Source organism: Megalops cyprinoides, chromosome 2, assembly GCF_013368585.1.
Source record: "Megalops cyprinoides isolate fMegCyp1 chromosome 2, fMegCyp1.pri, whole genome shotgun sequence".
NCBI classification, from domain to species: Eukaryota; Metazoa; Chordata; class Actinopteri; order Elopiformes; family Megalopidae; genus Megalops; species Megalops cyprinoides.
The window spans coordinates 12,679,846-12,792,377 of record NC_050584.1 but is presented as its reverse complement, the minus strand read 5'-3'; the positions used below and the strand labels follow the sequence as shown (position 1 = coordinate 12,792,377).

General features: G+C 44.2%; 2 protein-coding genes across 3 annotated transcripts; one reads left to right on the top strand and one right to left on the bottom strand.

Annotated features, from left to right (window-relative positions):
- Positions 1-892: 892 nt before the first annotated feature.
- On the top strand, positions 893-57,921 carry vopp1 (VOPP1 WW domain binding protein). The gene is made up of 5 exons (XM_036521978.1): positions 893-1,650; positions 17,856-17,914; positions 33,992-34,069; positions 42,838-42,971; positions 54,443-57,921. Exons 1-5 carry the CDS (start codon positions 1,600-1,602, stop codon positions 54,628-54,630), a joined length of 510 nt encoding a protein of 169 aa, XP_036377871.1. The 5' UTR covers positions 893-1,599; the 3' UTR covers positions 54,631-57,921.
- Positions 57,922-60,551: 2,630 nt separating this feature from the next.
- On the bottom strand, positions 60,552-99,082 carry lancl2 (LanC lantibiotic synthetase component C-like 2 (bacterial)). Of its 2 annotated transcripts, XM_036521036.1 has the most exons (10): positions 98,445-99,082; positions 97,294-97,620; positions 88,537-88,654; positions 86,985-87,192; positions 84,948-85,095; positions 77,034-77,180; positions 72,903-73,085; positions 68,479-68,655; positions 66,950-67,022; positions 60,552-65,867 (listed from the first exon to the last, which is right to left on the bottom strand). In XM_036521036.1, exons 2-10 carry the CDS (start codon positions 97,459-97,461, stop codon positions 65,791-65,793), a joined length of 1,299 nt encoding a protein of 432 aa, XP_036376929.1. In that variant the 5' UTR covers positions 97,462-97,620; positions 98,445-99,082; the 3' UTR covers positions 60,552-65,790. The 2 variants fall into 2 exon arrangements, with proteins under 2 accessions (XP_036376929.1, XP_036376930.1); XM_036521037.1 differs by lacking the exon at positions 98,445-99,082 and having other exon boundaries at positions 97,294-97,839.
- Positions 99,083-112,532: the final 13,450 nt, after the last annotated feature.

Below are 112,532 nucleotides of genomic sequence, written 5' to 3'. Positions count from 1 at the left end.
AGAGAGTTTAAAAATGACCAAATCATTTAGTAATGAAGTCATCTTGATAGCTATATATCTGTATGATTAAGAAAAAATCTACAGTATTTTATCAAAAGACAGAAAGATACCAATCTAAATTATATTTCTGTATTTCTATTTACTATGCAATGGAACCCAAACCAGAAAATGAGTGCAGCACTTGACCTGACCTTGCTTAACCTCAATAGTCAATTTAATTATGTTTGAAAAGAAGGCCTATTTCTGTCTGTTCTCCAAACCATATATGAAATTAAATTCAAAAGCCAATCAATTCCATAACTAGAAGGATATGGATAGAGTATCCATGGAAACAATATATCAGCAGAGTTTAGTTTGGGTTCTGGTTTTATGGTTATGGTGACTTTACTAAAGGTGTATAAGAAGTTTACAAACATATTTCTAAACTCATGAGCTCATAACTGTATGCTGTGTATGAATAAAGACTAATGGTATTTCATTCGTTTAAAAGAAGGATTCTGTTTAGTGAATGAAAAGAGAGACATTTTACTATTTTATTTATCAGTTTATCCTAACCCATGTGCCATACATTAAAAACAGTTGCAATCGATTTAAACTGATAAATACATTATATCCGTGGTTAGTTGATGTGGTAACCGACAGACCTTTGCTCTTTTTCCCTATATAGTCACTGCTCTCCTTGCTCTGTAAATGCAAGGTAGAGGGTGATAAAGGTGCACGCCTACTTCTTATTCACTTATTAACTGTTCGAGGATTCCTCAAGTAATTGCCATCTGTTTGATGGTAAACATATGGCTAAGTGGCTGATTCACAACCACACGGCTCTTTTGAATTTTTGAAAGCGGAATTATTTTCAGTATTGTCTAATAAGCGGTCCTACATGACTCTTCTTATAATCTTTATCTTACAGGCGTTCGCCGTATCTGAACGAATGCCCATGCTGTAGAGAAAGGCTCTTCTGGACTCCCCATATTATTATGATTGTTGCACAGCCTGGCCCATTGCCCTCTATGCTGGAGCTCGATTATACTTTGGCTGTATAATGATGGTTGTACGCGCTTCTGGAAAAGACGCTGATTTAAAAATTGGATTCTGTGGAGACACCTCAGGAGTTTCTAAGGAGTTCACCTCTGCCTGATCGCTCAGATGTTCCCAGCCTGTGATCTCGCTGCCGTTGTCCATCTTTGGAGATACCGGTAATTCCCAGACAATGGGCGTGGATTAGTAAATTATACATCGTTCTTTCTTTGTGTTTGGGACTCACAAGATCTTCAGTTGTATGTCGCCAGAAAGACATGTTCTCTGTAGCCACGTTATTGTAAGGTTGTATTTTCAGTGTGATTGACCTGAGGATTTAAGGAAACGTTGTGGCATTAACTAGACTAAAACATTATCCCGCACTGACAGCCTGGATACGCGGCGCCTCACCGTTTGTGTTCACATTGGTACACTTAACATGAACGGATGGGTGCATGAAGCCTCTTGTTTTGCTAGATAAATATTCCGCTCCTTTCGCTTTTCGCGATATGAAATCGACATTGTGACAAAGACGCTGTACTTAGTCTTCTTTGAGCGGAGTTGCCAAAGAACAAAAGAGAAATGAAGACTCGACTGTCTGGAATTATCTTAACGCTCTGGATATTTTCAGAGGTGAGTAATATCAGCATACAAACCCACCGTGTACATTAGGATATGTTTTGGGAAAATAGGCTGCTCGTATGAAATTGCTGAACAGTTGGTACCGTAAGTCTTTGTTTTCAAGTGATTATTTTTTTCCTTTCTTTCTTTTTGTGTGATGTGTTCAGAGAAATATTACAGTTTGCTGTTGGCCCATAAAATAATTCAGCGGAAACTATGTTGATCCACCTATAGATATGCAGTAGGGTGCGATGCAGCTATATTTTGCCTTTTGTAGTGTTTAAATAACAGACTACACAGTGACCAAGTAATACATTTCTTAAACGACATGAACATGTAAGGCAGTACCACTGGTCCTGTGAAACAGCACCTGTTAAACTGAACAGACGAACTGAATGCCATAATAGCGTCAATAACTTATGTGAAAAGTTCAGAAAAACCCCTCTATTACTGTACGTCTATACGACATTTGGATGATTTTTATTTCTCAATAAGTTTATAATGGTCAGTTAAAGTAAATACATGTTTTGATTTGTATTGATTTTTTCGACAGTTGCTGTTTGCTGGCTAGCTGGCTAAGTAGCTTTGTTTGAGATAACAAAATGGGGCAATCCTTTGTAGCCTATACGCAAATATTTCAAATACAATGCTAACATCGTTTATTTGTGTTTAAAAATTTTCAGATGGCAAATACTGCACGATTAAATTCCTCAAAATATGCTGTTTTAGTGAATTCAAGCTAAAGGTAAAATGAACTCAGATTCTTCGTCTGTACTCGCTCCTATGAAATGTAGTCCTGTAACATTATCTAGACGTAAACAGATTATGAGTAGAACAGGACGGAATGAGACATGATTTTTTTTTAATGAACAAGTAACGTACATTTCGTAGGGGTAGTGTTCACATAACTTCTCATTAATATAATCTGAAAGGGATAAGTCACATGCAATCTTACAGTTAACTGATAAAATCATTTCTGAAAGCGTACACAATAATCATGCTAATTTCAGTTTACATAATGAACGTATCAGAAGGTAAAAAGCAAATTTACTTTAAATTAGGAGTTGAGGGGAATAACAAACTGATACCTTTAATTAAAAGGTTACAGAAGTGAAAATACTGTTGAGTGTTAGTAGAGAGGTATCAGTGTGAAGGATTTAGGGAAATCGGTTAAGGTGTGCCCTCTTCTGGGTATACACCCACTCTTGTAAGATTGCTTGTTTCGATTTGCTGTAGGCGATTGCTCTTCACCATTGTGTATTTACACATGAAAAGGAATTAATAATTGAAAGTCTGTCAATAATTATGTAAGAAAGATATTGTATTGCCATGGGTTGCATCAATGCTACTTTTCTGTGCTCGTTGAGTGGAAACCAAATTTACAGTTACAAACCATAATCCTACCAGTAATGGCATTGTTTACTTGTTTAGCTACAATGGATTTTTGTCATTTGTTATTAACCTTTGCTTCATCAGAGGGCCGTATAATAACGTAGACGTTGAAAATAGTATACCACTTACACGATCTCAGCAGTGTAACATGGTGAAGACAGAGGCGATATCTTGTCATTGGTAGTGGACAAGTCTGCAATTATAGCAGGAGTTCTTACAGTAATGCCACCCGGTGCTTTATGAGGAGGCACTATACAATCCTGACTATGCCAAAGAGGTAGGACTCATCAGTAGAATGGGCATGACTGAATGTTTAATATATGTTTCATATGGACTCATTCAAATGTCAGGCAACAGGGATTTAGCCTAGGAGCAGTTTGCCCTGTGTCTGATGGATCTCCCATCCAGTCCGAGGTTTTCAACACGAGCTGCTCATAGACACGAGCAGTGTTTTGGAGGAGTACAGCTGGAAATCTCCATGGTGCCTTCTCTTCTGAAGCGTATGCATGCTCGTTTAATTTCACTAAGCACAACAGCATTCCTGAGTTTTTGTCGAAGTTTTCCACTAAAGCCCCATGGCAATCTCAGCTGTAAGTAGCATGAGGAGGAAATGTAATTGTGTCTTTGCTCATGGGATGGGCACCTACTTTATGCTTCTGCTGTCTCATAACTCTAAGTCAAACTGTATTGTATCATATGTAGTTTTCCTTTGTGTTGTAAAGATGATATAAAGATGACCTACCAGGGCACTTAACCTGTAAGCCAGCTCTAAATTTTCCCCAAAAAAAAAAAGAAATTGCTTTAGTGTGTGAAATTGCAGTGTACAAATGGAGTCTTTGAGGCGTGTAAATGCACCATCAATCAAATCAGGCATCCAGCCAATTAAAGCACAAATGGATAATTACTGTTGTCTGTCAGCTGTCCCCCCAGACTGACATTCTGCATGTACACACATACACACAAACACACACACACTCTCTCTCTTTCACTCTCTCCCCGTCTTTGTAGTCTTTCGAATCAGGCTGCTTTTGTAAACAGCAGCCAAGTTCAAAAAAAGTAGGTAGGATAATGATGCACCTCATTTGTTTTCTCACTGTATTTTTAATCAGTGTGTATAGAGGTGTATACTTAAAGCACTGTCCTCACAATATGCATAGTCCTCAGAATACTCCATTCACTCAAGGCATGTCTTTGTTCAGCGGCTCTCATTTGCTTTCTCATGCCACATCAGAAGGACCTCTTTATTTGTTTTGGTGGCCTCCGTCAGCTGCATTGCCCGCTAGGCTTAATTACGTGCTGCCTGCATCTCAAAATTGTTTCTTTTACAACCTAATACAGAAATGTGGGATCTTTTTCATTACCTGCTGTGTGATTACCATTACAATTTTGGTATGTCTTTGGCATTCTCTCTGTGGGCAAATGTAGAACAAAGCATTTACAAGCATAGCCACAGAGCCTTGGGTTTCATTATTGGTCTGTCCCAACCTCGAGAAAGTCTCACGGAACCATAGAAAATTAATGTCAAATAAGAACAGTAAAATGAATGAATTGCAAAGGAATATAGAGCTGCTTACATGTATGCTGTTGCACTGGTCCATAGGCCTTATGGTAGGGTTGCATGTTACTCCACTCCCCAGCGAAGTCGTACCTGAGAGTTTAGAAATGGTACCCGCTGCCCCTCTGCTGGGCAGTCAGCATTCAGGAGATAGCGGCATTGGCTCCTATGATGGACTGGCATCCTGTTCAGGTGGCCAAAGTGGCTGCCAAGTGGCTTTATGCCACAGTCATGTGGGCACAGTCCAGTCCTTTGGCATCCTGTGCCGTTTATTCAGTGGCTCTGGAGTCAGTTGAACGTCATCCTCCTCCCCCGTTTGAGTCCATTTAGGTAAAGTACCAAATGAGGTCATCCTTGGCCTCATGTGGAATTCTGTTTGAGTCTTTTCCAGCATCCCTGGATTTCACTGTGTTTTTGAGCCAGTGGCATATGTGGAGCCCATCACAGAACTGAAACCAAATCCATAGACGATTTCCTTCTAATTTCATTTTAGCATTAATTATACAGTGTGGTATGATTATCAATTTTTACTGCAAAGCTACCCCAGACAAAATTGCCATGGTAGAAACCTGGGCATCATATTCATCTTGTTACTGGAACTGATTCTAAATATCAGAAAACTGCCCAGAGCTTGAAGGGCATTCCTGACTGTATAGCCAGGCTTCTGTTTTCATAAGTTACAGCTGAATGGCTTTCACTTGCATTGTGTTTTCACTGAAAATATGTATTTCATATTAGTGAAGAAGATAGTAGAGATAGTAATTATGCAAATTCTTCTCTCCTTTTGTGCTCTTGCTTTTTTATTTGCTCAATCATCTGCTAACATTCCCCACCTTTTTCCAGATTTCAGAAACTATGATTATGTTATTTTTTTAAAAGGAAACAGGACCTGATTGTACTTGCACTCCCTTTAGGAAACCAAACTACACTCCTCCACCCCCAACCCCCCCCCCCCCCCCCCCCACCACCACCACCACCACCACCACCACCACCACCACCACCACCACCACCACCACACCCCACAAAAATGAAAGAATGCTCTTAAAGAATGCATTCATAAAATCTATCATCACTGGTGTAGGTGTGACCTAAAGACAGTCCTGGCACCTTTAATTGTTTTTTGGATTATTTGAAAAAATGGACTCTTGATCAGCTCAGATGCACCATTACATATTTTTTTTTAGGAAAACCTTCATTGCGACCTTCATTGCACATAGCCCAGCACTCTTTGTTAGGAATTCTAAGGATAACACTGCCTTACATTATCATAAATCATAATCATAAATTGTTGCAAGGTAATGAAATATCTCTCTAGTGCTTGGTCTCAAAGCAAACTTCAGAACCACTCAGCTGCAGCTGTGGAAAAGACCATTGGAGCCCCTTTTTAAAACAAGAGGCCTGAGGCTTTAAAGGGAAGGATTGACTCCTCCTGGCTAACTAAATATACCAGTGACAAAGCTATTAGGCTAATACTCCAGGTTAATACTCAGTTAGCACTGCTTCTTCATGTTCTCAGATTACCCTGCTGGACTGTACTGCAAGTGTCTGTACCTTCACCATCTGGGTGAAACTGGCTTTCCTTTGACAGAGAGCGAGAACCACGGTCACCCTCCACCCGCTGTGGATGGAGCTCGAGTTATCTCAAAACAAGGAACACGCTACGCTCTCACAGTTTGGTTAACTATACACACGATGTGACAGTGTGACAATGTTACAATCTCTGTAAACCAACATGTTGTTCCACACGCCGATGTGTTTTTCTTAGATTGGCACACGCATTTTGTGCCGCCTAATGTGATCTCTCAGTGTGTCATCTCGTATATAAGGCCATATATTAAACACATTTTTGAAGGTACGGTATTTTGCAATAAAACAAGAGCTGAATCGGCACTGCTCAACAGCTACGCCAGCTTTGGTGGAGCTCTGTGTTAGCACCTTTCGCTGTCTAGTAGCAGCACAAAGATACTGTTGTTCCTTTAGTGTGGCTACTCACTGGTTCATTCGGTGAGTGAGTGAATTGGTGAGCAGGGCAGTCTTGTTTCTGAGGCTGCTTAGTTGCAGCTCAAATTGCTCTCAGTGGCCTTCAACGTGTTTGTATTTCTCATGCCAACAGACTTAGCTGGTGTTGGCTCTTGACTTCGCCAGCTTCGCCCCTCCTTACGCTACCTGAGCACCTGTCAGACAGCCATTGGACACTCCGCCATGTAGCCTGTCTCCGTGAAATTCTGAATTAAATGTAACACGCAGCTCATCTGAAATATGATCAGCAATGGATCCCTCAGCATCTTTTTTTTTCACAACTGTAATTCATATTATAAAAATAGTGCCCAGGAGCAAAGCAAGGTGTTTTTGCCTTGAATCAACTATGGGTCATTTACAGTTCAGTTGTAGTTTGTAGAACTCTCCATGGACAGGAGCATGGTATGACTACCTCTTAACAACACACTGCTCAAGGCTATCGTGGTTAAATATATTGTAGTCATCATTCACTCGTGTGCCGTACTGTGTGGTGAGGAGGCGGACTGCATTCTCAGAAGGCGGGGGTAGCAGAAGAGAATTCCTTGAAAGACCATGGCAGCGCATTAACTGGTATGGAAGCTTGTTCTGTTCATTCAGGAAGTGAAGTGCAGAATTCATTCATTGTACTTAGAGCGAGCATCACATTTCCATTTTGCTGTCAGTATTATCAGTCATTACACCATGGTTCTGAATACTGATGTGGGGAGCACTGTGAAAATCCAATCAATGCCCTCATTTTTTTATATTTCTGTAGCGTGATTTCAAACCTACAATGCCTTGTGCCATTGCTCCAAAGTGAAAGATCATTGCTGTCACGTAGATCACTTCAGTTCCTGCTGGAAATGTGTCCTGAGAGGATTACAAAGTGTCTTCATTCTGCCTGAACTCCCAACACACTAATGGAATTAATTAGTTGTTTGACTGATTAGCTCCACCCCTGTCCTTGTGAAGAAACAAGAGCTACACAGTAAAGAGGACTACAGTGCTATCAGCCTTTCTGGAACTCAGCCATCTGGGATATGAGCTGTGCAGCCCTGTCTACACTCCCGCCGTTGTGCATTTACCATGTTAATGTATGCTCTGCACTCTGGTGGAGGCAAATACCCCTCATATGCTTCAGAACCTTCTTCTTGTGGAATATCATTCTGAGTAATGACCATGACATAATGCTCGCTGTGTGATCCTAATGAAGGATTGAAAGACGCTGGCGGTCTACCCACCACAGCGGAGCGGTTCTGTCGTGTAGCGTGTAGCGTGACGGACCTGTTCACGAGACAGTATGGCTTTGAACTCGATAGCAGGCCTCATAAAAGGGAGAAATGGGCGATGATTCCCGATGATTCCCGTCACTGACTCCCAGTGCCTTGGATATTCATCAAGCAAAAACGTACAGCTTCTAAGAGCACTGTCTAAAGTAAACGCGCACGCACACACTCTCACAAACAGAAAAACGATTACACGCATTACTCTCCCCGGCCTTGTTTACCTCACACATTTAAATGACACAGTGTGTGTCTGTCAGGGTTACACTTCCTTGAGGTGAGCCTTCCTCGTCCTGTCAGATTATTTCCGCCGCTATTTGCTACGCTGAGCTTCAAAGCCAATGGCGTGTCATTGCAGTTTGCTCTTGTGTAAGCCGGGCTTACGCTCCATCTCGGGTGGTTTGTCTTTGAGCTAAACGTGGGGAGCTCGGAGGTAGAGGCAGTAGCGTGGTGGGCTGGGCGAAGTAATCTTTGGAGAATTCCTTTTGAGGGATTAGCGCCGGCTCCTACCCTTCTGAGACCCAGCGAACAGCCGCTGTGAAGCACTCCTTGTGGGTTCGTTTGTGTCTGTTAATAGAATCGACATCCCTGCGGTTTGAAATATTGATTTCTCGGTGCGTGGTGGGGACACTGTTGCAAAAACAAAGACTGTGGTTAATCCATTTTCTGGCTGATATCTGGTGTGAGCTCAAATGTCATATCCAACACTCCAGTAATAAGAACCCTCTTCAGGTGAAGTTTATACAGGGCTGAATGCTTTTGCTCCCTGCTGCTTCCCCAGATACACAGCAAGGTTTATAAGGTGCTGGAAGATATTTGAAATAAAAACATCAGCGCTGCTTTGTGCTTGATATCAAGGTCTTAAAAGTGTATCTGCTCTAACCATGTATTGCTCCAAACCATATGTTTTTGACTCATCTCATTGTTTAAATTCGCTGCTGGTTTGATATGATTCATTCCTGTATATTTGCTGCTGGAAAGTCGGGGCCTGAATTATGTAACGGTTTTAAAATGATTAATCCTGTCTGTGCTTTAGTTTTTGATTTCAGAGCAGCTGTCCTGCAGAACAGTGAGTGGAGGTGGGCTGATTGATTAATGTGTGATTATATTGGGCTATGGATTGGGCTGAGATCCCTGCTGCATCGGGCGGCGTGACAGGCAGTACTGAGAGAGAACTGCTGCGATTCACAGTGAGTCTGAATGTTGGCTCTCAGACCTCAGCCGCCGGTTATCATTCCGATCGCACCTCCTCGACTGTACCTCATCCTGATCCTTCTCACCTGCCCTCATTCTGATGCCACCTGCTGAACCTCACGCTCATCACACCCACTGGTCCCCACTCTCAGACCTCGCCCACAAACCCTTAATTGGCCCCACATCTAAATCCATGCCCACTTGCCCTCACTCTGATCCTGCCCAATGGATCTGGCTCACGTTCCCTGCTAGCTCAATGGATCAAGCCAGCACAGTATGAGTGGTCCCTTTTCCACCTGTCACATAATAAGAATGGAATTAGCTGAAAGTATCCATCCTAGATAATAGTCAGCATATTGATGTGATACTTACTGCGCTGAAAGCTGCTCTGATAACTGTACTTGTACCAATTGAGGAATGTGATATTATGTTTCCTCAATAGAGAGTATTGCTGTGTTATATGTAAACCGTAAAGCACAGTTTAATTCTAGGTAATCTCCTATTTGGTGTTTTGTGGAGTGGTGGTTTTGCCCACCTCCTGCTTAATGAGAAATAGATTACCTGGGATCTGGGTCTCTCTCAGAGGAGCTTAGTGAAGGAGTAAAAAGGCAGAGGAGATGTGATGATGAAAGACTAACCATGCACCACTGACCAGCAGTGACTGCTCTCAGAGAGCCTGCTCATTTGGGACAGACTGACTCGCAAAGCCAGATTTATCTTTGGTAACAGTTTACACTGTCACCCCCAACTGTGAAACGACAGCAAATGCAATAGCAATCTAGGAACTACGGACCAACAGTGGCTAAAAACCTCTCTATAAATATCCCAAAATATGGCATCACATGCTTTATAGAGGCATGCACAGAACCGTTATTCTTGTACAGGTGCTTTGTAGCACATAATGAATAATGAATAAAGAATGTAAATGCTCACAGCATGAAGTAATAAATCATACCTGTGAGTCTGAAAACAGTGCCAGCGCACTGCTTGGTTCATTTCCATATTCGAATATACAGGAGTGGGTCCAACAGACTCGAGAAGCACGTTTGTCCAGCTGTACAAGCAGCATGCGCAGTTCATACAGCTAATGTGGTTTTAATTGAAGATCATATTCTCCCCTCCATGGGTCCCTTGTGGGAGAAAAACACTGAAGGGAAACCAAGTGCATTTTAGCCGGAGACAATATTCCGCAGTCAGCTTGCAGAGGAGAGAATGTCTCTTCTCTTTCCAGACCACTTTTCTTCAGTGAAGTGACCATGTGGCCATCGGGAAGCTAAAGGGAAGGGACCGGTCAGTGCTTTGACACAGAAAAATCGAAATATCTCCTACGCAGTGTCTGATGTGTTACATTTTCAGCAAGAGAATACAATGGCACTTGACAGACCTCTGTATCTGGAGGCCCATGGGTTTGTTCTTCTGAAGGCTTTGAAAGGCAGTATTCTGGAGAATTTTATTTGGAAGAAAAAAATCCCCTTTCTATCTGTTCACTTCAGATATGCTGTGACTGTTGTGACAGATGTGACTGACACCCAAATACTCAGCTTTAAAAGGGGTGATCAGTGCAAATTTACAAATACACAATACAAATTTGACATGTGTTTAAACAGTGTCTACGTACATATGTCTCAGTCTGTTGAATAGATTCTGAACTTCTTCATTTTAAGACTGAAATCCACACAGTGTAGTTTTGGGTTGTGACAAAGATATTTCTTGAAATATGAAAAAATGAGTGATTTTCAGTGATTTTTCAGTGATTTAAGTCATTATTTAATGGCAAGAACTAATGATTATTGCAGGGATAAAGCATTAATTATAACTGCCATGTCTAAAACATTGAGGTTAACTTCAGTCTCAATAACAGCACAAAAATTAGAAAAAAAAAGTGTTGGTTCAAACTTTTTGGGCTAATAACCAATAATAACCAAACTCAGCTCATCGGTTTGTTCTGAGGTTCACCGCTGCACTCGGTAACCATAAATACATCAGCGATGCAGCACTGAGGAGCAGTGGAGCAGCAAGGGCTGCAGTATTGTGGAGTGATGCAGAGTAGGTCTTGTATTTGAAAGGTTGCTGATTTGACGCCCAGTTAGGGCACTGCTGTTGGCATCATAAGTAATGTATTTAACCTGGATAGCTTGCCTAAATACCCAGCAGTATAAATGAACGCCATGGAGCTTGCTCTGGTTAAGGGTGAAGTGTTTGCATTACTTTGCAACCATATTAATCCTTTGCACGCCAGATAAAAAATGAATATTTTTTTCTGTATACCAGGTTTGAGGAAAATTTAAAATGTTGTATTTTTTTTTTTTTTTTTACAAAACCTTGCTTTTATCATTTCTCTGAATTACTACTACTACTGAGTAAAATGTTGCTCTTGTAAGAGCAACAAGCACAGTAAGCTCCAGCAAGGTAGGTTTGGGATTAGACAGATAATCATCAACAAAGGTAATGATCTACAATTCCAATTCAAATATTTACCAAAACCCTGTTTAGCTAGCTTATCTGTTTATTTGTTAGTCTCTTACTCTTGCTTTCACTCTTAAATTGCATAGTAGGACAATCAGAAACACAGTCTCCATATATCTCCTCTCATCTTTTATTCTGTGAGTTACCACAGCTCAAACACCACTATGGTAAAGAACATACAATGAAAAAAAGATCAAAGTATTTTATTCAATCTGTTCTTGGAAGGATTACTAACCTTGTATTTCTTATTCAGGCGAGTGCAGTGAATGACATTTAAGGTGTGGCTGATAGCATTTACTGCCATTTTTTTCACATCTGCTGGTCAATACAGTGGTGTGTCATATGGTGTCCAAACATGTAGATGGAATGTTTGTGTAGTACATTTTTTAGATGACAGTGTATTTTTTTGTAGGTGTTGGCGTACTGAATTTTTTCACTGTTGGTGTTCCATGTTTTTTAGGTGTTGGTGTACTACATTTTGTAGTTACTGTGAGCAGTTCCACTTGAGTATCTGGTGCAGGTGTATCCTGATCTGGTGCTTATTCTGATAATTGTAAGACTCAAAGGCACTATTACATTCATCACAGGTGCTCGCACAGCTAAATTTAGCTGTAGAGTATTTTGCTCTTTGCTAGCTTGCTCCTGGACTTTTTTGGTGTGAAACCAGCCATTATGTACCATTTTATTTTAAACTCACCACTCGAAAATGTTTCAAAAAAACTAAAAAAAAACTCCAGGGTGATCAGGTATGGTCTCTCAAATTCTGTCACTTAAACTGGGAAAAGGTTTTTGTTCCCTTAGGGGATGATAATAGAAAGACCAGGCTTAAGGGAAGAAAAAACGCAGAGATGAGAAAATTGTCCGCAAGTCAAGATCTGCACTTATGTAACCTTTGCCAGGTACGCTGTAAGCGTAATTGGAAAGCTGTGGAATCTATGTATGACATGCAGGGAGTTCATATGTCTCTCTCAGTCATGAAATAGGACCATCTTTGATATTTAGCAGAACCGATGGCCTTTTATGATTGCCTCTCAGCTATCTCAGCTGGTGCTGGCATCCGTCCTCTCTTGTCTCCCAGAGAGACACAGATAGAACTCTCCGTGCTGTTGTGTGTATTTTTTGAGTGTGTAATTTTTTGTGTTCTTACCTCTACAGAGATTGCATTGAATTGTGTGAAGGTAATATTATAACCTGGATACTTCCTTGCATTTTCCTGTAATATGCAATGCACAGTAGATATGTATTTATCTGTAAACATAGTACAAACATAAAACAACAAAAATACGCAGTTATTATTTTTGAGTGATAAATCATTTAATTTGTGTGATATAAATGATAACATGCCTATAGTGAATCAGAGTTGATTGTGATGTTTCTTAATTTGGCATTCAGGCTGTCAGATCTCTGTGAGATATAAATAATGAATGATTGTGGATTTCTATAGCTTTTGTGTCATTAAAGCCATTTGGAATGCCATAATTTCATTTACCTGACAGTGATGGATCCGCATTTTTGTCTGTAAGTAATAGAGTGGGCCGTAAATGGGGCTGATCCTTTCTGCACGCTGCCGGGAGCTTTTGTTCCATGCCTCTCAGTGCCCATCGCATCATCGAGGGCCGTGCTGGCAGCGGCGTGGTGGGTTCTGCCAGATGAAAGGCCTGTTGGTAGTCCCAGGCATTCTTCTCCCTGCCAGTCTGCTTCTGCTGCTGCCGGCCATTGTTCATTCTTCGAGCGGCAGCCCGGGCACAAACGGCTCATTGTGGGCCTCCGCTGCGAGCCCTGCCTCAGCGATGACGTCCTGCTCGCTGCTTTGGTCCCGTCCTGGGACAAACACGCGGCATTGTGTCCGCCGAGGGCACACGTTGTGGGAAAACCCTGCTCCGAGAGTACAGCCAAACTCGCCCACTGTTGAGCAACAAGCTCAGCGTGCTGTGTCAGTTGTTGATGTGTTACGCACACCCTCACCCTGTAGTGCTGCTGTACATACACTCTCACATTGTCGTGTTACATACATCCTCGCCCTTAAGAGTAGTATATACCATCATATTGTAGCGTTACATACATCCTCACCCTTAAGAGTAGTATATACCATCATATTGTAGTGTTACATACATCCTCACCCTTAAGAGTAGTATATATCATCATATTGTAGTGTTACATACATCCTCACCCTTAAGAGTAGTATATACCATCATATTGTAGTGTTACATACGTCCTCACCCTTAAGAGTAGTATATACCATCATATTGTAGTGTTACATACATCCTCACCCTTAAGAGTAGTATATACCATCATATTGTAGTGTTACTTTCTCACCCAATAGTGTAACGTATACCTTCACCCCATAGCATTACATGTACCCTCATCCTGCACAGTGCTGCCTGCTCCCTCACCTTGCAGACATTATCTGTACGCTCATCATGTGTTGGAGAAACAGCACACTGATCCAAGTCCTCTTCACAAGTGAAGTACTCATTTTGAAGTGGCAAGGTTTCATCAGGTAGGAAGTGCTAGTTATATTGCTGTGACCTCTGTACCTGTGTAATGAGGATTTCCATGTTGCATGTAGCTTTTAATAGTGCGCTATGATGGTGCTCTGTTTCTCCCTGAGTTTCGTCCCATTGTGCGATACGGAATGGCGTTATCCTCGCAGCATTTCTCTAATGGTGATGAAAAGGATATGTTTTTGCATTCTCCAGTATTTCATTTTTAAGAGCACATCTTGTAGAATGCCCCTGCCTCCGTCAGCAATTGACCAAATCATTGTTCAGCTCAGAGGCCGGCTCCATTTTAATATTGTCCCTCAAATTTTTAATGTGCCTCCAGTTATCCAATCGAAATCATTTAGTACTCGTTCAGTCACCTTGTAAGACAGTTCTGAGAGTTTTATCAGCCAAAGGGCGCATTGATGCAGTGTGTGGGACTGAAGGACTAATGTTGTTTGCTCGGGGAAGCTGTGTGAGGCAGTCCTTTCACAGTCAGGTGGAAACAAGGGGAAATGCTCCATTACACATCACTGATGGTTCTCTCAGCTTGCTTGCTGACCTTGAGCTATGCGGAATTCATGTAAATAAGCCCATCAGCGGAGAAGTATGCAAATCGGGGACTGTTTCGTTCAAGGGCAGCTGCAGCATCGTCTTACAGCTCAGGTGGGGTGCAGTTATGCATATGATAACATGTGAAGGGCTAGCTCTACAGTACATTCACCGATCTGATTATAAATAAGAAGAAATGAAGGGAGGGAGTGAAACAGCAGCGTCAGGATGTGTAGGTCTCCATTTGTTTAAGAAAGAATCCTTTAAACTGTAGAGTAACAGATAGTGTGCTTCACACATATAGCGATTGTCAGGCACACTATTCCTTTGAAGTCTTAATACTCTTGTGTCAGGGCTGCCTGCATATCCTAGTTTCAGTTGTGGCCCACTGGTTTTGTACGTAATTGTGAGGGGATGTGAACAGGGTGTAATGCCATTACAGAGATCATAAGGAGAAGCTTATGACAACAGCAGGAGTTTTCATTTGACTTTAGTCAATTTTGTATGACATTTAACAGGAATCAGTGAAAAAATGTATGCAGTGTTTACATCACAGATCCTCAGCTTGTGGATATGTCAATACATCGTCTGCAGGACAATAGAGGAAATGTCTTGCTTCCATCATTATCTTGTCTCCTGTGGAATTGAAAATGCACATAAAATGGCAACGACTTATCGATTTCTGGGTCAAAGAGCATACAAGGATTTAGGAATTTAGGAAAGGTGGCAATATAGCAGTTTTGTGATACAGCCAGTGATAACATATAGTGCTGATGCATTATGGGAAAGTGAGACTGCGAAAGAGAAAGTCCTCTGAAATTTCTGGAGGGCATTGTTTCCATTGTGGCAGTAACATGTCATTCATTGATGGGGATATTTCACATAAATGTATCATTCATATGCAACTGCCAGATGCTGCATCATTGCCAGAACAATAATGTACCAGAACATGGTGTAAATGATGCATATTACAGCAATCTATTTGACAAAGTATGATCATGTAAAAATGGATACACTTGGACAGGAAGAAAATAAAAATATTGAGGAATAAACAGCGTCATATTAGTCCTGATGTCCTGAAACGTCCATTTAGATCTGGCGCTACTTTGGCACTGGACAGACCTGAAACTGTCCATAATCTGTAACCTTACATATTCTCTGACAGTTGTAAGTACAATCCATTTTATTTCTGCGGTTTCTTTCAGCGGTTTGACAATGCGTGACATTGCTAGGAGTGACCCGAAGCAAAGAAAATGAAAGGGATACACATTTTTAGTGGCTTTTGTTCTGACTAATGACAACTTCTGCCACTCTTTTGCTCTCTACACCCACGGCCCTTTGTCTCCTTTTTTTCCCCCCTCCTCTTCCTATCCCTTCTGCTCCGGCTTTCTGGGGCTCTCCTCATCTCATCTCTCTTTTACCCAGAATCCCCCTTAGCGCTGTCTTCCCATGTTGTGACACCATCAAAACAAACAAAATACTTCGGCTCCCTAAACAAAGCCCTGCTTTGATTGAAAACGTTTTTGTCACGGCTGCATTGTGCTTCAGCAGGGTAAATTAATTACATAAAGTATGTGGAAGCCAGTGCGCTGATGTCATAGATGAATGAAATCCCAGCACAGGACACACATTAATGCATGACTGTGAAATTAAATTCACAATGATAAGATTTATCACGCGCCCGCACAAATTATTATCCAATTAGGCACTAAAATTGCCTTTAGTAAATGAAAAGCTCTGCACATGTGTATGTTACTGGACACAGTCAACAGACAAATTGCGGGTATTGACAATGTGACTGAAAACAGACTTATCACTCTGATTGAATTCCTGTCCCACACAGTACGTAAAAATGTCACATTGTATTTAATTTATTTGTGTATTCCCATCGATATCATAGCCAGAGAAATGTTTCACAGCGATGACAAATGGAGAGAACCCTTGATATGAATACTCTGTTGATAGGATTGTGTTTGTGTGTAAATGTACACTGATTTTATTGATGGTATTTTTTATCGCATATGCTGTGTAGTGGATTCAAATTGTTCCAGCAACTGCATAATGTTTTCACACATACATGCATGCAAGTGGCACACTGACCGCTCTCCAAACACAAGAATGTGGCACTTCTTTGTGGAGCAGAAAGGAAAGCCTTTGTTATGCTAATGATTTCGTAGTGTACTCTTTGTGGGGTGGGTTTAATGTAATTCTTGTTTAAACTCAGGAAAGACGCCTTGGGCGCAGAAACGCAGATAACAAACTGTAAGAACTCCATGAAACTGCTGCAAATTAGGCCCACTTCAGATTGGCTGTGGTTGTCAGATCCTGAGTATTTTCTATATGATTTTCTCTAATATGCGTTTCATGTGTCAGAATCCACTGCTTTGTACACCTGAGCCAGTTAGGACTGCACAGAAGAGTCTGGCTTGTGTTTATTTGGAGATTGAGAGCTGCAATATCCGTCTGTGTGTGTGGAAGCTGATTGAAGAGCTCTCCCTTGCAGTGACAGGCTGGAGGAGACAGAGCAGAAATATGATGGTGCATTGTAAACTAAAATAAATGTACTTCTCTCTGCCTTTAAAAAAACGCTGCGTCTGCAGTCAATTTCAGAGCCATCCTGTGACTGTCATTTTCTGCTTTATGTGTTTATTTTTTATACGCGCTTTGCTTAACAGCGAAAGGGAGATGCTCGAAAATACGGGCTTAAGCAAAGCAGCAGCTGCAGTCTCCTCAATTTGTTGCCCCATCCGTCACGTTGCGTTAACGGGGCCGAGATCTGACGACTGCATTTCCTTTTAAGGAAGTTTGGTTTGTTGCTATCTTATCTGCACAGGGGCCCTGTGATGTCCATTAAAAGCATCCCCTATTTCTCTGACTTCAGGCACTTGAAAAGATTCTCACAAGAACATCCAGAGGATGAGATGTGTTGGCAGATGCCTCGTTCCTCTGAGAGATATTGGCATCGCTACAGATGCCTAATTCCATTCCTGTCACAACAACCTGTGTTCTCATGGTGACATCTTTCCCAGCGCTCCCACCACTGGTAACAGTGAAAGGGGTGCTGGGGCACAGGCTGATGGACACTGTCAGTCACGTTCCAGGCCATAGGTATGTGTGCGCATGTGTGTGTGTGTCTGAGTGTGTGTTGATAATCCAAGATGGATGTTTCACATTCTGGCTCCATTCCCCATGAAGGGAGACCAAGGTGCTGCCACTTTGATGAACACCATGAAAGCTTTTCTGTTCTATCAGCTGCATAGAATAACTCCTCTCTCTTTTTTGCCTGTCTTGCAGTGCACAGAGGCCAAAAAGTACTGCTGGTATTTTGAGGGTGGCTACCCCATCTATTTTATGTAAGTATGTCTGGTTTGCATGAATGAAAATATAAATATTGTCTTATGTTTTAAATATAGGTTATTGAATGATACATTTTGAATTCATTTTAATGGATACATTACGTTGATTTATTATGAAATATGGCATTTCCATTTGGGGAGTTCTGAGAATATGATTTTATCATTTTAAATCAACCCAATATCAGTTATTCCTTTGAAAACTGACCATGAGTCTCTTTAAAGGGCCCTGAACGCAAAGCGACATGTTTCAGATGTAATATCCGCTCAGCCCAGCTCCCAGACAAAGCACTTGACTGACATGTTTGTGTATTGTATCTCTTCATGTTTCCACCCCCCCCCCCCCCCCCCCCCCCCATCCTTTTTTCCTAATCCCCTGTCATTCTAAGATACCTTCAACACTGAGGTTTTCTGATACCAGCAGTAATTCAGCACCACAACACGATTTACTTAATCGTGTTAAAATAGCGGTCCTTCCCCCTTTTATTTGTAACTATACTGTTTCGTTTTGCTCGGGAAACAAAAGTATGTGTCAGGGAAAAGGGATCACCAGGGTAGTGAGCAAAGAGCTGCAGTGGACTCAGCCGCTTTTGTTACGCAGAATTGGCCTGGATTCAGATGGAGTCCCTCAGGGAACACAGGGGAGACAAGAAAGGTCGTGTCTCCAGGAGCGAATCTGTCAGCCCACAGTCCACAGGGGAATGATTTGTGGGTGGAAACCTCTCTTACGCTTTGGAACGCTACCTTCAGGAATATTCCATTCATTATTGATGCTAACTATCTCGCTTTTTAAAAAGGAACGGTGGAGTTTGTGGTCATGGGAAAAGGAGATCTCAGTCCAGTTTTATTGTAGATCATGAACTATTTCTCAATCCCACCTCGCCTGATTAATGGAGAAGGCCCTGCTCCAGAGCTGCCTAGCTGACAGCAATCCTAAGAGCTTTGTGCGAGGATTTAAAAAATGGAAGCCCCTGGGACTGGCCCATAGTTCATTGGACAAGAACCAATTATAGATAGGGATATACTTTCTTTGACTTAAAATGAGTGCAGGATTTGCATCCACAAAGCAGACTTGTTAATCACCCGAGACATCTAAATGTAACGTCATTGGCGTGGTTTCTATCTATCGTGGGCAAGAACATTCAGTGAAAAATGCTCCAGCATAATGCAGTGGTGCACTCTGCCTTTTTTGCGACTGAGTGAAAACATGCCTACCAAGCATTTTGAACATAATGTGGAGGAGAGGATTATGGGAAATGAGGCGAGATGGATTCATTCCCTTCCATCAGTCCTCATCATTGAGTATCTGTAAGTGACAGAATTCTCTGGTCACAGATTATCAACTCTGACATCACAATGATGACATAATGATGTCGTCAGTTGTCACGTGTGGCGGTATGTTCGTTTAGCTTGACCTTTAGCCCAGGCTCTGTGTTGTTTGTGTTGTTTAATTTTTTTTTTCCATTTTCTCCCCAATTCGGAAATTTTTGGAATGCTGGAATGATGGAATCGATGTTCAGTCCCATTGCACAACCCCCACTGTCAATCCGGGAGAGCGTGGACAAGCACGTGCCCTCCTCCAAGGCATGTGATGTCAGCCGCTGCTCCTTTTTGCACTGTGATCCACAAGCTAAGCTAGCACAGAGATGAGTCGGAGGAAGACATTTCATATGCTTTGGCACGTGGACCAGCAGGGGTTGCTGTTGCTGACGGGACCGAAGCCCCTGCCGACATACCCACCCCTATCCCCAGCGAAATGAAGCCAATGTGTTTCGCCTGTGAGCTCCCGGTCACTGTCGGCTAGTGACACGGTCGGGATCGAACCCAGGCCGTAGCGTTCAGTCTACGCTCGGAACGAGTGCTTTTACCGACTGAGCCACTCGGGAGCCCCGCTTGTGTTGTTTAATTTGATTGGAACTGTCTATAGGGCACCTTGTGACATCCAGGACCCTTAATGCAGCTCTGTTAAGTGCTGGGAAAGTAACTTCTACCACTCCTTCACTCTTCCTCCTGAATTTCCCCTTTCTTACATCCACCCTCACACAGCTGTGACCCATTATGTACAGACTGACCCTTTTTGCCCTACTGCAGTGTACCTGAAAATGCGTTTTGTCATTTTGTGTGATGAAGTAAACTGCAAATGTAAGCGGTTTACAAAAACATTTGCTGTAGTAATCACTGATAGGAATTGGGCACTGGGCAATTTTTGTGTTTTTTTGTGCGAAAAAGGTTTTTGCCATTAGCGACTGTAGAAGGATGTCCCATTCATGGGTAGTGAAACGGTGAGCACTATCTGTGCTGGCCCAGCTCTCTCTCTCTCACTCTGTCTTTTTGTCCCTTTCTCTCTCTCACACACACTCACACACACACACACACACAAACACAGCTGTCTGCTATTGACTGCTGTGGGAGGTGTGTCTGATTGATTGTCTTGTGGGACTGTGACTATGTTGTGCTGGCACAAAGCCTGGCTCTGTGGTGCGATATAGAGATTGAGACATGTTGTCGGTGCCTTCGCTTTTTCCCCATGCCTGGGCCCACATACCCACCCGCATCCCTCTCATCCTCTCCAAAAGTAACGAGTCTCCAAAGACGAGCACGCATCGCAGTCAAATTCACCAACGGCGCTGACCCTTATGGGCGCACGCGTTCGCGCGCATTTTGTGGTGAGTTAGCCCCCAGGATTCAACCTTTCATGTTGAAGCTCTTTCCGTTTGGTGATTAGAAAGGTCCTCTGAAATATCACAACGGCGTATAAATCACCTCGTTGCTCATCCCTTCATTTAAATCAGCTGCTTCCTAAGAACGGAAGAGATTACGAATCCACTCGTAGGTGCCCGGCAATCTGGAGCCGGGGGCCTCGTCGGCATCACGGCTCCACTTCAGACACGCATCCATCACCTGAAGCGCCCCTCTGCTTTCAGAAACCCAGGCTCTCTCGGTATTATTATAATTATCAACCACTCGCTTTCTGCACTTTTCCGAGAGGGCTGTTTTTCCAAAACAAGTGAGATTAGCATATTGATACGTTCAGAGCGGCCGGGCCGTCTGTGAGTCCGTCTGCGCGCCGTCTGTGAGTCCCGACTGCGGGCTCCGGCGCCGAGCAGCAAAGATGGCCCGAGCAGCAGAGGGGAGAGGAGGAAGCCGCACGGGCAGATGTAATTTTGCCGTGATTGTATGGCCTTTTTCTGATTTCCTGCATGACCTCCCTTTAATTGCCCTCCGCGGTGGCCATGCCGTCCCACGCTGTGCGGAAACGATTGACCTTCAGTCTCTAGGGGGCGCGGAGGCTGTACTCCGTGGACGTTTTAGTGCGTCTCCCTCCAGCCTGTTTATTAGGCCGGGGCTGATGTTGTCGTGGGAAGCCCGATGCGGCACACCGGCTCCGGCCCATTAACTCCCCCCCCCCCGCGCGTGCAGCTCGTGACCCCGGACGAGCCACACGGGGGGGGGAGGGGGCTCCACTCAGGTGCAGCAGCTCCTATATTATTCTCCTGACAGCCCCCCCCCCCCCCCACCTCCCCCCAAGTCATCCTACCTCAGCAAGAGCTGCTTGTTGGGGCAAATGAGCTATGGAAATCACCGCACGGCAGAGGGGAACATTAGGCCGAGGTGTATGTTGATGTATCGAGCGCTGGCGTGAAGATGGAGGGAAATGATGAATCAGGGGAGCCGGGAGACAAATGAGCCAAAGTCACAAATGAGACCCCAGCCAGTGGATTCTCTCCAACCCCGGTGGAGTCTCGCCTATCAGGCGCATTTAGCTTCGGGGGGGGGAGCTTCGGGTCAGCAACCCACTGCCAGTTAGGTAAAGGAAGCAGGAGTCACCAGGGGCACACAGGAAACGTGTTCACAGTGTGTCGTGTTATATACTGTATGTCACCATCCATGTGCTATTGAACGCACTCTCATATTTCCTGTTCCCACTCACTCAAGCCCTGGCTGCAGGCCCCACAGAGCTCATGTCATCCCAGCAAGTTTCATATTCTTATTCTAAATTTTGGCCAAAGGCATCTTATGAACTGGTGTCATCCCTTAGCTCATAAAGCCGCAATGCAAACAAAGCTGTTTGCTTAATTTGGTGTGGTAGCACTTCATAGTTCCAGATGACATTCTGACAAAATGAATATTGAATATTTGTGTTCTCCTCCAGACTATGAAATTGAAAATTCTACTTTTTTTTTGGGCGGCTCAAGATTTATAAAACATGTCACATCACTATGAATTTCCCCTGATAGTCATGTTTTAATCTGCCATTGTTTGCTGCTACTCTGCATTGAAATGGTTAGAAGCAAAAATGTAATTGCTGCAGATTTACTAAGCTGAGACGGTATCAAATAATGGAAGAAATTTCAAATCTAACAATGTGTGAACTTTAAAAAAAAAGATGTTTTCATTGAAATAGGTGAGTCAGTCAGACCGAGTGTAGAAATGTTGTTTGTGAAGTGGTTATTTAGCTGCCGCTCTGTGTCCCCAGTCTAATGAATTCAATATTCTTGCAAGAAGTTCACAAAATGAGAATCAAATTAAGCCTGGCAGAATTATTGGCTCAGGATTACATATGTAACAATCCGATATCCAATGTCCCTGTACTTAGAATAAAGAATGACAGTGAAATTAAAAATCTCAATCAAAACAATTTGTTTAAAGGTTGTAATCAATGGCAAATTATCTATAATTTCTTTAACAGTAGAATCAAACATTTGTAATGTAACTATAACTACAATAAATAGAATGTTGTTGTCCTTTAGAGCATTGGCTCCCTGGAGAGTTTTAACCATGAAAAATGTCTTGTTCGTCATCTTCATTATTGTTGTTGAAGTAATCTTCAGAAAACAAACAGCATTAATGACTCCAAATTTGTTCAAATATGCAGACTTAATTGGTGGTTATGTTGTTAATTTATTGCACTTTATGTTACTGTTTGTCGGTGAAAGAAGACAAAAATTATTAAGGTGTTTACACTCTACATCAAGTCATTGTAAAAAAAATAAATGTCTGTTAGTGTTAGTATGTGTTTTCTCTCTACCCCCCAAAATGAATCTGTGCAGCCTTATGTTAAGTCAGATTTTGTCCTCTGCTTATGTGTATGTGTATGTGTATGTGTATGTGTATGTGTGCACAAACCCAATTTCTCTGTCAGAGCTGTGGGTGACTGTGTATTTTAACTCTGTGTGTGTGTGTGTGTTCGCGTGTGCCTGTGTGTGTGTGTGTGTGTGTGTGTGTGTGTTCGCGTGTGCCTGTGTGTGCTCATTAGTCATGAAAAGAGCCGTTTATCAAAGACAGCACCGTGTTGCACAGACACATAGTGACATTTTAACGGCCCGGAGCAGGGTAACCGGCTGTGATTCAGGGCACACACAAGATAATAAATTAAATCACCAATCCGGTTGTTTAGACACTGCTGCCGGAGTAGTGCGTTTAGGGACAGAATGTGTTTTGTGCAAGATGTCAGTGCTCATGTTAAAAAAAAAATCCTGCGATGAAGTTGTAATGTCAACACCACTTTGCAAGACTTAGACCAATAAACATATTATTTGTATTGCACTACATATTTACTCTGTACTTTATGGAGGGAACCTTATTCCCGAGGGGAATTTGTTATTTCACCCGTATCAGAGACATGCTGAATACTCATGGCGCATCATTATTGTCAAATTATTACTGTTTCTGTCATAGCCATGCCTTAGTAGCTCAGGCCATTAGGGTTTATATTGAAATTTGTTGTTACAGACATATTTCAGCGTTGTTTTAAGGAAGACATCCTAATGACTCTACAAAAGATTTCATGAACATTTAGTGAGATGCCATCTTACGTTTTTTTCTGGTAAAATAAAGGATAGATAAATTAAATTGACTTGTAATTTGCAGTGGAAATAACCGGTGTACTACTTCGCCCATGTCGTATATTTGCAGGAGCTGCTGTTTAGCTTGCCATAAGAGGGCCAAATATCCAGCCATGTGCTGTGTTATTGCGAGTAGCAGATGCTTACTCAGTTTCATTTCCCACCACAGATGAAGGCTTTGACCTGCTTCTTCACTCTAGGATTTGCAATGCAAACCATTGAGACCATTTGAGAATAGTTTTTTTAGCAGTTTATTTGTAGGTTGCAGTACAAAGTTTGTAAAATTGATGGTGAACCAAATAAGCTATTGCTCCTCCATTCCAGAAAAAAACTTCTATCCATCTAAGTAGGGGAAAACATTCAGTGACATAAATTACACATACCCTGCCAGTTTAACATTGTAAAAGGAACTTGTATACTGCAACATTGCAACATTAATAAGCAATTCCATAAGTGTACTTACATATATAGTAAACAATTGCTGACAGGAGTTTTGCTTTGTTGTATATATGACAGCATATACTGTACTAAAACTGAATAATGGAAGCTGTGCGTGTTGCAAGGCTGGGCAACAAATTTGTTTGAAATCAACATGGTAATGATTATCTTAGTACCAAAGTAGTGCTATGCTGCAAAATGCAAAGATGTAAAACATCACCAGTCAAATAGTTTGCGGAATGCTCTGTCATTCCTGACAGACCAGCATTTCAGAGCTACGAGTGCTATTCCGCGTCAACCACCCATTTAGCACAGCTACACAGCACAATGAGGATCTGAGAGTGGGCTCCAGCCTCATGGAAGGTTTCTGATGAGAGGTGTAGCCATGAGAAGCAACCCTTCATTGATTAATTCGCAGAGAAATTCAGTCTTGACATTTTGACACACTAATAAAGCATATCCTCCACCTTCAGACAAGGGAAGGTTGTTACAGAACCCGGCCTGTCTGCTCTCAGCCAGCAAAAGTGTACATGTACACTACAGGTCAAAACGGAATCTTAACAAACTTTGTTCAGATGTAGTTTCAAATAGGTTGGGCTACACACAAATAGTTGTTAAAAGTACAGACATTCCACATTCAAGGAAAATTGGGTGACATTGGGTAATTGTTAAATTAGTCAAAATCCTATGAAAGAGAAAAATCAGCACAGACAGACATTCCAAAGCTCATAAATATAACTATATAACATAACTGCAAGATAATAATATGTAGGTTTTGTGACATCTGTGTTGGAAGTATTGGTACAAATTGTCATATTTCTTCAATTCATAAAGAATTTCCTGAGGCTAAACTTTCATTTTCTTCAACCGATACAGACACACTGACAGGTTGAACCTCACTATAGTATGCTCTGTCCAGTTTCATTCTCATTTTCCAGATTTTTGCAATGCACACATTAGACTTGCTTAAATCGTTTAGTAAAAAATAAAGGATGAATCGCACTGCAATTAGATTGGATCAGGAGCCCGAGACAAAAATGCTCTCCTCAAAAATAAATGTTTTGTGGCCTAAAGCGCTCATTGGAAAAGCAATTTTGACAGTTAGCGCAAGTGTTGGTCCTATGCCATGCAGTAATGCGCTTAGCTTTGCTTGGCTGGACTTCATCAGTGTTGTCTCTGGTTGTGGAGGGGGGAGGCAGCAGTGGGTGAGAGTTTCTGGGATTGGTCACACAGCAGTCATATCATGTTCCAGTTTGACTAAAAATTCACTGTATGCATTTTTGCATTTTTTGATTCATTTCATCTGAGAAAAGTCAGGTGTGCAGTGAAATAGGCAGCTTCACAGATGCCAAAATATACACAGACAGAAGGGATGAAAGAGAAAAGAATGCGACATTTTGTCTGAATGCAGTTAATACTGCCTCATTAATTCCTTTTCTGTCTGAATCTTCATTATGCTCTTTTGTAGTGAGTGGCTTTTCAGCTAGGAAAATAGTCAACCCAAAATGACAACTTTTGCTAATAATCAAGCAAGGCCTCCATTTTGTAGTAAAATGTAAGGAAAGGTAAGGACCAGCTGTCTAGTTTGCAGATCAGATTGGTGCCTATGATCCCAATGAATTCCTCTGTGTAACTGCTCCAACAGTGAGGTATAGAGGGTAGACAATTTGGCTTACAGCCGCAAGATTGAGGTTCAGTTTTGGACATTTTCGGCGCAGGATACTTAATCTGAACTGTTTTTTCGTACATGTCCAGATGTATAACTGGATAATATATAATATGTAATACTTGTGACGCAGCCTGGATAGGGGTGTGAGCTATACAAATGAGCATAAACAGAATTCAGTAAATGCAGGAGAACGGTTTAAGAGATAGGGCTGTCTTTTTAAACATCATGTACATTCATTGCACAGGATTCGGCCCAAATACAACACATTGGTAAAGGCATAATGGTTTGCACAGCACATCTGCCACATCTGAGTGTGTAATTTTATGTTTTCCAATTTCCAGAGAAAACCAAACACTTTCATTTGCCTCTTTTTGGTTGCCAATTTCCCCCTGAAAAAAAAAGAAATGCGTTTTATATCCCTCCTTTCACAACGGATTTGACTTCTGATTACTGCGCGTCTGTCATTACCGAGCTGCTATTGAAGTGAGCTCAGGAAAAAAGGCACCTTTGATGGAGATTCCTTGTCATTTTGTCAAGATTGAGAACCCACTGGGGGGAGAAATCACAACTATTAAGTCTTGCCTTATCCTCGGGCACACATTCCATTTGTTAGTAGTCTTGTCAAAAGATGAATACAAAACTACAGCATCAGGAAATGTTCATTAAATATGAGCCTCTCACTCTGGCTGCGCCCTGGGACCCTACAGCTGCCGAGTTCTGATAGAGTCTGTGATGCTTGTCAAAGTCTCCCTGCGCATGAGAAACTATTTATTTTCATAACCGAACTGCTTTGTCTCTCTGTTGTATCAATCAGACCCATATTCCATTTATCTGTACATCTGTATATATTTGGGGGTAGTTTATTATATGTCTGTTGCCTCCATTTTTTATAGCTCTGCACTGAATTTGCAATTTCATCTGGGATTTGTGGTGCCACTTTGTGAGATATTTGGCAGGAAGACGTTAGCCCGTTGCACATTGGCTTTGTAGTAATTTCAAAAGATCCACTGTCAGCCGCTGTCCCATTTGAATATGCCCATCGATGACAGACGGATTCACAATGCACAGGTGTGGGCTTTAGGGACATTGGATTCGCAAAACGCCCAGCCCATCTGTGGCATCTGCCTTGTAAAACACGTATCTCAAGTCTCTTGTATTGCTTGCTTTTCCAGCATTATGTTAGTCTTGTGTTCTGTATGAAATCAGCCGTAGAATACTCCACCTTGTATATCATTTCGACCACTAGAACCGAAATCAAGCAACCTTTATTTAAAATATGATACTGTATGTGTTTGTATGCCTTTTGCCTGGTCGGAAAAGGCAGCAGTATGTGCCTGCTCTGAAACAGGGTGTCATATGAGGAAGCTGCAGACCTGTGGAAACCATATAGGGTTTGGAAAGGCACATTCACTTTAAATGCAGTCTACAGAGCTTATTATCATTTTGATCATGGTCAACGCAGCTCAAGACCTGTGAGTAGAAAATCAAGCTTTATTTGTATTGTGACAGAATTAAACATCACCGAATGAGCCAGAGCAGAGCGTGAAGACTGTATATAATACAGAATAAGATTAAACGCATTGGCATTCAAAGGGCCCGGAGCTCCTAATTGAGTTACTCGTAGACTTGGTTAGATAAAATGTGGTTTGCATTGATCTCCCTCGGTGGGATAGTGTCAGATGAGATGAGGGGAAAGGGGAATCCCATCTTTCCCGGGGCGGGGTTGGGCGGAGGGGTGGGTCATCCCAGTTGTCCGATGATGACAGATTAGGCCACCGTGCCTGCTCACACAGATGGTGCGGGCTGGGTTCGCATTTCCCCCGCCGCGATCGATCTGCTTCCCCCCCTCCCCGCTCCCATCAGTTGGACAGCATGATGGAGCCCGAGGTGTGCTGGGTAGTCTAAGGCAGCGTTTCCCAACCCTCCCCTGGAGGACCCTTTGTCCTGCATGGTCGTTATGAACTCCTGAAGCTGCTTAATAACAAGCTGATCATTTGAATCAGCTGTGTTGGAGCAGGGAGAGATCTGAAACATGCAGGACAAGGGGTCCTCCAGGAGAGGTTTGGGAAACACTGGTGTAAGGGGATAGATCTGTCTGTCAGATTGAGCATGGTATACACATCACCCCTGTTGCTGTGACGAAATACAGAGCAGCCCATTTTGTGCAATACAGCCCTGAAGCCTGTGCTCTTATGAAGGCCGACGAGACCGAGGGCTTTAAGGTCTATTTGATTATCATGGACCACGGTCAATTATTGCTGAAGATACTATCCTACATGGTTTATTGAGATGAAAAACAACAAAGTCCACCGGGCCGACAGAAGCTAATGAGATCTTCAGATCCTTAAAACGGAGAGATGGGGTTTTCAATTTGCATCTTTATGCGGCGCCAAATGTTGTGCCTACTCCCGGGCTCATGTCAAACTCATTTACACATCCCCTCCACCTCATTCCCCTGCAGAAAATCCCTGCATAAGCAATTTTCCCCGCGGCTGTGATCGTCAGCATGAGCCAGGTGAGGGGACGTATAGCCTCAGCACAGACACAGAGCTAACACCCCCCCCCCCCGGGGGTGGGTAGCGGTTGTGATGTCTCTAACGCAGGAAGTGTCACATGAACTGTCTCAGGGAAGAGGTGCCGGTGCGTAACGGGAAGCTCCGGCTGCAGTGACATGACATCAAGTCATCCTGATCCAAAATCAGATGAAGGATGGGACACCGTGACCACTGACTTTCATATGCAGAGCTGACCGTCATTTATTGGACGGCAGGTCAGTCGCACTCCCAGAACCAGCCTCACATTCCTATCATTACTTGGTGAACGCTTTTACATATCTACTTTCATTGTGAATGAAAAAAACCCTTTCAGATATTGCAGTAGTCCTCGTAACAATATGTTCATCCAGGCATAGCAGAACAAATGACATTTACATTCACACTGCGTGGAGCTTCTAAGATCACAACGTGCAGATGGATTTCTAATTAATACGTGTTCCCATATTTTGGAAGGAAATAAGTTTTTTTTTTTGTAATATTGGAGCTGAAATACTGGCAGTTATTATAATAGTTGGTTTAACACCAAGGCTATTCAGGCATATTCAGAACATGTTGCAGTGACTTCTCATAACTTAGGTCAAGCTGGCATTTGTACCTCATTTGTCATTCGACCAAAGTATCTCATGTAAATGCCATGACGGTATAACCAAGGTTATTTAAATCACTTTGTCATGCGTAACACAATTAAAAAATTTCATTTTTACTGTGTGGTTTCAGTAGCAGTTTCAAATATTCTGGTTATTTTCTCCTCGAAATACCAATCAAGGTTGTGTGTTATATAGTATTACAGATGATACACATGCTCACATCTGACATGAATAATTCCTCTTTGGACATGGTTACTGTAGCACCTCTCTGTGTTATGAATCAGATATTCTCTCCACTTCATACTGTGTTTTGGGGTGAGGAGGAGTGCATAAAATGACAGGTGGGAATGAATAGCACACAAAAAGAAGTCAGCCTGCTGTGGAAGAATGAAAAATGGATCAATAAGCATGCCCTTTTCACAGAAAAAATAGATATTCTCTGCAGGTAAAGAAAAAGAGGTCAGGTAAAAAAGCTAACTCAGGTGCTGGCGATGAGCAAGAAGGACACGATCTGTAAAATACGTTTTTTTTTAAAAATGCTGCTGCTTTTGAAACCGGAAAAATAACGAAACAAAAAGGTTGGCAAATATGGAAAAAAAGGAATTTAATAAACACAATGGCATTAACTAAATCTGAAAGAAATGAGTCATTCCGGGAGTTGGGATGAGATATGCAGTGTTACAGTTGAGGCTGAATGCACAGGAATAAGAGGCCAAAGTCTTGGGTGAAATGCTCAAATGGAGCACAATTGGGTATTCGAACTGTATTGTTTGACTACCTGTTTTAACCCAAGAAGTAGTCTGTGTAATCGAATATCAGAGCAATGCATCACTTGCCCAGTGTGTCTCAGCAGTTCAGTTTTTTATGGAAATATATTTTTACTATGTTTCATCTATTACTGGACATGGGTGAAGTGCCTCTTGTTGTCAGATCTTCAGCCCCAGTTCCAGCTCTAGGCTTGCTGGAGCGGACACTGGTAGCTAATTCTGCTTCTGTTTTATTTGCATATATGAATCTTGACCAGTTTGAGTAAGAAAGGCATATGTGGCAGTCTCATACATTGTGGGTCCTCTTTAGCCTGCGTAAGCACAGCTTTAAAATGCAGATGCGGGGCTCAAATGCTATTATGAAAAATGAGGGTGTAAATCAATTTACACTGCAAGAGGACTGCGCAGTGGGAGAACGCACAGAACTACATTACAGGTGCACCCAGTCTTGTGGGTTTGTAATTCACTGTAAGCCTAACAAAGGTATAAGGTACTGCTTTTTTAAATGTCCATGTACTTTCAGTAGTGGAAAAAAGATGAAGCGTGTCAAAGCAGAGGATGACATTAACTTCCATGTCCCTCTTCCTCCTCAGCTTTGATGAACTCAGTACTGACAAAACTGAGAAAATGTAAAACGCGGCCAAACGTTATGAAACGTGGGATCAGACATTCAGTAAGAAGTGACAGACACCCACCGTTGGCATTAAAATGACAATAGCAATACAAATCTGCTTTCATTCTTGTTCATGTATCATAAAAGTTTTCAGACTTTCAGCACAAAATCAAGGTGGATTTTTGATAAAGGCAAAAAAAAGTTCATTCTTGCTCCACTCAACCTCTCCAAACATGGATGCATTCTGAGTAGCACATTTGCTGAAGAGCACAGCACGTCGCTGGTTAGTGGGTGACTGAAAGCAGGCTGTCTTGTACTTGCTGGAAAAAATATCAGCCACATCTCTAATAGCCAGTGTCCCCTGGCTGCCACCCATTCAGATGTCTGTCCCTCTGAAAGGCAGTAAAGAGGTCAGAGTTGGCCAAGATAGAGGAGTCATAGGCAGACCAAGGGTAATTAGCAGGCACTCATTACCCGGCATTTTGTGTCACAAACCAGCCTGGACAGCTAGATAGAATAGATAGACTTGGACTGTAAAGATAGAATGGATGCCCTTACAACTCAGTAAAGGCTCACTGTAAGGCAATGGTGCATGCAGAAGCACGTGAGTGCAGTCAGTTGCACTGAGGGCACCATGGAGTCTGTAAACTCCTGCTTAGTTTGCTCTTGCCTGGTGGGAGATTGAACACATGGAAAAGCTTTCTTTGCACGGTGCAACGAAAAGCTGACAGTCTCTCAGGACGTCCCTCTAAGGTTGTGGCCTGCTTGAGTGAATGAGGGAAGTGAGCAGGCAAGTGCATACATCACATGACTTTATTAAGTGACATCCTTTTTTAATACCACACTTGAGGAGGCAGGGGAGGCGTGATATTTGGTCCACTTTTGAGATACACTCTGTGGCGTTCATTCCAGCACTGTGTCTGTGAGGAAACAAGAGCTAGAGATTGGTATGAAACGTTTTGTTTTTGTAACTATTGACAGTTGTTTGCTTGATGACCAGATACATGTGCTGATTCAGATCCGTTTGAGCCTTGAAATCTAGGCACAAATCTTTCGTAAGTCACTCTGGATGAGTGTGTCTGGGAAGTGAATAAATAGATGCGACGTTGTTTGCATGCAGTATGAATGTAATCACTTTTTCATCACTGTGTTTGAGAAACATTAAATACAGAAAAAACAGTGAAATTCAATACTGTCAGCTCTAACGTTATGTTTTTCATTGTCACTGTGGTTGGCTCAAACTCATGTAAAAAAAATTATGTAAATTTCACATAAAATTGCGCCCTAGCTGAATGAAATGGATGCTGCGATGCCTTGCCAAACGTGAAGGGCACAAGGGTGCCAATGACAATACGAGCTTGTACACTCATTCAGAGGCAGCAGCTGAGGGCAAGCGAAAGTTTCTTTTGCACATAGGGATGCCCTCAACCACGTGACGCACTGCCATTCTGAGGGGAAGGACATGAAGTGAGCGGAAATGTAGACTGAACACAGCCTAAGTGACCTACAGTGTGCTGGGCAGAACCATGGTGAGGCATGAATGGACAGGGAGGGTTCAGTTTTCAATGTTATGGTTCCTCAACTCTCTGTGTTGTTGATTTGATATATATATATAATTATATATTAATATCTATAATTTTAAAAAATTAGCATAACATGAAAACAAACAAAACAATTCAACAGATACAGCAAATTAAAAAATTACAATATAATGGGTTCATATATAATATTGTACTATTATGTTATCTGTATGTGTGATACCTGTCTCTCCCACATATTCAGTAAATCTCATATTTGCTCCCTGCCATGTGTTTTGGTAGGTTACCGGTAGGTTACACTTTGAGCTTGCTGATTGTTTTAAAAATAACTTTACTTGGCAGATTTTTAGGACAATAAAAATACTACTGTGCTCTGCATGTGAGCCAATCCACACCCCAAGAAAAGCAGTCACACTCCTGTCACGCCTGCTCAAGGCAAACACACAAAAAAAAGCAAGGTGGGAAATAGTGTAGCAGCGGTCACACAACTGTGATCTTCTGCCATCTGTGACAGAATGATATCTGTGATTTGGGATCATTTCCGGCACTTGATCAAGTGGCTCAGTTTGCCTTATTAATTTGTCATTGGATTAATGTATGGATGGGACACATTTGTTTGCCCAGAGCTTTTTAGTTAAAAAAAAACATGATGAATAAATGCATGCCCACAAAACCACTGTTATTCTAACTTGTTTTTTAATGTATTTTCTGAATTTTAAGGAACACCAAAATTTGGCATAAACCTGCAATGAGCATGAAACAGTAAAGCTTAAATAGGTTAGTAAACACTTAAGGTTGTCAAGCTTTATCATCCCTTTCCCTGGAACAGTTCAGCAACCCCAGAATCTGTTTCTTGGTTTCTCTCCAGCTCTTCTCTTGCTTCACTTTAGATCGCCTCCTGCCCCTCACCAGGTCTCCTGCTTCTCTCCAGCTCCTCACCAGCCCTGCTTCAGTTCTCTTTCTGCTCTATAGCAGCTGGGGCTGTGTGCCCCAGCTCCATGAATTGTCCCATGAATTTCAGTTTACATTGGAATTGGCCCCAACTCTGGAGTGTATATTTTACGAAAAGGTTGCATTTAGATGGTACAGAATTGTTTAGACTAAAGCAATTCATTGTTTGTTTACACCGGCTCCATTCGATGGAGAAGACCACTATCAGTCTCTCAATGAATTGTCGTCTCTGTTACAATTTGCATCTGATCCAAGCAGTACACAGAAATCTGCCTTGCGCACGCTGATTACACTTTTGTTTTATTCAAGGGGTGAATTTCAAAATACAGTAGCCAACTGTGGCAGATATGATTAATTTGCACAAATCCACCACATGCGGTGCCATCCGCAGACCGTCAATAGTTATGTTTGGCAGACAATGTGTTATTGTAATTACTGTATTATTCATTTAGCTTTCCTGTTTCTGCATCCTTGAAGTTAACTTTTCTTTTCAAACATGCATCTTTTCAAGCTCTCAGCACTTATGGCCAGCGTTTTTATACCCAGCCGGTGCAGCCAACCCCTGCACCACTCTCCCCAGCTTGGCCCTGGCTGCGGAGCACAAGTGAGATAAAATGCTCTCAGGGTTTGAGGTCAGCAGAAGCTGCAGACTGAAACTCAGCCAGTGCTGTTTTACTGTATATGGTTCAGAGCCCCAGAGATGGTGACCAGTCCTTGCTTTGATCTGAACTGAAGCCTGGTGGTAATGAGAAGAGTGTGGACATGTTTAAATGGACCCTTTTTCGTAGCTTTGATTATTTTGAATGCTAGTCTGGGTAGTGGGTTTAACTTCATGCTTGTTTAATCAGTGGCTCCATTCAAGAGTCAGCATAGGGCAGTGGGAAACCCCGTGCAAAAAAGCTATACTTTAGAGAGTATATCTTTAGCTCAGTCATTATATTTAAAGCATGTTGCTTAGTGCCTTTTGGTATGTTGCAATATGTTTCTGATTTGCATTTATATATTTTAATTGGATTTGCAAGATGTTCTTAGGCTGCACAACATATTGCTCATTAGGTTGCAGTGTATTTCATTTTCGTGTGGGAAGCATAACGGGGCTTTGTGTTGTTGCAGATGCCGTTCCTATGAGGACTGCTGTGGAACTCGTTGCTGCGTCAGAGCCCTCTCCATACAGAGACTATGGTATTTCTGGTGAGTGATAACAGTGTGCTGTCAATCGATCGTCTTCACTCAATGCCAGTGTGGTGTAGTGGTTACTCTGCTGGAATTATCATTAGAAGACTGCAGGTTCACATGCATGGGGAAAGCTGCGAGGGCAGGGGTGTGGGTGGGTGTGGGGGTTAGGCTGTACTTTCGGGCCCTCAGCAAAGGCATTTTATATGAATTACCTTGTTAAATATTCAGTTGCACAACTAAAGCGTCAGCCGCCATGAGAAATGGCATCTTATAAATACTGAAATGCCTATCCTTATCTGACTCCTCCATGACTCCGGGAGGTGTGGTTTTGTGTCCTGTATTCTGTGCTGCACGTCTCCAGGCCACCGGGTCATGCTCAGAAATCAATATTCTGCAGTAAGTGCATCCATCCTGTAGTAGTGAGACGTCGGGGACAAGGTACTAAGTTTATCTCTCATGTCTTTCCAGCCTTTGATGTTTCTTTGCTCACTGAAGTCAGAGTCTTCTAAATGACAACTCTGCAGGGGTAATCAAGGATAAGACCCAAACATGGGGTGTAAGGCTTATAAAAGATTATAGCATAAATTATCAGTACTGTTGTCCATTTAATATTACATTTGCCTTTCTTAAATTCATTGAGGAATACATTTCAGTAGTTCATGCTGGGTTTTAGTATAAAACATTCATGCCTTCTAAATGGTATGTACTGATTAATATGGTGCTGGGGTAACGGATGTGACTTTTGAAACTTGTACAATGTCAAATATACTATGCATGAAATGTTTTATTTTTGAACACTCGCTATATTAACGCAGGCTACAGTATGTTTAAAATAGTGTCGTGTGTAGGAGGTTGTGCCTCGAAAATGTTCTTACATAAGATGTGTCCAATTTTATCTCGCATAAGCATCATCGCAGGTTTAAACCTTTCAGTTAACCATCATACAGACCCCTTCCATGGTTGTCGATGCTACCATGAGTTAAATAACTGTGATTTTAAATAGGATCTGCTCTATGGACATTGCAGACTTCACCTCTTTTATTTCAGTTTATAAAACATCATTCTTTCTCTCTGCCATGGAAACCATGGTGTTATTTGTGTCTGTCCTTACACAAGGAAATTCAGCACTCACTCTCTTGTGTTCTGAGTGACAGGTGTCTCTGTAATGTATTACACTTTAAAAAGGTGTCGACATCAATCCCCGCGCTTCTCCATTGAGGGCGGTCTCAACGCCTGTGAATAAACAGTCTTCTTACATCCTCTTACACAAAGAGGTGAGAGACCTTGATTTGATGGCGGCAGCTTTATTGCCGTAGGCTATTCGTATAGCTGTGGACAGACGCCTCTGCACGTCTCCCAGCCTCTAAGAAGGAGCCATGGGGAAGGGGGAGGGGGGTGAGACGGATGAGCGGCGTCGCGGCCCGCAGTGAACGCGAGAATCTTGCGGCATTGCGAGCAGGCGAGGGAAAGCTGGGTGTTTTCAATAATAAACTTATGGGACACGATGGGACTGAGGGACACTAAGGGTTAATAACGGACCGATGTGACAGTACTGTAAGCTCGAGGTCACCGCTGACGAAAAGACTGACGATAACTGCGTATGATGCCTCTAATTTTCCTGACCAGAATCAATGACACATGATTATAGTGAGGTAATTAAGGCGGAGATTCGATCTAATTGCAGTGCACGATGTCCTTACCCTTCAGCCATGAATTTAAGCATGCTATGCTATTTTTACCCACTTAATTCATACGACACATTTTATGTTAATTTCGGCGACTTACGAAGTCACAATGTTTTTAAGTACTTAAGAAATGTAACACTTGCTTTAGTGAATCCCTCCCACTCTTTCGGCGAGAGTCTCCCTCTTGGTTTTTAAAACGTCATTCAAATGTTATTTAGACTTGCATCACATTAGTACTAGTCCTTTGTTACCATTTGACTCTCCGGCACTGGGTGGCTGGATAATGATGCTTGTGGTCTTTGTTGGTGGTTGAGGGATGGTGGTGTTAACCTGTAAAGAAAACGCCTACGTGTAACTGCCACTGCTTAATATTTTAATAAAAATGGCTGAATGTGAGGTTGTGAATGTTTACAGAAATTCTGCCCTCCCTGTAAATGAACAGCAGTGCTGTTTATTTGGGGTAAATTTCAACGTCGCCGTCAGCGAGTCTCTCCATTCCGACCAGCTCATTAAAAAGCCTCCCGGCGAATAATGGAGGACCGGGCAACTTGTCACCATTGTTCAGCGAGGCAACGGTCGGTGTAATTAAGGTAACAGATAGACAGTGTACAGGGCGTCTTCATCCTGGCAGGTCCATACACGCCTCCGTATCTGACCATCGTACGTGATTATGGCAGAGTAAGCAATAAACCGCACCTTTCCTTCGTCGAGCAGATTAAGCAAATCACGCTCCGTTAACAAATGGGCGGCATTAGCAATCTGGCAATGGAACAGAACGAGAGAAGGGAATGATGGCCAAATCAATGCTCAAATTTGATTAATTCAGCGTCCCCGCATTTTATCTTGGAGCGCTCAAAAGGGGACCCCGCCGCATTTCCGACACAATGTGATCAATACAGAGGGGACTGAAGAGACAGAGTTCAATCTGGGTTTGCGAAAGCTCAGCACATTTTATATACTTGCTTATATACTTTTCTTTCCTCTAAGCATCGTTTTCCGAAGCAGGCAAAGCGAGAATGTCATTCCAGCATGATATTGCAGCTTGTATGGAAAATTAAACTCGAATTACAGAGCAATAGACTGTCCGTTTAATTTATCAGAAGTGATTTAAGACACTATAATTTATGTTACTCTTCCCGCGATATATGCAGTAATTTGCAGACCATGTTTTAAGATAATTTAGATCATTACTTTTCTGTCAGATTCTTTGTGGTTTCATATACGTTGCTTGGCTATTTTTACTGGTTGCTATATAATGTAAATGTTTTGATCTACAAACTCATTCCAGTAATGGCCTGGAACTGAAAGCAAGACTACAGTACTACGCTCCCACGTGGAAAAAAATATAATTGTAATACACTGAGTAATATGTTTTTCAGCCCAAGAAGCTGAATTAAAATATATTAATACAAACTAGAAATGTATTGCAGTATACCAAAACAACAGTAATTGACAAATTTTCAAATATATTTGTTGAGCTAAAAAATGTATTCTCTAAAATATATTCTCAATGTATTTTCCATGCTTTTATAAATATAAAAATGTATAGAAATCTTTACGTATTCAACAGCAATATCCCCTTACAGTAGTGGGCAATGTAAATAACAACAGAATAACAGGAAAAGATGATGATAGCTATAATGATTGTTTTAATGAAGACATGATAAAGTACCATTCAGCACATTCAGCTCATCTTCCTGTGTCTAATTGCACGTAATTACCACGTGGATTTCTCTGCTAAAATGGTGCTGTATGGCTGTTCACCCAGCTGTTTCAACCGAACTGTTACAATCCAGTGGCTAGCGAGTTATTTTGAAAACGGTCACTGCTCATTGATCTGATGGATGGATGTTCAGTTTAGCTTGCAATTTACATGCAAGTGCAGTCAAAAGTCCGTTTAGAATAATGAGCTATTGTGCAGTCAGAGAGTCCAGAAATGCGGTTTGTCAGGCTGTTCTCGCATATCTTTTTAGTCTGGAAACTTCATGTAAAGAACTCTGTGTATCTAATTACCTCCCTCCACCTACCTTAATTTGTGCCTCCTCTTCTTGCATTCAGCAACTGCACAGTGCTCCCTCATTATAACCCTGTTGCTGGGATCCATAACAAGGAGGCGAGCTTTCAGTGGCTTCACTGTGTATAAAAGCAAATAGGAATGTCTGTAATAGAGAGCCATGAGCCCCAAACTCAATGCATTACAGAAGGTCATGTTATAATGGGGGAGCTCTGTTTTTTATTATTTTTAAGAGGTCTTGAGTTTGGCAGTGATATCACCTAGGCAACATAGGATCTAATCAGTTGTGGGTTAGCTTACATGCTTACCTATCCTCTATAGAATGACACTCTCCCAAAAAGAGGGAACGAGGCTCGTGTCTCTGTCAGTGCTGGGTATATTTTTCCATCTCTGTCCCTGCAGCCTCCAGCTCACTGGGGGGAGAGTGGCAACTACTCCCACATCAGTACAAAAAAGCTAAAAGCTAAAAAGCTGCTTCTCCTGTTGAGAGGAAAGCATGCATTGCCAAAGACCAGACCTGAACTGTATGGGTATAATTAATTTCACAGAATTTCTGTTTCAACTCAGATCACTTCAGTATTGTTTAGCATAGAGTCCAGTAACATAGAGCACAATAGAATTTACTATTTTTCCAAAGTTTACTAATGTTATTTTCTCAGGCTCTTCTGATTTGTTCCGCCCAGTTATGCACATTTGCATGAATTGTTTTTCAAAGATAATACTTTGCCCTTGAATCCAGTAACACTGTCCTTGTTGGAACTCTGCTGAGGCACATACCGCGTTGTGGAGTATCAAAATTTAAGATGCTCTACAGAAGCTCCAGAATCAGTGAGCTACTTGGGGAGAGATCTCTTTTTGGGGCCCAGAGGGTTTATTAAATCATTGAGAGGCAAACCGAAGGCAGACCAACAGATAATTCTGTTTCAGTCGTAGCTTGGGGTGAGGTGATAACCTTGGACCTTTATTTAAGAGCCACATGAGTTCCCGAGACAAGGTGACAGGCAGCTGGACATGCGAGTTTCAGCCATGATGCTGTCGAAGGCCCAGGACATTAGCACATCCACACATCACCCCCAGAGTGATGAAGCATGTGCCATGCATCTAATTAGGGTCTCAAAGAGATGTGAAACTTTGAGCCACTTGCTAATCCCTAATTACAAACATGGTTGTGTTAGCATGTTTTTTATAGGCAGGAATGTACTGACACAAAACCATAAAATGTCATTTCCCTGTGGGTTTATATGTATTATTTTGCCACAGTTTCATGTAATCAGGTCCAAGAACATAAAATAAGTCAAACAGCATGATGTCCCCAGGAAGTCGTTCAGCACAAAGTAGAGTTCCTAGCGTGGAGGATTGATCATGCCTGAAAATGATCAGATCCAATATACAGGCATCACTTTCAACCAATCACAAGCTTGCATTCGGTTTCCATGGAAGAATACTGGTCCCTACAGGTTTTAGTGAATTGGAGATTTGAATGGCTAACAAGGGTTAGCTAGCCAAGAGCTATTATTCAGTATTTTATTCAAATTCTTCATTAAAATAATTCTTATCATTCAGAGGCATTTGGTGGAGAGGAGTGTGATGTACCTGAATGGCCAGAAAAAATAAACTATAGATATGTCTTAAATTATTATTTGGCATAAGGAAGTGGGATTTGGAATTAGGGGTATGGCTGCCTGTGGAAATGCATATGCTGACATACCCCGTAAACACTGGCACTCCGAATCTAAACCCTTTCTATCCCTGGTCCTGTTTGATATGTGTAATTTCTTCTTGCCCATAACTGCCCCCAAGCAACCATGGTAGTCCAGAGGTTATATTTGCCTCTCCGATGGGGTGTACCAGAATAATTGGTACATCGCCATACAACATTGTATAATTGAGTGCTGAAAATCAATAAACTGATTTATTTAATACAAGAGTCTCCTGACATAATGTTGTTCCATCCTCAGCCCTTAATCAGAAATGTAGCCTTTTTTCAGCCTCCTTTTAGAAGCCAAAATGTAGCATTGGCAAGCCATTTTGAAACCGTTAAAAAGGCGTCCAGACTGAGCAGAGAAAGCAGTTTGTCTTGCTCAGTCTTTTAGAAGTCGGCCTCTTTCCATCTGATGTCGGTTCCACTGTCAGCAAAAATAAAATTTAAAATGCTACCTGACCGAGCCGTTAATGTGCGTTTCTGAGAAAAGCGCCACTGCGAAGCAATCCTGGCCATCTCTCAGATTAGGTTGATGCTCTGGAAGAGGAAGTCATCCCCACAGGTTAGAGGAGGCGGCGTGTTTCCATCGGAGCTTGCTTTAAGCACATAAGCACCCTTTGACCGAGTGCCACATTGAGGTTATTCTAGTGTGGGGTTAATCCTGCATTTGGCTGCCGCTGTGCAGACACTGCGAGGGCATTGAGGGAGGTCATGAGCCCCTCCAGCAAGCAGGCCTGCCTCTCTGATCTGCCTCTGCAGTGTCTGCTACTTTCCATCTAAGGACAACGTTGACTTGCAAGAGTCAGTGGTGAAAAAATAAATATGTTGAGTTAAATGGTAAGGGCTACATTACAAGTTGTTCATGATTGCATTATAACATTGACAAGGTATATAATTATTATGGGCTTACATTTCATTTGAGTTAATCAAATTTGTTACCATCGGGCGCCCCTATTTCCTAGTTTCTCTTTTGCATTCAATTATATAAATGGGCATTTTCCCAGTAAAGTGCTGAAGGACATGTAGGTAAGAATGAGAGGGCACAAGGTCATCTTCATGCTCCTCTCCATGGCCCATCTTCACATTCATCTCATCAAGACACCCCCTGAGTGGTGGTACTCCCTCCTCTATCAGATGAAGGGCTCGTTATCTCAAATGAAGTTACAGTTAAATCCCTTGCTTACAAAGTAGAGAATGTCCTGGAGCCAAGAATATTCACTTTTACCAGAGCTGCACCTATGGAACATAAATTAACAAGTGTGACAGTGTAACAGAGGATCTGGAAAGGTCAGACCCTCAGCAAGGGAGGGAAGGAAGTATACTTCACACTAATAAAACTTGCATGTGCATGAGTAATGTCATCATCTGTGGACAGTTCAGTGTAATTTTGCTCTGGGTGGGGATAGCATTTTACTCAATTTCCGTATAGTGAGAAAATGTTCAATTTCAAAGTTAGGAAGTGCAACTCACAGACATCAAATAATCAATATATAAACACCACCAGTAATGAAGCTGAACTCTTCCAGTGCCGCAGCAAGTCAATCTAATAGCCTGCATGTGCCGGCGCCTCAGTCTGGGATGTGAAAGTGGAGTGTCTTTTTGAGCGTGGTTACACCTGGTGTTCCATTACAGGGGTTGCTGTAATGGAGCTTAAAAGGAGTTGATGTGTATCTGTTAGCCGCGTGTGCAACAGTGGCCCATATAGCAAACCTCTGGACTTCCAGACAGCCCCTCCCCCCCAGGCATAACAGAGCCAGCTGTACTGCTGCAGATGAGAGAGCTGTACAGTTGCCCATCTAGCCCCTACCCCTTCCCCAACCCTGGTGCATGACAGAATGAATCCCCTGCTCTGGACTGTATAGAAGCTGCCTGGCTGTAAAGAAAAAAGGTGGATGCAAAGGTCAGGTGGATTGCAAAGGTCTTCCTTAGGTTGTAGTTTGATGCATAGTAAGACACACTAGTGTGTGCTACTGAAGACCTGAATGCTAAAGGACCTGAATACCTTTATATTTTGCTATATTTCAGAGGTTATTACTGTTCACTGCTTGTCTTTGTGGAAGTCAGGGAAGGTGCTCAACCTATTTAATCTGAACGTCAATTTAGACATTTTTTCCCACTGAACTGGAGGTCCGCCTGTAACAACAAGCCTGCACAAGTGATGCAGCTCACATCCGTGGAGCAAGAAGGTTACACCACAGCAGACTAACCTAACGCAGTACCTCGCAGAGGCTCCGACAACGAGGGAGCAGGTCACGTGACGCGTCAAACTTCCTAAATCAGATCGGAGCCAGGCCCGTTTCCTCCGACTGTTGTCGGACCATTTTCTCCCAGCCCGCTGCTGTAATGCGATTAGGCAAAACATTATGTGAGCAGAAGCAATACGGGAAGATCATACAAAATGCATGGGCTGGGACCGCAGGAGACGAGCGAGGCAGCTTTACAGCTCACATCATCTCAGAGGGCATCCGCCTCGCTCTGCATAATGGAGCCACGGGCTCGACGGGTCTGGGTTCCTTTCCCGGGTGCTTCGCGGCGCAGCGAACGGTGCATCGCGTTCCCCTCCCCTCCGCACCCTGAGGTTAATGCCATAGCACAGTAATGTGTTTCATCGATCCAGCATTATCTGCCTGGCACCATTTGCCCTGCCGTCTAAAACAGCACCGTCGACAGTATTCATGAATGGAGTCTCTGCAGTTTGTGGCCTTGTGTTCAATGTCTCCTCAGAGAAGAGGACAGTCATTGGATTTGCGTGGCACGCAACGAATACCAATGGCCTTAAAAACAAGTGACCAAAGGCTTCTCAGGAGCAGAAAAAAACGAATAATTTTGGGCTTCTCTTTCATAAAATAATGTTTATGAGATTCTATTTCTAAAAAAAAAGAACTGTGGTACTGAACCACGTAGGTATAACTTTGCATTGATCATTTAAGATTAAAGCGTGCCACGTTAACATTTTGGCACAGAGCGATCTTATCAGGAAAAGACTAAAATAACTTTGCAGGCAGTTTAGATACAATTATAAATGGGGATACACTATTAAATTCTGTGCTTGTTTAAAAATCGCCTGTGAAAATGTCTTGGAAGATAATACCGTGTCTGTGTCATGTTCTGATGAAGATCTAATTGTCCCAAAACATTAGCGTGAGGCCTTTTGATTTTAATCGGGCCCTTTAGAAATAACACCCACTCAGCATTGCGGAGAAGCCCCGGAGTTAATGGAGGGATGGGGTGGGTTCCTGATGCAGAAAGATTAATATGGGACCGAGCACACTGATTTGTCCTGGCACTGTCTCTGTGCTGCTTCCTGTGGATATTGGTGCAGTTGCAGCTAACGCCGTCCCCCCCACCACTCGCCCCCCCCCCCCCTCCCTGTGTTCTGCAGGCTGCTGCTCATGATGGGCGTGCTCTTCTGCTGCGGCGCCGGCTTCTTCATCCGCAGACGCATGTACCCCTCCCCCCTCACCGAGGAGCCCGCCTTCAACGTGTCCTTCACCAGACAGCCTGTCACCACGCCAGGTGAGTGCGGACACACACACAAATGCAAACGCACACACATACACACACACTAACACACACACACGCAAACAAATACAATGGCACACACACACGCAAATGCAAACGCACACACATACACACACACTAACACACACAAATACACACACACTAATACACACACACACAAACAAATACAATGGCACACACACACGAAAATGCAAACGCACACACATACACAAACACTAACACACACACGCAAACAAATACAATGGCACACACACACACACTAACACACACACACGCAAACAAATACAATCGCGCACACACACACACTAACACACACACACGCAAACAAATACAATCGCGCACACACACACACTAACACACACACACACACTAACACACACACACAAACAAATACAATCGCACACACACACACACAAACAAATGCAAATGCACGCACATACACACACACTAACACACACAAATACACACACTAATACACACACACAAACAAATACAATGGCACACACACACGCAAATGCAAACGCACACACATACACAAACACTAACACACACAAATACACACACACTAATACACACACACACAAACAAATACAATGGCACACACACACGAAAATGCAAACGCACACACATACACAAACACTAACACACACACACAAACAAATACAATCGCGCACACACACACACAAATGCAAACGCACACACATACACACACACTAACACACACACACAAACAAATACAATCGCGCACACACACACACTAACACACACACACAAACAAATACAATGGCACACACACACGCAAATGCAAACGCACACACATACACACACACTAACACACACACACGCAAACAAATACAATCGCGCACACACACACACTAACACACACACACACACTAACACACACACACAAACAAATACAATCGCACACACACACACACAAACAAATGCAAATGCACGCACATACACACACACTAACACACACAAATACACACACACTAATACACACACACAAACAAATACAATGGCACACACACACGAAAATGCAAACGCACACACATACACAAACACTAACACACACACACGCAAACAAATACAATCGCGCACACACACACACTAACACACACACACGCAAACAAATACAATCGTGCACACACACACACTAACACACACACACACACTAACACACACACACAAACAAATACAATCGCACACACACACACACAAACAAATGCAAATGCACGCACATACACACACACTAACACACACAAATACACACACACTAATACACACACACACACAAACAAATACAATGGCACACACACACGAAAATGCAAACGCACACACATACACAAACACTAATACACACAAATACACACACACTAATACACACACACACAAACAAATACAATGGCACACACACACGCAAATGCAAACGCACACACATACACAAACACTAACACACACACACGCAAACAAATACAATCGCGCACACACACACACACTAACACACACACACAAACAAATACAATCGCACACACACACACACGCACACAAACAAATGCAAACGCACACACATACACACACACTAACACACCCACACAAACAAATACAATCGCGCACACACACACACATACACACACAAACACACAAACAATTGCAAACGCACACACATACACACACTAACACACACACACACACAAATGCAAATGCACACACATACACACACACTAACACACAAAAACACACACAAATACAAACGCACACACACACACAGACACACACACACAGACACACACACAAACACAAATACAAACACACATGCGCCCCCATCGTGTCGCCATGGCAATAACGTTTCTGCCAAGGCAGGACATTACATGCCACCATGTCCATCACTCCTGGTCACCCCGCTGTACTGTAGGTCCCCGGCTGTGCGTTCCCCGTGCTGGTGTGGGTGTGTGTCACTGGTTTAAATGCAGTGGCCCTGTGCCTGCCACCGCTGAGCCTCCCGCCTGACTCAGCCAATGTCACCGATTGCCGTACTTTGTATAATCACCATTTAACGTCATCGGACGAAAACAGCCCATTAAGCGCTTCAGAAAGGAAAGGTAATTACGAGAGGCCGGGCTTCCGAACTCCCCACTCGTTTTCTCTCCCTTGCACTGCCACGGCGGCTCTGATTGCGCGATTACCCGCCGCGTCTCAGTAATTGAAAGGGGACGGAGGGAGGGCCGGGGAACGCAGTCGCACGCCTGGCCCGCACATGGAACTCCCCCGCCAGCAGTCTAGGGAGACTGGAAACCAATAAACACCACAGGCACAAGAAGAAGAAAAAACTCCTCATAGCTGAACTCAGATCAGTGCAATTTGAAGGCCACCGACTGGGAAAACACAGTTTATCAGTAGTATATTAAAAAGATAGCAGCAGGAAGCTGGACCGCCAGTCGTTTTGGTATGAACACTACAGGACTCCCAAGTAATATTACTCCGGTCTGTATTAATAGTATGCTGCTGTGTAAAATACTAGATGAGACTGACACTCAGCACACATTGGAAAGATATATTTTAGTGGAGTCTAGCAATGTTTATTGGGCGGTATTAAGAGATAAGGACATGACCAGCTGTGGCACTTAAGGTCCAGTAAGCACAACTGTAATGTTAGCAACGGTGCCAGACTAATGATACAGTATATATTATGTGTTCAAAAGGCTGATTTGAAGTTGGTTAAAATACAACAAAATAGTATAATCAAATTTGGCCCCTTATTTTTTGACAGTAAAGGTATCCAAACATGACAATCACTGTTTTGTCTTTAGCCCATACTCCACCTACAGTGCTATTACAAAAATTCTCTCCTCAAAGCATCAGGTTGTGTATGTGTTGCCAGTAGGTCTCAGCCATTCTTTGGCCATTCTCCAGCACCCACACACTATTGACCAAAATGGTCCCAGGAAAAGATATGGTGTTAGTATATACCTTTGTCTTGTCAGAAATGTGCAGCCTAGCTGTAATTATAAATCTTATAAAGTGGGTAAACACTCGCCCTCTGGCAAAACTGCAATTCAAGATGGGTCTGACCTGTAAAATGAGGGAGCATAAAGTCTTTGATATTTGGAATCAATCCCAGTGTCTTTGAACCGTCCCATTATGAATGTATTAAGATCAGCTGGAGATGGTGCACTCCTCAGCAGACTGCATTATGGCAATGGAAGATTTGGTTTCCCCCTCGTTAAAGTCCATTAAGTGCTTTTTGGGGAAGCTTTGATCCCTAAACGACCCAGCTGGAATTGTAGCAGAATTGATCCATTCCTGTTCCTCTGCAGAAGGTATTTTGTAACAGTATTTTAACTGAAATATTTGGGGCAAACAACAACAATGACGTTTCCTGGTAAAATCAACAAGAAAATGCTCCTCCAATAATGTAATTTGTAACCATGTTGGAGAAATCCTGTTGTTTCCCTTCCCTGCCACTCTGCTGTTATGGCAACACTGTTGTAGGAATCTCTGAAACAGATGTGCCCGACAGTAAAACTGTTCCCTAGAGTTCACGGTGTATGTGCACAAAGGGACACCTATACCATGCTGCTCCGGTTTCCATATCCGCTTCCTTTGATGTTCACTTTATCTCTGTAGCAACCTAGAAGCTTGAGAATAAGCTTTCATTGGTCGGATCTAATGACAGAGAGCTGCGGCAGGGGCTGCATTTCATCGAGTTTGCAGTCAAAAAGAGAAGACCAAACGCAACAACCTACCATGTTTGTATGGCATTCTGATTCAACTGTGGACACAAATATTTATTTCTAGATCTCTCTTCAATAGTGTTGTTATTACCTAGTCATTTAGCGGTTGCCCCCCTGCAGGGCAACTTGAAACGCTTGAAGTCGTTGAAGTAAATACTGCATCAAACAAAACAGATCGTAATCCAGCGCGCATATGGAAAAGCGTGATGAAAACGAATGATGCAATGCCTATAGAATAAATTAAGTCAGGGACGGAAACCACTTTCAGCCGTGCTGTTGAGCAGTGGCTGGAGCTCGGCCCTTCATCTCCACTTATTAACATGATAGGTGGAGTACGTCAGGCGGGCTAAACTATCAGTCATTGCAGACCCCCTGTCAGTCCTTTCAACAACAGTCTCTCAGAGTAGACATTAAATCATATTGATTTGCCACCGAGTCAGCCTTGAGACTCTGTATTTACTGAACCCGGTTGGGAGCTGATTGTACGAGTTGATTGAGAGCGTGACCCTCTATCACAATCTGTATTATCTCAGATTCCCTGATGTTATGTTTCGTGCCTCCAATTACATGGGACTGTCTCGCTTCTGGAGTGATTTGAGAGGGTAATGAATCTCGGCTGTCAGACCACTGTGGAATGCATTAAACCCCCATTTGATGACACCGTTCTGTCAGACTGCACCTTTTCATCAGGTTTACAATGATTCAGATCTCAGCCGGGCATCGAAGCCCATTCTTGATTAAATCTGTGCAGCTGGGTATGCGGCCCATAATAACTTTGTTGATTTTCTCCCTGAGCGAGTATTGACAGGGTCAAAATTCACCTTGTTATGTATTTAAAAATATTCCTGATCCTTTCATTTGTCTTGCTTTGCAAGAAGTGGCAAAGCTTTTTTTACAGAAGGCATGTCATTATTAAGATTTTCTCCCAGCTAGGCTAAGAGAGTAGAATTTTCCGGACAAAGTTTTTTGAGGGCAGTGTTTAGTGATGTCAGTTTCAGCTATCACATGCATTTAAGATATGATACCAAATGACAAAAAACACACACTCAAAAGTATCTTTTCATTAGTACTCAACATTTTGGAAGGGATGGCCTCAAAACCCCACTTATTAGTTGAGGTGTTTTTTTGTGTTGTACCTTTTGGGGGCAATACCACATGATGCAAAATCCAAAGACAGGAACAAAGTGATGGAAAATGTGATTTAGTCAAAATCCAAGATGGTCACCAAGAGTAAATTAAATTTCCACTCAAATAATTCCAAAGGTAGTGATAGGAATACTTGTGAAACAGCTTCTGGATTTGTTCTAACAGTAGCTTCCCTGTAATTTCTGCTTATCCGTTTTGTTTTTATGGTGAGTGCTTGAACGTCAGATGTGCAGTGTGGGTGAAATTAAGCTTCAGGGGTTGTCATGTGTTTATATTTCATTAAAACTATTTTAGCTGATTTGTTTCTGACAGCTTTCCAAAACTGAAACATTGGGATAGGAACATCCAGTGTCCTGTAGACAGCTCTATTTTTATGGAGCTTTTTGGTTTTTTGGCCAAATCAGTCTGGTTCTGGTCACCTAGTGGGTACAACTCGGTGCTTCACGTTTGTCCGGGGAACTGCACACCGGAATACCCTTTTATTAATACAGAACAATAGGCTTTTTAATGCGCACTCATTCAGTGCTGGCTTGCTGCTTCTAAGTACTGTCGGGTTCAATAAGGAAATGGCGCCACGTCCAGAGGGAGTCATTGTGACTTCTTCAGGCCATAGAATTGGTATGAGCTCCCAGGCAATTAGCTATCAAGTCCGGAAGCTGACTCCCACGGCACCCACCCCCGCACTCCCTCACGGTGCTCAAAAGAACCAAAATGGTATTCAGTCCATGTTTAAACAGAGAATTCTGCAGTATTTTCCCCAATGTGAAGCAGTGGAAAATGAAGGAGGAATAATATGACTGTCCCTTTCATAATCCCATCATTTATGTGAAGGGCACTTGTTATGGCAGCTTAAAGCATTTCGATCTGCACCAGTGACTTATTTCACAAAGTAGCAGGAGTCAAGCTGGCGGAGAGTGGCCTCATGTCAGTCCACCCCAGTCTGGAAGTCGAAACCCCTGTTCGTGGACGCGAGGAAGAGAAAGGAGAAGATTGTGGCTTCATTACACAGTGACCTATGCTTTGTCAATATTACGATCTGCAAGCTCACCATGGATCATGGTCTTTATTAGCTATTTGACAGCATGTTAAAAGCAGGACACAGTAAGACTTCTGAGGTCAAGTAACCTACCATTTTAGCCATCGAAGCCTTTGAATCAGGTCACAGTTTTAAACCTCTGCTGATACCCACTGACAGAACACATAGTTTAGCTACTATACTGCTACTATACTATACTATACTATACTATACTAATATTAGCCTAAGGTACAATACCCTACCGATTTTAAAGATTTTTGTTTTTCATTACATCATCTATTACATCATCCATGTTGATGGCAGATTTATTTTCTCTGAAACACTCACAAGATCTATACTGAGGCCAGCTGGCACTGCAGCACAGCCTTATTAAAGGAGCTCAGAAATAAACAACAGCAAAGCAGCACGCATGAGATGCAGTGATTGTAGCACTGCTGACGGTTGCACAGGGCTCTCCTCAGTCGCCTTTCTGAGAGCTCACCTGCCGCACGCTCCTTGCCCCCCTGATGGTGTAGGATAGTACCGTCAGCCGACTGTCCCTCTAACCCCCAATCTTTCAGCCAGCTCATCATCTAACCCCCAACATCTCATCCAGCTCTTTGTCTACCTGTAATCTCTCAGCCAGCTCCTCATCTAAACCCAAAACTCTCAGCCAGCTCACCATCTAACCCCCAACCTCCCAGCCAGCTTGTCATCTTCCCAGAACCTCTCAGCCAGCCAGCTCATTATCTAACCCCCAACTTCTCAGTCTGCTCATCATCTAACCCCCTACTTCTCAGCAGGCTCATCATCTAACCCAAACCTCTAATCTGACTGCAAGCTAATGTGCACCAATTTGTCAATATGAATTCTCAGTAATTGTTCCATTAAAGTACATTGCAACAATAAATGTAATTGCCTTGTCTGTGGGTGGCACTTGCTGAGCTGAGATGACTCAGGACTTTCCCCTCAGTCTGAATAGATGTATTCTACTCATTGCTACTTTTTAAACTTTTCTTAAGCACTTTTATCATCAACTGTGGTATGATTGTAGCATTTTCACTGAAGCAGAAGGGATGTATCTTGAATTAGTATTATTCGGGCAATTACCTTTTTGTTTTCTTTTTATTTATATTCCCCAGCCATTTATGTTCAGGAGTAAATAAGACAAACCACATCTTGTAAAACGCTTCATCTCCCAGTGACTCTTTACAGGTCACGTGACTCAGGAGGAACAATGGTGCTTTGAGAGAGCAGAGCGCTGTCTTCGACGGGGCTTAATTATAAATGAGGAGGTTAAGGGTTCTGAGCACAGCGGCTGCTGCACTCAGAGGAGACAGAAAGGAGTCTGGGTAACCTGACTTCCCTTTAGCCTCTGCTGTTTAACATCCATCATGCCGTGCCTCCCATGGGGCAGCTTCCGGGTGAGTGCAACACTCTGCCGTCCCTTCCGGAGCTCTTTTTCTCAGAATTCTCCCGCAACAGGTGCGTGATCTTATTATCTGTGGTCCGGTAGGACTAATTTAGAGAGCGCTGCATGTTCATTACACTGTGGGCGTCTTTTTTTCCCCTTTTCTTCAATTAAAGGACCAGAACTGCGATAGCTGGCAGTCAGGAGTAGTAGGACATCCTGCAATGCGTGAAATTGCACCCTGGTAAATGGCTGGATGGGGAGAGGGAAGTGTTTTTTAAGCACTGTGGAGGTTATTAGCGACCTTTGATCCCGGGTGTTTTTTGAAGCGGGACGGGGAAGGGGCTGGAGGAGACCCAGTGATCAGAGGGGCAGCGCTGCAGGACGGACCTAGAAAAAGACATCTGCAACCTGTCCTCCCATCTGGTGCCACTCCGTAAGCAGCGTGCTGGAGAGGGGAGTGGGGGGAGGGGGGGGGGGTCACCCGCCGAACCGCCCAAACTGGGACCGGGGACAGAGCTCGGCTCATCTGATACGGGCTCCGGCGTGCTGCGGGACGACCCTCTTTTGTTCCTCTGAACAGGGAAACTGCGGCACGACAGAACACAGACAACGTGGGAGCGATGTAAATGTCACTCTCGAGTGCCATCGCTTTATGTTTCAGTTTGTCCGTAAAGCTTTGTGCAGGCACAACCTCGGTTTGGACCAGGCTGTCTACCTGCCCTGAATTTAAGGATAAAAGCATACAATGCAAAAGCATTTTGTGATACACGTTAGTATAACAACAAAAAATATGTAAATCCTACATCCTATCTGTGCTCATGTTTGAGGGATCTGAAGAGATCCTTTGTAATGCAGCAACAATGCTTTTCTTTTGTTTGCCATATTTATTCAGCAGCCACAATTCTGCGAAATATGACCTTATTTCCATGGACAGTAATTTATTTAGCTGTGTACTGCTACTGATTAGACGATTTATTAAACGGGGAACCATAGAGATGCTTCCATACGCTGTTAAATTGAGCTGAAACCAATAGCAAATTCCACAATGCCCTCCCTGCTTTAGGCTGTCTGTGACTTTTTCCAATGTTCAGCCAAACTCAACTGACATTTCTAACAGAAAGTAGGTCATCTAACCTTGCTCCAGCCCTCTAAACTTTTCTATTGATAGGAGTAAAAATAATTGAGAACTTTCATTATAAGCGTCAGTCATGTAGAAAATTGTATCGAGAGCCTGTCTAATATGCGGTTGCTTGATTTTGTTCTTGGATTTTACCACTGTAGAGTGTACTGGAAGAAAAGCTTATTGTTCTGCCTTCTGTTTATGTTGTACATCTGTGCTGAAATAATGCTAATACAATCAATCCTAAATATTCTCAATGACTTATATATGTTATATCATATTTATATTATTTAACAGATAATTGGCAATGCCCACATCCATTTATGTTAGACTTTCAAGCCAGAACAGAAGCATGTTTCCCCTGATTGTGATTGCAGGAAAACAAACCCTCAAAGGTATACTAATGTTGCTGTCTGATGTACCTGAAGGTTACTAAAATCCATGCACATAGTATGTGTATGCATTTTACATACATGATGCACCTTAGCAACTCATCTACTAAGATGTCTGCAACACATGGTCCACGGACACCCAATCAGTGTCTCTCCATTGAACGGATAGGATTGGCCTTCAAGCCTCCGTACTTTGGCTTAGAAACAGACACCCGTAGAACGCATTTATTTGAACTCTAGGCCGCAAAGCTCAGCAGGGGTGTGGGAAATGTAGGATTATGGAGCGGTAATCGGGGAGCGGTTAGGGCACTGGCACCTTGCAATCCGAGGAGCTTCTTCCTGTGTTCCTTACCAGGGCAACTGTAAGCTCAGTGCAAGCATTTTTATACGCATTGTTGTGAAGGTTATCAAATGAGTACAAACACAGTGTGAATCCTCCACAATAAAGCGCCGGCGCTGGGAGTGAGTGGATGCGAGGGAGCAGGCGGGCGGGCAGGCGGGGAAAGGGGCATCTGCGGCAGCAGCAGGGAGAGGGCTGACAGGGCGGTGGGAGGGAAGTGACAACAGCTCCCCACGGGGGCCTGGCAGCGGCCGTGCACTGACGGGGAGCCAGGCGCCCCTCCGACGGCACGGGGGAGTCCGGGGAGGGGGGTTTGGATGTAATCCCTCTCATTAGGTTTCGTCATGCGCTGCTCCTTCGTACCCCCTCGCTCTCTGGATCCCGTTCGGCCGATTCTAGACGCTTCGCTTCCCACATGAAACAGGACTGCCAGCCGCCCCCACCTCCACCCCCGCCCCCACCCCCACCCCGCTCCAGCCCCCATCCGTACGTGATGAAGGGCGCAAGCGAGCGGTGATTTAGCAGAGCTCGCGGCCTGCTGCTCTTCGTTAGCTAACGAGGCGGGCGCCACCCCCAGCCCGCTCAGGGGCAGCCCTCCAGCCTGTTTGAGAGATAGCCCAGACGCGCCGCTGCCGCAGAGAGGAGCACACCCTCACCCTCTCTCCGCATGCGCCTGATGCTCCGCATTAACCACAGCGCTGACACTGACACGCCGGCCGCAGAGCAGCTCTCGCAGACAGCAGCCGAGTTCCGCCGCCTCGTTAGGCGGCACGACTCCTCTCCTCCAACCACGCTTATTAGGGCCCAACCTGACAGACTGATTCACGGAAAAAAATGCGACCGAATATAGACTTAAAAAGTCGATCGCAAAAACACCACCTTTCACATTCAGTTTGAGTGAACCTCATTGCACATGTTACAGATACTAGTTTATCTCAGCTCAATGAAAACACAAGAAGGCTGTGCAAATTGCATGAGAATGAGGGAGGGAGGGAGGGAAGGAGAGAGAAACAGACCTGCTTACACACATTGCTCCTGCAGCTGAAGCTGGCCTGCTGGCAGGCATCCTGCACCACCCCATTGTCATTTCCTCCTTCTACTCGCAGAGATTGTGCAGAATTGCTTCTTTATGACAGTGTGCACAGATGGCCGGGCAGCTGCCTCAGGCAGCATGCTAAACATATTCCGCGCTCACCTGGACACCTCTGTGGGAAAGCCAATATGCTTCGTGGGCCTGGCCTGTTTGGCCCCGCCTCTGCATGCCGTCGGCATGTCGCCCGTTCCAGTGAGCAGATAACCATTTCCTTATAACCTCTCGTTGCGATGAATGTGCTTCCCGAAAACAGGTCACTGCATTGCAGAGGTTCCCAAGGCTTTGTCCCGCTCTCCATTTGCAAATGTTCATGTGCTGACTGCCCATTTCACGGTTGCCTGTTACTGCTCGACTTCTTCCCACTGTCAATCAAGCGCCGTATCGATTTCATAACTGGATTTGCTACTGTAATTGCTGGGCTCAGAGACTGAGTTTTTTACTGACGTCAAGAGATGTTAAAACTTTAAGCTGAATGGGCCACTGTGAAGCATTTAATTCCGAAAAGACATTAAGTAACCACACAGTTTCCTTTAAACCGCGGTAATTGTTGCCATCTGCAGGCCTGCATTCTGAAGCTTAATTTGACATGTGAAGTATCGCAGCCTTTGTTGAGAAATCACGCTGTCCGTGGCCTTTGGGGGTATGGATCAGGCTCTGTCTTCATGACTCTGTTATGATCATTTGAGACTCTTAAGTGTTTCACCCAGATTGGAGCCAGAAGTAGAGCATAATGCCCTTCAGAATGTGAAGCCCAAACTCAAGAGTTGTCTTGGAGGGAAAGGATGAAATAGCTCTAATGTATGCATTTAAAATGAAGCAGAGCACTTGTCTAATCTTTTGACAGCCAGCTCTGTGTTCAAGGAGAAGCTTCCAGCTGTGGCAGATAAGGTCCCTGAAATGTTTCTCTCTCACTCTCACTCTCTCTCTCTCTCTCACTCTCTCCCTCTCACTCTCACTCTCACTCTCTCCCTCTCTCTCTCTCTCTCTCTCTCACTCTCACTCTCTCCCTCTCCCTCTCCCTCTCCCTCTCCCTCTCCCTCTCTCCCTCTCCCTCTCCCTCTCCCTCTCCCTCTCACTCTCACTCTCACTCTCTCCCTCTCCCTCTCTCCCTCTCTCTCTCTGTCTCTCTCTCTCTCTCTCTCTCTCTCTCTCTCTCTCTCTCTCTCACTGTCACTCTCACTCTCACTCTCTCTCTCTCTGCCCTACAGGGTCCCAGCAGCCCGGGATGCAGACCTTCGGTGATCCAGGTGGAGCGATGATGACCCCCCTGACCCCCGCCTACCAAGTTCAGCCCAACTCCCCGCACATGATGGCCCCCTACCCGCCCCCGCCGTCCTACTGCAACCACCCGCCTCCGCCCTACGAGCAAGTCTTCAAGACCCCCGAGAAGAAGTAGCCGTGGCCGCGAGGCCCCGGAGACGGCAGCATCCCTTCTGTCCCCTCCTTTTTCCGTTTCTCTTGTGGTGACGTGTGCGGCACAGCCGGTCGCTGTTCGGGTGGGCGGGGAGGGGGAAGGGGGCGGAGGGAGAAGATCCGCGAGTTTGAACAGTGCCCCGACGGCGAGGGCAGGAGCCGCCGGTGGAAAAAAAAGGTCATGTGATGTCTTTGTAAACAGCCCCTGTCCGAAACCCCGTAGTGCAGACCGCGTGTAGGCAAGTCGAACACGTTTCTTTTTTTGTTTTCATTTCTGAATTTACGTTACACCAGCTTTTTGTCTTTTTTCACTTCTTCTCCACAATATTTTAAATTTACACATATTGGGGAAAAACAACAAGGAAACTAGTATTCACTTCTCAACACTGAGTTCCCATCCCCGCTGACAAGGCTATAGTGGTTGCAGCCAGGTGGCGAAAGCCTGGTTGAACTGTTGGACAAGCCTTGGAAGGACTCAACTGTCATGTAGACCTCAGTGCACTGAGGACCGGACAATTAAAGGGACTAATTCACTCTGGGATCTATCTGGGTTCATGGTGAGCTCTGTCTGAGCGAAGTGTGTGGGTGGTTGAATCTGTGGATGTGGTGTGTTTTTAAATTACTCAGTTGGAACACCAGCAGAGGAGGTGACGTTACTAGGTGCGCTTCAGAACACACCATATCATCATTCAGTGCCTCTGTGGTGGCTGGTAGGGTTTTTTTTAAGGGAAAGCAGGTCCTCTTGCTAAACCAGACCAGATTCCAGTGCTCTGGGTGGTAACCAGGCCCAGCTGGCTCCAAACCAAGAACTCCAATTGTCTGTTTTGTCTCCAGCATCAGGCATCTAATTGCATAGCCACAAAACCCATTTTGTTCCTAAAGCGAGCTCTAATTCGCAGAAGGGACATTCATGAAGCCATTATGCTCACTGGTAGATGCCATTTGTCTAATTCTGAGTAGCATTCAGTGAAATTGAAAGTGGGTAAACTAATCTGAGCTCACGCACAGTCTCCTGCAAAAATAATTGAAGGGGGGGAGCAGGAGAGCTCAAGAAACTGGGAACCGGGGAGCAATATGACAGAGAACTCACTGTATGAAATGGGTCTGCAAAAAGTAGAGGAGACAAATCAGAACTAAACACCATCTTTGAAAATATAAGCCAGTTAAGAATTTAATGGCTTGAAGGCTTTTTATGAAGGCATTCAGTTGAATGTGATGAGTTGCTTCTCTCTGATAGGTCGGCGGTCTGACTTTGTGATCCGCTACCACTCTGAGAGAAATGTAAAATTATTCATAAATGCTCGGCAGGGATTGAGTAGTGCTGAGTTAAATGTGCAGTCTTTGCGAGGGATAGCGAACTCATCAAGATTTGAAAACAACTGTTACATTCGTTGAAATCTGTTTGCAGCGGGTGGTAAATTGGACAGGCCTGTTTTATGCAATATTTTATGCACTGACATAAGTACTTGTGTGGAGCTGACTGTTGGTGGCCCTTCTGGTTTGTGCTTGTTTTGCAGAGTAAAATTGGTTGCTTCACACAATCTTAAACCTGGCTTGACCCATTTCAAATAAAAAAAAATAAAAATCAGGCATGATGCCTTCACGTGGAAAGTTCAGTTAAAATGTTCACCCACCCAACAAAGCAAAATGACTTAGAGAAACACACAGGTATTTCATCGACTGCAACAGTGGGAAACGACCGTCACTTACTAAGCAGGCGCCCACCAAAACAGCAGCAGTAACGACAGCTTTCCACGAGAGCTACTCAACAGCATGCTCACTTCCTGTTTTCCTGAAGGAGAGATGGGTAGATTTGATTTGAGGCTGTCCCCAGAAGGCAGTGTGCATGTCCCGTTCTAGAACTGCGGGGGATACACCCAGACTTCTCCCTGCAGAGCCAAACACGATTACCATGATAATTATAGAAGCAACAGTTGAAGCTGCGGTCTCCTGTGAAACCGACTTAATCACGTGACCAAGACCGATCAGAACGAAGAATCATCAAAATGCATTAAGCTCTTTGAAATTCATGTGCAGATGGTGGTTTGAGTGTAGCAGAATAAATTGTAATGACCACCTTTGTATGCAGGCAATATTCCAAATAATTGAGAATTTTGAATATGTGAATATTCTAAATCAGCTGGTTACATGTTTAGAGTTAATGCTCCACTCGTTATTTCTGTGTATATCCAGACTTAATTTAGTCTAAAAAAGTGTTGATTCAGTTTTAAGATTTGAACATTCATGGTCTCACCCTCTAAAAAGTAGCAACAGTACAAACAGATATCACTACAGTATTGCATTAAATTATTGTTCAATATCACCCTGACAGAAGTATTTCTCATTTGCCGCTATCTTTTGAAAAGTTATTCGTAATACTCATATTGGATCACTAGTTGCTTTAATACCTGTATATTGTTTTGTATCCAGTTATTTGTGATATCCATGTGGGAGCACATTATATTAATGCAAATGGACTGAGAATTCTGAATATGTTTGATGTTTGTTGGCTAATATTCTGTTAGTAGAATGAATATTAACAGTATATCCCACCCCCCAAATACTGTCTTATATAGAGCTTGTTTATGTTCAGGTCATTATTACAAATTACTGAACATTCCAACAAATTAATGAATGTTTGGCTGCATGTGAACATGGCCAATGTTTGAACAGCAAGCCAGATTCACTTGACAAAGTCTTCATTTTACATTTTTAAGTGCCCAGGTTAGTAGGTGAAGCTTTGAGACAGTCCGCTTGAATGGAAGAGCTACTGAATATGATATTGTTGAGAATCACGTCATTCTTGGCAGCAATAATCCCACATGGACAAAATGGTAGTTACAATAACGGCAACTGCCACTTACCCCTTTTCACTGAAACAATATCTCAGCATCCATTCCCTCCCGGTCTCTCTCAGCTGAACCCATGTAATAAGCTAACGTGGATCCCCTACAGATTACTCATTGTGAACTTTGCATTCATGTAGGCATATCGACGAGGATACCCAGTCACCATCCTATTATCCCAATATCATTTCAGGATATTGCTCAGTTCTGTGTTGTGTTTCCATACTTGCTAGTCGGGTGTCCTATCGTTCCTGTGCAGGCACAATGGTGGAGAAGCAACAGGATGGAGTTTTGGGGGAGGGGGGATTATTTATGACAAACAAAGTGTTATTGTATTTCTTTTGATGTTGTTGCTCATACATTTGGCTAATATACTGCGCATATTAATTTACCATTTTAATCTATGCAATTTGGAGATGGTTTCAGATGTAATTTGTAGAGTTAGGATTTGCTTTCACTGTTGGTGCGGTGACGTCATATCTAATTATGTTATTAAAAAAGTACATTTCCTGATTATGAAATAAAATAAAGTTCCCTTCTCTTGAGAACAAATAAGGGTTCTCCGTTGCTTCCAAGAATGCAACTGCATACCTACTTTAAACTGTTTTTTCGGTTCTTTGGTGGTCACAGCAATGGACACTGGCCAGGTGAGACTTTCAAACACTTTGAATTTCAAAATTTAAGATTAGCTTTTAGTAATAATCATATAAAAACATCCAGTAAAACAGTTAAAAATATGTTGTCAAAGAAAAAAATCTTGCGTTTTTTTTTTCCATATGCAATTTGTTAGCTACCTTATGGTAACAATAGTTAGCACCTCTAATTTTCCTATTACAAAAACAGACAAATGTGCATCATAACATTTTAAAATGAAATTAAGATTGGGGCTCCCAACTGGATCAGTCAGCTAAAGCCCTCACCGCTAGCATGAGCTGAGCACCACAGGCCAGGTTCAAGTCCAGCCATGTTATCAGTCAACGGTGACTGGGGGCCCACAGTTGCCTTGCTCTGCCAGTACAGCGGTTTGTGGGTTCATCTCTCAGGCACGCTGTGACTCTTCAAGTGCTTAGATGGCATTGGTGGAGACTATCTTCCAATCAGCATTTGCCTCACTGTGGTGTCCCGTGGGAAACTATGCAAAACACACTGACACTGATTGTAGCCAAAAGAATTACCTTCACTTTTCCCATTGCACAAGTACAGAGGTCATTGTGGTGAGGCATTTGAAAATACTACTACAAATATTATAAATATTTTTAAGTTACATATTATGAAAATAATGAGTTAAACATTCCATATGTACTACTTCAGTAAACCTCATCTTTTGACTTATGGTTTCAGTTAACACCTAAACATCAATCAAAAAAAAAAAAATCCAATGGAACAATCACTATTAATGCAAACAGGGCTAAAGGAAACTAATCATGGTCCTTTTCTGTCAGAATGTGGTCAACACAGCAGTTATATATGCACAGAGTAATGTGGATCTTTTAAATAATGGTTTTAAAGAACTGAGTTTTTGCATGGTCAAATTAAATACACATACAATACAGACACACAGAAAAACATGCCAAACGATTACAAAATCTAAACAGAATGTTTAATACAACAATGACACCTCTAATTCCTCAAAATGATAAATGGAACACTGGCAATAAGCAATAAATGGATAACTGCAATTTACATGCATTATAAAAATTTATTTCAGTTTGACATTTCAGAGGGTAACACTCTTGACACTATGAAGTAGTGGGGTCACAACCAGTAAAATGGTCTTGCATTTTATTGAAAACAACATTTGTACAAAGCAATTCAGAAAGCAAAGTACGCACAAGTTGAAGCATTTTTAAAACATTCATACTACAGATGACCAGTAAAGGACTGCAAAGCATTTCAAAAAAACACTTTTTGACTTCATCTATGACAAACTGACAAACGGAGAAGAACCACACACAGGTTATCTCCCAGACAAAACAACACAAGAGTAATAAGACCGCTGCACAAGGAACACTGCCGTCACTTCCCAAAATGAAATCCGTATTTGGCACAACAGACCAGCATTGTGAGCGGCCACTGGAGGAGATGTGTAAGATCTCAGGTCTAAAATTACAATGCAAAGCTCCAAGAAATACTCTTTTCAGCTAGTTGAACAGATCCCTTTAAATGTGACAGTTAACAAGCCACACACCGTACTCCAGGTCATTTCATCATCATTTGGAAGCCGCTTCAACTGTGAGGATGTCCACGGCATGGCGCCACATCCTATGGACCTCCTGCTCTTTGCACTTCTCAACACTCTGAAGCTCTCGCTGAATTAGACAAAATGCTGCTTCAGACGAGCACTGTTTTTTTTTTTTTCTTTAGAAGTCTCAACCAGTTCACAGCATTTCCGAACCCTCTGACTCCCGATACCGAATACAATGATGCAACGAGTGGTGTGAAAAATCAGCTGTGGTTTAGAGTGACTGTAGGGTTTACAGGCTCTCACACATATATCACATCCTGGGTTTACAGGAGTGAGTCAGAGCACCTAGTGGCATGTACTGTCACCAATGCATTCACTTTCCCAAAGCTTTTACAGATGAAGTGCATATTGATAGTGATTAGCAAGCATGACTGTGTCTTGCGAATGCAAGCCAAAACTTTGGATATTTCTTATCTGCAATATGACTGTCAAAAATTCCTACCCCTATTTAAATAAAACTCATTTGCTGATTTGAATAGCTATCCAATTAAACAGATCTGCTTTTTCTCTGTCAGCGTTTTGCCAGGAACATACAAAAAATTCAAGCAGAAATTAGTGTCGGCTTTAAACATTTTACAAATCATAGAGGCAAGATTCTTAGCCCTTAATGCATCAGGCTTATTCCCCTAATTAGGTTCCCTAAGACTGCTGTCACAAAAAAAGAAATCAGGCTAATATTTCAAATTGAAACTACTTAACAGACAGTTGATGTCTACATGAAGCTGAAAGTGGATGGAAATTATCAGGAAAAAATACTACAATTTCTTCAGATGATTAATTTAACCTTTAAAAAGGAATAATTATTACTGGACACAACAACCAGATTACAATCTGATACAGTTCTGGTTTGATAATATGTGGTTTAAATGTTTAAGAAGTCGTCCCTGGAAGAAAGAACAGTAACAAGTAACAAATCCAACTGAGCAATAATAATCTATTATAAATGTATTAGTGCTACTTTGGAACTATGCATAGCTTGTTACAGTTTAAAACACTGACCATGTGGCCTCCTGATTCGTCTTGCACCAGCTATTGCTGAACGCCTCATCCCTGAACAGGCAGGCTTCCGACCTGGAAAGTCAACCACCAGCCAATTTCTCAACCTCACGCAGCACATTGAAGATGGCTGTGAGATAGGGATGGTGACAGGCGTCGTCTTTGTTGACCTGTCTGCAGCGTACAATACAGTCAACCATACGTGCTTGGAAGATCTTGGACATAACGAGAGACATCCGCCCGACAGAACGGATCGAGAGCATGCTGGAAAACTGGATGTTCTTTCTTGAGTTAGGTGGTAAGAAGAGCAGATGGCGAAGACTCAAGGATGGTCTACCTCAAGGGAGTGTCCCGGTACCCCGCTTATTCAACATCTACACAAATGACCAACCAAGAAGCAATGACACAGTAAGGTTCATCTATGCAGATGACCTAGGTATTGCTTCGCAAGATAAGGAGTTTGAAGTGGTGGAGCAACGCCTCACCAATGCTCTCAATGAGCTGACTCCATACTACGAGGCCAACCATCTCCATGCTAACCCCGCCAAGACCCAAGTCAGCGCATTTCACCTAAGGAACCCTGAAGGTAATTGGCAATTGAAAGTGTGCTGGAATGGAGCTCCTTTAGAGTCCTGTGAGCTCCCTGTGTATCTCGGTGTCACCCTGGATAGAACTCTGTCCTTCAAGATGCACATTGAGAAAACCAAGTCTAAAGTGTGGTTTCGAAATAACATCAGCAAACTGACTTCTACTACATGGGGTGCTCATCCTCAGACATTGAAGACTACTGCACTAGCCCTTTGCTACTCTACTGCAGAGTATGCCTGTCCAGTATGGGAGAGATCAGCACACGCCTCCAAGCTTGACTCTGCCCTCAACAGTACTTGCAGAATGATCACCGGGTGCGTTAGACCAAACAATACGAACAGTCTTTAAATCCTGGCAGGTATTGCACCTCCAGATGTGAGGAGAGCAAGCAGAAGAGAGAGATCCTGCCAAGCCAGCGACCATAGACAGCCCCTCTTCAGCCAGCAGAACAAAGGCTTCCGTCAAGGAAGGCCTTCCTCCACCATGTGCTGCCAGCAGGTTCCATCACAGCTAGCACTATGTGCACAACTATGTGGCAGGAGAGACTCCAGGGCCTGCCCCCAAACGTCTCTATGGAGCTACCAGCCAGTGAGAACCCACCGGGAGCTGATGCTTCATGGAGACAGTGGAGGTGTCTTCATCGCCTGAGGTCACGCACCAGAGGATGCAAGATCAGCAGAGCAAAATGGGGTCATTTAAATGGAGACACCAGCTGTGAATGTGGGACAGACCAACAAACCATGGACCACCTCCTGACATGCCCTCTGCTGGCCTCACCTTGCCACTTGACTGGCCTAGCAGTCTATAATAATGTTCGGAAGAACTGCGTGAACTTATGGATGGACTTTATATAGATTACTTTGCTACTGGACACGATAAGAAGAAGAGACCACGGGGCTGCATTGTTTTATCTTACCTGCCCCTATAACCTCAAACCTAAACCTTTAATCAGTTTATGTTAAACTTAATTTCAAGTTAAAATGAGGACTTGTATGCCTTACAGTTCTGTCTTGTAGTTTCACAGGACACATTTAAATACACCATACAATGTCCACCTCACATATAATGTGACTTTCTTTATCAACATCGTTCAAATACAGAATATATTTAGCAGAGAAGTCTCAGAAAAATAATGCGACACGTAGAGAGGCCATTGATTGCAGTGCATATGAAGGAAGAAAGATGCAGACACTACTGTTTACTGTCACCGGTTTAGCATTAAGAGCGTTGGTTCCTTTGAAACTTAAAGCCTAAATTAAACCTAACCACTGTGCTTGATGAATTGTACTGAATATACTTACAGACTACACCATTTATTATTTTTTTAAAGAGAACTCTTTTTTTTTAAAGGGAAAACTAATCTTTGGTTACAGCCAGAGGCTGTTAATCCCTCAAGATGTGACATGCCTTGTGGGTGTCTAGCTGTATTTGACTGAATATGCGAAGTCAACATTTTTACATAACGGAACATCTTATGTCTTTAATCATTTAAAACAGGGGAGGGCTCATCGGGTGAAGGAATGCCACGGTAACATGCTGCCACATCCCAAAACACTGTTATTCACATCCAAATATAGCTCAATATTATTGCAAATAGGTATTTTCTTTCTTTATCCAGGCCCAACAAAAGCTAAATAGCAGTGAAGGTTTTAAGAACACAAGCAAAGAACATTAAGAAAGAAGACCACATAAATGTCCCCTACTTGAAGAAGTACAAACAATCCTACAGTTAATTGAATTCTGTCCAATAGAGGAGTGGCCTTGCCTTAAAATAAAAGGGGACGGTATGGTTCACTACTGTCGAGAGAGGATTGAAACGAGAGGCTTGTGCACAGTAAGCTGTCTGAACGTCGCACTGAGCCCACTCTGGTGCTACACTGCACCAACCCAATTATGTCGGAAAGACGCGGAAGGTGAGAATGACAGCGACATACATTAGTGCTACCCGGGCCCTTGAGGGAGCGGGCCCGAGATGTAGCATGTGACAAATCAAGCACATTCGATGTGTGAAGCAGGGAGACGAGCACTGCGAGCATTCATCACTTTCCCGGCAGTCCCTCTGCACAACCTAGGCTGGGTGCTTTATTGGTGCTTTTGATTGCTGGGTTTGTTCTATGCTCCAACGAACAACAGGGCCTGTATTCCGAGAGTATTCTTAAAAATATTTACTGAAAAGCTATGCTTTTGGCTGTACTCACTGACCCTAAGAGCATGTTCCAGTGAAGTCGTAACAGCCCTAATACTTAAAACTGAGTGTGTTTAATGCGTTTGCACAGAAAGCCATGTGATGTTCATGAATACACAAGATTATTCCTAATAATGGCCTAGGCTGGGCACATGTTCCTCTAGTGCACTTCATTTATGTACCCATGTAGCATATGTGCTCAGTCAAAATGTCAAATGCCACCATTAATAGATGCTGAATAACAGAAATCTTACTAAAAGTATTTACATATTTGAATATTAAACCAATGCTCAGCAGAAAACCCCCATTGAAATAAAGTGAAAAACAAATATGTGAGGTTCCCATAGACAAGATATTTCAGGTGACAGCTTGTGGCGCTACAGTGTATACTAGCTCTACAGTAAACCTGGGCGAGCAGGTGGAGGGAGGGGGAACATGGGGACAGAGGAAGCGCAAACAGGAGTAAGCTGAATTCTAAGGGGAACATATACTGGGAGTAAAGAGGCCACTGCACAGCTTGACACAGTCTTCTTTCACATCCAGCACACCTGCTAAGAGTGCCAGCTGCAAGAGTGTAACTAGCACATGAAATAGGGAAGTCAGAGCTAAGAAACTCAGCTTTCAAAACTTACCTTCCTGAAACTGTTTGATGAAATGGGGCCAATGACACCAATACAGTGTAGGATACAGATTCTGTTTATAGTCCAAGACCTGCACAATTATTTCATGCAGGAGTCCCACATTGTTACTGCTTTTTCAATTTGCCAAATAATACAGTCCTCATATCTTAATATCAGAGAGATGGCTTTACTTGTTGTGGTAGGTGATGTCCCCAGCTAAGCCTGCCAAAAAACAGAACTGCCCTATCTAATCAGTGTCTTCTCAACAGCTCCCTGTCACCGCACTGCTCTGAAATACTTTTCCTTGCAAGAAAACTCTGAAGTGGAAATATCTTTTTTGTGACCTGCTGCAGACATTTCCAAGACTGGGATTCCCGGTTGTGGTTGAAGCTGCGGTACGCTTCCTTGTGCTTTAAGAGTATAATTATATCCTAAAAGGCTTTCATGGACCACTTTTAGCCCAACCCTTAAACCTAAGAGGAAACCACTCACTGTTCTTAAAATTTTCTGCACTTTCTGCACTTCAGCGCTTCTTTCATTGCTAAAAGCTTTTACGAATGCGAGCCCTCGATTTTTCGGCAGGGGAATTAAAGGCTCTCGAGATTAGGCACACACGGGCCACATGTAATTAGCAGTTTTCTCTACGTTAATATTTCGCATGAGCACTCCATGAACACACCCACATGCCTGGAGACCTGATAAAGACGTTCTCTGACCCAGATGCTCAGATGTTTGCTCGTTTTTCCTCTTCCGGTAACATTTTATTACATTAACGTATGTTGTGCAGTGCTCGAAGCACTTTGAGGATTTCACAGCGTTTACATTCAGACAAATCGCACCCAGCATAACAGCACACGTTTCTTATCAGTCACTTTGGACAAGGGGAAAAACATGCCAAACAGCACTCGTGAATGCCCTACTGAGGTGTCCCCTCTTTAAAAGAATGGAGGACAGCTCGAGAGCAGTGGTTTGCGATCACCCTACAGTTCTGTTATTAATTAACATAACGACATAATGAGGCCAAATTAATTGCACAGCACCCACATAACATGACACCCTTGAAGTAACAATGCGCCAGAAATGGCATTTATTCAGTCCCATTTTTCTTTCCATTCCTTCGTCAGCGGACCAAAGTAAAACAGAACGACACACATCACTAACACACACTGAAGATGTCTTATCTAGTGTTCTTTGTTGTTGTTAGACATTTATATTTCACTACAGCCGCACAAGGGCACATTCTGGCCATCCCCATGCACAGACAAGACAACATCGACAGGGCTCGGGGCCGACAACGTTACACAAAAACACGGAGGAGGGGGCTGGACACACACAGGAAGAGGGTGTGGCCCCCTCGGGACGGGAACGCCGCGGAAACACTGGCAGAGGCATGCAGGGACAAGATCCGTACTCTACGCTCGCGAAAAAGGCTTAACGCGTGGGATGCAAGCGAAAGGAACGCGGACTCGGGAACGGTGTTAAAGAGTTATAGGCTGAAGGCTTGTTTTTGCGTCCATGCCCACGGGGAGCTCTGAGCAGGGGGGCTGAGGCACTGTGCTGTCACAGAAGCATTGCTGACGTCCGAATCGAAGGCCCCCGCCCGCTTTCCGCACTCCCATCACACGTCAGACTGGACAGAGTCAACGGTGCAAAAAAGCACAGGTCAAAGTTCAAACGCAGGGAAACGGGAATTCTCTGGGTTGGCCAATTCGGAGAGATAGTGAATAGCCCCCGCCATACCTGAGAGAAACAAGAGAGAGCGTTAATCTTGTCCAAGAGTTTTCTCATCACATCTTTCTTTCTCATTACTGTTTCTGGCAAGGCTCGGCATTTTCATTCCCAACACAGTTTAGATAATAAAACTGAACAGATTTCGGGCTCCATGCTCAGCAATATGCCATTTGTGGACATTTCATTTGTGTGTGCTAGGTAGGGCATTATGAGACAATGTCATGTGTGTTGGGTAGGTGGGTGCAGGTGTGTAAGAAGCTCTCTGTGGCCAGCCAGACAGTGGGGGAGTCAATCACAGCCCACGGCTCCACCCAGATGCTTCAGGCAGCCTGTTACCTAGGCAACAGGGAGCGAGCCGGGTCCCTCCGAACACTTCAGTGGGGGGGGGGGGGGGGGGACAGCAGACACCCTCTATGAACGCCAAGCCAACGCCAAGGAGCTTACTTTACTGTGATTTCATAATGGTGAACTTCCATTCTGCACTGGAGTTCGGGTGAGCGCAGCCGGAGCTTCCCCTCACAGAAGCGGCCTTCTGGAATAGAGCCCTGTTCACCTTAACGAGCAGCAGAATTATGAGCAGAGCTGCCCACACGATGGAGCGCCGCGCGTGAGGCTATTTGCTGCCTTCTGTAGATGAGTCAGGCAGAGGGCTGACAGCTCTAATTATTCACGCGTTAGCAGCGCTACCTTTGATCTTTTTCTCCGCCCCATTGTTTGCTGGCCCTGCCGTCAGAGAAAGCGGCCCGTGCTCACGCTGAGAATGTAAAAGCCAAACAGCCTGCCCAATTACAATCCCCAGCGCGGGACAGGCCAGGTGTAATGCACTGTCAATCTGTAGTTAAGTGTGATTCTACCCTTTCAATCACTGAACCAGAGAAACAATTTAAAGAAGGATATAAAATACTGAGTCTTTTAAACCCTGTAATTGGTGCTTGGGTAAAAGGCAGGAACATCAGCAGGTCGGTGCCAATCTGCACTGCTGTAATGGGCAGAGACTGGCAGGCCGATTCAACGCACTGGACCGGGAGGGGAAACCTCGAGCCCGTTCCAAACGATGACTTTTTGGGAGACAGACAAAGAGGCCGGCTTACCTTCAAACAGGGAGTATGGTCTGTCCGGAATGCGACATCCGTGCGTCCCATAGTCCAGGCACCACTCAGCAAACTGGGGGAAAAAAAACAAACAGGTCAAACCACCGCTTTCAATGCATGCCCCATGGCACAATCCCATAAGTAAGACCTCTGCATTTTGCCCTGAGTGAGACAGGGACATTTACGCAGGGAGAGCACTTTAGACCTCTCATTTAACTATAAGGGAACAACCCCAGAAAACACAGTAGACAATTCCGCAGCAGCCGGACCACAGTCTATGCTGACTTTCACAATGACAGGAGGGTGAATGGACGCCTCCTCTAGCTGCCATCCCCCGCTGAGGCTAAGTGTGCGGGAGACCCAGAGAGGCTGTCCATCTCACCTGTGGCTTTTCACCAGAAGGGCATGTCATTGGGCAGGGATGTGAGGGGGTGAGGCACCTGGCCATAGCCAGCTCATTGGCTGAAGTCTCTCCACTCCAGTACCTTTTAAATTATGCACCTTAAGTAGAATTCTATAAATGGATACAAGTAATAGAAGTGTACAGAAGCGTATTAATATCAGAGCTATTATTTCTGATTTACAGCTTAGTGAAAATGGCTATTATCTGTAATCTGGTAGGTCATGTAGTCATTAAATTTTCAGCAGCAGACAGTAAAGAAAGTGTCAACCTTCCCTCTCTGCACTGCTGGTGGCCCCTGGTGTGAGGCGGGGTCCGTTCCTCGCTCCTGTGTGTGTGTGTGTGTGTGTGTGTGTGTGTGTGTGTGTGTGTGTGTGTGGGGGGGGGGCGGAGATCACCTCATTACCACCCTGCATCCAAGTGGCCCTAACTGACAAGCAGCTGCCCCAGATTCTCAGCGCGGACGCCGGCATGCTCTGCCCGTTAAAATCTCACGCCCCGTCAGAGCTGTGCGGGGGCCTCCGCTAACGCGTGACTGATATGTGGCGAGAGACGGCGGACGGCGACACGGTGACGCAGACAGGCAAAACGCCTCTTTAGCGCTCAGGCAGAACGGAGGAGTGATGATGCGGGTCGACCTGTCAGCTCTGCCCGGCCCTGCGATGTGCCAGTGAGGGTGAAGGGAAAGGGGAAGCTGAATGAGCACATCACCCGATTCGGGAGAGAACCGTCGTGCCAGAGCTTTACCGACAGCTAGGAACTCACACACAAACATAACTGCATACAGGCTGACAGCAATAAACATGTATAGTGTGCTAATAAATGACATGTAAGCCAAAGAAAACCAGAATAAGCCAGTGTGTATTACACCTTTATATGAAACTGATGTTAAGGACCTTCCCAGAGAGCTGTTAAGAGCACAATCATCATTCACTGTCCTAACAAACAGCCCATAGTGACCACTCTCTCATAACAAGCAGAGTTTCCTCTCTCAGAACATGAGGGGCGAATGGTACTAAGCAACAGAGAATGAAGAGAGCCTTTAAAATGAACCAAATGGCACTCATGAAAGATAGGCGAACCGCGGTGACCACAGGCCGGTGTAATCGTGTTGGGGTAGGCGGAGTACCTTGCAGGCGCGGTAGAGGTACTTCTTCTCCTGGGTGAGCTGGTACAGCGAGAGGAAGGCGTAGCCATTCCCCGCCGTGCCGTGGCAGATTCCGTAGCCCTTGCGGAGCAGACCCCTCTGCCAGATCACCTCGCCGCACTCCACCGCGTCCTTCAGGTACTTCTCCTCTTTAAAGATCTGAGGACAGAAGGGGGGGGGTTAGGATTTATTTTATCTTTATTTAAACTTTATTTAATCAATCAATTAGTCAATCAACTGAATTAGATTTAATTTATAATGGGAATTGGCATAAAGCAATGGAGCATTTTTCAGAGGGAATGGAAAAACTAGAAAACCCAGGGCCAATTAGGAAAAAAAACTGATGAGTTACTAAAAGGTGGTCAAGGAGACTCCTAGAAAAAAAATGGCATGGTGGGAAAAATAAATCAGCTCATTACATCAGCTTGAGTCAAGGGGCAGTTTGGTGGACAAGGAATGGCATGGTGGGCTCAGGCAGGCCAAGTGGAGGGGACCCTCATCCAGAATCAGACCCTGCCTTTACAAAAAGCGCAGGAACACACCGCCTCATTCTGCATTAACCTGACCGGTCCTTTACAAGCAGTTCACATTGTAAAAGGAGGAGAGGGAGGAGCAGGAGGGCCCACTCGTTCTCGCTGGGACCTACTGGAGATGTTATCTAACCCCCAAGGGTGCAGCTGTGGAGCAGCGGAGACGGTGTTAAACATATGGGCCCTGCTTTTGTATTCACAAAGACTTCAAACGCAAAGAACAAAACGCGAAGGGACCGCACTTCCTCCATCTAACCCAGGGCGTGCACAAAAGGGCCCCCCGCTCAGCGGATCAGTTAACAAGCCCGCTCCGTGGGTCCCCTGTGCATTTCTCCCCGCGTTTGCTGAGAAGACTCTGGGCTACACCGCTAAAACATGTATGGTTCTGCTGACTTTTCCACTGGGAACAAAGCACAAAGACAACCTCCACCTCATTTTGTAAAACACTAACTCCTATGCTTTCATGACAGAGTATGAACTGGATAAAAGCCTGGTTGACATCCACTCATATATCTCTGTACATCTACTCATATCTCTCTGTATTATTTCACATTTATAATTATTAAAGCTTCACGGGTGGAACCCAACACGCCACACACACATCCAATGACCATCTTGGGTGCCTTATTCAACAAAATCCAATGGATTTTCAGATTCTTGTAGTGAATGTACAAATCTTCTGAAACATCTTAAATACAGTGATGGCACTAACATGCTAAAAGCCAAAAACAAGGCCAGTCAAGCAACTGCTAATATCAGGAAGACCATTAGTTGGTTCACAAACTGCCTACAAGTATGAACTACAGAGGAGGTCACGTTGGGTTTCGGCATTCATCATCTTTGAAACACACTGACTTGAAGCTGTAACAGCGTTCAAAAATTCCTGTTGCTGGGCAAAGCAGTGATAACAAAGGTGAAGTGAGCTTGAGAAATTAGTGTATCAGGCAACAAAAGGGCTTCGTGTGCACGTAATGTCATCAGAATCACTCAATTCCTGTCCTTTTGAGGAAAGCTGTTCATTTAAACGTACATTGTGGAAAGCTGTCCATTTTATACACATGTGTACTAGCTATCGCAACACCGTGATTGCATTCCTACCAGCAAAATGTCAGACAGAGCCAACAGGGACAGGCCGCATAAACACTGCATTACCAAACTGGATGGTCTCTTAACCTGGTCTTTTCACACATGCGCTCATAAAGTACGGTCTTTAATTCAGCGTACAGTGATGATGGATGAGAAGGAAAACCATGCCCAATCCTGTAACGGGGAAAAAAAGGCTCTCCCAATGATACAGTGCATTTTTCATCATCGTTTCACAATAGCGAAAGTCTTAATCACAGCGTGACAGGCATTACGGCTAAGCGGATTTAATACTCCCAATATCTTCTGTTCGGGTCAGCCGCATGGACGAGGGTGGCGAACAAGAGCGGTTAAAGGCCGCGGCACTCTTCTTGCCTGCACAAGGGGAGGGCAAGGAATGAAGTCCATTTTCCAAAAATGCGTCTTTTCTGCAGCTGTCTGACAGAAAAGGGGAATGTCAAGGGGAGTGGAGCCCGGCCTCACCCTCAATCGCTTCAGAGACGTGGGTCTCCCCACAGCTCTTTATAAGAAGACTTTTTTTCCGCAAACAAAATGAATGTTTGGGGGGCTGCGGGGAGCGGCTGATGAAAGGCACCTTCTCATCTGTCAGAGAGAAACATTCTATACCTCCGAGAGGACGTTTAGTCTCCAAATATAATTCTCGTTCAATTTCTGCTCTGCCTGAAGCCATCGTTTTCGGCTGTGTGAAAGCCGGGCTCAAACGGGGACCGCTGTTGCACTCTTTCAGAGGACGAGAGAACATCGAGAGGCAGAGCAGATAACATTGTGATAACTGTTTTAATGACCTTGACTTCAAAAAGACAGCGGTGCATGTATAAGACTCCTAAATCTCACCCTTCAATCCTCATGAGTTTATCGGCATTAAATAGCATCACCACAGCTTGACATGAAATCTTTTTCCCCCTCTTTACTAGTAATGCATTCAAACCACTAGATGTCACTGTGGATCGTCGGTTTCCTTGAAGGTGCTGACCGGCCTTATGCTACGGCAGCCATAGCTCCTTGTTGAAATTCATCTCCAGCTTCTGACCTTGTTACCTACAGCGGTAGGTTTAATGACCGGCCTATACGCACTTCACCCCGTTACATCAGAGTTACAGAGCCACACTGTAATGACAGGAGAAACTGGGGGAAGCTCTTTGGCCGATTTCACTTCATCCCCATTTCCTTTTTCCAAAAGGTAGCACTCCGGATTATGAAGGACTGCAGTACAATAAAAGGACAGGAAGAGGAGATGGCCGCGGTAATGTAAAAAACAGAAGCAACACAAATTTAGACTATGACTGTTCACTGCCTGAGCACATCAGAAGGAACTGTGGCCCCTTGACCTTGAAGTGGCATTTGTAAGACAAAACCTTACAGTGTGCACTAGCATGTAGGCTTACAGCTTGGTCCCAGGTGAATCTAAATGACTGGTTCCTAACATTTTACTGACACTTTATTGGTTGAAACTCTTAAAACTGTCACTCAGGTATATTACCACACCTACCACCTATATAAGCATGCATATTAACATCATCAGTGCTCAGGCTGGAGATGTGACAAATTTGTGGTTACACTGACATTCCAGCTGTCCCCCCTGCCACTGTGACACCGACTCCAGAGTTTACTCATCACTGTCCCGTGGCCCCCAACACACTGACACTTATCCAAAGCTAATTACACAGCTTACATTTTTTTTTTTTTACATGTTATCCTTTTACAGCGCTGGCTATATCCTGAGGCCAGTCCCTGGCCCAGCAGTAAAACAGGAGTGCCCTGCCAGGGAACTGAACCAGCTACCTTTGGCTAACAAAAGCCCTGCTCTTTACAACTGCTCTATACTTCTCCGTCTGTCACCACAGCTACCCTCACGCCCCTTGCCACACACATACAGGTACCCAGGCACGCATGCCCTGCTCTTCGGCGGCTGGGGCACGCAGCACACCCTAAAGGGTAGCTAAGAACAGCACTGCGGCTCCAGCTGGTCTGCGGGGCTACCAGAGCATGTCCTGGCACATACCTCCCTGGTGGCAAAGGGAACAAATGGGATTGACGAGGCTAAAGCTGATCAGACAGTCCTGGGTTAGCAAGTGCCCATAAACCCACTCCGGCAAATTAACACAAGGGGGTCAGATTTAAGACCTACCAGGGCCTGTGGAGAATAGGGAAATGTATTCAGCCACGCTCTCCCTCTGACAGACCGTACCACATAATATATCGTTGAGCTTTCCACGGCCAGTGGCTTCAGCCTGCTTCCAGACACGTTTTGCACGCAGTGTTGCTGCATGCTAAAGAAGTCCGTGCTGAACAATGTTACATGCTAATGAGCAAGCCTGCATCTGCAGGGAAGGTGATTCAACATGTAACACAGCGAGTCACTGATGATGATGCCTCAGCGGGTTATAAAGTGGGACTCCAGGGGTCGATATGTCCGGTCTGCACAGCTCTGTAATGATCGGACAGCGATATCCAGTTGGGTATGGGGCATTATGATAGCATTAGCATTATGTTAGCAGGTTTGAGGCACTGTGTTAATATTATGCTAGTAGGTATGGGGCATTATGTTAGCTGGTATAGAGCGTTACGTTAACATTAGCATTATGTTAGCAGGTACGGAGTATGTTAGCACTAGCATTATGTTAGCAAGTATGGCACATTATGCTAGCATTATATTAGGGATTGGGACACTATGTTAGTGTTAGCGTTAGTATTAGCCGGTAGGAGGCACTGTGTTAGCAATATGTTAGCGGGCGTGGGGACAGAGGAGGAGGAAGCCGGTGCAGTGCTCACCTTGTGTGCCATGAGCAGCATGTGGACCACACCCGGGGCGCCGTGGCACCAGTGCACCAGCCGGTCGGTCTCGTTGCTCAGGGAGGACGGGTAGTTCCCGGAGCGGAACTTTTTGTGGCGTACGTAGTCCACGCTGGGGCGCACCAGCTCCGTCAGCACCTCCTGGCTCACCCCCGCCCCGGGCTGCAAACACAGGCACGTAACCATGGAGAGGTCCCGAATCGCCACATAAATCACGCTATAAACAGTGCTCCTGGTTCCTTACAAATTACACACAGTCCTTTCCAAAAACCTACAGTAACTATCACAGTCCTGCAGTAATTGAACTGGAAATTGTATCCCTGAGCTGCTGAACGATATTGGCAGAATCTGGCTGCAGCAAATCACGTTTTGAAATGTTAATTTATGCCAGTGAACCTATCTACACAACATATCTTGATTCAGTTATGAGTCTAGAGTTAAACCATGTCAATCAAGGTCTTATCTGGTGGGTTCTCCAAAAATATATAATTTTTATTTTATTGCTTTGATCTTATAAGGCAATATACTTACCGTAAACCTGTCAAAACTGCCCAGTATCTACCCTGCTAAACCTCAAATACAATGCATGGTGTTAGATTTTAATGCCAAGACCACGGCAATATCTTTTTATACATAATGTAAAACAAATGCCAAAGATGCATCCCTAAGCAAAGGAATCTGCGTCTCTGTCTGTTTAGAGCTGTCACGACCGACCACCGTCACCACCGTCACATTCGCACAAATCTTTCTGCAGGAAGGGAGTGGCCGTCTATACACCTTCAACGTAAAATGAAACGTAGCGATTTCTATCGATTAACCCAAGTGCCGTTTAAGTCTCCATTACACTGATTTGAATGCTTATCAGAGCAGAGAATTAGAAGTGTAAAAAAAAAAGAAATAAATTACAAAGTCTTCTGATTCCTCGCCGCGGTGAGCCAGTGTTTCACGCTGCGCTACAAGAGCACTGCTGTTGAGGAAAATGAAGACAGCGGAGAGCAGGGTCTCTTAAAGAGAAAGGCGCCGTTACCGCGCAGCCTGGGTCGAAGAACCCCTTTCAAAGCAGCCTGGCCACACACATAACAACGTAACACCACGCAGAGCTCTTTGATTTATTAATTACTGACGGAGTACAGAGCTGAGTCACTGTTGACCCGCGTGCGTGTCCTCAGGAAGGGCTGATGCAGAGCGGCCGGGACGCAGATGTTCTGAGTAATGAGGCAGCAAATTCCCCACCTCCACGTGAACGCATGATTTTAGCATTTAGACAGCGGAGGCGGTAGCCACGCCGGGTAGCAGTGGCCTAAATGATCAGCGAGGAGCTGTGGGTCTGTGGGGGCGTTGGGAGCATACCGCATGGATTGCATGGGCAGGTTTGGATGTGCACCGGTACATCCTGTCTGGTGACCTCCTCACGCTCCCAGCCCACCCCTGGCCTTTTCCTCTCGGGCGCTGCCATCCTCTCCCTCCGCTCCATTAAGCCCACAGCTGCTGAGCCAGTCAGGGAGGGAATGGGAGGGAAACCGCACAACAGCCCCTGCTCCTAACAGGGCCGTAGCACACTGCATCCCTGACACACAATGCTTCCGCCCGCTCGGGGTGCCTCATAGGTCAACTCACGTGGGAGGGGCCTTTCTGTTAAGTTCTATTTACAGATTTGTGGTTTGAAATTTTAAGCAAGGTTTCGGGGTGGTGGTGAATCCTAATGCTCTTTTCTCTGCCTGCATAAATGAATAATACCTGCCGAAAGCAGCCGGGTGAAATTTTTGCATGGAAAAACAGCGCTTTCACAGACTGGCAAGCAGAGTCCCGCAGCCAAGCGGCTGGCTCGAAATTGATTCCAAACAAACAACTCCAGAGAGGTTATAAATAATTCATTTTCTCTTTTTGGAATTGCTCCACGCGTTTATTTGAATATGTTTTACAGGCAGGCCGCTGTTCCTACCTGGACCTGATACAAGGCAAATCGATCGGGCTTTTGTTTCTGCAAGAAATGGCAAGGCTGTGCAACTGTGGAGACAATCCCAAGCTCCCGCTCTCGGCTGTCAACACGTGAAATGATCGATTCTCAGTTTTTATGACCAGTATTTGCCCACATATAGGTGGGGTTGTCGCAGTGCAAATGGAGGACATCTTTTGAAATGTTCAAGTCTCTCGCGAGCGCCGAGACAGGAATGAGCTTCATCCATCGCGGCCCACTTAACGCGAACGCGCTCCATTTCGGTTTCGGTAATGAGATCTGTGCAACCGATGCGCCCATGGGCCAAAACTCTTTTTCCCCCCCCCCCCTCTTTTTCCTAGGAGCTGGCTCACTTTCGAACTGCGCTTAAATGTGCAGCCCGCCCACAGACACTCATCAGAGGTTTATCTTAACAAAATGAGGTCTGGCAGCTATTTACATTCACACAGCGATAGTCTGAGTTAGTGGCAGACTGGTTTCAAATATTTATGGAGCTGTAAAAGGCTGCTAACGTGGGGTGCTGAGGCAGGCCCCGTCACCAGGCCAGCCCAGTATCACTGGCCTTCCCACCAAGTACTTAACTTGACTCTTACTTGCATGTTATACTCAGGGGCAGAACGGACACTTTGATTCAATTGTTTTGTTTTGTGGAATTGATGGCACACTCACACAACTGATTCCTGACAACGCAACTTAAAATCCATCTGCCGTTTTTAGCCGAGTGTGTTTACTACAGCATGTTCTGGAGGCACTACTGTCATTCCATGTAAAACAGCAGCCATAATGGAACAAGAAATATTCTGAAATACACCTATCTGAATATGCTGCACAGCTCCTTGTCCAGGCTCTTGTCATCAGGGCAAGTGCAATGCCCTCTTGGCTGGCCTACCTGCATCCACCATTAAGCCTCTGCAGCTGATACAGAACGCAGCAGCAAATCAATCAAAGAGGGTCCACGTTACACCTCTTCTTGTCTCGCTCCACTGGCCCCCTGTAGCTGTAGGCCTTGATGCTCGCATTCAGATCATCCGAAAAAGTTGCACCCACCTCCCTGAACTCACCACTACAAGTCTATGGTCCCTCCCGGCCGCTATGCTCTGCTACCGAACGGTATGTGGTGGTCCCATCACATTCTGGCACAAATTCACTTTCCAGAACCTTCTCCGCCATTGACCCCCGATGGTGGAATGAGCTTCCACACTGCATCTGTTCTGCTGAGTCCCTCACTATCTTCACAAAAATCCAAAGACACAGCTCACCTGAACACTGGAAACACTACCATCCTATAGCGATTTCTTAAATTTGTTTTCCATTTCCATGCACTTTGCACTTTCATCTCTAACACCAAGTCGCCGTAAGTCGCTTAGATAAAAGTGTCTGCCAAAATAATAAATGTGAATGTAAACGTTAAATCCAATCAGAATCCAGACTCAAGGTCAGCTGACCGAGACAGCACTGTCTCAACACAGACAGCAGAGCCACAATCATGGCAGATAGAATTCTCTGGTTCTCTGCGGTTCAGCTGTGAATAGCAGTGAGATCAATGACCAGCTACTTTAGGCATGCAATCCATCCATCACATTAGTGAGGTATTACCAGTGGGTAGGTCGAAGCTCATTTTTAATCCGATACGGCATGCCTGCTTTACATCACATTACATCATTCACTCAGAAGGCCTCGGGTATCCTGCTTTGATTTTACATAATACACTTAGGGTAGCATTATTTTACAGGAAGCCCTCCTTATCTCCTTATCCAACACTGCAATTTTATATATTTCATAACAGACAATGGGCAAGAGTAAAGAGACACTAGATGTCCAAACCACTGCAAAAGAAAATTAAAAAAAATAAAGGAAGACCTTAGGTCTAACCACTTTCAACCTCAGTTTGCCTGAGTGAAATGCCTGTACGCAAGCCAGCTGCACATTCAGTGATCTTCATATTAGAAGTATTATTCTAGTGTTTCAGCCTCTATTTCACTCGTCTGCCTATTTTACAGAACAAACAGCCACCCACCCCACCCCCCAGCCACCACTGGAACAGTTCGTATTAGGAATAACTGCATACGAAGGTACCCCCGGGACTCAAATTTGAAATCTGCAGAGGTTCACGCTGCAGACAGAGGAGTCCGCAGCATGCTGCACACGCTCACCTGCATTAGCATGAAGTAGATGCCCGCCAGGCCGTGCGCCGCACCCACGTACTGCTTCTTGTGCCACTCGTAGAGCAGCGGGCATCGGTCCGTCTTCTTCTCCTCCCTGGACAGGTTCTTCCCGGACTCCAAAATGGCCGTCACAACCTGGGGATGAGGCCATCGAAAGAAAGTAAGCTCTTCCTAATCACATGACTGTGGAGTCACTTCTGTGTTAGGAATCATTAATAAACATATAGCGGGAAAAGCACAGCCAAGAGAGGTATTCAGGAAGCTGTAGAGATGGTAATGTGCCATTTAATATTAGTTAGTGTTTTAATCTCAATTTTGCCATTTTTGGCTCATATTTAGTGGATGTAATTTATGCCGGGAAGAAATGAAACCCTGCTGTGAGTTGAGTGAACTAATTAGTGGATGGGAGTTTTAGGTAATTAAAGCAATGGGAGGCACCATTTCCTTAATTCCTTTGTCTCCGTAAGACACCAAAAATCATATCACTGTGCATGAACATTGCAAATATGGATTCAAATGCATAGAACAAGTTAAATACCCCAAGCATCTATCTAATGTCAGTGTCCATTTAGAATGTCCATTTCTTATGAGATAAAACATGTTATCTCTAAATCTGATCTATTATTTTGCTGATTTAAATTCACTTAATGTCCTGATTTTTAAACTTGCCTGGCCACCATTCTAGGCATGTTCATTTCCAGCAGTATTATAACATGTTCATGGCATATTTAGATGGTATTACAGATGACTACAGTGCATTACTACAGCATATTATCAATATTAGTGATGATAATCAATATTACTAAACGGTTCTTCAAACCGTGTTCCTCGAAGATCACTACGCTCCGCAACCATGGGGAAACTGACTGTCACATCCCGACGAGGTCACTCCTCTCAGACACAGTGCCTGTCTCTAGTGGTCCCTCAGCGGTGGACTGAACTCCCCATAGGGGGTCAGGACTTGAGACTTGAGCCAACAGAATTACTCCTTCTAGACAATCTCTTACTATGAATGGCCTCACTGTACAGTGCATCACACCACCCACACACCAACCATGAGATTAAGCTGATACCATTGTGTCAAAACAGCTCAAACCAAAGAGGTTTTTTTCATTATTATGCCTGGTATTTCTGAAATATAAAAAGATCGGAGATCGTTTCTTTCTGACATGTCAGACATTGAGCGTTTCAAACACATTCAATTTCTGGTGCTGCGGGAGGCCGCTGCTGCATGACAGCTAACCCCCTTCATCCCATTTCACAGCGCGGGGAAATCGGTCAAGCACAGCGGGGTGTGTCTCTGAATCAGCCCCATGACGATTTCTCCATCTTCCTTGGCCGACTCGACGGGCCCTGTTTTCCTGCAGGCAGACGGTTCCCCCACTGCGAGGACAGACGCCTTGGCAACGGCCGGCCTCGGGACCCTTCCTCCGACGCAGCACCTCTCTCAGAGCGGAGGGGGGGAAAAAACAAGCAGGGCTCCCTCCCTGAAGACACCTGTCCTCCATAGCGCAACGCCGTGACCTTCCCACCACCTGCTTCGCACGCCGAATCTTCCCCTGTTAACGAAAGTCTGTCTGCTCTGACGGAGAGGCCAGCACTTTACGCAGTCCTCGCCTCCCTCCGCCCGCTGCAGGAAGTAGCCCTCGTCTTTCTCTCACCCCCCCGGCAGAAAGCGGTCGCATGAAGGGCAAGCTCTGCGCTGACTCTTTCTCAGCCCAGAGGCCTGATGAGAGATGGTTTGGTGAGGTGCGGGCCTAGGAAAAAGGCGGGGCTCTCACTGCCGACCCTTCTCCCCGTCCTCAACGCGACCGATGAGGCGCGGCAGCGCAGACGCGGGCCCGGCGAGCGGACAGCGGTGCCCACGGGCGAGCCGCTAATGGGAGGCAGGCGGCATTAATCGCAGATGATTAGGCTGTCGCTGAAGCTTGGGAGACTCCGCTTAGCCGGGATGACGGGGGCTGCAGCGCCGGTCCGCTGACAGCAGGCCACCCGCAGGCACAGCCGCGATCACCACCGGCAACAAACTGTCGCGCTCGCCGGAGCTGGGGACACGATCGCACCGGCGAAGGCGACGCCCTCAACAGCTCACCCCCCTGCCCACGGGCGATCTGTCGCAGCGTCCAAAGGTACCCGCCAGTGGGACTGGGTTAATACAGAGCTCTCAGAAGTGTGAAAAATACTCTTAGCAGAGACAGCACCAGCACTTTCCAGTCTGTGTCTGTTGTCCATTACTGAAGCTTGGCAGATAAGACCAGAGGATGAGAAGGGTTTGCTGCGTGGGAGTACAGATTTACTGCCGCTCTCTGATGATGCTAACCCACGATTCTCCACAGCTGGATCCTGCTGCGTCAATGGTACGCTGCCGCCCCAGAGACATGCAGACTAAACAACCATTCATGGACAGGAATACGACATCCCCTATTAACCTGATACATATGCTTTTGTAATCTGATTTAATGCAGGATTAAGAAAAAAAAGGCTGGAAGCCTCAGAGGAGGATCTCGAGATAGGATGACACGCACTTGGAAAATCTCGCTAAAATTTAAGTCACAGCATACAACATACACACTCACACACACACACACATATACAACAGTGACAGCTTCACAGGATGAACAAAGGAATTCAGCATTTAACAGTTGAACTCCATTTATTCCTTTGTCCCTGATCAGGAGCATTGGTCAGACGGCTTAATCCCTGTGTTTGTGAGGAGAGCCGAGAGACAGCGAGCAGACCAAGGCTACATCGGAACAGACAGGCGAGGCACGATCCGGTCGCTGGTGCATCGGCTGCAGCAGACCGGAAACAGGCCTCGCATCTGCTGCAGCCGACGCACGGCCGCTCAGGTGGCTCCGAACGGGCCGCGACGCACGGCGCGGCAGTGAGAGACTCGTCCTCGCGGTTTACGCGAGCGCTTCGGGCCCAGACGGATGAGCAGATCCGAGCTGCACGGCGAACACGCAGTAATTACTCACACTGCAGGTTTCGTGAACTGACTGCCTCGGTTTCACAGGCCAGGACAGTGAGAGGCCAACACAGGCACAGAAAGAGAGGGGGGGGGGGGAATAAGATCCGTAATTAAAACAAAGCAGCAAAAATTGTGCTACTCCTATCATTTTGGAATTACTTATATCAAAAGGTACAAAAGAGGATTAGTGTTTCAGCCTCCAGATAAATTGGAGATGTTTACCGAAGCATAAGCAAGGGCATGTGACTGTGTGACAGAGTCCCTCCAGAATGTGCCCAGTCAGGTGGGAGTGGCTGCTGCAGTGATTCCCCCCCCCCCCACCCCCCACTAAAGCACGGCCTTGGAGACTGTTCAGCGCGTTGTGAATGGAGCAGAAAGCGCAGACTCAGCATGGCCCTGCAATCTCCCTGTGCCTTAAGTCTCTTCACATGCTGAGCCTTCTGTGTGGAGCTGCATCACTTTTTAAGTAACAGCAAAGCGGGGTATTATGAAAAAGCACTAAGCACAAGAATGTCCTAACAGGGAAAAAGAGAGACCTTGGCAGCGTGCCTCGGCCCTACTTAAGGTCTTAGACATGCTCTCCTCTGTGTAATTCCAGCGAATCCCGTAATTTATTGCACTGTGGTGGTGAAAGGCGTAAAATGCATAAATGTGTATGTCAATTCAAAACCAACGAGGTATCCCGAACTCTGCCTTTTTGTCTAGAAATGATCCCCACAGACCTGATCAGAGTGGCATCATCGAAACGGAGACACGCGCGAAAGCTCTTCCTCTCAGGCTCAACGAGCATTGACAGGAAACCCCGCCCCCAAAAAAGTCCGAGGCGGGCATCTCTTCAGACGGCGCGGCGTCTCGTGTTGCCGAGGCAGAGCTGTGCCAGGGTTTGTGCGCGTCTGCAGCCCGCCTTCCCGCCGTCAATGAAGAAACAAGTGGAAGGGAGCACAGTGGGGCCGGGCCCAGATGTAATTACTCCAATCAAGGGGCAATAAATGACAATTAGGGCGGCGTAGCGCTCAGCCGCTAAAGCATGGCGGGCCCCTCCCCTCCTTTGGGTACCTGTTAAACCTAATAAAACTGTCAGAACAAATCAATTCACAGAGCGGCCCCTGTAGAGTGAACTTAAACATCATTAAAAGTTACCGCCGAAGTGGGGGGGCTTTCCTGTCTCTTCCCGTGTCCCACGGTTCCTTTAAACCCTTCCCCCAAACAGAGGAGCCGCAAATCCTCCATTCTACCCTCAGAGGGATGGCAGAGTCATTTAAGAGAATTTTATTTATTCACCAGCTTAATTAAACACTGCTTGCATTTAAAGCAAGCCCTACAGCTGCAGACAGGAAAGCGGTATCCACTCAGTCACATAACTGCCGCACTGTATACAGACTGAGCTGCTCCACTGTCAATGTGGCTTGAAAGATAGGAGACAACTTAATCATTTGGGGGAAACCGGATTATTTCATTAACGTAAGGAAAACAAAATCCCTTTCAGCTTCTCTGATGACTGACGTTCAGACCAGGCTATTCAGCGCAAAGACACAGCAGTTCTTTGACAGACTTAAACAGTGACCCGCCAAAAGGGGAAGAAACTTCCCTTCTCTTCCCTAAACCTTTATGTAATGTTCTTCTGGGCCAACTGGCCCACTGAATTAGGTTCCTCGAATTTTCAGCCTTAGGTGTCAAGCTCCATCAGGACATTTGGGTTGTACCATCAGAGCCCTTTCGGAAGTTCAGCAATTGTTTGAACCAAAAGAGACGACCTTGGGACTGTGACAGTAATGTTTATTGTCACACAGTCGGGATTCATTCTACAGCAGAAATATCTGAGGACGCGAGTCACATGAGGATCCCATCCGCGCACCAAACTGTCACCAACGCACAGCCGAGCTCATTCGTTTGAGAAGCGTGCGGCTCGCCCTCCCACGAGCCTGTCAGTGACGGCGAAACACAAGCAGCCGGGGAAGACGCGCTGTAAATGAAACTGTCAGCAGGTTTTTTTCATAAGCCTCCCACTGGAGCAGTCTGAAAGAACATCTCTGAACTGCGACTACCAATAGCCCTTTTAAAAAGATGGGTTGGTGCAACTTCGATTTTTAAAAAGTGACAGCAGCATTTCCAGCCGCACAGCTGGGTGCTCCCTAAGCCTCCTTCTGCGCCCGTGTGCAGGTACAAAAAAAAATAAAAAAACTCCGGCGGTATCAATCAAGCAAATTGAGATGCCTCGTCTACAGCAATGGTGCTTTGCTGCATGGCTCTTTGTCATGGCTTTCATTGATTACGAATGTTTCGAAGCAATGCATTGACACTTTCATCTCTTTGGCATTAATAATGCACAGCTCCAGGTCCTGTCTTTCTGCACTGCGTGCTCATCATTTCTCAGACAGATGGGGTTACTCCTGCTCTCTGACACAGAAGGGAAGCGAACGAGTCCACTCGAAATCTGACGATACTAATGCAGCCAGGCGGCCACACCAAACAGGGCTCGTGTTAACTCTGTGGAAAAGCTGTACGCTTGCAGAGTGTGTGTGTGTGTGTGTGTGTGTTGGGTTCAAGGTAGTGCCAATCAGAGCGCACTACAGGAAGGTGACACGCTCCCTGCAGAAGCGGCATTATCTGCCAGAGGGGCCTGGCTGTAGCCTGGGCCTTCAGTCGCGGCGCTGATGTGGCAGGCAGGCAGGCTGCTGCTGTTTTGCCTGCCCGGCTGGCCCTGGGCCGCTGACTAAAAATGGCACCTCCGTTTCAGAGCCTCGGAGTGAGAATCGGGGTGAGCAACCGCGCTGCTGACAGGACCGCAGTCTCCCTGTCGCTCCATCACAGGACGCACTGCCAGGCAGAAATGAACTGGAGGCCAGGAAACACAGCACATCTGAAGCTCAGAGATGGAAAAAAAATCTGATCCAGGAATCACAGTCACAATGCAACAACCTACATGGGAAAGAACAACTTCATCTTAAACCCACAGAGAACAATTACCTACTTACCGTCTTACACAATATTCAATTCATTTGAGGTAAGTAAATTTCCTCATTACTAATCAACATATAATTGCTGCCGTGAGCCTCAGAACTCCTGACTGTCAAATCTTCCTCTGAGAAGAGAATGACAGATATATTTGGAATGTTTCTGAACAAAATTGGTCTTATAATATGCCTATTAGCATCAGTGAGCAGAAGCCACAGAAACTGCTGACTTTCACTTGTTTCTTTATGAACTGAGTGTCATGAGGTGACCGTCATGCTGTCAGCCTGTCACTCGTGTTCCCAGAGGCAGGGATGTCCGAGTGACTAGATGTGCTGCATGGGGATTTGTGCTTTGTACCAAACACGTACAATGATGCTCAAAAAAGGAAAAAAAATGGCAGCCTCCATTTCACAATCTGCATTAGTGTCGTCATATAAAGGCTCCCATTAACAGTTTTACGACACCTGTCCCCAGACAGTGATTTGCATCTTGCTGACTTATTCATGAATAACTGCACAGCACCCATCACGCTACCACTTACACCGTACTTCATGTGCAGTTACATTTACACCTACAAATATTTATATCCCATTAACATCTTATGAATTTTATGTAATCCCATACTTTACATTTTTGCAAAGAAACTGATTCCTATCGCTTGTTAAGGAGAGTTGCCCCCTGCTTATGACATCGGGTCTATGGGTAAATAAAGTTCCAGATGGTCTGGTTTGTAACAGTTTCCAGGAACACAGTGTGTTGTGAAAGCAGGACCCGCCTGCCATTTCTGTTCCAAATGCATAACTGCATGTAACATCAAAGGAGAAAACGACTTTTTCATGAGGACTGAGCTGCTAATCCTCTCACCCCCTGAACAATAGTATTTCTGAAGGGAATAAAATCAAATTTGTACAGTAAGCGATTATACAGTATTAAAAGACATCTGCAAAAGATTTTTTTTAAATATAACTGAAAGTACAGTCAACAATTCTAAATATGTAACATTTGACATGGGATCTAACAGCAAAGAGCGCAAAGAATCATTGTGCAGTTACAACATTCTGCATGGTATTCTTCTGTGTAATTTGGCTACATGTGAGAATTCATTTTAAATTACAAAAAAAGTCAACTAGCTTCTTGTAAGGAAAATTAATTCAATACATTAAAGAAAAATGTTCAGTAAATTAAAGAAAAAAAAAACTCCTGTGCTGGTACTCAGATATCAACACATGGAATATTTCACACTTATAGTGCCTTTGTGACTTTACACAAGCCAGATCTATGGTTTTGTAGCTGAGATATGCACACAAGTTGAATACCCGGTGGGATGGAGAGCACTTATACTGTGCTTAGAATGCACCTTTTTATAACAGGAAGCAATTTTCTCCATTTCCAAACACTGAAATACAACACCGCAGGGCCCTCCCTTGACTGCTGTATTAATATCCATCCGTTTACCAGACACGTGGGCCTAAGCTGGACAGCATCCAGGGCACACTCCTCCACACCCCCACAGACAAATACACACATACGGAGTAAGAGCAACCCCACACACCCTGACTGCTGCTCCTCTAGCGTACACACACATAGTGACCCAGCAATAATACAGTCAGACAGCTGTTCCTCTAGCCTACACACACGCGCACACACACACACACACACAGTGACCCAGCAATAATGCTGCTACTCCGCTAGAGCGCACGCACACGCACGCACGCACGCCCCCCCCCCCCCCCCCCCCCCTGCTCCACACACAGAAAGGCACACACAGACAAACACACACACGGTTCCACCGGGCACACCCTGTACTCTGCAGGGCCCTGCCCACAGAAAGACCACTCTAGCTCCGGTAACAGCGAGACAGCACCCTGGATACATTTATCTTTCAGCGCCAGAGGAGAGGAACGGAACTCCCGCATCCTTAGCTCAAGCATGCATGACCCCCCCCAAGGTAGGGGAGGCAAAAGAGAAGCAGTCACCTTGGAGATGGTGGCCTCGTCCACAGTGTTGGGGCCAATCTCCTTGTTGACGTACAGCAGAGCGTAGACGTACCCCGCCCGGCCGTACAACAGCTCATCCGGGATGTCCGAGTCTGGGGCGATCACTGAGCGCTGTAGCTGTAGGAGTCTGGAGACAGGGGGACACATTCAATTCAATTCAATTCATTTTTATTTGTATAGCGCTTTTTACAACACAAGTTGTCACAAAGCAGCTTTACATTGTTCCCAGGCCTGAGACCCCTTGAGAGCAAGCCTAAGGCAACAGTGGCAAGGAAAAACTCCCTATCAGGAAGAAACCTTGAGCAGAACCGGGCTCATAGGGGGGGCCCATCTGCTTCTGGCCGGCACTGGGCAGATAGAGTTAGAGACAAATTATACAATGTACTTTAACATGTACTGTACCACATGTTAATGCGCACACACACACACACACACACACACACACACACACACACACACACAAAATGAATCATATCTAAGGATGTACACATACACACACACATATACGCAAGTACACCCCACGGCAGACTTTAGGGTACACACACATACACAGACAAACACAGCAGCACACCCTGAATCAGAAGTTAACACATGTACATGCAGAGCAGCAGCCTGGAGGCATGGGGAACCATGCACTGAATCACACATTAAGCTTTCGTCTGTATGTGGTAATCACACACTATCACTCACGTACACACACAGGCACACACAGACACACACTGGCCAAAGTGTAAAAATGCTTGGGATTAAATGTAAAACATTGTCATGGTCCTTGTAATAGCATTGTACTAGAAGGGCCATGGCAGGGGTTGACAGAGGAAGACAGAGGACGCCATAGCCCACATTGAAAGGATAGTAAAAGTCCTTTCCCAGCTGTCTGTCTTTGAAATGAATTTTCCTGGGAAAGAGGCTGAAGCGCCGGCAGGAGATTAAGGTTTACTGTAATTTAATCAAGCCGTTGCTGTGAGCGCTAACATTCCATCAGCATACCAACAGAAACCAGTGCAGCACACATTCAACTTAGACACTCTCCAACCTCTGCTCAAGGCGCAGTGCCCTTTTAGATTAAAAATATGCTTCTTAATATGACATTTTCTTGCGATTAAAATGCACACTGACATGAAACAGCGGAGGGGAAGGCGATGAGAACAGTCTCCCGACATCGCAAGCTTTGCGTCATGCAGAACCAGAGCCTCTCCTGATTAAAAAAAAAAAAACAAACAAGACCGACTTGCTGATTCACTCGAAGAGGATACCAATCCTGCAGTGCTGCGTGTGGAGTCAGTGCCACGTCTGAGCTCTTCCACAAAGAGCAACAGTGCATAAATTAAATCCACTCACACTAATGGGAACTAGCACTGATCGGAATAAATGTAGCAAATGACTGTGGTTATTGAAACCGATGTGTTTGGTTGAGGGCAGAGCGTATTTAGCTGCACAAACAACCCAACTATGTCACTGTGAAACACTGTGCCCGCAGTGGTGAGGTAATAAAGGTCTTCTGTTCTCAAACAGGCTATGAATCTCCACAAATGCAGCTGCTATATAAAGCCAGCCAGGTCTTTTAAGGACAAGACCCCAACCTACTGTTTCAGCAGCTGTAAAAGTCAATGTGCAGCTTAAACAACCCTGTCTGTGTTGCAGTTTGGTTCAGAGGCACCAGAGACTGAGGCACATGAGGAAGAAAAAAGAATCTCTGTTCTGAAGAGAATTACACAGATAAGGATTTTTTTTTTTGACTTTAACTAAAACTTAAACCAAAAAAAGTAGAAATGTACTCTGAAAGAATTTGCAACTTTGATTTCTGTTGAAAGCGCTTTTAAATACACCAATCAGAAATTGCAAAAATTTGCAAAAATTGCAAAACGTAACATGCCTTCACAAGGCTGGCAAATATTAACAGCATGAAGCTACACTGTCAGTATGGTAAACCTTTGCTACCATGCACTTCGCCACTGGGAGACATGTTACACCCAGCCAGTGAGTGTCCTGCGGTGGGAGGGGTGGGGCTCGTACTTGGTGAGGCACTCCTGGGACTCCGCCTCGTTCTTCAGCTTGTGGTGCACCACGGCCCCCACGGCCAGCGGGCCCGCGTCCCCGCACAGGAAGGTCACCCTGCGGCCGCTCAGGTTGCGCAGGGTCCTCTTCACGTAGTCCAGCGCCCGCTGCAGGTGGGACGGGTCCCGGGTGACGCGGTGCAGCTGCAGGTACAGAAGGGCTATCCCTGGGGGAGGGGGAGGGGGGCGGCACTGTAAGGAAATTGCATCTAACACTGGGCTCTCTGCCCTTTAAAAATCTAGGCTCTTGAATGTTGCCACAGTATGTGTTTGGTTTCTATGTGTGTGGGAGGGGGTATTTACTGTGGTATTTGTATGGTACTGTCTGTGTTTTATATGCTGTTAGGATTTACCTGTTACATTGCCTTCTTAATTGCACCAGTGGAGATATAAAAAAAGTTGCACTGAACTGAATTCAACTGAATGACAAAAATGCAATGGCCAGGGGGAAAATAGTCACCAGAGCTCTACCCCCCAAGCCCCCTTCACAGAAATGAAATGCCCCCTTAGCCAGGGGGACAGCTCGGCAGCCGCAAATTGTTGTTGGCGGTGCGCTAATGGCACAAGACCATGGGCGGGCTCCGTCCAGTTGCTTGGCAACAAAACATTTGCTTGTTGACCTCTGAAATTGCCCTCGGCTGTGTCACGTGACCAGCACCACAGCGCACAATGACAGAAGATGAAACGGATTAAAGTTTCACCCTGTCATCTCAGCCCAATTCCGATCTCCCGCTGCTACAGATGTGCTTTCAAGCAACTGCAAATGTTTAAAGGCCAGAATTTTGGACGGTTCATTGTTTGAACATTAAGCAAAAACACTGGAGAACTGAAGAAGAAAAAATTCTGCAGTATTGACTGTTTCAATGCACTTTCCGATACTCTTTGCAACAGTTTTACCATACAATAATCACCAAATAAAAAAGAACAGAATTTGCCAATGCGCTTCCAAACTGTTTTTAAAATCCAACTTTTTTTAATCCTTTACATAATAATGTGGTCATCTGTAGGCTGTTTAAAATTAAAATGAAAGCCACAGCAGCTAACAATTCCTGTGGCTGTATTTTGTAATACATCCCACAATCCCAGTGAATCACTCTAGCTAAAGGGTGAGTATCCATTATGTTTTCTACAGTTATCTGGTTGTTTTTCTCTATTTTGTTGCTATGAACAACAGTCAGCAAAAGAGCTTATTTCTGGTTGTGCTGAGCTATGTGATGTCATACTCTCACTTTCTCCCTTGAGTATTCTCCATTTTAGCCGAAGCTCAGTGAGCATTGATCAAAAATGTCTATAAAAATGCAAAACCGTACTTCAAATATAGCATGACACAATGTTCCCAAACAAATGTAAGATGGGACCATACTGGACCCTAGCATGTTGCTTAGCGAAAACCAGAAAGTAATGATTTCCACCTCAGTGATGGCACTTTTTGTCCGTGACGGCGATGCTGTGTGGTGCTCGGCTGCAGAGGAGGATGGGAAGCTGGAGGACCCCCCAGCTCTGACTCTCACCTGTCCAGCCGGTGTAGGCAGAGAAGTCATGCGGGTCAGCTGTCTTTAGCCCTTCTTCCATCTGTTGCAGCAGGTCCTTGATCTTGTTCTGGACCTTCTTCTCGAAGGCGTCGCCGATCTGCCAAAGCAGAGAACCAGCACAGGGTGAGCGCGTTAAGCCTGTCAGTTCAGAAAGACGCGGGCCGCGTGCCTTTAACATCTCAGATGCTTTTCGCGTTTCTGAAAGACGACACAAAAAAAAGCAATGCAGCTTCGTGTGCGAGCCGCTTCCAACCCGCATACCACGAAGAACACCTAACATCCAACCCCTGAACGTTATACTCTAATTGTGCACCACCTGACATTCCTACAGGACCACTGAGAAAAGATTCTCTGGTATGAATATTCTTTAAGTCCATCTGTTTGGAACACATTACTCCAAACACAACACTGGCCGCTGTGATACGGAAGGGAAACAATGCGACGAGCTGAGGGCCAAACAGAGAGAGCTGTGCATTTGGCAGAGGCCTTAATTGAATAAATACTGCTATTGTGGGGCTGTGCTCGCCGCAGACAACGGTACTTGGAGGAGTCGGGTACAGAAACGCTGCTGCCGGCTTTGGAAGCAGGAACAAAGCCCCTCGACACAAACGGCGCATCGGTGCGCCGGACACTGATAGATGATAAGGGCTCGGAGAGTATCAGATTAAACGTGCGAGCTTCGCTGTGGAGGCCGGCTCATACACACAGGAACCCAGTGCCCGTCTGCACTTAAACCACACCGATACGCTAAAGCTAACGCAGCCAGGAAGAGAGATGGGATTGGATAAGACTCGAGTCATGTGACTCGCTACGGCAGTGCACTCCTCAGCAGAATTTCTGATTAAAAGCTCTCTCAGCTAGGCCATTTAAGACGCCTTCCACCCCAATTGATGTGGCATTTAAGAAAATAAATACTTTTTAAAAATACGAACACATTCCAATATATTCTATCCCTTCTCCGGAATCGCCCGCCTTGGTGCCACTTCTGTCCTGCTGCCTGGTCTCTTCCCTGCTGGAGTAGTGATTCATTCAGCAGCCTCACAGACTCACCCACCGGCCCCAAAGTCACATGAGCCGCACAACTGCGATGAGGAAGCGCTTTCAGAAACAAATCGTCACGGGGGAACTTTGGAGTGGGAGATATCTAATAAAAAATGAAAATGAAAATGAGCACAAGGTCAGAAAAGGCATACAGCAGGGAAATTATGAAGGGCAAACTGACCCAAAAACGGGGGACAATACTGAGGCGATCCTGCATTACACTACATCACAGCATGGTGAGGCCTTCACATACACAAACTGTGTCACTGACACACTATGACAGAGTAAGAACTGTCCTTCTGCTGTAGACACTGCATGGTACGGTAAGGACTGTACATGTACAGGTGTTATGTGGCAGACACTGCATGACAATGTAAAGACTGCATTTCAAGTCTGAACAGCGTCAGGCTGACCACAGACATCAAGTAGACTACCTGTAATAAGCAGGTATGTCAAAGCTCGGGCCTGAGAGTCCTCCTCCGCACTTTAAAACGGCGGCGCACAGACAGGCGCCTGCATGCAAAACGTCTCTCTCTCTCTTAGCTCCCCACGCTCCCTCAGATCCCTCCATCCCACACACAGGCGCAAACACGAGTGGGAAGTCGCGTTCCTTAGGGCAGAAATCTGAGAGGGGAAATGGCCTAGCGTGGAAAAGCTGCTTCGCCACGGCGATAACTCTCCGTCAGAAAGGGCAGACTGAGCCAGAGACACAGGGAGTGCTGGGAACGAGTGAAAGCAAATCCCTCCCTGACCTGAAACAGCTTCGGTTTCACACTCCATTTCATCCAACATATAAACATCGAGACATTTTAACTTCCCCCAGAGCCGATTGTGGGTCATTAATTTCATTACGACCCCCCAAGACAAAGGGCCATTCAAGATTTACATGTGAGACAACTGGTGATCGTGACAAATGCATCACTGGTACCTCAGATACAGGTTTTTGTCATATGCTTTCAACCTGCTCAAGAGGATACTTTTTAAGCAGTAACAAGTTCACGTACGAATGGCAACGTTGCAAGTATTAAAATAACCACTTAACTGATACCACAGGGTTAAATGTGCCCATCAGCAATTAAACATTCATCTCTTGGTCACAGACCTTTGATAATATTGTAATTCAATACTGCAGAGTTAAATGTGTCTATCTGCAATTATATACCCATCTCCAGGTCACATTCCTTTGATAATACTGTACCTCAACTCACATTACAATAATGCAACACCCAGTGCTTGGTATCATTCTGCAGCCCAAAACATGGGCTAAAGTAAGCCTTTGACGAGACGATATTCTGAAACGCCCATACTACAAGCGGTCAAATTCAGATACCTAACAACACACACAGCAAGCCTCGAATATGCCTGAGAACCAGCAGAACATCAATAAAGATAATACGCTATCCAGCGGCAGATCAGAAGGCTCGGGCCTTGGGGAACTGGCCTACAGTTCAGCTGCCGCTGGGGCTGGCTGATCAGATGCTGAGGAGGTGTTCAAAGGGGCGCCTTTCCAGCGTGCTGCCAGCTATCGACGTGCGTGCACCGCTGCGGACCGAGGCTGGCAGGGCGCCCCCGGGGGAAAGGGCGAGCGAAGGAAGGTGTCGCCGGACTGACAAGGAAGTCGAGTCCCCCCCCCTCCGTCGCTCCCCCCTGTCACGCTGACGGGCAGACGCACACGAAGGCCACTCAACCACTCCAAGCTGCGAAAGCGCCAACGCACTCCAACGCCACGCTCTGTCCTTCCACGCTCTGAAATCGCCGCACACTGCGGCGAGATTTAGCACATCTGAAAGCTGTTAAATAATACATACTGAGCCAACAGACCTGAAGAACAGCGTCGTCCGTGACTACAAAAGAAAGCCACGTGTTGCTTCAGTGATCGCCACAGGGGAGAGGGAGCCGGGTATTATACGTTTCCCTCGACGATTTAAAGTCAATTTACTCGCCGCAATCGCAACCTATGGAGTGTGCATTTTATCACGGCCCCATTCATCACGCGCGTCTGCGCTGTTCCCCAGATCCTGTACTCTCCTACTGCCATAAAAAACCTCACGGCAGTGAAACAGCAGTACCTGAGCCAGCAAAGTGGCTCTTTAGGGGCTACAGCAACCTGTAACACAGGGGCAAAGGACGACTTTCGGTTTTCTTCAGAGGTAACACGAGCGTGTTATTAGTATTGCAAAACTTGCATAAAAACCATACAGGCTTACTGTAATACAATAGCATAAATGTGTGTTACAACAAAAGCAGTTTCACAAAGCTTAGAATAGTAAAAGTATAGACATCTTGATCTTATTGAGGTTTTTGTGATCACTGAACCCTCTGGTTCAGAATAGGGACCTGTGTCCCTGATAGCAACCTTCATTACAGTTTTAAATTCTGCAGTTTAGATGTGATGCTAAAATGTGACTGCCACAGTGGAGAATGGACCAAAGAACAAACAACTTGGTTTCAAAACAACTGTTCTTTTTTGCTGAGTCTCGGGTTGCTCTCAAACAGGCTGCAGCTGGCCCTGCACATAAACCCTGCCTGCTAAGTCAGCAATGTCCCCGGGTCCCTCGACCCAAAAGCTAGGGCCCGACAGCCAACAGGACCACCCGCCAAGCAGAGCTCTGGGTCAGCAAACTGCGTGGAAACATGGAAGCGCTCAGCTATCAAAGCTCAGCTAGCCAGTCACAGCACGGTGGAGGCTAACCGGTCCCAGCGTCTTGGAGGATAGCAGAAAGCTCCAAAGTGTCAGCTGGTCCCAGTGTGGCAGAGTCCGGCCGGTCCGAGCCTGCCGGAAGCTAGCCTGTGCCATCATGGCGGAGGTCAGCCGGTCCCAGTTTGGGGAGAGGCTGACAGAGCAAGAGGAGCGGAGCACCAGGGACTCTTCAGCCCGCCACCATGCCGCACCCTGCCCTGCCCTGCCCCGCCGCACCTCCCCTCGTAAATTCAGTTTGTTTTCCACCCGCCCCCAAGGTACGCCTCCCATTTACTCTGCCTCATGACAGACAGCGCATTTATTCACCCCACACTCTCCACATAAAAGGTATTTCAGGGCGCCTTGGGAATCCCACCCCTCCCACACCTCCCTCAAGACCACATCAGACACACTGCTTTTAAGTAGGCTGTGCATCAGCTGGGCTAGGAGGGATCCGTGCGCCTGGAGCCGAGAGGCTGATACTGCCTTATTAAAACAACTTTTATTACTGTGATATCAGGTTCGACACTGGAGCCAGCCGTAGCTTTGATGGTGTTAGACGTACGGGGCACAGCAGGCCAGTATCACATTCTGCTGAGCATGCAGTGGGCTCTCTGTTTGCTAAACAAAGGCCTGGAATCCAAAGCCCTGGCTGCAGGCGGGAGAAAAGCGTGTTTAAATGGGATAAATAAACACTCTGGTTTGCCATTACAAGCGGAGCATGCAGAGAGGCTGCATGTTTCATCAAATGCACTACATAGGCACTGTATGACATGGCTCATAATGGCAACGCCTGCACGCATTAAGAGCAATTACGCTCACTGGTCAGGCAGCAAAGAAGAGCTGCTGAGATGCTCCAGAGTGACTTAATGTGACACTGACACTGAGACATATGGCCTCAGGCTAGTGGACGTGCCTCGGATAACCGGACCTCAGTATTTAAAACCCCGCAGAGCCTAATACATCAGCCTAATACAAACCAGACACAAACCCCGAAACCAGTGACACAGCACTGCTCCTCTGCATGTCCGGATACAGCTCAGACCTGGATGCAGTGTGGCCAGGTTGCGTGGATATTTTACAACACTGCTTCCATCAGCAGAAAGCCACAGCTGCAGACACAGGCCCCCACTCTTGGTGGCTGCGGCATGCTTCAGACTTAAAAAAAAAAAATGCAAACTCATTTCTCAGGGTTAATTTTGCATTTTTTTTTCCCCAAACTTTAAGAACAGTGAGTTTGACGGCTGCTGAAATTTCAGCTTGAGTAAGCACCAAAAAAAAAAAAAAAAAAACACACACACACACACACAACACCTGCTTCAATGTGCACCTCAAAGATAAGAATAAATTGTGCAGCTTGTTGGACGCTTCCACCGAATGTTCTCAGCCTCCCACAGCAAGGAACAGACGCGGTGCTGGCATTCCCCGCAGGCCCCGCCGCTCCTCGGAGAGCTCCCATCAAACACCCTCTGCCCACTCCTTCACAGTGGGCTTCAGCGAGACAAGGCGGCAAAGTGAGAATCGGGGGGGGGGGCTTTTACTGCGTGCGGTAAAAAGCTGCCTGCCCCACTAACTTAACTGCAAGTGGCCGCGGTGCCAGGAGCGGGCGAGCAATCTTCCTTTCATTGCTCCCCGGGTGCCCTTTAGATCGGACCTAAACACAACCGGCGCTGTGTGTGGCCCTGGGCCCGAGCCAATCACGAACACCGAGTGCGTAAATCAGCTTTATAAGGATGGTTCACAGTGCTTTCTGCCATTTTAAGGGCGCCCATCCTCTGGGAACATGCGCCGCGGACATTGGCGGCTTAACGTCCTTTTTGGACAGACACGTTTAGAACAAAAACAGACAGCTCTTTTATTTGTAGGTGGGCTGTAAACACGATGCAATAACCACTGTTCTCAGGGAGCTTTTCCTTTTATTCGTAAGGTTGAGCTGCATTTTGAATTGCCTTCGCCTTACATGGCGATTAGGCCGTGAATAAGAGCACTTTAAGAGGCTGGCTTCCTGACCCAGGAACTAGCACACAGCTGTGTAGCCTGCCTGAGAAATGATGGTGAGCGAGCGGCCTCCATGCAGGAAGGCCATGGTGAAACCGCGCGGCATGGACACAGCAGCTGGAAAATGGAAGTGAATTACGACTATGTAATGCGTGCTTTCTGCCATTTCATGGGCTGCTGTCAGAAACAGCGAAGGATTTTACTCACTGGAGAGCTTTAGCCGCCAGGCTGAGCCGATGTGACAGAGTGGCTTTGCCTGCTATGTGTGTTGTTTTACGTGCATGCAGGAATAGATGCAGTATAATTTCTGTGACTGGCCACAGATGTATTGTGTACCACCTACACAATAGAAAGCATTTTACTAAGACTGGTGCTGGCTCCCAGTTGCATCTACCTTAAAGACACAAAAAGTACACATTCTACCACAAATGTGGAAAATCATCTGATGTAGGCCACATCGTAACCATGGGACTCTGTCTTGCAAATGTTTGTTGCATGTAAATTTAAGACAACAAAAATCTAAACAGAAGTATTCTCAAAGACCAGCCACTAGCACAGAACCATTTTCACGGAGGAAATCTAGCCAGGCCTGTCTGACGAGGCTTGGTTGGTTTTCTACTGCAGTGCCCACATGGTAATCCATAATAACCATTTCGAAGGAGAGACTTTAGCCATTTAAAACACCCACTGAGTGGTCAAGCTGTCTTTCACGACTGTATTAGCTAGTTAGTTAGGAAGCTGAAACTAAAAATACTGTATTTTGTGTCAGTCATTAAAGCAGCATAATTTACAGTGGTTAAGGAATTACAGAGCTAACCAGAAGGCTGCAGATCAGACAGATCACTGTCAAAGTATCCAGAACTGCTTTAGTGAATATCCAACTTTAGAAATGGATAATATAGAGAATGTATGTTATGTAACATGACCTGGATATGGGTGTCTAATTAACTGACTGATCTCTTGATTGATTGACTGATCAACAGCAACAATAATAAAATATATGCTTTGTAAATCTATCAGTAACTTTACCTATAGAATTAGTTGTATAGTAACAATGTCTCAGGTACATGTTTTATTGTGACGGAAACAGACAAGCAAGTGCACTAAAATGCAATTCAGTACCTAATTGTGTATGTTTACCATAGCATAGAGTTCAAAACAGCCAAAATACGCACTGAAAAAACGTATTATTCTCTCTCCAACAGATACGATAACACATTATTCAGCAGGGTATTTTTAGTCTGATAAAAATGAGATTAAACAATTACACATGCTGTGACACAGTCACGCTTTGAGACATTACAACAGACCCCATTGTTTCATGATTCATAATCCTGCCCTCTGTTACAAGCAGGGATGGACAGATTTGCACAAAAGCCTCATTTGGAGATATTCAATTATGGTCCTCGGGGAGTTGAGTTTTAAAATGTCAGTTTAATTCCTCACAGGAGAAAGGCCGTTCTTTTCCAGGCAGGCTTGTTAATCAACTGCACTCACTCCAACAGTAATTCCCCCTCTTGACCTCATCTCACTAGAAAGTGGGCATTAATAGTTTCATTTATCACAGACTCATCATTGCTATAAATACCACAGTGGTGGGATTAAGGGAGATCTTTACCATAACAATGAAGCTCATTGGCAGTGCAGTAAAGTGCTACTATATCTGATCTATTCAAGAGTGCACTGTTCACTTTTTGGAAATTCTTGGTAAACCAATTGCCATTACTCTCAATTATCAGGAATTTCAGGACCATGGACAGCAGGGTTTATGGCACGACAAACAATTTCTACTAGACCGAGCATAACAGTATCTCGTTTTTTTCCCTAAAAGAACTAAATTTTATAACTACATGTTAAATACACACAGACGAACATACGTACATATAGCCCTAATGAAGAGTTTATGCCCATGAACCTCATTACTAACTTTGGAAACAAAAGCAGACTATAAAACTTAAATAAATGACAATCGATTTCACTGGAACACCGTAGCAGTAATGGAATATTAACTATGCAATTCTGAATGGCAGAAAGAGCATTATTTTATTCTCAGTTATCACAAAAGGAATTGCCCTTTAAAGCACACAATATCATACCACACAAAATGAGGCCAATGTCATAATATTTTTATCTCACAGTGTCCTCATTTCATTATATAAGTCAGCATGAATTAGTGCAGTGAGCAATGTATCGTATTCAAACTTAATTAAGACTACGGAATACATTACTAATGTCCACCTGCAGTTATCCCCAGCATTACTACTACCGTGCCTTACGTCATTATGGCCTTTCTGTAAAATAAGACCCATTCTGTTGCGCATCTGGCAGAATTCATCGCACAAAGTGTAGGCAAACAAACAAAACATTTCAGTAGAACGGAAGTTCAGGTTCACAAGCGAGGCTTATATGCTACGTTGCTGAGCTTGTCATTATACCTATGTATACAATGTTTACACATTGGTCGTCTGCCTCAACAGCTAGCTATCTAGCTAGCTTGTTAGCTACTTGCAACAAAAAAAAGTTTCAAAGAGAATACCGCATTGCTGCGATGCAATACTGCGACACACTGGGTAATATGCACCAGAATTCTAATTTACTTGGTTGGCTCATTATTGAGAAGTGAGTTAGCTAGACATGACTTCTGCTAAGCTAGCGTACCTTATGTTAAAACAGAACGTTCGCAATTTGGCTAATGCAGTTAGCTAGCTTGCTAACTAACAACTAACCTAAACATAGATAAACGTGAGGATAGACCTGACAGCGCACTGTATTAAAAGAAGAAAAAAATGAAAAGGTGCAGCTAACTAGCTACACAGCTAGCAACCTAGCTAACGTTATATGCATACCTGACGAGCTATCAATACGCTTTCCACAGAAATAATACAGCTTAACTACGGCCTGGCTACCCAACAATTAATGCGCAGGCTAAGTATGGTATCCAGACAGCTTGCTAACCTAGCTGAAGCATAACAAGCCGCAATATCTTTCCAAATGTGCCATTAAACACTTTTTCTGACCTTTCCATTCACGTCAAACGGGTCGTTGCAGTCACTGTCTGTTCCTGAGTTGGATGCTGTGAAGACTCCTTGGTCCCAGTCCGGGAAAGGGTTGATAAACGATCGTTCCTCCATCTCCGCTTCCGTAGCCGACACCAGTTTCAATCTCTTAGACATGTTATCTCCCATTTCGACGGCAAGGCGCGAAGGACAAAATTTTGCAGGCCCTCTTACAGCAGACAAATTACGCGTGTAGAGGAAAACGCGTTTTCCACGCAGGAAGGCTTCACACAGTATTTGCCGTGGGACAGTGATTCTGAATGCAACACAGTCAAAGCTGGTCAATATCTGGAAGGCAGTAGTGGAAGGAAGGGGAGGATGAGATTTTTATAACATAAAGTCAATGTAAGAAGGTATGTTTATTTGCAGATGTGATAATTTACTGGATAATGTCTAAGATCAAAGTCTGCAATTACATTCTGAACGCATGTTTCATACATGGGCTACAAAGGACAACTCGCGTAAATCAGCTTTTACATAAAAAACACATGCTACGTTTTATCGATATTAAAATAATTTTAAGTGTGTTGTGTGTTCATATCTGAAATAATACAGAATAGGACGAAATTTATTCAGTAGATTATAAAAGTGTTGAAGTTAGAGTCTACTATTATTCTACTATTATTGTTTATTTCTGTAATACAACTATTTAAACACACGTTACCGCTTTGTATGTAAACTGGCAAAAATCAATCCACACCTGTGTGCTCTTAAATCACCATGAAAAGTACAGCTGAACAAATCCACTCATATGGTCAGTCACACAATACTATATCTCTTCAATTATCTCTTTTCAATTATGCATTTTGTCTGTGTGTTTAGCACAATGCATATAGGACAGTCTAAACATCGTCCAATAAACTGAAAACGACTGTAATGTTAGTCTGGCGATGCACGATGAATAACAGTTCATGAACAACTCAAAACAAGAGCAGCGATTCGGAAATAAATGCACATGGATGAGTATGAGTTATATTAGACCTGTTAAACCGTAGCTTCAAATACATTTGTTCCATCTATCAGACCTTTAACGGAAGACGAAACGCATGCGAGGAAGATTCAATTCAATAAAATGCAAGAAAATTGCAGAATCTAAAGGCTGAAGTAATCACCTCGTTTAGCGTTTCAGCCGGTCGCACATCCACAATGGAAGAAATCAACCTCTTAGACTAACTGTATAAATATTAATAAACAAATTAACAAAAGTGCAAGACAGGCTCAGCAACACTGAGCAAATAAAAATCTTTAACCATACAATCCCCTTCGTTTTCAAAGCGTTTCATCAATATTGAGACATAACCTCGGTTTTCAGTTCTTACGGTACCCAGGTTCGAGCAAAGCCGCACATTCATTAATTTCTTTATGGTTTCTCCCGCCGATTCAGACCGCCGAAAATGATACAATGTTTAACCTATTAATTATTCAGTCATTCAGAGTAAAACACAATTGATTCGCGTCTTCAGAATAAAAGCAGCATAAACCGAGTAGGCTATCTCCCTTCTATTATTTCCGGGCTCCGGCTTCCCCTCTCACAGACGGTGAGAGTGGTCCTTCAGTTCTGAAATCCTAGCGGTTGACAAGCTTCGGGGGGTGAGCCGATGCCACCAGACCAGCATTAAGCAGATGTCTTTCGCCGATCTTGACAAAAATTTGAGTCACAGCTTCAGAGGAAACAGATGGTGCTGCTGCTTGCGTACTGACTCGCTGCACGCGCACGGATTATTCCGCACACAAATCCATAAACCTCCCTTAATTCGTTATTTTTTCATTGACAGGGCACGTGATTTGCCGGACAATACCATTACTATTACTCCTCTCCTTATTTCGCCGGCATTTTCTGTTTATATCCATCTGACAATTACTTTTGACTGTAACTGTCTATCTTAATTAGGTTTCTTCCGGCAAGTATTTATTTCCAGTTTGCTTGATTAAACAACTGTTTGATGTTGTTAAGAACTTAAAAGAGAGACTGTAGGATGAGTGTCCTTGTCGTCTGTCATCAGCAGCTACACAGACTGCATAAAGGGTTACTGCGAAACTAATTAAGGAACATTAACACTTCTAATGAATTTGTTTGATTTAACACATTTTCTTCTTGAACGGCTTTTTCTGGGTCAGTCCCCAAATCAGCGCTTCTTGATATTTAAACACATTAATACGATTGCTGAAATTATTAATCAAAATATAATTAGTGCGATTTGTCTTGACTAGGTATTCGATAACTGCGTTTTCTCATAACCTCAATATTTACATCCGAGTATTCTTTCAATCTACCAAGAGCAACAATCGATATTAGCTTGTGGCTAAACTAAGTTCATTACCTGACATGTCATATTTAGTTCCTATTTTGACTTTCGCTGATCATAAAAATAAAATAGAATATCTTTATTGTGTGAGGTATGCAACCAGCTTTCTTCACTAAGCATTTCTAGGACAGGCAAACAGGGAGGGAAACGGGTGCATACATTAGCAAGACACAGTTCACTGATTCTGATGGGTGGATGGTATGTATTCAGCCAGCAGGCTTCTAAGGGCCCCATGTCCGGAGTCACATCTACAAGAAAAACACTGGGGGCATAATTTACATAGTACGGTTGGTCTCTCTTGTCTCTGAGCTAATGCAGTGAAGAAGCACACAAGTTCCACCAACTGGGGATGAAGAGGTCTGGTCCAGCTACAAAGGTGCCTGGGGGGATCAGAATAACATGTACAGTGCGAAGGGACGTGCATTCATGTGTCAGCGCTGTGGTGTATGTCATGACCCCTCACTACTGCCCTGGACTGCAGATGCACACATACAAGGGATTCCTGTTCTTTGAAGCTTGGGTAGCACACATATATTGACATCCTTGCCCCTCCCCCATCACAGTCTTTGCGCTATTCAACATCAATGATGCATTCTGAGACCCACCAGCATTTTCAGTGCAAGTATATGTGTCTTCCCAGCTTGCACCTGAGCAAAAGGAAAGAAGTACTGGACATCAGCTCAACCCTGGCTTTAAACAAGTGACAGGAGCGTAATGAGAAGCTTAATGCCTGAGTCTGGTTTGACCAAACATTTACATTTCCAGTACTCTGCACTGAAGGAAAGGGTTAAAATTCATTTAACCCCATGAAGTGATTCTGCTTCCAGGCGATTACTCAAGGTTTGTGCAACAGAAAAAAACTGTAATTAATTCATGATGTGCAGACGCAAAGGAGGCATTCCCCACAGTGTGGATACATGTGTAAGCATTACTGTCACTGTGCTCATGGGCCTTTATGCACTGTATCATCTGACTGAGCTACTCAGAACAAGAATGATTTCACCTCCATAGTACTTTTTATGGAGGAGGTCAGATTTATTGCACTAAATAGCACAGTAAAATTCGAAATGAATCTACTGGTACCATATATATCCAGGCTTTTTGGAGAATAATATGCCTGTAATAGCACTGTAACTCTCTGAGTAGAATAAAAGAGAATCATTATCCTATTCTCAGGCATCTGATTTTTTAATGCAATAGATGTGGCAAGCCAGTGATGTGGAATAGCACTGGTACAAATGCCCACTCAGATTCAGCATCACTGGTAATTTACACTATGCTGATGTTGATTTGTGTGTATTCTTGATGTACTGTATGTAAAACATCATGACCTTATAACACCATTTTATTTTAAAGGGTTATAATATTTTAATTTACTTTCAAGCATCTCCTCTTGCTTGAAAGTCTTACTGATGACTGTTTCATAGGGTAGATCAATCAAATGAGACCAAGGAGTTTAAGGTCTCCCACAACAATGGAGTGTAAAACAGATTTTTATAGATGACAAGTGAGGGGGTGGAGAATACAAGAAAATAATGATGATAGAAACTTTAAATGAATGGGGACTTGAGGAAAACAAAACATTGTACAGTGAGTAAGCAGCTACAACAATGGAAGTCTGGCAAGCTATCCTTGCCTGTAGCTTTGCTCAATTCCCCAAATCGCCTGCCCTCTGATTGGCCTCAACAGCCATTTGAACAGCCCAGAAGATCACTGTAACCCAAAGAAATCCACCGCTGGGCAATGTAATCCATCTCATACAAGAGACACTTCACCAATCTACACATACAAAATGTTTTACAACAGAAGTGGCAAACTGTGGGCAGCATGCAAATACATAAATATAATTCAACATTACATTACAGTGCATTTTTATTTATTGATTTTTCTACCTTTGGTTCCAGCTGTGGAATTGAATTGTAATTGGAATTGCTACTTTGGAAATGGTTCCAGCAATGTACTTCATTCTTATGTTTCTGTTTGTAGGGGCATAGTATGTTGCTTCCAATGGAGGGATTACCTGGTTCATGTGAGTGCGCTTGCAGTGTAAAATCAATCACTGCAGGTGTTAAACCATCAGTCCCTTCCTGTGATGTGTCTTCATAACTAACAAGCTGATATATAGTAGCATATATATTTGCTCGGTTACACATTTGGGCTGTCAAGACTGCAATGAACATACACATTTGCCTAAAGCCTTAAAACAAAATTATTTGGCTCATATTATTCCTGCTTACTACAGGTGTGGGACACATTTCTTAGTGATACCAATACTAAAGTTATGGCTCAATCATCACAATCGATACGCTTTCTGGCACTTTCTGCCTTTAAGGATATCATAAACTGCACAATTCCTTGATTTAAAATAATCTAGATTATCTGTCATTCACTTTATGACACACTGCTACAATTAACTCTTTTTCCCCTGACATGATGTAGGGGCTTATGTCTGCAGTTGGAAACTCAAGTGTGCCATTAATTTAAATTCTCAGTGCAAATTAAATCAGGTTCTTCTTTAATGTCACATCAGGCAGAGAGATTAATTCAGCTCTAATGAACTCTATGGCATAATGTGATCTTCTCAGCTAATTGAAGACACACTGTCGAGACAATGATGGAGCTAATGATTTCCAGCTGTGCAAGGCTGGGGACTGTCTCCTTGGTGCCACAACTGGGTATATGATCAGTAAAATATAAAGTCATACAGTACCTGCAGAGAGATACACCAAAAGCATGGAGCCCAGGTTGGTATAAGCTTGAGGTCCAGGAGATGCCTGGCATCAAAGGCTGGTGCCGCAGATGAGTGTGGCACCGGCAGAGGCGAGCAGATGGTTCTCCGGCAAGCTGTGCCTTCAGGTGCTTTGGCAAGAGACAGAAGGTGGGCACCGATTCCTCTTGCTCTGACCTTGAAAGCTAATGAGGCTCTATGTTCTGGCATGCAGGTACTGACAAACAGCTCCGCCTTCAACTATCAAAAAAAAGCACATCTATTGGAAGCCAAGCCGCATCTTTTGATGTTTCAGAACGTTCTGACAGTTTGTATGCAAGGAAACAATATGAATGCAACCTGAACTCTCTTTATTAAAAATTAACCCCAATTGACAATGGAATTACTATCTACAATTTTCAAAGGCAGTGGGATAAACTATCAGAGTGATGAGTTTTCGGGTGTTTACCAGCATGAATCACAAACAAAATGTTATATTTATGAGGAAGATGAACATATATATACACGTATATTCACACACTAACAACCAAAGGCATTTCACAAAGCATTTAGGCAGGCATCCGTTTGTTGGAAGCAGACGCAGGCATGTCCAATTCAGATATTATTGAGATACTGTGAAACATCAGTCCAGGGGAACATTGGACACAGAAGAAATCCACCCGTGATATGACCTGAGATGTGATGCAGCCTGGGGGTGGATGAGGTCAGCCAACCAGGGAACTGGTTCCACCCTCCTCCCAGCAGGAGGGGTGGAGTGGTGCGGTGGGGGGTGGCGGGGGGTGGGGGGGTATTCAGGGGAGGGGAGTTGGGTATGGGCAGCCATGAGTAATCGAGAGGGATGGCGGAATTGAACGAGCCTGCCGCAATCAGAGTCGCGGAGCAGGATCCCACTGTTCAGCCTCACTCCCGACACTGAAGCGTTACACCAGCGCTCTGCTCCGATTGCTGCGGAGGCGAAAAGCATTCGGGTCGATTTTCACAGGCTCCAAAAGGCCACCACTATCAATTTGGCCAGCGTGTTCGGGCGCTGATTTTTAAACCAAGCTCATTTGCACATGGAATAGGTTTGATTTCCATAACAATGGATGCATTTCATTGAGGAACATTAATAAATACATGCTCTCTGATCTGTGCTGGGTCCTGCCCAGTTCATTTAAAAGAGCAATGCTCCTTTTTTCAGTGTGGGGGGGCTCAGGACATGGGGGGAAAGCATAATACAAAGGGAGTTGCTGGTTTATTTATGAGCACTCTGTCTGAGGTCCCTTTGGTTAGGTCTTTGGAACGTGCAGTGCACAATCTGTAAATAGACCAGCAGCAGCTGAAAATGGCTTGTCTTAAATGTTCTCATTACTTTGTTATATTTAAGACTAATTTTTCAGACTCATTACGTACTGTACATGCACATGCACAACTGCTGACTCTCAGCCACACACACACACACTCATGCACACACACACATGTATGTGCGCACACATGCCAGTCAGGTCAGATGTGCATTTCATCTTCATAATCTGCGGCTGTCTGAATGAGGCTTTGTTCTGCTCTGAGGTTAGTGTCATTACCAAGTTATTTCTGTGATTTAACATGGCCGGGGGCCCTCAATCATGCATCATTCTGGGCCTGCGTGGAGACCGTAAATACCTTTTTTCTTTTTCTTTTTGTCCAGTGAAAATGCCCCACGGAACACTTAAAAAACAACCGGCACATCCCGAGCAGATTAGCACAGCGGGAACCTTGGACTCCGCTGCCATCTGTAGATAAATAAATCCTGGCCCGCCTTCCTATCATTTATAAAAGGCATCCTTGAGATTCCCATGGCAGCCTGCACAATATTAAATTAAGTAATATTAAGGCTTGCACGCAGGCCATAAGTCACAATACATCTCATTAAAAAGAGGGAGAGAACTGCCATGTGCTGGAAATCGTATTAACTCCATCTTGCAGGAGCGCTGAGCTATCACTCTCGCTGACATCCCCAGCCCTCTGAAACACCCCCATCATGCACACGACCACGTCCTCCGCGGCCATCTGTCTCCCACCCCCGCGTCCCGCCCACAGACGACAAAGGCTCAGAGCTGCCTCTACACTGCCCCCTGAGGGAATCCCAGTGCTAGTGCAGACAAGCACCTTATTTCTTAACCTGTGCTTCTAGAGTGCAGCAAAGTCCTGATTTGACCTTTCTACAGCTCACATACTGTTTGTACTCAGCTGTAGGGTAAAAGGCCCTCCCTCTGTGGTGCTACAGCACTATCCAATTTAACAACAGTGGCCTTGACAAGCAACGCAAAGATTATCTCCTTGGTAACGGGCCTTGCATGGCATTGCTGCACATCCTAAATAAAATAACACTGGCCATCAAGAGCTAAGCAGCTAAAACAGTCATTACTAAGTGAAAGAATGTAAGCCATTCACAGACAAAGACATCACATTCAGGCCTCCTGTTTTAAATTAGAGTCTTGCTGGGCAGCAAGGAGGGATAAATCCAGAATCAATTGTGCCAGGTAATTGGCCAATTACTTGCTTAACCCAAGGTCTGGTAATCTGGGAAGCAGCTACACAGTTGGACCCCCTGATTAAGTTCTAGTGGTTATTGTCTCCAGTAAGTATTGCCTGGTAGTGTGACGGAGGTAAAACACACAACACACATCTGTCTACATCTTAGAAAACCTTCTATCCTTTATTTAGCCTGTCTGACAGGAAACCTCTGGGGAGAGGAAACACTTTTTGTTGGCCTGGCACACAAGTGGACCAATGACCACAGAAAGCAGACGCAGTCATCGGTCCATCAGTATCCTTTTTGTGAGTCCTGTCCTTACCACATTCAGGAAAGACTCAGCCTTAGTACAGTACCCAGTGAGAACAAAGTCCCAGCAGTATTTCAATTACAGGCTGCTTCCGCTATGTCTGCATGCTTAGAATTGGGTCTGTTGGTGTGGATGCTGTGTTAGTTGATCATGTACTCCATCATAAGTTAGCTCTCTCTTTTGCCTTATTCAGGGTTTTGCATAGACGTGTGAGTATTTTCTTTGCAATTAATATTATCTTGAAAGGGAGTATCTCCCTTGCTTTATGTTATAAGGGAAAGCTTCTCTAGACTTGTTGATTTTGTACCAAGCTACACTACACAGCCAATTGTTTGGCAGTGAACAAGAACAAAATCAAATCTATTTTCTATTTAGTTTTAAAAATCCCCAAAGATTAGACACGGGCAAGTTTCTTGTATCTGCCGTTAATTAGCAGAAAATCAAAGACAAGCGTTTGTGGAGACAAACAAGAGGGAGTTATCTATTAGCATAACTCAGTTTAGTCTACATAATTTTCCTTCTCACTGTGAGCGGTCTTCAAAAGCTAGCAAATTCAAAGGGCGAATGTATAAAAAAAAGTACAAGTAACGGAAGGTTAAACAGATTGGCCAAATTATCGTTTCTCTCTACAGACCGCTATAAAATTTGCAGTTTACTTATTTGTATGAGACTTCAAATTCTGTCTCACCATGCAAGCCTATGATTATTTCCCAGCATGTGCATTTCTGTCAAAGGGGAGGGCAGAATTTCCCTAGACCGAGTAAATTACTCTAGAAGCTTGGAGCAACACCTAGAGCTGACTCCTTGTTAAATATTCATCAACAGGGAACAAGAAGAAACAGCACTGGCTTGGGTTTTAGAAAAGCCGTCACATTTCCATACACAGTCCAAAGTCATTATGAAACAATTGGCTCCTCATCTGTTTACTGTGCCCATTGAAATACTCCATATTAATAGCTGTCCTGCATACTCTGGAAAACAGGTGCAAGTTCGAAGAAATCGACTGTGAATACAACATACGTCAGTAGCACCAAAAATGTTACAACACAAGTACGTTATTGTGCGCACCTATCCAAAAGTGATGAGGACTTTGTCCACAATGTGTCAGTCTCATTGCCTTGGTTTCCAGTCGTCTCAATCCCCAGACTAGCCTCCTTTGTAGCAACCAGCTTCTTATCTTCAGACAATATTAATGTATAAACGTTAATGACTACTCTCAGTTGTTTAAGCTTTTGAAAATAAAGATCTACATGTCTTTAAAATGTAAATTACCACATTAAATTACAACAAAGAGAGTAGTAATCCTACACTAAAGATCAACCCGAACCTAGATTTCTTTGATAGCGAGATTCTCCGATAATGAGTTCAGTTTAGAGGGAACTTCTGTAGTGTTCTCTACATTTGCCTGTGTATTTTGGTTAACAGATACGTTTCATTGTTGTGAAAGGGAGCAGAGACTACAAACTACTGATTATCCAATGTGGAATTCCTTTCCGCTAAAGACACATATTTGCAGGCAACAGCGCCCTCTTTTGGTTAATTCTCCTGCTGAGAATAGCATAGAGACCTCATTCCAGGACAGAAGAGGCTAAAAGCAGTGTTTCTCAATCCTAGTCCTGGAGGCCAGCTGTCCTGCATATCTTCTATCTGTCCTTGCTCCAAACACACCTGATTGAAATTAGTGTGCGTGCTCTTGATTAAATCAGGTGTGCTCAGATAATTAAAAGTGCCACTGATGAGTTCAGTCAGGTAGGTAGAGCAGGGAAAGATGGAAAACGTGTGGAGCAGGGGGCCCCCAGGAGCAGGATTGAGAATCAGTGGGCTAAAGGCACTTCCACATAACCTGAAACTGTATGCGCAGTATAAAAACAGGCTATTGGTAATCTTCTTACACAACCTAAGACGGGTAAATGACATACTGATTCCTATAAATGTTATTCGAACCAGTAATAAATTATGCCAGTGGTTCACCATTTTGCGAACTCTTCTGTTTAACAGTGCAATTCATCAGTCGTGCCTTCCAGTGTCTACAATGACCCACGTGTCCATATGAAAACCACATTTCCTCACTTCCACAAGGAATAACATGGTAGCCCAGAGCTGCAAAGACATGTTGGTGTTATTTTTGACACTACTTTCCCGAACCCGCAGAAATATAATGGATTGTTGTTTACAATATTACAAGATAATAAGGTAAGTGTAAATGCTGACTTATCTACCTGCAATATATCAGCATTTTAAAAACAGTGGCTGAACAATGATGCATCAGTCGTTAATCCTCATGCCTGGACCGATTTCTCTCACCCGCCATTCGGATCCTGGCCTGCTAAACCTCTTCAGAAAGAGATTAACACTAGTGCTACCACAGCGGCTTAGAACTTAATCATTGCACCACAGCGCGGAGGCGGTTATATTGTTTATGATTCAGGCATCGATTTCCACATTTTATTATTGACCTCCCTGGTTTAAAACACACAGAAATGGGAGAACCCCGGAGCTTTCTCCTATCTCCAGAGAGCGTTCTAAAAATAACGGGAGTATGCAGCCAGGAACTTTCATTGTCACAGATAAAACACTCAACGGTAAATTATGCATCTAGGAATGTTTATCGAGCCTCGGGACTTTTTCCACAGAGCTAAAAGAAATCGACAACATATCGTAGTCACACGAGAACGACGATCCTTCTGTTTCGACGATGGATAAACTTGTCAATGACTCCTCGCGTCATTGTAACAGTAACTGAGTTTTACGAAAATTAGTAACCCGAGTCCATTGCGTTGTCACCAAGAAAACTATTTCATACAATACTAGGTATTCACCTGTTTTGCACTCCAGTTATACTGCTCAAGTATTTCGTTGATGACTGTTACTAAAACGGACAATACTACCTGTTGCGAAGAGCGCCGTAGAAAGAACACCCTACCCAACACAATCCGACATCTCTAAAACTCAGATTTGGCCTCTGTTGAAGAATGAGAGAAATGTATACTATCAGCAAATGGGGCGTTCGGTTCCGCAGGCAGTACAAAAAGAGAGAGGATGCTGACCATTTCCTCATCCGCCAAAGTTCGGCGCTGCCCACCCGCAGAGTGGACCGCGTGAAACGCCGTGCCCATAATTGACAATGTCACGAAATCAATCAAAGCAATTGATAGCGTACAAACTTAACGGCGCTTAGCATTTTTGACCATCTCTAAAATGCTTCAGGATCAATTTCACTGCAAATCAGGGGTTGGGTGGTAGTGGGTCAACGCGCAAAGATCAATATGCAAGAGTCTCTTGAATTTTAAGTGCTTCCTGACGTACATGCAGAGATGAGTGCGTGCAGATTTTTGTTGGTCAGTTAATCGTAATACATACACGTCACACCACAGGTCTACGAAGATCTGTATAGTCATTAATATTAATACCCAGATCAATGGTGGCTTGAATGGAACTATTAATATTAAAAATCATTTTCATGTGCGACCTTTAGTTCTTGCATATTATATAGAGATACGTTTTCCGTATTTTGGAATGAGACTGGTATGCCCCTGGGAGACATAAATCTATTTTTTTAAACATTTTCTGGAGAGCTATATATGTATAGGTAACCGTGCAAAGAACGCAAAACACAACATAAGGAAACATCTTTTTATTCATAACCTCCTACTGCACTATGTTAGAGCCTAACATAAGCATCATCCATCGCTTCTTTCCTATGTTGACCGTTCACCTTTTCCGTACAGACTACAAAACATCAACACATATGCTGAAGAAATGAGGAATCGGGTGATTGTGTGATATTGTTAGAGGGCTGTTCTCGCCGTCTCTATCCTCCCCTTTTAACCACATACAAGGCATTTTTCAACACAGCTTGGGGGATGATGGTAGGAGACAGAAAATATAACACGTTTGACATTTGTAAAGCATTAACACTTTTTTTTAAAAAAGCAGTCAAATACAGGTTATGGTAAAATAGGAATATACTGTAATTACTGCTAAATTGGGCACAACACAAACACAATAGAAATGCGAGTACCATTGACAAAAATGTGTATTCTTCAAATTTAGATTTCATAGAAACAAAACTTTAAACATGGAGAAAAATCTGCTATATACACTGAGGTAAAAACACATTGGTCTTTAGAGGAGGTATTTTTAATTTTTTTTTCCCCAATTTTTTCAGCTTATTACTTTTCATTTTTCTTTTTTTTTACTTTTTCTAATTTATTTATAAAGCAAAATGATGCAACCACATGCAGTGCATCTTTCTAGGTGGAAAAGGTCAATTAAAATATTCAAACTTAGGCACTAAAAATGTAATAAAGCTTTCTTCTATCTGTACACAATGGTCAAACTACAGCAGCCAAACAGAAGTGAAAAGCCCATCAGTTGGCTTAAAGCAAATTGCACCCTTTTGTGACCTGAACCTCTTCCCCAGACAGCTTGTTAAAATCACACACTTAACTGGCAGCCATTCATTTACCAGAAACGTATCCTTCAAGGTTTTAGGCCTTCCTTCAGAACACAGACTTGGTGAATGGGCTTAATTCGACAGACAATTAAACTGTGCGATTAAGGTGCATGTTGAAAGAAAGCCTAATGACCCAGTGGCCGTACAATTTGCATAAATATAGGCAAGGGTTCCCTTTCAGTTTTCAGCACCGCCCTCTAATGTTTGTTACATTATTCAATTATGTAAATTGTGCTCTAGTTTGCTGCATACCTTGGGAATGTTGAGCCATTTATAAACGTTTGACAGGAATATCACGCAGATTCACTGTTGCACATCTTGACAAGAGACTTGCAGACCCTCAAAGCAATTTTTTATGGCTGCTCTTAGCAGCACACATCCCTGGCCTCTTTTAACATCATATAAAGCCAACTCGATGCATTTAACTAGCTCTGCATTGTGCTAAATGTCTGCACATTTTACTATGGAAAGACTGCATATTAAACAATGCACTCGTTTAACACATCCGATCTTCATAGGGGTTTTGCTGCTGTGAAATGCACTGCGCATCTGGGCGGTCGTTTATTTTACACATCATTATCTTCTTAAGAGTTTGGGTCGCAAAAGGGTAACCCCTCCTCCCAAGCCCATGGCTCACAAAACAGATGGCCACTCTCGTTTCGAATTTGCCTGCTAGCCCATATCCCTTCCCACATCAGCGTAGTGATGAACAGAATTCACGAGGCACAGTGTTCGTGACATTGAAAAGGGCACCGGTACCAGCTGGTGAGGCAGACTCAATGAGCTCATGGTGGGAGACTCCATTAAGATGGTTTCACGATTCCCCCCCGTTTTTTTTTGTTTTTTTTTGTCGTCAAAACCAGAGGAGATAAGATACGGTTTGTTAAGCTGAAGCTGGTGTGGCGGCCGCCAAGGCCAGTTACCTGCATGTCACTGAGGAATACCTGGATGTGTAACGGTTACCTTTTGAGTCGGAACGAAAGGCTGCTGGTGATTTAAGACAGTAATGTACCGGACAGAATGAGTGTGGGCCTGGTCATGACTACGACAGCACTGTGGAGTTACCCAGTGTCACGTCCTAGAGAACGTGGCTGACCTTGCTACTGGCTCGTTCTCAGACAATTTCATCTGCACGGCTCACTCAAAATTCTTTTTTTTCCCCCCTTATTCACCATGTGTTATAGCAGCAATATCCATTCTCCTCTCTTTACAGTGAGCTGATTCTAGTTTTGCCAAGACACGCTAGCCTCTCTCCGACAACCATTTTTAGACAGAACTTCCAGTCTGATATACATGATACATATTTTTTTTCTTATACACATTTTACTGTACTACATTTCGGAGATTTACAATTTTAACATGTAACAGAAATCGATCACACTTTTTCATGGCACACCGTATTTCAAGGACAATTCTGTTTTTGGTCAACAGATGACAAACTTGTAATCCTTTCCAACAGTACATTTATTCCTTTTTTATTTCTTTTTTTTTGGGGGGGGGCAGCTTGCTACCTTCTGGGAAACATTTTACCTTGATGCATTTGAAGTTGGAGCCGTTTCAAACAGCCCGTTCTGTCACAGACTGGCCACAAGTCAATGTAGAATATCATGGCACGTTTCACAAGCATTTAAAATATTTACATCCAATCACAGAGCTTGCCAGAAAGCATTTTGTCCCCTCTTTGTTCCTGTAGACAGTCAAAAATAGGGAACACTGTAGCAGCATGGTGGCCATTATAATGCAGTCAGATATTCAACTTCAAAAGCCAAAGATTACATGGGACCACATTAGCACACATTTAAGCATGTGTCTGTCACAAGTGCACTTATTGCTAAATGGACAAGAATGAGGAACTTTGTTCACAGGTATCACTCGGGATACTGTTTCCAAATAATTTTCATTTGACCAGTGGTGTCAAAGCTTCACTAACAAAGTGAGGGTTTTTTCCCCCCACACATAGCTCAAACAGTAAACCACTTTGTAACGTAGAATAAAACCGTCAAATTTTTACATTAATTTCACACGCTTGTGTGTGGTAATGTGGTTCCTTAATTGGTTAGAAACATGTTTAAATCTGGTGCTACATTTATTTTTTTCCTCTTATATAGAATATGGTAGCTACTTTTATATAATTCTTTTTACAAAAAAAAAACAAAACACAAAAACAAAAATCTGAAGCCTTCCATTGGTCCCTTAAGACTTTCTCAAATCAAACATGAAGTAGTCCATACCTAACAGCTGTTTTCTTTTTAAATGTACATTCTAGTAGAAAAAGGTTGCCACAAAACGTTGGAAAACATATGGCTTTGTAAATATCCATTTGCTATATTTGAATGAATGTACCTCAGTGTCTTAAATTAGACGTCTATACAACAGATTAATATACACGCACCAAAAACAAATAAACAAAACAATAAATCAACAACAGTAATGCATGTTTAGAGCAACTTCAGTAATGCTTTTCTTTTTTTTTTCCTCCATACAGCCACCTGCATAGTGGCCTTCGTGTAGTCGTGTACACCTCAGCCTAAGAGAGGTCCTGGTTTCAGTCTGTGAGGGATGGTCATGTGCCATTGCAAAGGACGGGGCTGGGGGTGGGGTGGGGGGGTGTCCCGAGTTGCTGTGAGGATGAGGAGGCAGTGGAGAGGAAGAGCAGAGGTGTGGCGCAGCATGGCACCAGCGGGGCGGTCTGCGTCCGCGTTGCGCGCTCCTTGCTTGTGCGTAAGATGGCCGCTTCCCGCAGATGCCTCCCGGGAGGAAGAGAGGGCGGGCTTCACCTTGAAGCGAGCGCACCCGCCGGGTCCCTGCCTGCCGTCGGCCCCGCACAGGACTGAGCCGAGGGCAGTGGCACTTTCTGGCAACACCTGGCTTGGAAGGCATGGTTGTTGTACAGAGCAGTAAATATA

Coding starts and splice junctions, on each gene's coding strand:
- vopp1 (XM_036521978.1), top strand. CDS start 1,600: ATGAAGACTCGACTGTCTGGAATTATCTTAACGCTCTGGATATTTTCA. Junction 34,070..42,837: donor CAGAGACTATGGTATTTCTG/GTGAGTGATAAC, acceptor TGTGTTCTGCAG/GCTGCTGCTCATGATGGGCG. Junction 42,972..54,442: donor ACAGCCTGTCACCACGCCAG/GTGAGTGCGGAC, acceptor TCTGCCCTACAG/GGTCCCAGCAGCCCGGGATG.
- lancl2 (XM_036521036.1), bottom strand. CDS start 97,461: ATGGGAGATAACATGTCTAAGAGATTGAAACTGGTGTCGGCTACGGAA. Junction 77,181..84,947: donor ACGAGGCCACCATCTCCAAG/GTGACTGCTTCT, acceptor CCTCATCCCCAG/GTTGTGACGGCCATTTTGGA. Junction 65,868..66,949: donor ACCATACTCCCTGTTTGAAG/GTAAGCCGGCCT, acceptor TGTTTCTCTCAG/GTATGGCGGGGGCTATTCAC.